The following is a 144,179-nucleotide window of genomic DNA, read 5'->3' on the forward strand; positions in this document are numbered from 1 at the left end:
TCTTTAAATATTCAGTGGAAACTTCCAGTATAGCCATCTGGGCCTGGATATTTCTTTTTCATGAGCTTTCCAATCATTAATTAAATATTTTTAGTGGTTATAGTACTATTCTATTACTTATTTCATGTTGGCTGAGTTTGGTTGGTAGTTTGTAGTTTTGGGGAAATTAATCCATTTCTCCTAAGTTGTCAAATTTATGAGCATAAATTTGTTTGTAATATTCCCTTCCTTGTTATCTTTTAATGGCCTTAGGATCAGTAGTGACATCTCATTACATTCCGGATACTGATGATTGCATCTTCTCTCTTTTTATCTGTTGATAGTCTTGTTAGAAGTTTATCAATTTTACTGAAATTTTCAAAGAACTGGCTTCTGGCTTCACTGACTTTGTTTGCTTGTTTTCAGTTACACTGATTTCTGTTCTTTATTATTTCCTTCTTTCTGCTTGCTTTTAGTTCAGTTTGCTTGGCTTTAAAATTGTAAATTCAATTTAATGGTCATCGGACTATTCAGATTATTTTATTTTGGTTGAATTGTAGTTTTATGCTACTGATTTGAGAACAATCATCTTTTCTAAGGTAATCATTTAGTGCTATAAATATCCTTATCAACACTTCTTTAACTGCATCCCACAAATTTTGATGTGTTGTATTTTCATTCATTTCTGTGTAATACGTTTAATTTCTGTCAAAACTTTTTCTTGAACCATAAATTTAAGAATACTGTGTAATTCCCCAAAATCTGGAAATTTTGTTGTCTTTTATTGATTTCTAGTAAGATTCATTTATGGTCAGAAAGCATACATTGTATTATTTCAATCCTCTTGAATTTGGTCACATTTGCTTTGTGACTCAAGATATAATCTATCTTTGCAAATCTTCCATAGATGCTTGAAAAAAGTGTATATTCTCCTATTGTTCACAGAGTTCTCTATAAATATCAACTCAATCCTGCTGGTTGTTGGTGGTGTTTAGTTACAAAATAATCCAACTGCCTCATTTTCAAAGAAAATCTCTTATGCTAAAGAATATTAAACAGTGTGGCAACATGTTTAAGCCAAAACCACACCTAGAGTCCTGAATTCTAGTCTAGAACACCATTTTGACACACTATATATTAAGCAATTAGGAACATACTAAATACTTAGCTACCTCTTAATCAAATATGTACTGCCAAAATAAGGGATTAAGAGACTGGGGATAATAGCCTGTAAACTACAAATTATTATTATCCTAATATAGTTTTTTAATAATTCAGGTATTTGCCTAGACCAAACATAATCTTCAAGGAAAATGTCACAGTGACATGCTTAACATACCCAGGCACAAAATAGTACAAATATATAAAAACAACATAAAGATTATGATTCCCACAGCTCCTTTCCATTCATGCAAATCACTTTTCTATTCCAACTGTGAACTAATACTTGTGACCCTTCCACAAAATGCCTGAGAAGTGTGCAAAACCTCCAGTTATAGGGACTTCTTTCAAAGTAATCCGTTAGTTATCCCCTTTAAGTGTATTAATGGTAAAATGTAAAACTTGCTAAAATTTTCTCTGGAAACGCATTTTAGGAGTACTCATTGAGACAAATCTGTTTCCTTTTATCTGATTTTTCCACCTACCAAATCAAAACTTCCTATGTCTTAAAATAATACTTACCCAACACCAAGAATGCGTTCGCCATGCTTGGTGATGTTTTCCTGACACTCGGTCTTATTTCCCACACGGAGATGATTAACTTGACTACATAAATTCTGGAGAAAAGGCAGCAACTCAGAGTTAGATATATTTGAGTTGTCACTTGCTTTCTTTGGTAAGAAAGAGGACGTTGCATTTTTAAGATCATTTTCAAGAAGCGAATGGTTTTGAGGCACAATTTTACACTCATCAAGCTTGGTAGAATTCTCTCCACCAGGTAGTTGTGTACTTTTATCAATGTAAGTTTGTAAGTTTTCAGTCACATTCCCAGATGTCAATCCAGTTCTAAAAGGAAAAGGTGTGGAGAATGACTTGTCTAAGGCTCCTAAGGTAGATGAGGATTGTAGTCCAATCATATGCTTGTATCCAGAATTGCCCAACACCAACTGAAGCTGCTCTCCAACGGGAATACAATTCTAAACAAAGTAAACAAGTAAATGTTAATATTAATAATACTGACAGCTACCTTTTGGAGTAATTACTATGAGTTGGGCACTGTGTATTGTTTCATTTGATCCTCAAAACATCCTTATAAAGTAGGCCACTACTACTATCCCAATATTAAGCTGAGGAGACCAAGGCTAAAGGTACGTAGCCAAGGTAATCAGCCAGTAAGTGGCAGAATTGGGACATGAATGCAAGCCACTTGACTCCACAGTCATGACTTTCAATTACTTCATTGTAGTTTTTCCCAAAATAAAATATTAAATAAATACTAGCATGAATAGTCAAACTGCACTGACACTAATGTTTCCACTACAAATGTCTCTTTATGATAATAAAATGTACTACTCTCAACTGAGTCACAAGAACTGTAAGTTTCTTAAAATTCAATTATATCATTCCCAACTGTCAAAATATGGTAAGTCACTCACTTTTATCCAGTAGAATCTTTTGCAATGAATTTTTCCTGGAAACTACACAGATAGTTACGCTATTTAAAGTTAGATGCTCTATGGATACATTTGTGACATTTTCAATGACTGAAATTAGCTACTTCTGGCTGGGTTTGCTTTAAGAATTCCCAGGATAATGAGAGTTGTTTTGCAGCCTCAATTCAACTGCTTATGTAGTATTATTTCCTGAGAAGATTCTGGCTTACCTTGAAGGGATGATTACAATATCTCCCTTTTATGCTCTTTAATTTTTCCATTAGATAAAAGAAAATACCTCTAGCCTAAGTGTTAAGGCATATGGCTGTACTCTAAATTCAAAACATAAAAGTCTACTACAGATTCTTATCAGGGGATATCATCCCACACTTATTGCTGTTCAACAGCTGGTGGAACAGACTGAAAAAGCAATATGTAAATTAGCTGAAGAAACTCAGCTCATATACTTACAGATATTCTAAAAAGTTATTACTAAACTAAGCCAGAACAACATTCATTTATTCAACAGATATTTACCAGGAATCTACTCTGTGCTAGGTGTTGTTTCAAGCACTGGAAATAAAGCAGTGAACAAAATAAATTAAAATCCCTGACCTCACAGAGCCTGTATGACAGGGGAGCAAGGAGACACAAACTACAAAAGAAAAGAAGGAAAAAGGGGAAATAAAAGAAAAGAGAGAAAGTAAGAGAAAGAGAAAAGAAGTGAAGAAGGAAGAAAGAAGAGAAAAAAATAAAGAAAAGAAAAGAAAGAAAAAATGTATCATGAAATGGAGATGGTGATAAATACTTTAGAGAAAAACAACTTGGAAAGGAGAATAATAAGGGCCAGGGAAGCTAGGGGAAGATTTGTAATGTCATGTCCCCATCTAACTTTTTACCAAACTGCACTTTGGAAAAGTGCTCTTTATAGAGAAATGTTAACCTATTGTAAGTTTATCTTGTTTTATAAAATGCAAGTTTTGAATAAACCTGAATATTTAAATATTCCTGGAATAAGATGAATTAAGTAAAATTACAAAATGTTAACATTGGACATCTCCCCATAAGCTCAAAGGAAGTTATTCAGTTATAACAGGAAAGTCCATTTATTTCTCTATGACATTTCAAAACAAACTGTACAGTGGAATACTACATTAAAAGTAATATTTACACTACAGTCAATATCAAAATTACGGGTGAACATTAAGGAGGCAGAACATTTAAACAGAAAAATCTACATGTAAAGGTATTTGCTATGTAAATTTTTCCTTTCTGACATATAATATTCTGTTTATAAAAATTCACTGATTATGAGAATTAGTCATTGGTTAAGAATGTAAAATAGTACAGTAGTGATGAAAAACAGTATGGAGGCTCCTCAAAAAATTAAAAATAGAACTACTATATGATCTAACAATCCCACTTCTGGGCGTATATCCAAAAGAACTGAAATTGGGATCTCAAAAAGATTATCTGCACTCCCATGTTCACTGCAGCAGTACTCACAACCGCCAAGATACAGAAACAACCTAAATGTTCACTGACTGATGTATTGATAAAGAAAATGAAATATCATTGAATGAGTATCATACAATGAAATACCATTCAGCCTTTGAGAAGAAGGCTATTTTGTCATGTGACAATATGATCAATCTGGAAGACATGCTAAGTGAAATTAGCCAGGCACAGAAGAATAAATAATGGATGATTCCACTAACGTCACGTATCTAAATTAAATTCAGAAACAGAGAGTAGAATGGTGGTTGCTAGGAGATGGGGGGAAGAAGAAATGAGGAATTGCTATTCAATGAGTATAAAGTTACAGCTTTACAAGATGAATCTGTTTTACAGACCTTCTGTACAACAGGGTCTATAGTTAACAACACCATATTGTACATTTAAAAATTTGTTAAGAGGGTAGATCTCACATTAAGTATTCTTACCACAATTTTAAAAAGGTCATATTTTCTGAGATGAGAGCTCTTTAGACGATCTTTTCTCTTTAGATTAAATATCAAGAAATTCAGATATGTCTACATGCCACCATAGGAAATGAAGAATTCTCAGGTGGCCGTGTTGGTTAAAATTCATAGTGAAGAAAAATTACTTATAAATAAAACTATAAAAATTTAAAGACATGGCCAAAATAAAAATATATCTAGTTTCATTTTTTCCTAAAGTCAAGATTTTAAAATAGAGAAATCAGACAGTAAACTAACATTCTCCAATTGTTTCCAAAATTTGTTCACAAACAATTGCTTCCGTTTTAAAATCTTCCATTAAAAGAGTTATTATCAAACTACAATGTACATAAAACTCACTTAGACATGACTGTTTAAAACACTGATTCCTGGACCCCACCCTCTGGGAATGAGTAGTGAGGGCCAGGAATCTGCATTTTGAAGACCTTCCAAAGGATTCTGACACAGGTGTTCAATGACGGACTGTACTTGAAAAAACACATTGCCCTAAATAAATTCTTAATAAAGCTCAAATCTCACAAGCTTGTCAAAGTCTTTATTTATCTTCAATATTCCTTTATACAAGTATCTTCTAATTTCCTCTTTATCTCTAAACTTGAAAAAAAAAACCCATGTGCACTTAGTAACTCCACATCCCAAATACCCAGTTACTACCTAAATACCCAGTTACTACCTAATCCCTCACAACTTGGTTTATGTCTCGTCACTATTCAAACTTACTCCCTGAGGATCTCCAAGAAACAGTTGATCAATTCAATAGGTGTGTGTGCATATACACACATATATACATGTATATATACACATATATACACACATACACACACGCACACACATATATGTATGTATGTGTCACACTACAAAGTTTTGATCAACAATGGACCCACATATGACAGTGGTCCCATAAGATTATAATGGAGCTAAAAAATTCCAATCGCCAAGCGGCATCACAGTGACACATTACTCACAATGTTGGTGTAAACCAACCTATTGCACTGCCAGTCATATAAAAGCATAGCATGCTTTGAGAGGCTGAGACGGGTGGATCACGAGGTCAGGAGATCAAGACCATCCTGGCTAACATGGTGAAACCCCATCTCTACTAAAAAAAAAATACAAAAAAACTAGCCGGGCGAGGTGGCGGGCGCCTGTAGTTCCAGCTATTCAGGAGGCTGAGGCAGGAGAATGGCATAAACCTGGGAGGCGGAACTTGCAGTGAGCCGAGATTGTGCCACTGCAGTCCAGCCTGGGCAACAGAGCGAGACTCCGTCTCAAAAAAAAAAAAAAAAAGCATAGCATGTACAATTATGTACACCATATACTACACAGTAATAATAATAATAATCAGTGACTATGTTGCTGGTTTATGTATTTACGATACCATATTTTTAGTCTTAAAGTATATTCCTTCTGCTTATATATTTTAAAAGTTAACTGTAAAACTACCTCAGGCAGGTCCTCTGGGAGGTCTTCCAGAAGAAGACATTGTTATTATACAATATGACAGCTCCATGGGTATTACTGTCCCTGAAGATCTTCCAGTGGGGCAAGATATGGAGGTGAAAGACAGTGATACTTATGATCCTGACCCTCTGTAGGCCTAGGCTAATGTGAATGTTTGTGTCTTTGTTTTAAGCAAAAAAGTTTAAAAATTAAAAAAAAAATACAAAAAAAGCTTAATAGAAAAAGGATATAAAGAAACCAAATATATGTTTACAGCTATATAACGAGTTTGTGTTTTAAGCTAAGTGTACTACAAAAGACTCAAAAAGTTTTTTAAAATTTAAGTGTACAGTACAAAGTTAAAAAGTTACAATAGGCTGGGCATGGTGGCTTACGCCTGTAATCCCACCCAGCACTTTGGGAGGCTGAGGCCGGTGGATCACCTGAGAACCTGGAGTTCAAGACCAGCCTGGCCAACATGGCAAAACACCATCTCTACTAAAAATAAAAAATTAGTTCGGTGTGGCGGCATGTGCCTGCAATCCAGCCGCTAGGGAGGCTGAGGGAGGAGAATCGCTTGAACCCAGGAGGAAGAGGTTGCTGTGAGCCAAGATCATGCCACTGCATTCCAGCCTGGGCGACAGAAGAAGACTGTCTCCAAAAAAAAAAAAAAAAAATTACAATAAGCTAAGGTTAATTTATTATTGAAAAATAAAAAATGCTTTAAAAAATTTAGCATAGCCTAAATGTACAGTGTTTATAAAGTCTACAGCAGTGTACAGTAATGTTCTAGGCCTTCATATTCAGTCACTGACTTACCTAGAGTAACTTCTAGTCCTACAAGATTAGTTCATGGTAAGTGCCCTACACAGGCGTGCCATGTTTCATCTTGTATACTATATTTTTACTGTACCTTTTCTATGTTTAGATACACAAATCCTTACCATTATAACTGCCTAGAGTATTCTGTAAAGTAACATGCTATACAGGTTTGTAACCTAGGTAGATAGTAGGCTATATGATCTAGGATTCTGCAAGTACATGATGGTTTCACAACCGTGAAATCCCCTAATCACCTATGTTCTCAGAACATATCCCCACTGTGAAGTGACCCATGACTGTGTATATATACTTGGAGCCATAAACAAGACAGATAAGTCTTGTTTGTATGACGCTTATCTTTTAGGGAGATAAACATGCAACCAATACAAAAACAACAACAAAGTGGTCAAAAGGGCACTGATGAAACTGATAAGGATTTGGAGGTACATGTTACTTTACACTGGTTGGCTAAGAAAGTTGTCATTAAGGATGTAACATTAAAATGAGATCTGAATAAGAAAAATGCAGATACAGAAGTATCACAGAGAGGGGGTTCTGGCCACAGAGAACAGTTATGAGTGCAAAGGTCTGGAGGTGGGAACATATTTAGATATTTATGGAATACAAACATCAGAATGTCTGGAGCAAGCTGCCCAAGGAAACATGGCAGGAGATGAGGTTGAGAAGGCGAGCAGGGCCTACATTTTAGAGATCAAGGTAAGGAATCAGGATTAATTCTAAGTACAAAGGGAGGCAAGCAGTCAGGGGGCTTTGCACAGAAGAAGGATGAGATCCAATTACCCTTTGAGGTCATTCTCGGTACATTGTGGAGAATGGATTGTAGCAGGGCAGGAGGGCCAGTTAGGATTCTCCTGAGGTATCCAGGTGAGAACATGGTGTGGGAGGAAGAAAAGTACACATTTCCATCTTTTTTGAAATTCTTCTTTCTGTGCTTTCCATCATCTTCAGCTCCCCTGGTTCTCTTAACTCAGCCCATATTATAACACTGGGACTACATTAGTATTTGTGAACCACACAAAATCTACAAGGAGTTCTTGCATTATTTAAAATTTTCACATCAATTCTGTGATCCTTACAGTGTTACCATTTAGATTTTGTATATGAGGAATTCATATTGAAAAAAATATGAATCAACTTGCCATAGGATGCAGAACTAAGAAGAGGTAGGACAAGAGCTTGAAGTCACTTTCCCTAACATCAAATTCTTTCTCTTGCTACTCTTCACACTGCTGCCTTCTACGTTTCTGGTTACCTTTCTCCTCTCCCTGTATCTTTACAAATGCAGCTACTCTCTAACGGTCTTTCTTCCTTGCTTTAGTCCCTCCCTTCACCACAGTACCTGTTAGCTACTGTGGGAACACCCCTAAACTTCCCTTCCAGTCACTGAAGGTTCATTCCATTTCTCCTAATCCTCTGTTTCCAGATGTTTGCAACATACTTTCAGGGAATGTCTTATTCACAGCTAAAACTCAATGTTCCCAAAATTAAATTCCTTTTTCCTCCAAGCATCCTCCTCCTTTGGGCTGCATTTATATTATTAGCATCACCATCTTCAGAGCCTCGATTTCATGTTTAACTTGTTTTTTCTATCATAATACCAATATTAAGTTAGCTGTCAAGTCCCAATGGCTCCATCATTTTAGCATCTCACAATCCAGCATTATGTTACTATGTTCAATCTTAGACCTCATTCACTCTTATCTGGATGAGGTGAATAATATGCAGCTCGTCTTCTCCTTGCAGTCTCACTTTCTTCAGATTCACCTTACACATGACAGTGGCTTAACATTTCTTGAAACATAAGTCAAAAACATCTACAAATTTAAAGTAGGATCCAAAGCTCTTTATGATCTAGCTGAAATCTACTTTAAACTTCCCCTATTACTGTTTTGCTTCAGAGAAATGAACTACTATTCATTTCTCAGCTATATCAATTTCTTCTAGCATTGAAGATTTTATTCACCTTATTTTTTGTCTGAAATGGCCTTCTTCCTAATTTACTTGCTTAATCCCACCCTTCATTTTAAAGGGCTAGATAAAATACCACTTCCTTTAGTGAGCCTTTCCTTAGTGTTTTCATCATTCCCCACTTACATGCTCCAGAATGTAAAAATTCTTAAAGACTACAAACTAACTGATCATCTTTGCACACTCAAAATTGCTCAAACCAGTGCCTTGTTCACTGCAAGAAAAAAAACTTGCTGAATGAATGAATTCATAAAAAGTTTGAAAATGTGTAGTCAAAACACTTTGTAGAGGGCAAATCTATAAAAATGTTAACTTCTATAAAACTAAAAGATAACAGTTAAATCAGAATAAAAGAAAAATTTTAAGTCACTACATTTCTTTACTAAAAGCAATCGTTTTGAAATTGTTAATGGTATCTGGAAAGAAATCCATTTCTACTTACCCGCTGCTGAAATCTAACCATATCCATCAACTGCTGAGCTCCAGGAGATAACTTTGACCCCATGGATTCCATTATGGTTTGGACCTTGTCAAGGTCTATCCTTGATCCTAGAGCAGGAAAGCTTGTTGAAGAATTTGCCAAAACTGATCTCATGTGTACCACAACTTTACTGATGAACACACACTGCCTTTCGCCAAAGGAGAGCAACTATTATAAAACAAAAGTTCCAGAAAATAATAATATTAAAAACAATCATCATTTAAGGTCACTTCTTGGTATCACCTGAACAAGAGTGAAGCATTCAAGAATCTAAAAACTACTCAAGTATATTTTAAACTTTTCTCTAGAACAGCAATAGTCAGGAAAAATTTCAATTTATCATGAGGCTCAGATGAATTATTTAAATAAAAGAGTCCTTTCAAAAATTAAGACTTCATGTACAATACAAATGAGGTCATTAAATAAATGTTTACCTATTTAAAGAACTAAAAATAAACTACAATAGTTCCTCTTTATCTGTGGATAATGTGTTCTAAGACATCCAGTGGCTCCCTGAAACTACATATAGTACCAACCTCTATATTTTTTCCTATACATACATATCTATGATAAAGTTTAATTTATAAATTAGGTATAGTGTTGAATAATAAAATAGAATAATTTTGACAATATAATAAAAGTTATGTATATGTTACCGCCCATTAGCCACTTATAGCCAAATGTATCATCAGAAGGTCAATAGTAGCCTAGTGCTATATTACAATGCCTATGTCATTCACCTCACTTCATCTTATTACCCTTCCTGTAATGATGTGACATGATAAAATGCCTACGTAATGAGATGAAGTGAGGTGAATGACACAGGCATTGTAATACAGCACTAGGCTACTACTGACCTTCTGATGATACATTTGGCTGTAAGTGGCTAATGGGCAGTAACATATACAGTAGGGATACACTAGACAAAAGGATGATTCAATGTTCCAGACAGGACTGAGCAGGATGGCAGGAGATTCCATAATACTACTCTGAATGAAGCACAATTTAAAACTTATGAATTGTTTATTTCTGAAATTTTCCATTTAGTATGTTTGGACCTCGGCTGACTGTGGGTAATGGAAACCGGGGAAAGTAAAACTGCAGATAAAGGGGAACTACTATATACCTACCAATCTGAGACCTTAACATACCACAACTTGCTACTTAACAAAAAATAAGGCTGGCCAGATGCCCATGCAAAATGTTTACTGAAATAATAAGTAAAATTCAATCCTTTCAAATTCAGAACTATAAGAGAATATCAGAACGATGTAACATAGCTTGCTGGATTACACATAGACATGACGACTTCAAGGGTGATCTTCTAACTTGTTAAAGGACACTCAATTAGTAAAGGACCAGCCTGAAACCTAGCTCTTCTGGCTTCTATCCCTGTAGTTTATCCAACATTTTATTCTGTCCATATTTCTGAAACAAGAGACATTTCATGTGTGGTACAGACAACAGAGTAGCAAAATTGAAAGGGAACGGGCTTTAGAATCAGACAAACCTGAGTTTAAATTATGACTCTGGTACTTACAACCTGTGTGACCCTGGGGAAATGCTAAATCTGAGTCAGGATTAAAATGAGAGAAGACAGTAGCAATGATTTCATATAGTTGTTGTGAGGATTACATGTCAAAATTTCCAGTAGCGACCACTAAGTGCTCAAAAACTTGTAAGTGCTCAAAAACCTTGCGTCAGAACAAGCTTTCCTATCAATCCTAGAGTTTCCCTGAAATAACCCTTTGTATTCCCATGTACTTTCATAGAAGAGTTAAAAAAAAAAAACCATTCACCTTCAGAGACACACACAGGTTCATATATCAAACAAGGACATAGGTGAATACAGACTCATGATCCAAGAACTCTTGAGTGTTGAACCAAAGACGTGACTGTCTTCAACATTTTAAGGAAACACCCTATTAACCTCCTACCTCTCAACCTCTCTATAATTCCCCTTTCTCTTCTTAACCCCATAGCCTTTTTCAGCATTAAATATAATACTTATTTTACTCATTGAGTCTCCTTATTGTCTGTCTGTCCACTAGAACACAAGCAACATAAGGGCAGACATTTCAGTTTATTTACTTACTGCTAATTCCTAAATGACTGGTATAGTACCTGACATTAAGAGGCACTCAAATCTTTGTTGAATGAATACATCACTTTGTTCGAATGGTTTTAGAAGCTATTTAATATATACTATCCAAAACAACATCTTGGGATAATCAGTTCTGTGAGTTTGCTATCTGCCTGTGAAAATCACTTATTTTTTCTTATTGTAAAAATAAGTTTCAATCTTCTATAAGTAATGATAGTAAGTACAGAATTTTAGAGATAAAAAAAATCCAAGAATTTTCTTCAGCTAATTTTACCCCTGAGATAGGTCCAAAATTTGCCCAAGACTAATTCACTAGTCAGCGACAGAACTGAATTAACACTCAGGGCTGAGGACTTCCAACTCATTAGCTTATCCCTAGACTCTGAAGACACAACTAACAGTCATATTTTCATGCTGAAGACAACAGTCCAATCCCTTTAACTTATTGGTTCTCTTGCTTGAAACTTCTCTAATTTCGTTTTTTTATAAATGGGGCCAAAACTGCTTATGGGTTTTTGCCGCCAGAGTTTATACAGAGTTTTTAAAAATGTTTTTTGCTCAATTTCCCAACACTTCAAAATACACAGCACTACTGTATTAACAATACATTACCCAAAGTTAATAAATGGTCAAATTCTATTTTTATTATTTTTTTAGTGAGATGGGGTTTCACTCTGTTGCCCAGGTTGGTCTTGAACTCCTGGGCTTGAGCAATCCTCCCACTTCAGCCTCCTGAGTAACTGGGATTATAAAAATGTACCACTGCACGTGGCTCATAGTTAAATTTTAAGAGAAAAAGTCTACTCCCTGGTCACCAGGTGAAAAACTAAAAAAAAAAAAATTTTTAATACAATGTTAAAAAGGGCTGACAATTTTTTAGAAAAGTAATTTCTTTTTATATGTTTACTAAGTATTTCTGAGCCTCATCTCTACTAAAAATTAAAAAACACCAGGCATCGTGGTGCATGCCTGTAGTCCCAGCTACTCAGGAGGCTGAGGTGGGAAGTTAGCTTGAGCCGGGAGATGAGGTTGCAGTGAGCCATGATTGTCCCGCTGCACTCCAGCCTGGACAACAGAGCAAGATACTATCTTGAAAAGAAAAAAAAAAAAACAAGCAAGCAAGTTGGACTAATTGTATTACTAATCCAAAAGAAAACAAGCATACACAGAGTACAAAAACAACTTAGTTGTCAAATTAGTTAACAACTGACAACTTACCTTTATTTTACAAGCATGTGTGGAGGACTCCAATTTTAGATATTTTTTGTACAAAATAACCTTTTCATGTTCACTAAAAATAAAAAAAAAATTAATTTTTTTTACTTACATATGTTGTCACTTTTAATATTTACACTTACAAATAAATGTTTCCAGAACAATATTTAAATCCTAAGATTCAGTTTTCCTGGTGAGGCATGAAGAGTTGGGATCCATTACTGAAGCACACTGCCTATGACTACATCTATCACTTACTAGGCTCAATGAGAAAATTACATTATATAACATACGTACAACCATGTAGCCAGACCGTATTTTAAAGCTCAATAAACACAGCAATTGTTTCCAACATGCAGGATACAAAACAGTCATATTTTGGGTTACATTAAAGACAGATTGGGGAAAAATCTTCATAAGAAATCACAAGTTGCGTTACAGGTTAATAAATAGGTTTATGTAGCACAGTCTTAGATCCTTCCACCATTTCTAATGGGCTTCCAAGAAGAAAATGTGTTCAAAGTTCCAGACTGACTACCAAGTTAACTTTTGGAAGACAGACTGCTTTGAGTTTAAGGAGAGAGACACACCTCTCAAAATTTCATTCTAATAAAACTCTTCCACTAACTAGCTATGACCTCCTACCAATTCACCTCCACTTGTTAGTTCTAAACTTCAACATTTAAAAAATAACCAGGCTGATCTACACTGTCTTTAAGATCTCTAAAGTTCTAAACTCCTATGCCTACTGGCACATTTTTATCTTCTCTCCCATAACATATGGCATCAATGTCAGAGAATCAATAATTATTGCAAAAAGTGAGAAAAATCAAAACACTAATTCGGAAGAACACTTTCCCGTGTACAAGCCACACACCTGTCATCCAGGACAGTACAAACATTCTTGCCCCTACTGGTTCCACAGTACTCCTCTCCTAAGTACACTTCCATATTTCTTGCTGAACTTAAAATGCCAATAGAAGCGATTTCTTCACCTCCATCGGGGCCACACCTCAGGTAAAGGAAGCAGGGGTTTTCATCTTGGTTGTTCAGGTTTCTCTTCAAAATCACCAGATCCTGGCTGAGAGGAAAATTGGTGAAAACATCACACAGTATACTTCTCTGAACATGACTCATAACCCACTTGTTAGGTCATGAGGTTGCTTTCCTCTTCCTTTTTTTTTTTTGAGTCGGAGTCTCTCTCTGTCGCCCAGGCTGGAGTGCAGTGGTGCGATCTCTGCTCACTGCAAGCTCCGTCTCCCGGGTTCATGCCATTCTCCTGCCTCAGCCTCTGAAGTAGCTGGGACTATAGGCGCCCACCACCACGCCCGGCTAATTTTTTGTATTTTTAGTAGAGACGGAGTTTCACCGTGTTAGCCAAGATGGTCTCGATCTCCTGACCTCGTGATCCGCCCGCCTCGGCCTCCCAAAGTGCTGGGATTACAGGCGTGAGCCACCGCGCCGGGCAGGGGCTTCTTTCTTCTAACTCACTTCCACTCGCCCTTGAGGTCCAAGCACCTTCCCAAGCATCCAACAAGCGCTCAACACAGAATTCATAAGGAAATGGAGGTGTCACACATCAGGGCTTTCCCTCTCATTTTTTCCTTAATGGTCAACATTGTACTCAATCCCCTGCAACTGACTCTCTGATAATTACATAAATTACTGGACACCTACTGTGTGCACAGGAGTAGGAGCAGGGCACAATAAAAGACAAAACTGCATCTTTTTCGAAATTAAGTCGACGACGGTCGTCTATAGCTAGACTTTTTACACAGCTTGTTTTGATGGAGAGGAGGTGGCTTGTTTGAGGGTAGGTGGGTGGACTGACTTTGACAGCAGCCCTGAGGAGCTGTCACGCCTGTCCGGGACGTTTATGAATTCCGAGTCCGGGTCACCTTCCCCCGCTCACGCCCGGGAGCCTCGGCCCCTTCCCGGCCGGACCCACCCCGGACCACCTCGCAGCTCCCCTCCCCCACTAGAGACCCGGCACCAACTGCTCTCCCGGATCCCGGGCTCAGACCCTCTCGCCTCCCCTCACAGCTCCCAGAGGAGCGCGGCAGTTGCCGAGCGTAGCGACCCCGTCCACGTCGGCTCGGCGCACCCTGGAGCAGGCGGAGCCAGCAGCTCGTCCCAGTCGAAGTCACCGGGGCCGAGACCGGCCCGGGTGAGAAGGAGGTTGTGGGTCAGGGCCCCGCCTGCAACATCCCAAGAAGAGGCCAGCGTGGGGCGGCGGGTGAGGCCCCGGTCCTCGGTCCGTGTCTCCATTCTGCCGCCTTCAGTCACGCCAGCCCAGCCCCGGAACCTCTCTTCCAGTGCTTGAATTTCCGCCGGTACAACGTGAAAGTGGGCGGCAAAGCGACTTCCGGCTCACTCCGCTTCAAGTACCGGCCACTTCTGGCTTTGGTGGGGAGAGCAGGTACCAGAGACACGCAGGCGCATGTGCCTGGTGGACTCAGGCGCGGCGTTCAAAGTGTGCCGGGATGCGGTCGAGAGCGGAGCCTGTTCACTGGCAGACCCTCTCTCTCTCGCTGGAGACTATGCGCAGGCGCGGTGCACTGCGCGCCGGCACTAGGGTGTTTTTGACGTTGACTGTGGAGAAACAGCAGGCGGCGGGGACTGCCGTTGCTGAGCTGGTGTGGAACGTCTGTGGTCAGGTAGGTGTGGTCTCGTCGCTCTATGCGGCGTGTAAGACTGACTTCTGACCTCGTTCTTTCCCGAGGGGACCCCAGGGCCTTTTCTGCCTGCACTCCGTCGGGTCTGCAGCGTTTGTGGCAGCGAGCGCGGTGGACGCGCTGCCAATTCCGGTTATTTTTACTCCGAACTCTCCTAGACTCCCTCACACATATTCTCGCGTTAGAGTGGGGGTTGAAGGGCGTCTGTGATGGGCATTGAGCCACGCTGGCCTTCGCCGGGTGCCCATCTCAGCTGACGCCCCCTGACCCCATGTGTGACCTGCCCCTCGGGCCGCGGGAACCCGGGCAGCCAGGACTGGACGCTCTAGGTGACAGAAATCTGAAATGCAAGAAAGACCCAGGGACCGAAGGCAGGGGCTGTACCATGAGATCACTACTCATGGCACTGGAAACAGCGAGTGGAAATGGGGTCTCAGGACTCTGTTGAAGTAGAATGTGAACTCAAGTCTTGAAGGAGCTTAAGGCTATGGATACAGAATAGTGGAAGCAGATGGAACTTTCTAGATGCTCCACAGGATGGGACTGTATATAGTGTGCCCCCTCATTCTCTTCCTGTAGAGGCTTGTGCAGATTATTTTTCTGTCTTTTGAGAAAAGGAAAACTCTGAAATTCCACTCGTCTATAATCTAGAGTTCCAGAGTTGTGTTTAAGGTGGTATCCTCTCTAGGAAATCACGTTTTTGCTCACCCATAATCTAATTTTGTTTCAGAGCTGTCTATTCTGGGTTCATGACTCAGTGCACATTACTTTAATCTTTTTGCTTATGTTTTCATTTGAGTTTATGTACTAGGTCGTGTGCCCTCTAGCTAAAAATGAGAATAGAGTAACCTTTGCATTCTGTTTCCCTGTGTCAAAGCAAGAAAAATGATGACCAACTGTATTTTTCTATAAGTAATCACCAGAATGTATATATGGTAGGTGAATTCACCAAGATTGAAAGAGAGAAATGTCACCAAAGGTCTATCATAGCAGAATTGCAAAGTCCTCATTTGCAAAGGTTTTTTAATATTTCAGACTCATTCTAAGTTGTCTTTGTCATTATTTTTGTCCTGTATGTCTTGCTTCTTGTGGTCATAAGTTAACGTTGATCCTAAAAATGTGGACAGTCCGAAGGAAAATAGGCTCTTCAGAAACTAATCTGCAATTTCATGAGCAATATCAATATTGTAAACTGGATTTTGACTTCCTTAAATAAAGCTGAATGGCCAGGAATCAGAAAACGAAAGATTCCTATGGTCTGTCCTTTCCTTTATTTCCATAGAGCCAATAAACCACCAGTCTTCATTTTCTTAAAGAAAGATTCTCCTATCTCGCTTTTTCTGTTGGGCACTAGCTTCATCTGAACAATTCCAGGAGTTTCTGTCAGTAGCTTTCATTTTCATTCCTTCCATTTCATTCTTTGCACTGCCCTTTTCTCCTTCTGGTGATTGATGTTCCTAACTGAATCAACACCTTCACTCCTTAGCATAGCAGGCAGAGTCCTTTGTACTATGAACCCTGCCTACCTTCCAGTTTCCTCTACCTAGAATGCCGTTTTTTTCAATAGTAGGAAAAATCCTATTTATCATGTGAAACCAAGCTTACTTCATCCTGCTATAGAATTAAACAAATTCCTCTGTGCTGCACTTACCACTTTTTTAGGCAGTATAATTCTCCTTTGGTGTCAGACTTTGCCAGTTTATGTATCTGTGTTCCCTACTATCCGCATGCTTGCTGAGATTAGGCATTATGTCGAGTACAGGTTTGTTGTATGGAATTGATAGGTTGGTGACAGCTTTTATCACATAAACTAAGAGCAGCAGAAAAAGGAAAATTAGTACATTCAATCTTAAGCTTTTTTTCCAAAGCCAGGGTGGTTATGGTTCAAAGCTAACTTCAATCTTAATATGATCCTTTATTCTTGTCATGAATTACAAATGAGTTTTTTGCTTTACTTTTCCCTTTGAAATAAATCATAAAATATAGTTGGTGATATGGTTGGCTGTGTCCCCACCCAAATGTCATCTTGAATTGTAGCTCCCATAATTCCCACTTCTTGTGCGAGGGACCCCATGGGAGATAACTGAATGGTGGGGGCAGTTTCCCTCATACTGTTCTCGTGGGAGTGAATAAGTCTTGGGAGATCTGATGGTTTTATAAGGGGAAGCTCCTTTCACTTCACTCTTGTTCTCTCTTTCCTCTCCCTTGCTCTTCTGCCGTGAGTGCGAGGCCTCCCCAGCCACATGGAACTGTGAGTCCTTTAAACCTCTTTTTCTTTGTAAATTACCTGGTATCAGGTATGTCTTTATCAGCAGCATGAAGATGGACTAATACAGTTGGAAACTTCCCACCAGTAATGATATGCAAGAACTCAATATTTAGGAGCATATTTCAAATCTGTTTTCAGAATATGAGCCAACACACATTTGAAAGGTACATTTTAGAAAAAAGTAACTTAGAGTACTAATTTTCTTGAGCACATTCATTTAGTAATGCCACAGTTTAGATGCTTTTGACTATCTTAAGTAGAGTGAGTTCTTACTGTATATGCACTGCCTTTTACACAGGAGTATACTTCCCAGCAAGGTGGTTATAGGAACTTAACTTCCTTCTCAGGACCACTTGAGTTGTACCTTCTCTCCTGCTTTCCCTCTCTTCTGGTCCTTGCAGGTCCCACAGTTGCCAGGAATTCCTTCTCACCCTGCTTCAATACAGGGCCTGCAATTAAGGGAGGAGTGGAAAAGAACAACCTCCCTATCTTTTTCTCCCACCTTCGTTTATAGCTGCTTTCTATCTCATTTTAACTGGAACCTCTGTTCTAGTTAGAATCATTGTTAGACTGTATATCATTTTCAATACAACCTTTCTGAGGAAATATAGAAATGCTGCAGAGATTCTTGAACTAGAGCTGAATCTGTGCCCACGTCCATGGTTATCACCTGTATGACACCTTCTTATCCTAAAACTCTTACGCAGCAGTCTATGGCCATACCACCCTGAACACACCCAATCTTGTCTAAAACTGTTATGCAATAAAGGGTTAACTCAGGAAGTCTGGGAGGTTCAAACCCTGTAGCTTCCAAAGAAGTTGGCTCTTGACCAGCTCCGGGAAGATGATCGCTAACCTATTGGAATGCCCTGCCTGATAAGAGTGTCTTTGTATACCTAGCTAGCTTATATCAACTGTGTGATTTATATAGTAAGGCCATGCTTGAGCCACACTCTTATCACTTTGATCTCTGGAGGTCAATTTTAAATAATTATTTAAAATTAATTAATAATTACTTTATACCTATCTAGATACAAAGAAAGGTTTTTGGGAGTGAGGTAGGTGGGAATCACATAACCGTAGTTTGCTGCCAACTGTGGGCTTTATAGCAGAGTTCCTTAACACTTCGGTTCCAGAGCCCTTTTACACCTTTACATCTTCCTAATTAAAAAATCAGCAGCATTGTTCTTGAGTCTATAGTAATGTACACTAATGGGAATGAGTATTTAAAGAGTGGATTGAAAAGATAACCACTAGGTCCCTCCAACAACAAGTGGGAATTATGGGAGCTACAATTCAAGATGACATTTGGGTGGGACATAGCCAAACCATATCACCAACTATATTTTATGATTCATTTAAAAGGGAAAAAGGAAAAATCCACTTCAGCTTCAGGACACCTGGCTTAAAATGAACTTTCTTAATGAACCCATTTTGTAAATTGGTTTTATCCTGTTTTCTTGGGAACTTGGCAATAACTTAGAGGGTTTTAGAGTCTTAAAGGAAGGTCTGGGTGAACATACTCTTTTTTTATGTTAATGAAGGAAAGTAGCATCCAAGCTAAATCAGCTGTAGGATTTGTTATGTTTCGTTATGCATTCATGGCACTTGCACCTTCAGAAGACGTAACTCATCAAAAATTCTACATAATATGCTGTCAACTCATTTGTAATATTGCACGTTTCCTACAGAAATAACCCATCTTTATGCAGAATGATAGAATTTTGAGGTAAGTTTATTAACGTCCCTTCGGGAATATGTTGTACTGTTGGGTTGCAGGTTAAGGGGAAGCCATAGAGTCCTTTTTACCAGTTTTACTTTTGATAGCCGTGCTTTTATATACAGCATACTATGATGTAGTGTAAATATACCTGACAGCAATAACTTAAGCATACCCTTACAATGACCCTGCATGGCAGATGTACCTGAATGTGTGTTCTGAGCTAGGGAATCCAGGGCGTGGCCAATCTGGAGATTCGTTTATTATTTATGATAAACATCTGATACCCCGGCCTTTCCCGTGGAACTTGGGCAGCACAGGGGATTGAGGCCCTGAGTTTTGAGTTAGATGAAGGTTGCCAGGTAGAGGTCATTATGGGGAGATTGTTAAGTGAAAATGCTGTATAAACTGCATGTCTTTGCAGGCAGTTGTAGTTTTCATGCCCAGCCCCTGCCACTGGGCTGTGCAATTACGTTGTCTAGTCTGCCGCCACTGGCCTCTCCCCTGTATATAAGCCCCTGATAAAACCCATGTCTCATTTACTGGCTCTGGATTTCTTCTTTAGCTTCTTGAACCTGATGCCTTCTCTAGTGAGGTTAATGGGGCTTCTGCACAACATATGAACAGCCAAAGGTAAGTTTTATTAATTTTTAATTATATTTTTCTTTACTTATTATGGACATTTTACTTTTCTCACTTTCTCTCTTCAAATCAAGTGTGAGCTTTTTAAATAGCAGCAGCTGTCTTTAGTTACATGTGAATCCCCAGCATTTAATGCATTGTCCGGTACACAAATATTAAGTGAATATTGAATGAGTAACAGCCTTAAAATACAAGGCCCTTTTATTAAACTGTTAAATTGTTTATAATTAGTTTATAAATTATAATAATTTATACTTATAAATTTATCTTTATAATTACTTGAAACATATAACAGTGGTAGGAAGTAAGAACACAGTGAGAAAGCAATGGAAATCTGTGGGAACTACTTTTTTCCAAAGTTGTGTTGAAAGCCTCAGAAACCAAGGAATTAAACCTATTACATCATTGTTTCTAAATAGCAGAGGTGGATAATACGCAGATCCTTCATTAGCAGAGATGGATCTTGTAGCTTTGTTCTTTCCTCAGGCATTTTGGTGGTTCTTAGGGTTACTGAGATTGATGATTCTTCTAGGTCTACCCACTTTCAGCAGATTTAGTAATTGCTTTGAACCTCACAATACCAGGAACAGAGTAATCTTGGGGAAATAAACACTAGATATTGTCAGATTAGTTCAAGATACAGTAGTGTTTGACTATCTGGCTCACATTTTAGGATACCTTTATTATGTTTTTATAAAAATTCAATAGGAAGATAAGACTGGTGACTTGAAAATGATTCAACTGCAAATGACATTGATGTTGAGTTTTTAAAAAGGGAGCCAATTGGCTTATAAATTTTATATGGACCTATATTTTGTAGGAGGAGTTGTTGAAATGGGTGTGAGCGATACCTCATTAGAGAGTAAAATAGGAAGTTTGTTTTCACAGGCCCATGAATTTTTGGTGGCCAAGGGACAAACATTTATTAAATGTCTACTAAACTATAAATAACATGTTTTAGACCATCTCAGCAACTAGAAGTGAGATTTTTGCAGAGGTTATGAATAAGTCATGCTGGCAAAGCAAAGGTGAAACAGTTTGGGGCAATGTTTTTTTTTTTTTTTTTTTTTTTTTTAAACAGAGTCTCGCTCTGTTGCCCAGGCTGAAGTGCAGTGACGTGATCTTGGCTCACTGCAACCTCTGCCTGCTGGGTTCCAGCGATTTTCGTGCCTCAGCCTCCCAAGTAGCTGGGGCTGCAGGCGTGCACTACCATTCCTGGCTAATTTTTGTATGTTTAGTAGCGATGGGGTTTCACCATGTTGCCCAGGCTGGTCTCAAACTCCTGGCCTCAAGCGATCCACCCACCTGGGCCTTCCACAGTGCCTGGATTACAGGCGTGAGCCACTGTGCCTGGCCATCCAAGGTATTTTTAAAGGTGAAATTATTTTTGTAACTAGAGTTTCAGAAAGCTTAGCTATATGAATTGGTAAGGAAGGGAAAAGATGTGCAAAAGTAGTTGGGGGTGGAGTTTTACTTGCCGTTGCTGTGATTAAGAAAAGCTGGGCTTCGGCAGCTAGACTGTTAGCAATTTCTGTTACCAATTACAGAACCCTATTGCTAAGTTGGTAGAATACTGTGAAGGAAACTAGAGGAGAAAGCATTCTTCTAAAGATACTGGGGATGGCAGAGGTGGAATCTCAGATTTTCTAAGATGTCTGAGTGTCCTTTTGAGGATGTCATTCATTTTAGATATCAGGGTATTTAGACTCAGAGTTGTCACCTTGCTCTTTCTGCTCACTTATTCCCGGATGAATACAGTTCCTCCTAAGGACAGTTAACATGTTTGGAACAAGAATCTGTATCAAAGTGAATGGAAAGCTCTCTTAGGAACAGCATGGGAAAATCTAGCTGAGGCTGAAATTGGAAGTAGGTGCTGGGTACTTCCTGCAGCCTATGTGGTAGTCAGGAGACCTAATAGGTAAGGCAAGAACCTCATGCAATGCCCAGGGCCCTAAGTGGCAGCACTGAAAGAACAGCCAGTAAGGTGAGGTGGGTCAAGTAGCCTTACCCTGAATTCAAAGCAGAATGACTATTCCAGCATGAAGCATTACTACCAATGTCATTGCTTCTTTGAGGATCAGAATGGATGGAATGATGACAACTGAAGCTGAACTTACTCAGTGACACTGCCTATGTGACTTAACCAGTCTAATATAATTGTGATTTAAATCAACTTTAACAACAAATCGTTAATAGGAGTGACCCATGCCCCTTCAGGTTATATGTTTGTATGTGAGGAAAGTTAGCCTCATCTCCACTGGGGATGCGGATTGCTTTTTGGCTCATTTATTGCCCCCTATAATTAATGGCAATGACACCAAAGACCACGTTAGTCCAAACATGAGTACTTGTACCCAACAGAGCGATAAAAGTTTGACTCCCTTTCCTCTGCAGAGTTCTTCAGCATACTCAATTTTTTCCTTAAAGCAGCTAAGGTTTAGGTAAAGGGAGAGGCAAAAGGTGGCACAAAGGGGCAGAGTCACTGAGTGCCAGGAAGCAAGATTTACTTTAAGATTCAGGCTGGGTATGGTGGCTCATACCTGTAGTTCCAGCACTTTGGGAGGCTGAGCCAGGCAGATTGCTTAAAACCAGGAGTTGGAGACCAGCCTGTGCAACATGGTGAAACCTCATCTCTACAAAAAATACTAAAATGAGCCGGCATGGTGGTGTGTGCCTGTGGTCCCAGCTAGGAGGATCTCTTAAGCCCGGAAGGTGGAGGTTGCTGTGAGCCAAGATCGTTCCACAGCACTTCAGCCTGAGTGACACAGCAAAACCATGTCTGAAAAAAAATAGAAGCAAGCAACTGCCTGCTCAGGCACACAAAATGAACTGCTTTACCTCTGCCCAAGCTGTATATCTTCATTGATAACACTACTTCTTTGAGCTTTGGGCACTTGGTGACACAGTAGCCACAACTACATTGCCTATCAGCTGGGGGTAAGTAGGGATTGCTGTCCCTTTGTCCTGATAACATTCCTTCCTCTTCCTACTCAAAGAAGCAGCAACCAAGTTGCCATTTAGGCAGCTTGTTTCAATCCTGGCTCTTACCACTCTGACAATAAAAATTTAACAAGTAGGATGCTGGTGGACTTTTTTACCCTTCACCTATCTACAACTTGGACAAAAGCATTTGCTTCTAGGACTTGGGTAGTTTTGAATATCCTAACTCGGCCCACAAGGACCTTTTGTTCTTTCTTTTCTAGAAAGCAACTGCATTCTATCTTCATCATCATCATTACCAAAACTATCATGAACTATATAAGGTCTGAGATTTTACCCTGTATACTTAGCTTACTCACAAGCTAATCGGTTAGAAGCTGTTACTCTTTCATGATTAGTGGCAGAAGATGTAAGACTCCTGGATCAGAGACTAAGGACTTTATTACTCACAGCAAAGCAATAATCACAGCTTCATGTTGGCTTTTTCTATTTCCCATTCCTTTACTCCCACAGTGATGACACAGGGGGCCCATGATTGGTGCCTATACACTCAGGGAGTTGCACTGCAAAACAGGAACACTGTTTTTTTGCAAGATCCACTGTGTTTGTAGCAAACAGAAGCAAGCTTACTTTCTGTCTGGAGGAAGACATGATTTTATTTCTGAAAATTGCTCACTGCACTTCATCTTTCAAGATTGCTGATTGAAACATCATCCTAAGAAATAACTTACGTAAAGAGCAGTCAGGGTTTTATTATTGCCATACTAAGGGCAAAGGGATACTAAGGGCACATGGAAAATTGCTTCTCTCAGCAAGTATAATCTTTAATGAAGGGGAATTTGGCAATATCTAACAAAACTGCATATGCATTGGCCTTTTGACTCTGCTCCTGTTTCTAAGATTTTTAACCTGAAGATATGTGTTAAGTAATACAGAAATATAAACACTCAATATTTTTTATTTCAGAATCATTTTAAAATGTTGGAAACTTAAATGTCCAGACATAGGAGAGTGGTTGAATTAAATATTGTACATCCACACAATAGAGTACTATGCTGCCACAAAAAAGAATGAAGATTTCTATGAAGTGATACAGAGTGATTTTCAGGATATACTTTATGTAGGGGGAAAAAAGTAAAGTGAAAAAAATTTATATAATGCTACCTTTGTATAAGAAGGAAGGGGAAGTTTAAATACACGTGCCTATTTTCTTTTGTTTTTGAAATAGGATCTTGCCCTGTTGCCAAGGCTGGAGTGCAGTGGCACAATCACAGCTCATTGCAGCCTTGACTTTCAGGCTCAGTGATCATCCCACTTTAGCCTCCCAAGTATCTGGGACTACAGGGATATACCACCGTGCCTACCTATTAAAAAAAAAAATTCTAGAGACAGAGGTCTGCTGTGATTTCAGAGTTGGTCTCAAACTCTTAGGCTCAAGCAGTCCTCCTGCTTTGACCTCCCAAAGTGCTGTGATTACAGGTGTGAGTCACCAAACCTGGCCTCCCACGCCTATCTTTGCAAAGAAATACAGGAAAGAAATAAAAATAAAATGTGATTGGTTACCTGCAAGAATTGGATAGGAATGGCGTAGAGAAGATGGAAAGTAACCATGTTAATGTTTTATGTACTTAAATATAATAAAAGTCAACAAAGATAAGGGAAAAAAATAGCCCAGGGAACTTCTGAATGCACTATTTTGAGCACCAACCCATGCATGCGCAGGGGGAGACATTTCAGCTAAAATAACGTAACTGAAATTTGAACAACTTTTCATTGCAGGTAAGACAGAGTAAGTTTTTAGTTTTATTTCTGCCAAGTTAACTGTTTTCTTAAAAAAAAAAAACAATTAAAAAAATCCAGAATATCTACAGTATATCATGCACAATGTTGAGAACATAATCCAAAATTACTTGATAGACAAAACGCCAATAAAGTGCGGCCCATTCTTAAGAAAAAAGACAGTCAATGGAGAAAAGTGAGAAGTCAAGGGCTGTGGTTTGAATGTGTTCCCCAAAAGTTCGTGTGTTGAAAACATGATCCCCAATGTGACACTATTAAGTGATGGGGTGTTTAAGACATGATTCATGAGGCAGATCCCTCATGAATGGATTAATGCTATTATTGCAAGAGTGAGCTATCACAGGAATGGGCTCCTACTGAAAGGATGTTTGGCCTACTATTCTCTGTCTCACATGTTTGCTTCCTCCTTCTGCCATAGGATTACCCTCTCCAGATGCTGGTGCCTGGCTCTTGGACTTCCCAGCCTCCTAGAACTGTGAAAAAAAAAATTAAAGAAATTAACAGGAGGTGGCCAAGATGGTCAACTAGAAGCAGCTAGTGTTTGTGGCTCTCACAGAAACGAATGGAAGGAGAAAGTAAATACAGCACTGTCAACTGAAACATGCAGGTACTTGCTTTGAGAATAATCAAGGAAACAACTCAACCCACAGAGAACAGAGAAAATCAAGGCAGGAAAATTGCCCATCTGGGAGCAACACAGAGCCAAGGGAACCTCCCCTGCCCAGGGAAGTGGTGAATGAGTATGTCACCCCAGGAACCCACACTTGTCTCATGAATCTTTGCAACCCTTAGGTTGGGAGATGCTGTCGTGAACCCATTTCACCAGGGCCTTTAGTCTGACTGACAGAACTACAGGGAGTCTCAGCAGAGCCCCCTCAAGGGGATACATGGAGACTTGGGAGCCTTAGATACTAGATGGCTTTCTGGGCATCCCAGCAAAAGCAGATGCAACTCCAGGAAACTGGGAGGTGAGACACCCCAACCCATATATACCCCTAGGAAAGAGGCTGAATCTAGGGGGCTGAGCAGCAACAGTCTATAGGTCCCACTTCCAAGGCACCTCACAGGACAAGACCCACTGGCTTAGAATTCCAGCCAGCCACCGGTAGCCAAATTGGAGCTCCCGGGGGAGGGGAAGGGCACCATCTTTGCTGTTTGGACAACTTAACCATAGCAGCCTTTGGGCTTTGGAAAGTCCAAGCCAACCAGGGGTGGAAGGGATTCCCCAGCGTAGCACGGCTGCTCTACAAAAACACGGGCAGACTTCTTTTTAAAGTGAGTCCCCGATCCTGTTTCTCCTTTCTGGGTGAGGCCTCCCAGCTGGGATCTCCAGCCACCCCTGCCAGCGTTCTTCGGCCAACAGAGTTTTGAAACCTCCCTGGGACTAAGCTTCCAGAAGGAAGGGTGAGCTGCCATCTTTGCTGTTTGGGTGACTTAGCCATTCCAGCCTTCATGCCAACCAGAGGGTAGAAGCGGTACCTAAGTGCAGCACAGCTGCTCTATGAAAATGTGGCCAGACGGCTTCTTTAAGTAGGTCTCTGATTCTGTTCTTCCGCATTGGGCAGGACCACCCAACTGGGGCCTCCAGCCACCCCTGCTGGCATTATCTGGCCTTGAACACCTGCAGGGAGACAGGAACCCCCATATCCACCAGCACTCTGCTGCAGCTGCCACACCACAGCACTCCCCAGCACAGTGGACCCTAAACCATGAGGAGCCACAGGACAATGGCAGGGCTTGATGCAAGTCCCCCAGAGTTAGAGAACGCAGTCCAGGAGTTGGAATCTGAGCTTTGGCCCCCTAAAATCTCTCAAAAAATGAAACCAGTTGACAGAATTCATCTTATACCACAATCAAACCCTCAAGGTCATCAAATAGGATAAAACAAACAAAAAACCCAAAGGTCAGCAGCCTCAAAAATTGAAGGTAGAAGCCCACAAAGATGAGAAAGAATCAGCGCAAGAATGACAAAAACTCAAAAAGCCAGAGTGCCTTCTTTCCTCCAAAGGACTGCATCACCTCCAGCAAAGGTTCAGAACTGGACTGAGGCTGAGATGGCTGAAATGACAGAAGTAGAATTCAGAGTATGGATAGGTACAAAGTTCATTGAACTACAGGTATATGTTGTAACCCAATACAAGGAAGCTAAAAATCATAAAACATGGCAGGAACTGACAGACAAAATAGCCAATATAGACAAGAACATGACTTAGCTGATAAAGCTGAAAAATACATTACAAGAATTTCATAATGCAGTCACAAATATTAATAGTAGAGTAGACCAAGCAGAGGAAAGAATCTCAGAGCTTGTAGACTAGCTTTCTGAAATAAGGCAGACAAGAATAGAGAAAAAAGAATAAAAAGGAACTGAAAAAACCTTCAAAAAATATGGGATTATGGAAAGAGACCAAATTTATGACTGATTGGTGCACCTAAAAGAGATGAGATAAAACCAACTTGGAAAACATATTTCAGGGTGGCATTCATGAGGACTTTCTTAACCTAGCTAGAGAGGCCAACATTCAAATTCAGGAAATGCAGAGAACCCCCAGTAAGATACTTCACAAGATCATCCCCAGGACATATAATCCTCAGATTCTCCAAGGTCAAGATGAAAGAAAAAATGTTAAAAGCAGAGAGAAAGGCAAGGTCACATACAAAGGGAAGCCCATCTTACTAATGCTGGACTTCTCAGCTGAAACCCTACAACCCAGAAGAGATTGGGGGCCAATATTCAAAATTCTTAAAAGAAATGCCAACCCAGAATTTCATATCTGGCCGAACTAAGTTTCATAAGTGAAGGAGATATAAGATCCTTTTCAGACAAGTAAATGCTGAGGGAATTTGTTACCACTAGACCTGCCTTACAAGAGCTCCTAAAGGAAGCACTAAATATTGAAAGGAAAGACCATTTACCAGCCACTACAAAAACACACTGAAGTACACAGACCAGTGACACTATAAAGGAACCACATGTAAAAAGTCTGCAAAATATCCAGCTAACATCATGAGGACAAGATGAAATCCACACATATCAACACTAACCTTAAATGTAAATTGACTAAGTGCCCCCAATTAAAGGACACAGAGTGGCAAGTTGGATAAAGAACCAAGACCCATTGGTATGCTGACTTCAAGATACCTATCTCACATGCGGTGACACACACAGGCTCAAAATAAAGGGATGAAGAAAAATCTACCAGGTAAATGCAAAACAGAAAAAGGCAGGGGTTTCAATCCTAGTTTCTGACAAAACAGACTTTAAACCAACAAAGATAAAAAAAAGACAAGGGCATTACATAATGTTAAAGGGTTCAGTACAACAAGATCTAACTGTCCGAAATACATATGCACCCAACACAGAAGCACCCAGTTTCATAAACCAAGTTCTTGGAGACAAAGAGACTTAGACCCCACACAGTAATAGTGGGAGACTTTAACACCTCACTGACAATATTAGATCATTGAGACAGAAAATTAACAAAGATATTCAGGACCTGAACTCAGCACTAGATCAAGTGCACCTGATGGATATCTATAGCACTCTCCATACCAAAACAATAGAATATACATTCTTCTCATTGCTGCATGGCACATACTCTAAAATTGATCACATAAACATTAGCAAAACACTCCTCAGCAAATGCAAAGAACTGAAATCATAACAGTCTCTTGGACCACAGTGCAGTCAAATGAGAAATCAGGACTAGGAAATTCACTCAAAACCATACAATTATGTGGAAATTGAATAACCTGCACTTGAATGACCTTTGGGTGAATAATGAAATTGTATTGGAATTCCTGGCCAGGGCAGTCAGGTAAAAGAAAAGGCAGGAAGAGAGGAAGTCAAATTATCCCTGTTTGCAGAGAACTTGGTCCTGTATCTAGAAAACCCCATAGTCTCAGCCCAAAAGCGTCTTAGGCTGATAAATAACTCAAGCTCAGTCTCAGGATACAAAATCGATGTGCAAAAATAACTAGCATTTCTATACACCAACAACAGTCGAGCTGAGAGCCAAACCAGAAATGAACTCCCCTTCACAACTGCCACAAAAAGAATAAAATACATAGGAATACAACCAACTAGGGAGGTGAAAGAGCTCTACAAGAACTGCAAACTGCTGCTCAAAGAAATCAGAGATGACACAAACAAAAAACATTCCATGTTTATGTATACAAAGAATCAGTGTCATGAAAATGGCCATACTGCCCAAAGCAATTTACACATTCAATGCTATTCCTATTAAATTACCACTGAGATTCTTCACAGAACTAGACAAAAACTATTTTAAAATTCATATGGAACCAAAAAGCTCCAATAGCCAATGCAATTCTAAGCAAAAAGAACGAAACTGGAGGCATCACACTACCTTACTTTAACCTATACTACAGGGCTACAGTAACCAAAACAGAATGGTTCTGGTACAAAAACAGACACGCAGACCAATGGAACAGAATAGAGATCCCAGCAATAAGACTGCACACCTACAACTATCTGATCCTCAATAAACCTGACAAAAACAAGCAATGGGAAAAGAATCCCCTATTCAATAAATGGTGCTGGGATAACTGGCTGGCCATATGCAGAAGATGAATACTGGACCCCTTTCTTATACCATATACAAAAATTAATGTGGAGTAAAGATTTAATTGTAAAACCCGAAGCTATAAAGATTCTGGAAGACAACCTAGGCAATACCATTCAGGACATAGGCACAACAAAGACTCCAGAGGCAATTGCAACAAAGGCAAAAATTGACAAATGGGATCTAATTAAACTAAAAGAGCTTCTTCACGGCAAAAGAAACTATCAACAGAGTAAACAGACAACCTACAGAATGGGAGAAAAGGGAAGTGCTACACACTTTTAAACCAGATCTCGTGAGAAGTCACTGTCATGAGTACGGCAAGGGGGAAGTCCACCTCCATGATCCAGTCACCTGTCATGAGGCTCCTCCTCCAACATTGAGGATTACAACTAGACATGAGATTTGGGTTGGGACACAGAGCCAAACCATATCAGACATGAACACTTTTCAAAAAAAGATATACATGCAGCCAGTAGTCACATGAAATCAAGGTCAACATCACTGATCATTAGAGAAATGCAAATCAAAACCATAGTGAAATACCATCTCACACCAGTCAGAGTGGCTACTATTAAAAAATAACATGCTTCTGAGGCTGCAGAGAGAAAGGAATGTTTATACACTGTTAATGGGAGTGTAATTAGTTCAACCATTGTGGTAGACAGTGTGACAATTCCTCAAAGACCTAAAGACAAATACCATTTGACCCAGCAATCTCATTACTGGGTATATAGCCAAAGGAATATAAATTGTTCTACTGTAGAGAAACATGCATGTATATATTTGTTGCAGCACTATTCACAATAGCAAACACATGGAATCAACTTAAAGGCCCTTTAATTATAGATTGAATAAAGAAAATGTACATATACACCATGGAATACTATGCAGCCATAAAAAAGAACAAGATCATTCTTTTTCTTGCAGGACATGGATGGAGCTGGAAGCCATTATCCTTAGCAAACTAATGCATGAATAGAAAACCAAATACTACTTGTTCTTACTTGTAAGTAGGAGCTAAGTGAGAACACATGGACACATAGAGAAGAACAACACACACTGGGGCCTATCAGAAGGTGGAAGGTGGGAGGAAGAAGAGGATCAGGAAAAATAACTACTGGGTAGTAGACTTAATACCTAGCTGATGAAATAATCTGTACAACAAACCTCCATGACACAAATTTACCTGTGTACAAACCTGCACACATACCTCTGAACTTAAAAGGTTTTTTTAAAATATAAAATGTTGGCTGGGTGCGAGTGGCTCATGCCTGTAATCCCAGCACTTTGGGAGTCTGAGGCAGGTGGATCACAAGGTCAGGAGTTCAAGACCAGCCTGGCCAATATGGGGCCAGTGAAACCCCATCTCTACTAAAAATACAATATATATATATATATATATATATAAGCCGGGTGTGGTGGCAGGCAGGCGCCTGTAGTCCCAGCTACTTGGGAGGCTGAGGCAGGAGAATCACTTGAACCCAGGGGCGGAGGTTGCAGTGAGCAGAGATCGTGCCACTGCCCTCCTGTCTGGGCAACAGAGTGAAACTCCTCCTCAAAAAAATAAAAAATAAAGTAAAAAGTTACCGAGTCAGTGGTTTTCTGTTATAGCAGCAGGAAATAAACTAAGACAGAAAATTGACACAAAGAACTGGGCACCATTGGTCAAGCCTGTAGTCCCAGCTACTGGGAGGCTCAGTTGGCTTGAGGCCCTGGAGTTCAAGGCTCTAGTGTGTCATGATCTTGCCTGTGAAAAACCACTGTACTTGGTAGGGAGTAGGCTGTCACTAGCCTCTTCCACAGTCACTCAGTTTCTGTTGTTTCCACTTAATTTGCCACCCAGGTTTCTTCTGACACAAAGGTTTTTTGTAAATGTCAGTCCACCAAACATACATTGAGCTCAGAGAGAACAGTGGGAGCTGCGACAGTTGCTGGCCTGCGAAAAAGACCTCTGTTAATAAGGGGTGATGGAGATGTCTTGACCCATTTAATGTTGCTATAGAAAATACCTGAGGCTGGTTAGTTTACAAAGAGGCTTATTTGGCTCATGATTCTGTGGATTGTGCAAGAAGCATGGAGCCAGCATTTGCTTCTTTTGATGGCCTCAGGCTGCTTCTACTTGTCATGGAACGTGAAGAGCCTGCATGTACAGAGATCATATGGTGAGAGAGGAAGCAAGAGGGGAGATGCCAGGCCCTTTTAACAACCAGCTCTCACAGGAACTAACAGAGCAAGAACTCACTTCTCCCTCCCCAGGGAGGGAATTACTCTATTCCTAAAGGATCTATCCTTGATGTAGTTTGAATATATGTCCCCAGTAAGTCTCATGTTGAATTGTAATCCTCAATGTTGGATGTGGGGCCTGGTGGCGGGTGTTTGGGTCATGGGTGCAGATCACTCATGGCTTGGTGCTGTCCTCATGATGAGTGAGTTCTCACAAGATCTAGTTGTGTAAGTATGTTTCACTTCCCTCTCAACTCTCTCTTACTCCTGCTTTCACCATATGACATGCTTGCTCCTGCTTGGCTGTCTGCCATAAGTAAAAACTCCCAGAAACTGAACAGATGCCAGTGCCATGGTTCCTGTACAGCCTGCAGAACTGTGAGCCAATTAAGCCTCTTTTCTTTATAAATTACCCATTCTCTGGTATTTCTTTGTAGCAGTGAAAGAATGGCCTAACACAATGCCCATGACTCAAATACCTCCCACTAGGCCACATCTCCAACACTGGGTATCAAATTTCAACATGAGATTTGGAAAGAACAAATATCCAAACTATAATGGGGATGACCATTTTTACATGATGCAGAATAATTTTTCCCACATAACTATTTTCTCATACGAAACTATGCAGAACCCCACTGCGTGCAGGGACAAGGGAGTAGACTACAGAAGGCAGCCACACTGAATATGCATTGCAGAAGAATGATTTCTGGGGTATCCCAAGCTAGAGTGAGAGGAGCTTGAAATGCAGCCAAGAGTAGCGCCCCTTCCAGTAGGGTGAAGTGGGCAACCCTGGGGCTAAGAGAAGGAGGGAGTATGCAAAATTGGACCTAAGTTCACATTCCCAGTTGCTCTGGGCCCTATTGTTGGTCCCGCATCCACCCACCTAGACCCTGTATCAATCTCCAGTAGTAATGTGATGATGTCATGTTGCTAATTATTTTTGTAGAGGTGGGGGTCTTGCTTTGTTGCCCAAGCTGTTCTGGAGCTCCTGGCCACAAGTGATCCTCACCCCTCCGCCTCCCAAAGTACTGGGATTACAGACATGAGCCACCATGCCTGGCTACACCCTGCTAATTTAAGAGAACCATATATCCAGTAAATATGTAATCACACTATTGTCCTTTTCTGAGCCTCAAGTGAGATTGAGGTCTGTATGGAAAGCTTTACAAATTTAAGAGCAAACTATAATTAAGGCTATATGTCAATGTCACATGCTTACATTTGAACCTATTCTTGGGAAACATGTCTTTTTAGATAGTAAACACCTAACTTTGAAGTTACAATAGTTTGTTTTGGAATTCTGAAATACAAAGCATTATGTTTTTACAAAAAACTTTAAAAATGGTTTTTCCAAAATAGATTATTGAAAAGATAACTGAGGTCAGATTGATTACCTGGCAAATTCTACAAAACATTTGAGGAAATTATACCCATTCTCTACAATCTCTTCCAGATAGTAGAAGCAAAAGGATACTTTCTAACTTGTTTTATGAGGCCAGCATTACCCAGATGTCAAAAACAAAGACATTACAAGAAAAGAACACTATAGACCAATACTTACCTTGGACCTATACCTATCTCTTTTGTATCTATATAGATGCCAAAATCCTTAACAAAATATTAGCAAATTGAATTTTAAAATATATAAAAATTGTACACAACAACCAAGTGGGTTTTACTCCAAGCATGCAAAACTGGTTCAATGTTTGAAAACCAGTTAATGTAATCCATCATATCAAGAGATTAAATAATTAAATCACATAATCATATCAATTGATACAAAAAAAGCATTTGACAAAATACCACAGACATTCATGATAAAAACCCTCAGCAAACTAGGGATAGAGGAGTGCTTCCTCAACCTGATAACTATCTACAAAACACCTATAGCTTACATTATATTTAATGGTGACCAACTAGAGACTTTTCCATTAAGATCAGTAACAAGGCAAGAATGTCCTCTGTCACCACTTTTTCCACATTATACTGGAAGTCCTAGCTAATAAGACAAAATAAAAGGTATACATATTGGGAAGGAAGAAATAAAACTTTGTCTGCAGATGACATGATTGTAGAAATCCAAAAGAATCTGTAACAAAAAATCTGGAACTAATACATGATTACTGCAAAGTTGCAGAATACAAGGTCAAGACGTAAAAATCAACCACTTTCTTAATTCCAGCAATGAACAAGTGAAATTTGAAATTAGAAACACAATACCATTACATGAACACCCCCAAAATGAAATACTTAAATTTAAAACTTGTTATAAAATTTTTAAAATATACATGAAACCTATATGATGAAAACTACAAAACTCTGTTGAAAGAAATAAAGATATTTCATGTTCATGAATAGAAATAATATTGTCAAGATGTCATTCCTTCCCAACTTGATCTATAGATCCAACAGTCTCAACCCCAGCAAGCTGTTTTGTGGATATCAACAAAGTGATTCTAAAGTTTATGTGGCAAGGCAAAAGATCTAGGCTAGCCAACACAATATTAAAGGAGAAGGAGCAAAACTAGAAGACCGATAGTAGTAGTAGCCGACTGCAAGACTTACTATAAAGTTATAATAATAAAGAGAGTGTCATATTGCAAAAGAATAGACAAATAGATCAATGAACAGAATAGAGAGCCCACATAAATACAATCAACTGATCTTTGACAAAGGAGCAAAGGCAATGCAATGGACAAAAAAAATAGTCTTTTCAACAACTGGTGCTGAAACTAGATATCCACATTAAAAAAAAAAATCTACACACAGACTTTACCTCCTTCACAAGAAAACTCAGAATGGATCATAGAACAAAATGTAAATACCAAAACTATAAGACTAGAAGATAACAGAGAATCTGGAAGACTGGGCTTGGTGATGATGTTTTTGATAAAACACCAAAGGTATGATGCATGAAAGAAGTAATTGGTAAACTGGGCTTCATTAAAATTAAAAACTTCTCTCCAAAAGACACTGTGACAAGAATGAAAAGATAAACCACAGACTGGGAGAAAATGTTTGCCACAGGGACTTTGTAAAGGACTGTTATCCAAAATATACAAAGAACGCTTAAAACTGAACAAGAAAACAAACCAATTTAAATATGGGCAAAAAGAAGCTAGGCATAATGGTGCATGCCTGTAACCCCAGTTACTCAGGTGGGGGATTGCTGAAGCCCTGAAGTTTGAGAGCAGCATGGGCAACAGAGTGAGATCCCATCTCAAAAATGGTAAATAAAATAGGCAAAGAGATCTGTACAGGCATCTCACCAAAGAAGATGTACAGACGGCAAATAAGCATATGAAAAGATGTTCGGCTGTGCATGGTGGCTCACGCCTGCAATCCTAGCACTTTGGAAGGCCAAGGCATGAGATTGGTTTCAGCCCAGGAGTTTGAGACCAGCCTGGGCAACATAGGGAGGCCTCATCTCTACAAAAATAAAAATTAGCCAGGCATGGTGGTGCAGAGGTTTGTTTGAGCCCAGGAGTTCGAGACCAGCCTGGGCAACATGGGGAGACCTCATCTCTACAAAAAAATAAATAAAAATTAGCCAGACATGATGGTCATGCCTGTAGTCCCAGCTGCTCAGGGGGCTGAAGCAGGAGGATTGCTTGAGCCTGGGAGGTTGAGGCTGCAGTGAACCATGATCTGCCTCCAGCCTGGGTGACAGAGCAAGATCTGCCTCACAGAAAAAAAAAAAAAAAAAGAAAAAAAAAGAAAAAAGATGTTTAACATCATATGTCGGTAAGGAAATGCAAACTAAAAGAACAATGAGATACCACTACACACTTACTAGAATGACGAAAATCCAAAACACTGACACCACCAAATACGAGGGAGGATGTAGAGCAGTAAGAAGTCTCATTCATTGCTGATTGGAATGCAAAATGGTACGGCCACTTTGGAAGACAGTTTGGCAGTTTCTTAGAAAACTAAACACTCCTACTGTATGATATAGCAATCACACTCCTTGGTATGATATTTGCCCAAATGAGTTGAAAACTTACGTCCACACAAAAACCTGCACATGAATGTTTATAGCAGCTTTATTCATAATTGCCAAATCTTGGAAGCAACCAAGATTTCCTTCAGTAGGCGAGTGGAAAACTAAACTCTGGTACCTCCAGACACTGGAATACTATTTATGGCTAAAAAGAAATGCACTGTCAAGCCATAAAAAGACAGAGGAGCCTTAAATGCATATTACTAAGTGAAAGAAGCAAATTAAAAAGACTGTGATTACAATTATATAATTGTATATTATTCCAGACAAGGCAAAACTACAGAGACACACACAAAAAATCAATGGTGTCAGGTTAGAGGAGAGGGAGAATGAACAGGCGGAGCACAGAGGATGTTTAGGGCTGTGAAACTATTCCGTAATGATGGATACGTGTCATTATACATAGCCAAAACCTACAGAATGTACACCAAGAGTAAACCCCAATACCAATAGTAAACTACTGTATACCAATAGTAAACTATGGCCTTTAGGTGATAATGATGTGTCAATGTAGGTGCATTGATTATTGATTGTAACAAATGTATCACTCTGGTGAAGGATGTTGATAGTGGGGGAGGTTATGAATGAGGAGGGGAAGGAGTATATGACAACTATACTTTCTGCTCAGTTTCGCTGTGAACCTAAAACTGCTCTAAAAAATTAAGCCTATTTAAAAAAAAAAAACATAACCAAAACAAAAATAACTATGATAAAAAGAAAAAACAAAAAAACACGGTTGCCTGCAGGGGTTAAATGGGTGTGGATGTGGAGGATGGGAGATAAAAGACAGTGGAGCCAGGCTCAGTGGCACATGCCTATAGTCCCAGCTACTCAGGAGGCTGAGGTAGGAGGATTGCTTGAGCCTAGAAATTCGAGGTTACAGTGAGCTATAGTTCTAGTGCAGCTTGGGTGACAAAGCAAAACCCTGTCTCTTAAAAAAGTAGGGGAGGGGCAAATTAAGGAGAGGGACCTTATACTGGACCAATAATGATAAAATGTCATGAAATGAAGAGTTTAACTCATTGCTCTTTCAATCCAAAAGGAAAAAGATTATTTGTATGTGCTTTATAATCACAAATTATATCAGCTTTAGCAGGTTATGGAGGTTACTGGTCATATTTTGACCCAGTATACACTGATTCTGTCCTCACCTCTTCACATTTTGAACATACCCTTTACAGATAAGAAGGAATTATCCCCTAAAATATAAGGTTAAAACTAGAATCTGGGCCGGGCGCGGTGGCTCACGCCTGTAATACCAGAACTTTGGGAAGCCGAGGCCGGTGGATCATTTGAGGTCAGGAGTTCGAGACCAGCCTGGCCAACATGATGAAACCCTCTTCTTACTGAAAATACAAAAGTTAGTTGGGCTGTAGTGGCGTGCGCCTGTAATCCCAGCTACTCGGGAGGCTGAGGCAGGAGAATCCCTCAAGCCTAAGAGGCAGAGGTTGCCGTGAGCTGAGATGGGGCCACTGCACTCCAGTCTGGGCGAGAGAGTGAGACCCTGTCTCAAAAAACAAAAAACTATTATCTGAATTCAATTTTTCTACAACACACCCCAAACAAAAAAACTTGTTTTATACTTCTCCATAGCTTAGTATTACTTTTTAACACAAACACCTATTCTCTGCCTGCATGCACTGGAATTGAGGTCTATGGATGCCTTTCCTGACCATATTTCTTCACGCTTGCTGCCCACTAGTGGCGTGAGGGCACAATAACGAATGTTTACTTTGCCCTTGGACTGTTCACATCTGGGAACCGCAAAGGAGTGCGGTGGTCGGACTGTCAGCCTCGCCTCCTATTGTTTGATTTCCAGCAACTTATTTTCTAAAGATTGCTGGAGGTTCAACGTCTCTTCTGGGATTTTCCTGAGCAGAAAGACCTCATCCTAATAAAACTGAGGCGCCAATCCTGCTGGCTGGCAACTTTAGACAGGGAGGGTGATTCTATCTGAAGATTAATCCTAACTCTGGAACTCCTTGGGAATGTCCAGGAGCTAGGAACGCAGTGTCCTCGGGAGCAGCAGGGCGCCAGTGGAGCAGGTGCCTCTGGGGCCGCACGGAAACCCAGCCATGCCAGTTCCTCTACTGCGCCGGCAGGCGGCGGAGAGGCTGCGCATGCGCGCTGGGCAGACGGTGGCCCGGAGACGACTCTCCCAGCCTCCTCCGGTCTCCCTGGGCAGCATGAAGACCGCCGAGAACACCAGAGGAACCTGCAGCGACGGGCCGCGGAAACGAGTCCTCTGCGTCCTCTGCGGCCTCCCCGCGGCAGGAAAATCGACTTTCGCACGCGCCCTCGCCCACCGGCTGCGGCAGGAACAGGGTTGGGCCGTTGGTGTCGTCGCGTATGATGATGTCATGCCCGACGCGTTTCTGGCCGGGGCAAGAGCGCGACCGGCGGTCAGCACGGACGGGCGGGGCCTGGGCCTCGGCGCGGGACGGGGCGGGGCGGGGCCGGACCACTCGAGTCCACTCGAGTCCACTCGGTGCTGGGTGATTTGCCATGAGCGCCAACTGCACGCTAGACCGTGCTTGGTGTGGGAGGTGAAGTTCGAGAAAAGTGGAGCTGGGTTAACATAGTTACTGCAGAGGGTGAATGAGTTGGCTGTAGAAATGTGTCATAAAGTAGTTACAAAGCCAACGGTTAGAGCGATGCATTTTAGAGGCTTATCTGTAGTTTTGATGCATGTATATATTGTATATTCTATACAGTTGAGTCTTAAGACAGGGTCAGGTTCTCGAGTCAGCGTGCAAGGTGGACAGCCCCTGTAGTCAGATGCACTCTTGAAACTTCCTTAGGAAGTTTCTCCTTAGGAGAGGGAAAGAAGCTCTAAACGTCTAGCTACGAGTGGGCTCAGGTTTTGTAATTTGAGGAATCCTCTTTAAGAAAAAGAATACAAATTATAAGTAACAGAATTGCTAGGGTCCCTCAGAACGATAGAAGAGGCTGTACAAATGCATTATCAGACCTATGAAGCTTAATCTTTGTTCATCTCAAAGTCAATCTGCCTCTGCCAGCTTTGGGAAAGATGGCTGTTTCTTAGTTGACCACCAGAGGAAGTAATGGGTTTGTATTTACGGAACAAGTTGTATATTCCAAGTACATCTCTTTAAGCCCTCCTCGTCTCACAGCACAGTGAGATACATCCTCTTGGAGAAGCATGTGGAAACTGAGACCAGTGGGGGAAGAGTAGATTACATTCGTTTCTCTCATCTCATGCTCACTCTTGAGTAAATACTCTGAAATATTCTGAAATTTTAGCATCATTATTTTGTTGTTTAATGCCTAATGTAGATGAATTTATAGAAATCAAATGCAAATGTTATGTGACTCCACTCTTGAAGTATATATAAATACAGTACATTTGGTGCATGGGCTCTCCAGCAAAGTGTATCTACTTTCTCATTCTTGGTTAATTGCGAAGTAAGTACAGTGTCGGGATAGCACAGGATTGACTTGGATGATAGTATTTTCACCACTTGGGAGACAGCTGAAAGTTGTCGATAGGGATTGTTGTATTTGCTGGCTTTCCCTTCACTTGTGTTATGTTGTTTTTTCCACGCTTTTCCTATGGACAAAAACTGGGACTCATCTGCTCACCTCTTAGGAAGTGATATGTGTTTCCAATTTAGTGGGTTTAGCTGATGTGTTTGTTGTATGTAGTGTAATCTCAGTGGTGGTAAGGCATGGGCAGGCAAGTGAGAGTTCTCACTCTCCTGTCCTCCCGTTTTCCCTCCAGCTTAGATTTCTTAACTATGTCAGGATTCTCCACAGCCCTTGACCAGCACAAGATTACTTGTATTCTCAAGCTGTTTATTCCCCTCAGTCTGTTTCCTCCATCTTTCCCCATCCCATATCAACTTGTTAGCCTGAGGTCTTTTCTTCTTGACCCAAGGACTTTTCACCTGATCTTTTTGCTGTCTACTACCTTTCTCATTTCAAGGGAAAACCTGCATTATTATATCTGAGCCAGGCTATTTTGGTAGGATGCCGATTTTGACTCCACCTTTCTCTTGGATGATAAGTAAATTATTTATTCACTCATTCAGTCAGTCATCCATTTAATATACATTTCTGGAGCACCTATTAGGTGCCAGACCCTCTGCTGGAGGCTGAGTATACAATGGACAGTGATCTGGCAGAGAGAGAAGCATAAACAAATGCTTAAACTGTGTAAGCACTGCCAGAGTGGAGATATATGTATAGAATGGGGAGTCATGATGGGCAAGGGAGAGGCTGAGCTGCCTTCTGCATGGTTGAGTCTGAGAAAACTTTACACAGCACTAGTATCATTAGTTTTCCAGGCAGTAGGAATGGTCATGAGAAAGTCATAAGAAACCAGGCGTGTTAGAGAAAGACAAATGGTTCCATATTGTGAGGTGAAATTTTCATATGGGGCAGGGTGGCAGTGAGGCCAGATGACCAACCACCCTAGTGGCCTAATATGAATTGCAATTCTTTGGTCTCTTGTAGCCATCCCAATGGAAATTGCTTCGACAGGAACTGTTGAAGTACCTGGAATACTTCTTAATGGCTGTCATTAATGGGTGTCAGATGTCTGTCCCACCCAGCAGGACTGAAGCCATGTGGGAAGATTTTATAACCTGCCTAAAGGATCAAGATCTGATATTTTCTGCAGCATATGAGGCCCAGTCTTGCTACCTCTTAACAAAAACTGCTGTTTCTAGACCTTTGTTTTTGGTTTTGGATGACAATTTTTATTATCAGAGTATGAGATATGAAGTCTACCAGCTGGCTCGGAAATGTAATTAAAACTTTTTTTTCTTACACATGGAGATTCTTATTCACATATCAAAAACACTATTGTCTTCAATGAGAATTTAACTTGATTAGGAGGTTATGTAGATTGACTTAATTTTAAAAGCTAGATGTTCAGTATTGCAAATGGAGTTTTTCCTACTATCATTGTCGTAATTTGTCTAATATATGTTTATTTCATATTGTGGAAAAGTAGTATACCAGTAATTCTGTCATTTTAAACTGTTTTCAGATTCACTGGGCTTTTGCCAGCTGTTTTTAGACTGTCCTCTTGAGACCTGTTTACAGAGGAATGGCCAGAGGCCACGGGCACTGCCTCCTGAGACCATCCACCTGATGGGAAGAAAGCTAGAAAAGCCCAACCCTGAGAAAAATGCTTGGGAACACAACAGCCTCACAATTCCGAGTCCATCATGTGCTTCGGAGGCCAGGTATTCCACTCAAAGTCCTCCCTCCCTGGATGCTCCCCTGTGCCAGGTTCATGGTCAGGCTTGGTTAGTCCTCACACAGGCATTGGAGAGACATTATTTCCCCCTTTGTGCGGAAGCCAAAAGTGTAATGGGAAAATTTAGTTTGTCCAGAATCACTGAGCTTGTAAATGACAGCTGAGATTTGAACCCAAGTTTATTTGCAAAAGTCTGCTCGTAACTGTTAGGATTACACTGTCTTTCAGTAGTTGGAGCAGGAAATTCAGAGAACACATCTGATTCTCTTGCTAAAATACATAATCTAAATAGGTCGCCGGGTAGTTTTCTTATAGAAAGAAATCTGTGAAAGAGTGCAACTGGTATTGGGTCCTGTTTGCCTTAGAGCTCACCATCGTTACATTGCTTTTGTATGTGAGGCTTATAGGCTGTGCTGTCTAATGCATTTCATTCATTACGTATGTCGTGAAAGTTCTTGAGCAGCATATTTCTAGCAGAAACTTTGCTGGCGATGGAAATGTTCTATATTTGCACTAATATGGTAGCTGCTAGCCACATTTGACTGTTGAGCCCTTAAAAGTAGCTAGTGTCACTGATGACCTGAATTTTGTAGTTTAACTTATTAATTTAAACTTAAATAGCCTCATGTGGCCAGTGGCTATTGTATTGGACTGTGCAGTTCTAGAGGTATATTGCTCACATTCCCTTAGTTCCTACATATTGTCCACGAGGGATTGGTATCAGCTCACTGCAGCCTTGACCTCCTGGGCTCAAGCACTTCTCCTGTCTCAGTCTCCTAAGTAACTGGAACTACAGGCCCACACTGCCAAGCCCAGCTAATTTTTTAATTTATTGTAGTAACGGGGTCTCACTATGTTGCCCAGGCTGGTCTGAAACTCGTGGCCTCAAGCAGTTCTTCCGACTTGGCCTTCCAAATTGCTGGGATTACAAGCATGAGCTACCACCCCTGGCTAATATTTTCTTAAATTTTGGGTTATATTGGGAACAGTGTCTATAATTCCTTTTGCAATTCTTTTTAGGAATCTTCTCTTAAGGTTATAGTTCCCTTAAAAATATATTTGCTATGCTCTACCTCTTTTAAGACTATAAACAAGTGGCTCACACCTGTGATCCCAGCACTTGGGAGGCCAAGAAGGGAGGATCACTTGAACCCAAGAGTTTGAGGTTGCAGTGAGCTATGATAACACCACTGCATTCCAGCCTGGGTGACAGTGAAACCCTGTCTCTAAACAAACAGACTAAATAGAACAAAAGGGCATGGATATGAAAATTAGCTAGTGATCACTGGCTAAATAGACACTAAAACTCAAATTCTCTCCTAGTTCTGAACACTTTATATATATGGTCTCATTCAGTCCTCACAACCAGCTGTTTTTAGATTGTCCTCTTGAGACCTGTGTACAGAGGAATGGCCAGAGGCCACGGGCACTGCCTCCTGAGACCATCCACCTGATGGGAAGAAAGGGTAGTTTTCTACCCTTTAAGGGTAGAAACTATCATCCCCATATTATAGACGGGATAACTGGGGCCCAGGTAAGTAAAGTAATATACCCAGGTAGGAAGTGGCAGAGCCAAGATTTGGACCCAGTGGGATTTCACTCACTCCAGAACCTGGGCTCTTTTCAGTGTGAGGAAGATCATCTCGAGGCTGAGCTTTAACTTGATGAGCTCACTCGCTTAAAACTCTTTAGTGCCACTCCCATAATCTGAGTAAAATTTAAACTCCTTACCCTAACTTATATGTTCTAACCCAGATGAATTCTCCAACTTCATATTCTGCCACTCTCCCTCCTTCCTTCTTTTCAGCCTTTCTCTACTGCATGAACACAAGGAGCTGGTTCTTGCCCTTGGGCCCTTGTATTTGCTGCCCCCCTGCCCTTCCCACATATTGATACTTGGCTGCCTTCACTGACCATCCTAACTAAAGCAAAGGACATTAGTTGGGCTGCCCTGTCACTCTTATCATTGTCACTTTGTTCATTGTCTTTGCTCACTTATCTACTTACCACCATCTGAAATTATTTTTTGCTTTATATCTCTATTACATTATCAGCCTTGGCAAAGGCAAGGATCTTGCTACGCCCCCAGCTCAGCACGTGGTTGTACAGTATTTTTCATATAAGACATTCAATAAATATTTGTTAAATCAGTGAATGAATTCTACCTGAAACCTTCATGGACTTTGCTCAGTGAGAAACTTTGTTCATCCATATCCAGTAAATAAGCGGGAGCCAGAAAGTAAAGACCAAGCATCTTTCCGTAGGGAATAAAATTGATCTCTTGTGGCCCCCAGTTCAGCCTTAAGAGAGGAAGGGAGAATGACTTTTCAAAGCTTATTGACATGAGTCTTAGGAAATTGGTATTTTTTAATGAGGGGTCCTTAGCTTATCATTTGTTTTGAGCTACTGCATTTGGATTTTCTACATAGAAGCTAGCTTCTAAATCATTTAGTTTTTTTCCTTTTGTTAAGGATCTTGGGTTATAGCAGTTTCATTCCTCTAGAATTCAGTTTAATATTCATAAATACAAGTTCTTTGAAAGTCAGATGTTGGATATACGGATCTATTGTATTTTATCCCATTTTCTCTGTAGCCTGGAGGTGACTGATTTATTGCTCACTGCTTTGGAAAATCCAGTAAAATATGCTGAGGACGATATGGAACAAAAGGTAAACTTCCAGTGTAGATTTAATGTAAATGAGAAGGAACAGCTTTTTGTAGGAAGATCTTTTGAGCTGAATATAAAATGTGAGCGAAATGAGAGATGCGTTGTCACTGGCTTGGCCTCTCACCAGCACTCACTGTTGGCAGCTCATGCCGGCTGGCCAAAGCCGATTAAAAACTTTCAAAAGTGTTGGAGCCTGTTGATGTTTTGTTGGTAGGAATGTTTACACCACAGAAATTGGCAAACACTACAGATAGGTCTGGGGTTTTTTTCTGGGACAGTCAGTTATTAGACATTCACCAGCATATCACTGCCCTAGCTGGAACCCAGTTAACCACTGGATCTGATTTGGTTGGACTCTTGTAGGGAAGAATAACAGAAAAGCCAGTTAAACTTTTCTTTTAGTCCCTTCAAATACATGTGACCCATGCTTTAGCCATTTATTTTATAAAACTATGTGACTTCTAATAACAATGTCTGTATTACATAGGAGACAGATAGAATTATTTGTTCAACTAACGTTCTTCATAAAGCTGATCAGACACTCCGAAGGATTGTATCTCAGACAATGAAGGGAGCAAAAGGTATGATGTGTCAGTTATGTGTTGAGTTGGTGTGATTGTGACTTTCTACTGCTACTTGTATTCCTGATACTCAGTTTATTAGTTTTCAGTCATAAATATTCACATCATGTTTTCAATTTAATTATGCAATTTGACTAAATATAACTAAAAATTCTGACTCTGGAACTGAGTGTTCATCCATCCAACAAATTTTTACTGAGTTGCCTTATTGTCCTAGGCCTTACTGTAGATGCTGGGCAATCGGCAGGGAGCAGAACATTCTAATGAGGAGACAGACAAAACATAATTACATGAGTGTACGCCCATGCTCTGAAGAAAATGTAGGGTAAGGCAGTGTAGTGATGGGAGGATTTATTTTTAACAGGGTAATCAGGAAGGCTTCTCAGAGATGACATTTAAGCAAAGATGGGAAAGAGCGAACCATGCAGATATCTGGAGGATCATTCTAGGCAATGAACACATCAAGTGCAGAAGCCCAGAGGTTGGTTGGAGTGTTGTGGAATAGAGAAGAGGCCATTGAGCATGGGGTGAGGTAAGAAAGTGGGAGAGGTAGTCAGAGGCCGGGTGTAAGATCAGCATGGAATTTGAATAAAGTCAATGTATTATAAACCAGAATTTATATAATAGATGAAATATGTGGTAACTAGAGTTTTACACAATTCCATTAGGTCTTGAATACTGTATGGCTATATTTAAAATTGTATCTTTAAAACCAGCAACGAACATTTTTTGAGCACCTTTCTGTATGTTAAGTGCTTTACAAATACTGTTTCTAATCTTCACAGTCCTATAAGGTAGGTATAATTTTACAAATGGGGAAATGGAGGTTCATAGAGGAACAAGTAACTTGTCCAAGGCTGAACAGCTACTAAATATTTGGGTAACCTGGGGTCCAGAATTACATCCAGTTCCAGTCTGTGCTTCCCATTCTGCTCCCCTGCATCACCATCATTTATTACCTTTACAAAAGCTTAGAACATTGGAAAAGGAAACCAGCCATACTGTTTTCGAATTTGTATAAAACTATGATCTATAAGTTGATTTTATATTGTAACCCAGGATATAACCCAGTACACGAACCTCATGTGTGGAAACAAGTTTCACAAAACACATTCACGTGTTTAATGAACTCTGTGTTCTACTTGATTTCATTTTAGAAAAATACCGATTGCCACTTACTAATGGGTTACAATGCAAAGTTTGAGAAACAGGACCAGAAAAGAAATGGCATCATAATTAAAACAAAAAAAGTTCCAGGACTTCTCACTCAACCATTTGCTTTTCTTCTTTTCTGTCTATAAAATGAAGCAAGGTCCTGGGGGGTTGTGGGAGGTACGGTTATGCCCAAATCACTCATATCACACCCATTTAAAAACGTACAGATATAGAGCCATATGTGTGTGTGTGTGTGTGTGTGTATTTTTTTTTTTTGGTGAGGGAAGGTAGTAGTTTTTAATCTGTGCTTAGTTAAAAATTCAGTTCCTCTACCATCAGGAAAGTGAAAAGACAAGCCATAGATGGGAAAAAGTATTTGCAGATAATATATCTCATAAGGGATTTGTATCCAAAATATATAAAGAACTCTTACCACTCAATAATAAACACAACCCAATTTTTAAAAGGGCAAAGGATCTGAGTCGACATTTTTCCAAGGAAGATATACAAATGGCCAGTAACCACAGGAAAACATGCTCAACATGATGAGTCACTGGGGAAATACAAATCAAAACCCTAAGATAGCACTTCACACCCACTAGGAGGTCTAGAATTAAAACACCCAAGTGTTGCTGAGAATGTGTAGAAATATGTTAGGAATGTCAGACGGTACAGCCGCTTTGGAAAACAGCTAGCAGTCCCTCAAACATTCCGTTAGCGTGCAAGCCAGCAATTCCATTCTCAGGTGTATACCCAAGAGAGATGAAAACATGTTCACATAAAAACTTGTACACATATGTTTATGGCAACATTATTCATAATAGCCAAAATATGAAAATAACCCACGTGTCAGCTGACAAACAGAATTTGGTGTACCCATACCAAAATATTATTCAGCCGTAAAAAGGAATGAAATACTGATATATGCTATACAATGTGGAATAACCTTGAAAACATGATGCAAAGTGCAAGAAGTCAGTCCCAAAGACCCAGTATATGTCTATTTCCAGTCATATGAAATGTCCTGAGCAGGGAAATCCTGAGATAGACAGTGGTTGTGTGGCTCCTTAGAGACTGGGGGATGGGCAGAAGGGAAGGTGGTAAGGAGTATGATCGCTAAAGGATATGGGGTTTTGTTCTGCTTTGTTTTTGAGATGGAGTCTTGCTCTGTTGTACAATGGCATGATCTCGGCTCACTGCAACCTCCACCTCCTGGGTTCAAGTAGTCTCCTGCCTCAGCCTCCCGAGTAGCTGGGATTACAGGCATGTGCCACCATGACCCGCTGATTTTTGTATTTTTAATAGAGGAGGGGATTTGCCATGTTGGCCAGTCTGGTCTCGAATGCCTGACCTCAGGTGATCTGCCTGCCTTGGCCTCCCACAGTGCTGGGATTACAGGCTTGAGCCACCAGGATATGGGTTTTTGAGATGATGAAAATGTTCTAAAGTTAACTGGTGATGGTTGCACATATCTGCAAATATACAAAAAAACCACCGTATTACACAGATTAAATGGGTAAACTGTATGTGAATTATGTCCAATAAAGCTAACAAAAAAATAAAGTTCAGCTTCTCAGTAACACTACCCACGTGTGGCTAGTGGCTGCTGTATTGAATAAAGCAGATATAGAACAGGCCCATCATTGCAGAAAGTTATATTGGACAACTACTGTTCTAGATATTATTTATCAGGTTCAAAACTAAATTGTCATCTATTTCTGCTGTTTTGCCTTTATGCTTAATTTAGTAAGGTAGTAAGTCAGCTGTCTTGATTTTTCTTGGCAACAACAACAAAAAGTCCCTTTCAAGTTAGTCTTTTCTGCTCACATGTTTCCTAACAAGTTATTTAAATTCTTTGACTTGTTTCAGATGATTTTTGAATATCACATTGTGACCTTTTTTCTATATATTACACCAACTCAATTGCAGTTATTTGTAGAATCTAACTGGTTTGTTTAAAGTAATCAAATTAATTTCCTAATGTCATCAGACACCCCGGATTACTTTAATTTACAAGTAATTTGAGAATATCTTTTTATTTTAGATGAACAAGTGCTTCCTCACAACTTGAAGCTTCTAGCAGAAGAACTTAACAAGCTCAAAGCAGAGTTTTTGGAAGACCTAAAACAAGGCAACAAAAAATACCTGTGCTTTCAGCAAACCATTGACATATCAGATGTCATTTCTTTTTTTCATTATGAGAAAGATAATATTGTACAGAAGTATTTTTCAAAGCAGCATTAAAATTTCTGAATTGCCAATCAGATGTCTCATTTTGGTAAGCTTTTGCAAATTTGTTGAAACAACAGTGTTGTATTACGATGTTTTCTAGTCTAGAATGCCAAAGTGAGTCAGTCACTTGTCAAACATGATGTGGATAATTAAGCACAGAGGCAGCCTTCCTCATGTGCCAGAACACTTAGGGTAGGGCTTGGGGGACAGGAGTCAAGTTAAATGGATCTTGCATAAAGAGAAGAAACTAGGAGGGGGACAAGTTGCAGGTATATGGAGCTGTTTTGGTTTTTAGCTCGTGATGAATCTTCTCAGGTAAGGTATTTTAGAAATTCAAAGCAGTGTAGCCATAAAATCTATTTCTTTCATTAACTTAACATTTTACTAGCAGAAATTTACTAAAACACTAATTTGATCTTATTTTCCAAAAAAGAAAAATCAAGGTCATTAGAAAGTCTTATTTTTTATTTATTACAAAAGCAAAGCTTCATTCACAATATGAACTACATACTAGATATAGTTATTTCCGCATTAAACTGCTTTCCAGAATCCCTAAACAATATAGTGTATTTTACAACCGTAATGCAAGTTATGTTTTGCATACAAAATATGTTCTTTACATCAAAGCACATGTTAACAAAAACAAGTTCTAGAAAGCATGTATCCTCTAAGACTAATGAAAACGTTTTTAGCAGGGAATTTTAACAAAAATTAACATTCATTTGATAAATATTTTGTAGAACTTGAAATGAGGATTTTCTCTCTGAGTTATTTTTTGTAGTATTCCCCTTGTTCAGTTTTTGCAGAAGAATGGCAAACACTTATTTCTAAAATGAAATAGCCCTGGAAACACCCAGCGGAATTTTTTCAAAGTAAAAGTCTAGCCTTAACTTGAATTTCAGGAAGTTGTAGCTACACACTACACTAGTAAAATCTGAAATAAAATTATTCCCAGTTAATCTCTTCACAGTTTCTTAAAAAAATATTAGTGGAGATAAATTATCTACCAACTTTAAAAATCTAAACATATGTTCACTGAACAAAAATAAATTTAGTTTCAGAACATTGCCTCTTAACGGCAAAGTACTATAAATAGTGCATGTTAAACTCTTCCCAGCAACTCATTTCTATAAAATATTTGATTAAAAATAAAATGAGAGAAACATTCAATACAGAGGGGAAGACATGAACATCTTTCCAAATACAGAATTTACCTCACAGGAAATTTAAATAAAATCTAAATATTTTTAAAAATACAATACCAAAAAGCCTCTACGGTAGATTTGCCTCAAAAATTTTAGTGCATTTAGAGTAACTGTAGCTTCTAACACCTTTGGGATATCAACTGTGCTCTTTAAGTCATAGCAAAATTATAATTTTACATTCTAGTATGTAATTATGAAAAAAATCTTTTCCATATTTAAATTAAAATGCACCTTCACAACATCCATGTTCAGTTGTTAGAAAAAAATGCATTTGACTGAGAATATAGAGTTAATAAGCTGGCTTTAACACGGGAGTTCTTTCTCTTTGTTTCATGAAAATTTTCATTTTCTATTTTGGGGTACTGCTTTTATCTGAGGAATAAAATGGGAAAAAATCACCACAAAAGCTTCCAAATGACAACCTGTTTCTTTCTGGCAACTGATAAATACTAAAGCCAAGTTATACACTTGGAAACTACCACAGTAAAAAGGGATCTGAGCAGGCAGTGATTTAAGCAACAATGTAACAGAATTGTAGAATTTTAAAGTACAAGATTTGACAAAGAGTCCAGTTTGGAGAAACTGTCCTTGATGCTGCTCTTTAAACAATGCAGTAGCTTAGATCAGATGCTAAACTGCAAGAACTCATTACAGTGGCTTTTTAGCATCTGAAAGGGAAGGCAGAGGATCCATTAACTTGGCACCTGGGGTTTTTGTGGGTACATACTACCAATATTTCCCTTTCATTTACTATTAGAGGTCTTTTTTGGTTAATAGATGCTTAATATTCTCTTTAAGATGCCAATTAGAAGCACATTCAACATATGAACAAAATTAAATATAGAATTTTTGCAAAGTACACAGAAAAGAAACCAAGTTAGTAACAGTATATTTTATTGTTTGACCAAGCTCTCTTCAGAGTATGTGAGTTATTACACAATATAAAAAACAACAGCCTCCTATTCAAAATGAATTACTCTATATTTATTAAGTCTTATTTTTATAAACAAATGTCATATTTATATGCATTTTATAGTCATTTCCACACCTTTTTATCCTTTCTCACTAAAGCAATGATTTAGTTTCTACATAGTTTCGTCACTCTATATGAAGTCTGGTAAAACTGCAAATAAGAATTACAATTTGAATTCACAGAAAATATTTTAAACGGCTAATTCTGAAGAGGAGACAAGAATCCATTTTGGACATGTTCTCATTTTTGTAAATATGACTTCACTATCACATTTTCTCATGTGTTTCTATACCCACCTTTTCTTGGAAATTATGGGCAATAAATGGATAGAAGGAAGGAAAAGGAATCTTGAGAAATTTGTTTGGAGGCTGCATTTTAATTTTAAGGAGGACTTCACTTTACCTCTTTGGTCATCAATGGAATAGGAAGAATAAGAGATTCTCATTATAGTTATCCACCTCACCTAACAGTAATGATATCAGAATGAAGGATTTAAATGAAAGTCAAACTGAGAGGGGAAAAAGGCATCTAGCACTCTAGTGTATTTACCTGTGAAAATAAAAATCCAGTGGACAACTGACATGTTTAGACATTGAATAAACAAGTCATTTTAAATATTAAAAGAGTTTTCAATTTCAAGTCTTAACTGTTTTACATTTCCCCTTGCGGAAAAAAGAAAAATTTGCTAAACTGAAATAGCTTTACTATTATCAGTTGAAATGAAACTACCAATTCAACTTAAGAAATGTGAACTAAGTGGTATTTCAATAAATAGCAATTTTTAAGGCAATTTCTGTACTAAACACTGAAATGAGTAGTAATAAATTCCATTAAAGAAAGTAATTTATTCTACTATTTTGAAATATGGCAGAAATAACATCCAGTTCAATGTATATTGAAACATCAAAAGTATGGATAAGCCTTTTGAAGTTTTTATGGACCACAAATGTGAGAAGTTCAAATGAACATCTTGTAAGATTATGACTGCACTCCAGTTATCCAATGTCGGAAGGAGAAGAGACACCGATGTGTCTAACTGTTCTAATATATAAATGACCCTGACCAGATTTTTATGAAAAAAAGGGAAAATTTTATTCCACTGTCAAATTTATATTCTATAAATATAATGTATAAGCCTTGAATTAGCAGACACTTTATTAGGGATGACCAAAACAAAGAACAAAAAAACCAAACCACAAAACAGCAAAACTAAGTAAAATATGACTATTTTCAATCAATGTTGGTTATGTTGCCCTCTTGCAAAATGACAGGCAAAATCATACTTGTTTTTACATTTGCATCCACATATATTACACTGAAAAGGATTTTCATACCCATGACATCCCATATGAATAGTGTAAAGGATGTTGTCTGCAAAGTACATATCACAGTGCTGGCAGTGGTGCAGAAGCTGAGGGTCCTGGACCGGCAGGGCTGGGGCTGGGGTGCTTGGCTGGCTGTTTCCTATGCTGGGAGTGCTCGTGTGGGCACTTGGCTCACTGCTTGGACCTGCCACTGGACTATAGTTCCTTTGACTATGGGATGGCCGAGGTTCTGGGCTTGTGGGAGAGGAGCTCTGAGGAATACTTGCTGATATGGCAGAAACTACTGCTTGGGTGGAGGGCTGCTGAATCATGAAAGGCTTTTCATCAGGGCAGGGAACTACATCAGGGGATGCAGGGTTTTGGTTTTCAGGTGGCAAACTGGACAACTGCCCTGCTAGAGTAGAGAGCTGATTCAAAGGGTTGTCAACCATGAGTTCCTGGGGGTCCCTTGGAAGGCCACCAGTTGGTGTGGTTTTTGCCATACTTTCATAGGAGTCAGTCTGGATATTTGGGATTTCGTGGGTAAAATCGTTAAGGTAGTCTGGTTTCTGAACCACCATGGAAGGTGGACTTAAGTTGATTAGTGCTCTTCTGCTATAGCCTAGATTGCTTGTTTTCTTCTGTAAAACCCCCCACATTTTCTTGCTGCTTAGGGAAGACCTAGTACCTTTAATTGGTACCATTTTATGCTTGCGCCTTCGATGATGGGACAAGTTACTTCGATCACTGCAGCGGAAGGAACATAATTCGCATTTGTATGGTTTTTCTCCAGTATGAGAACGCATATGGGCTTCCAGATGACGCTCATAAGCAGATGCAAATGGACAAAGATGACATCGATGAGGTTTTTCACCTGTTTCAAAAGAAAAATGATGGAGAAACTACAAGAGTAGTTCATTTACGGAAAGTCTGCTTGTCCATTCATTGGACAACTGGAAATTGATCAAAAAGAAAAATGCTTTCAGAGAAAGTCATATTTGCATAGCATATGAGATTGTTAAAATTTGTAAATAAACCCACAAACAGAAATAAAACTTAAGAACTCATCAGCAACAATTTGAGATAAGCATTGATGTTATATTAGTCAATACAGTATAAAAACTGTTACGGCTTCAAATGCATTTAGAGAGAAGAAACAGCACAACTGAAATATTTCTAGTAATAGTCTTACATAATGAGTTTATCAAAAGTATGTCTGAGTTATATGTTCATGTATACATTTATATACAAACACAGTCACACACATACACACATATGCATACCCTTTCCTCACAGAAAAAATATACAAAAAGCTTTTTTAAAAGTCCTTATATGAAATAGAAAGCTCAGAATTGAAATGGGCTTGCTAGTCTGAGTTATGCAAAGCATCCCTTCAAAATTGCTAGTGCTTCTCCTCCATCTTCCTACTCTTCAGCTGCCAGAAGGAATAATTATAGTTAATGTTGTTAACTGAAGACTGCCCAATTATGTGAAATAAACATTTGGAATATGAGATGTAGAGTCATTCATCTAATAAGTATGTGTCACATGCCCTCCTAGGCTCTGGTGGTACAAAGATGGTCCTGTCACAGTCCCTGTCCTCAAGAGGCTCTCAGGCCACGATGATGTGATGAATGAGCACAGGATGCATGAAGCACACAGGAAGGACGTCTGACCTGGTCTTGGGCAGGGGCAGATGTAGTTGGGAAAGTTTCTCAGAAGGGACAGCTAAAGTGAGATCTGGGATTAGCAGTACCATCTGCAACTGTATACTTTCTGAAACTTTTCCCCCTTTCGGCAACTGGGCAACTGAAATGTAATAGGATAAAGATTAAAACATTTTATCACATCGCAGTGCTTTAGCATTATTCCTTCCCAATCTGAGAGGCAGACAGATGTTGAGAGATTATTTGTATCAAGAGGGAAACATGGCTAAGGAAGGAGAGGATCTAAAAAGGGCTTCACTTCTGACCTGTTTGTATGTTGTTATGTTGTTGCTTTGTAAAAATGGAGTAACTTTCCCATTTATTCGAACTTTACATAAACCTTCATTTTTGAATATTAAAACTATTTCTATGACAAACCAACCTGCCCCCCTTGGCCCCTCTCCTACCCTCACAGAAATGCTTTTTCCAGCTGTCTTTCCATTACCTGTGTGGATTCTGATGTGTTCAATAAGCCGGGCTGTTCCTTTGCTGGCATAGTTGCAGTACCGACACTTGAGCTTCCCATCAAAGGTCCTTTCAAACCCGTCTACTAACATTCCTGAGTTTTCATCCAGGGAAACTTCAACAGATGGGTGATCAAGTCCATTTTGATCACCATCTGTTCCAGCTATAAACAAAGTACAGCAAAAGAAATTATGCATCTCAGAATCAACTCAATTTAGGATTTCAGTTTTAAGTGGTTGAAAAATCTTATAAATTGACAGTTCATTTCCCACAAAAGTTAAATCCATTTTATAACAGACTTTCTGAACTGAGGCTAATTTTATAAAACAACAGTAATACATTCTGTTATTATATTCTGAGAACCTTTGGGGGATCTCAAATTATTTACACAAGGCCAGTGCGGTGGCTCATACCTGTAATCCCAGAACTTTAGGAGGCAGAGGTGGGGGGATAGCTTGAGGCCAGGAGTTACAGACCAGCCTAGCCAACATGGCAAAACCCTGTCTCTACTTAAAAGAAAAAAAAAAATTAGCTGGGCATGGCGGTGCGCACCTGCAGTCCCAGCTACTCAGGAGGCTGAGACATGAGAATCACTGGAATCCAGGAGGCAGAGGTTGCAGTGAACCAAGATTGCGCCACTGTACTCCAGCCTGGGCGACAGAGCAAGACTCTGTCTCAAAAGAAAGAAAACAAAATTACTTACACACACATTGTATTCGTCCTTAACATGTTTTTGAAGAAGAGAACAGGTGAGGAGGAAGGGGAATAAAGAGATTCACTGGAGAGTGATGGCACAGTTACACACAGGCGTTTAGCACCCTGGCTATTTCTACAACTGTAACTGGCAAAGAATCTCCAAAACCCTAACTCTGTTTTAGTCTGAAGCAGTGAATAAGCTGACCACATCCCACTGTTTATACGAGCGTTCTAGATCTCCGTTCCATTTAGGATCTTAAAATTCTAATTAAGCACATAAAGGAAACTATGGTCCCTGATACCTCTGAAGGTTAGGGTGTTAAGAATCTCAGAGATAAAAGATGTTTGGCTGTTGGCTTTTAAGGTAATCTGACTACTTTTTTGTAGAAAGAAACTGAAGAGACCTGGTGCTCACAATCAGAAAATCAGCAAATGGCTGGGACTACAACCCTGGTCTCTTGAATCCTGTCTGGAAATCTGCGTGTTAGGAAGGAAATTTCCATTCCTACAGCTTCAAAGGAAAAGGTCTACTCCATCTCGGGAGGTAACAGTGCTGGCATGCACAATTCAAGCTCCCTGCTTCACGGGTTCCTCACTCCTCACGAGGAGAAGTGATTCTGCTGGTTGAGACGAGATCAATATACAAGAGGGCAACACTGCGTTAGAGGACAAGGCTCAGTGTCTCCCTCTCTCCCACTGCTTTCCCAAGCCAGTCACCATCACATTTTAATGTGTATATGAATTACTTGGGGGATCTTATGAAAACACAGATTATAATTCAGTAGATCTGGGGTGGTGTCTGGTGTTTTGTATTTCTAACAAGCTCCCAGGTGATGCCTGGTCCCTGCTGCCAGTCCCTGGATTATAAGGCCCTACCCAGACTATCTAGGTCAGGGGGTCAGCAAACTTTTTCTATAGGCATGAGATAGTAAATATTTCAGGCTTTGTGGGCCATATGGTCTCTAATACAACTACTCAACTCTGCTGTTTTAGCACAACAAACAAACAAAAAAAGCTATAGAAAATATATAAACAAATGCGCATATCTGTGTTCCAATTAAATTTTATGTGTACTCAAGTTTGAAAGTCACAGAATTTTAATATATCATTACATTATTCTTCTTTTGACACTTTTAAAACCATCTTTAAATGTAAAAACCATTCTCAGCTTGCAGGCCTTACAAAAACAGCAGTCCAGACGGGGGCCCACAGGCTATAGTTTGCTGATCTCCGAGCTAGGTTAGGAATAAATTCCAGTTTTTTGTGGCAAGCAAATTAGACAAAATTTACCTCTAGCAAGCTCAAGGAGGTTACCACTTTCTCTATTTTCGTTTCTCTTCTTGGATAGGTAAATATGGTCAGCTCTTTCTTCATTTTAAGAGAGAAGAAACTGAAACCCCTATTTTGGTCTCAGGTCGAATCCAGATTTCCTGATGGCCTAATCGTTTGTATAGTGAAGCTGATGTTCCGGTCCCCTTTGGGTTCCTTGTGTCTAATGCTAGCTCATAAAAACTGGAGGACAGGAAGGGTATTTGGAGCCCCTAACCTTCCAACAAGGCCATAATGCATCTCCAGACCATGTTAAGCACTCTCCAGCAGAAGTCTGATATGTTTTAAAAAGGGGGAAAAATGCCCTGTATCTTTCTAGAAAAAAACAGAATGATTCACATTAATGCACAGTGGCCTTTACAGTAACAGCTACACACAATCATAGTAGTGTATAAAAAGTGAATTATTTAGTAGTATTAAAATGAGTCTACCTCCCTGAAGAGCCTCTGCTTCTTTGTCCCCACTAACTGATCCAGAAATCATGTTCACATGATGGGTCTGCTGAGTCAGGTATTCCTGAAAATCTTTCACGAAGTCCAAAGGCTCTGGTTTTTTTTCACCCATCTTTGCTTTTTTAACGTTTACAGTCTGTTATACCTAGAAAACAAAACTGAAATAATTTTACACTATTTAGGGAGATCTAGTACATAGTAAACAAATGACAAAGACTATTTTGTGCAAGACACTATACAAAGCAAGAGAAAACACAGTGCCTGCCTTTTAGTATCTTATAATCTTCCTGGTGAACTAAAGATGACATACACAAAATGGCAAAAAAATCAATATATTTAATAATTAAATATAAATAGGGATTCAAACTTAGTCACAGAGGATGGGAAGAAATTTCAAAGGCAGAAAAAAACAAAACAAGTTCAGATTAAAGAAATAAGAACACAAGCAGAAATCATCGATGAAGAAGACAATAAAGAAACCAAGCAGGCCGGAGACCAATATAGGGAGAACTTGTCCCTACAAAAAAAAAAATGTTTTTAATTAGCTGGGTGTGGTGGCACATGCCGATGGTTCCAGCTTCAAAGGAAAAGTCTACTCCATCTCAGGAGGTAACAGTGCTGGCATGCACAATTCAAGCCCCCTGCTTCACCGGTTCCTCACTCCTCACTAGAAGTGAGGAGGCTGAGGTAGAAGAATTGCTTGGGTCTGAGTGGTCGAGGCTGCAGTGAGCCATGATCACACTACTGGACTCCATCCTGGTGGACAGAATGAGACCATTTTCTGGATGATGGACATGTTGCTTATCTGTGCTATTCCTATGCAGTTGCTACTAGCCACATATAGCTACAGAGGCACTTGAAATTTGGCTAATACAAATGACCTGAGTTTTTAATTTTATTAATTTAAATAGAAATAGCTGCATGCTGCTAGTGACTACCAGCAAAGGCTCTTAGACATAGTGTTCACATGAATGAGTAGTCTGCAAATAAGTGGTCTAGATGGGGTAGCAGAGTTTTTATGACGGGCCAGATAGTAAATATTTTAGGCCTTTGCAAGCCATGCTCATCTTTACTGCAATTACTCAACTGTCACTGTAAGCAGCCACGGACAACAGACAGCCACAGACAATATGTAAACAAATGGGTGGGGCTATGTTCCAATTAGGCTTTATAAAAACAGGCATTGAGCCAGATTTGACCTACAGGCCTTAGCTTCCCAAACCCCGCTCTAGAAATATCCAAATCACCACTTCTACTACCTATTATCCTATCCACTCCAAGACTAGGAAAAAAAAGAAAAAAAGAAAATCCCTGACGCTAGTGTAAAAAGGGAAAGTCTCTTGTGGGTTCTGCAATCACAAGCTGGTCTTCACCAGGTTTATGGCCCAAATTCACCAATAAAATAGCCAAAAAGTTTTCTAGTAAGAGTAAGATGACGAAGTCTAGCACCTGGGAGACAAAAGGTCTTTTCTTCCAGTAAAAACAATTTTTATGCAAATAAGTACAATTCTCTGGTAAATATACCTTATGATAAAATATTCTTTTTCTAAACTCCAACTATTTAACGAATAATTTTCCATCTAAAAAAGCTTCCATCTTTAGTAGCCAGTGGTAGGCATCAAAAAATTACTCACTTTCAACACATATGCTTAACTTTTTCTTGAAGTCTCATACATATACAGAAAAGCACATAAATTATAAGAGCAGAGCTCCATGAATTGTCACAAAATGAACACATTCATAAAATCAGCAACACAATCAAGAAACAGAAGGCTGCCGGCATCCCAGAAGCCCCCCTGGTGTACCCTTCCAAAGCTAGGACCCTCTGCCCTGACAAGGGTTACAGCCATCCTGACTTCTGACTCTGTAGATTAGTTTTGTCTGTTCTTCAACTTTATGTAAATGGAATCACACACTATGAACCTTTGTCTGATTTCTATCACTCAACGTTATAATTGTAAGATTCATCCATATTGCTGCATGCAACTGAAGTTTGCTCAGATTGACTGCTGGAGTCTGTTGTATGACCGTGCCACAACTAATTGATCTCATACTGTTTTTAGATCATCTGGGTAATTTCCAGTAATTGGCTGCTATGAATAAAGTTTCCATGAACATATTACTACATGTTTTTTGATTACATACATTTTTCTGTTCATTGTATAGGAGTGAAACTGCTGGATCAAAGGCATGCATATATTCAGTTTTAGATAATGCCAAATAGGTTTTCAAAGTGATTATAGCAATTTACACTCCCACTAGCAGTAAACAAGAGTTCTGCTGCTCCCCATCCTTCACAATACTTGGGCATTTTTTTGCCTTTTTCGTTTTAGCCGTCCTGGTGGGTGTCTGGTGGTATCACATTAGTTTTAATTTAGATTCCCTGATGGCTAATGAAGATGTAAACTTTTTAATATATGCTAATTAACCACTTAGATACCCTCTGTTGTATAATGTCTGCTCATACCTTTTGCTTATTTTTCTATTGTGTTGTCTTTTTCTAATATGGAAGAATGCTTTATGAGTCCTTTATTAGGATATGTGCATCTTAAGTATCTTCTCCCACTGTGGTTGCCTTTTCATTTTCTTTTCTTTTCTTTTTTTTTTTTGAGACGGAGTCTGGCTCTGTTGCCCAGGCTGGAGTGCAGTGGCGCGATCTCTGCTCACTGCAAGCTCCGCCTCCCGGGTTCACGCCATTCTCCTGCCTCACCCTCCCAAGTAGCTGGGACTACAGGCGCCCGCCACCATGCCAGGCTGATTTTTTTGTATTTTTAGTAGACGGGGTTTCAGCATGTTAGCCAGGAGGGTGTTGATCTCCTGACCTCGTGATCCGCCCGCCTGGGCCTCCTGAAGTGCTGGGATTACAGACGTGAGCCACCGCGCCCAGCCTTCACTTTCTTAATGGTAATTTTTGATGAACAAAAGCTCTTAATATAGTACAATTTACCCATTTTTATCCTTTACATTTAGAGTTGTTTGTGTCCTAAATCCTTGCCTACATCTTACTTGAAGATGTTCTCCTATACTTCCTTCTAAATGCTTCTTATTTTACCTTTCATATTTTTATCTGGACTTGAGTTTTGTGTATGGTGGGAGGTAAAAGTCAAAGCACACTTTTTTCCAAAGAGATATCCAACTGTCCCAGCAATGTGTACCTACCAGATGGGCCTTTCTCTACTAAGCTCCAATGTCTCCTTTTTAAATCAAATGGTTATATGTATGTGGTTCTGCTTCTGGATTCTCTATTCTGTTCCACTAGCCTATCTGTCCTTGCAGCCATACCAGATAGTATTAATAATAAGTCTTGCTATCACAGTAATTTAAGTCCCCCAGCTTTGTTTTTCTTCTTCAAGAACAGATTGTTACTGGTCCTTTTCAGTCTGTTTTTAAACCGTAGAACTGCAGGGTTGAGGAATGAGGGGTTCCACAAAAGCAGATTTTCCAATTTACAAAAATATGACTAACTTTTTAAGAATCAAAACTACTTTGACTTAACTAGAAATCTACTGGAAATAGACCAAAATTTGATATACCACTAATATGAGTTATTGTACTTTACAACCACTCAGTAACACAGGGCTGTTTTTGTTTTCCCTGTTTTCTGGCTTCAGACTGATAAATCTTATTTTCATACCTCTTGTCTTCTTCTCTCTTCACATCTAGTCTGTTCTTTATTCCAAATAAATTTAGCCAAATGAGGACTTACAGGTAACTGAATTCTCACTTTTCTTAATTCAATACTTGTGAATCATTCCTTTCCTCCCTTTTTAGAAGCTATGGTAGCTCCAGGAGCTTTTAAAAATTATCAGTAGCCGGGCATGGTGGCTCACGCCTGTAATCCCAGCACTTTGGGAGGCCGAAGCGGGTGGATCACAAGGTCAAGAGATCAAGACCATCCTGGCCAACATGGTGAAACCCCATCTATACTAAAAATACCAAAATAATTAGCCGGGCATAGTGGTGGGCGCCTGTAATCCCTGCTTCTCAGGAGGCTGAGGTAGGAGAATCGCTTGAACCCGGGAGGCAGAGGTTGCAGTAAGCTGAGATCGCACCACTGCACCCCAGCCTGACGACAGAGCAAGACTGTCAAAAAAAAAAAAAAGAAAAGAAAAAAATTATTACTGCCAGGCACGGTATCCCAGCATAATCCCAGCACTTTGGGAAGCTGAGGCGGGCAGATCAGAAGGTCAAGAGTTCGAGACCAGCCTGGCCAGCATGATGAAACCCCCGTCTCTACTAAAAATACAAAAAAATTAGCCAGACACAGTGGCAGGCACCTGAAATCCCAGCTACTTGGGAGGCTGAGGCAGGAGAACTGTTTGAACCCAGGAGGCGGAGGCTGCAGTGAGCTGAGATTGTGCCACTGCACTCCAGCCTGGGAGACAGAGCATGACTCCGTCTCAAAAAAAAAAAAAAAAAAAAAAAATTACTACCCCTTTTCAGGTAGAAAAGGCTATTTTTTAGAAAACTGTCTAAAAAGTTGAGGCTACTGAAAGTTTATCCTCTGGACAAATAGAATATAGACAACTCTCTATATCCAAAGGTTCTGTTATCTGTTGATTCAACCAACTGCAAAACAAAATTATTTGGAAAAACTGGATGGTTGCATCTATACTGAACATGTACAGACTTTTTTTCTCTTTTTTTTTGAGATGGAGTTTCGTTCTTATTGCCCAGGCTGGAGTGCAATGGCGCAATCTCCGCTCACCGCAACCTCTGCCTCCCAGGTTCAAGCAATTCTCCTGCCTCAGCCTCCAGAGTAGCTGGGATTATAGGTGCCCACTACCACACGTGGCTGATTTTTTGTATTTTTAGTAGGGACGGGGTTTCACCAGACTTTTGGGGGGGTCATAATTCCCTAAACAATACAGTATAACTATTTACATAACATTTACACTGTATTAGGTATTATAAATAATCTAGAGCTTAAAGTATACAAAAGGATGAGACTGTGAGTTATATGCAAATACTACGCCATTTTATATAAAGAACTGGAGCACCCATAAATTTGGTATCTACAGGGGTCCTGGAACTAGTACCTACTGGATACGGAGGTAGAACCATATTTTGGTATTAAGTCAAACTCACTAGCTTTAAGACTGAACAGGGAAGGACCTCTTTCAGCCTTAGTTTCCTAGTTCGTAAAATGGAATCATAATCCAATTTGCAGTACTATCTTAAGTTTTATAGGTAAGTATACATAAAGTATATTGTGACATGTATTGCATATGGTAGGCTATCAGAAAATGGTAGCCATTTTTCTAATAATTATTTTTGTAGCAAAAAAACCAAATGGTTATGACTTGGATTTTAAAATTCTCACCACCCCTGATTCAGTTATTTGCTTTTTTCTATTGGTTCATCAATGTGGTTGGAGAATATACTGAACATCTATTTGTTTCTTAGTTACAATGAAACAAAGATGTTCCACTTTAGTCTCAAGTAATCCCAATTTGCAATTTTTCAAATCACTTTGCAATTTCTCAAACTCATTTCTGCTTATTTTACTTACAGGCCACCTCTTTAAATCACTTGCTTTAGTCTGGCTCAGTTTTCTGAATCTTAAGAATTATTGTTGGTTTTTGAACACATTTGTTTCAGTTGTTTTCTTCCCCATCTTATCACCTTTATTTGAACTAGTTCTCAGTTTCTTTATCATTGTGTTACTATTTGTTTTGTGACTACAGTTGATTGTGCTGATTATCTGTCCTTTAAGTTTGCTCTTGGTGGGAAAATGTAAGCTAGTCAGCTCCAATGAAAAAGACTATCAAGAATAAGATCTGGGAAAACACTTTTTTAATTTGTAAAAGCTGTATAGCCCTATAGATTGTCTGTGTTCTAATTATAAAAGCTATAATGAAGAAAGAAATCTCAGTATTTACATTGTAACTTAGCATCACTTCTTGCCAATCAGTTCACATGAAAACTAATATATTTCCCCTGGAAAATGTCTGAATGTACTTTGACAGGCTTCTGGAAGCAAGATAATCCTTACCAAATCTTGATTAGAAAGCATAACATTGCTACAGTACAACATGTGACAGTGCAGTAAAAACACACAAGACTGCCAGAAAGCAAGCAGAAGAAAATGATATTTTTATACATGCATCTCAAGTTTAAGAACACAAATGAGCCTAATTACAGAGGACGGCTGGCATATTTTGACAGTCTTGGCTATTATCACATTGTCACATTATAAACTTCACTGTGTTCCCTGCCATAAATTGTGTGCTGCTTTTCAACCATAATGCATGATAAACTTAAAAAAAAAAAGAATGACTCTGAAATGAGAAGATAACATTGTAACATTGCAAACATGAAGAAAAACTCTTCTTAAAGTAGAATTTTAAATATATTAGTATGCTTTATAAACTTAAACGTCCTGTCATGATTTAAAAATTAAGTGTCATTTCATCCCTAAGCATTTTTGTGCCCACTTGACCTGTATGGCCTCTATCCCATATATCCATATACACAGGGTATGACAGGTGCTCACAAAGCCCCAGTCTACAGTAGACCATATACACAGGGTATGACAGGTACTTACAAAGCCCGAGTCTACAGCAGACCATATACACAGGGTATAACGGGTGCTCGCAAAGCCTGAGTCTACAGTAGACAATATACACAGGGTATGACGGGTGCTCGCAAAGCCCGAGTCTATAGCAGAGACAGACATGAATGAAAGGTGCCTAAAGCGAAGTAGAGTCTTGGGCTCAAAACTCAGCTTTCTACATCTCAAGTCAGTATTTCTAAGCACAATAAATTGAAAAATAGTAATAACTCTGAAACTAGGCTGGACATGGTGGCTCATGCCTATAATCCCAGCACTTTCAGAAGCTAAGGTGGGAGGACTGCCTGAGCTCCAAGACCAGTCCAGGCAACATAGCGAGACCTCATCTCTACTTTTTAAAAAGAAAAAAAAAATTCTGCAACTACAAAAGACTTCCTCTTATAGAAAGAAAATAAAGGTTTTCTATCCGAGTCATTTTCCTGTCTTTTAATGTAATTATGATCAGTCTCAGGTCTCAAAGTTTAATCTAGGAATTCCACAAATTAACTGATGCCCAGAGATACCTCTAAGGCACTGATAAATTTTAAAACCTTTGCAAACATAGTAAAATATACTTTAGAAAATCCACAAACTATAATTTTTTTAGTGGTATCTTTCCCATACTGGACATGAACTCAATACCTTGGAGTTAGCCAAAAGATTACTTACTTTACACAAAATTTCAATGTGTGATATCATGTCATCTAAACAAGAAATATACTTAAGTATTCTCCAGTATTATTATAGATGTGGCTGGTGTTATTACAACTCAGATGTACTCTTTCTGCTGGTATTGTCATGGACTGAATGTTTATGTCCCTAAAAGCTGATATGTTGAAATTCTAACCCCTAATTTGATGGTATCTGGAGTGGTGTCTTTGAGAGATAATAGGGTTATAAAGGTGAAGTCCTGTAAATGGGATTAGTGCCTTGTGAAGAGATCCCAGAGATCTTGCTTCCTCTCTGCTCTTTGCCATGAGAGGATACAACCAGAAAGCAAGCCCTCCCCAGATACCTGATCTCTTGGCACCTTGATATTAAGATTTCCCAGCCTCCAGAACTGTGAAAAATTTAAGTGTTTGTTTAAACCACCCAGTCTATGGTAATTCGTTATAGCAACCTGAACTAAGATATCTAATCATATCAACCAAAGAGAACAATATTCCCATACTTTATGATGATTATTCCTTATGATATAGCAAAATTCCCAAGTCCTTCCTGTGATTATTCTGATTAAAGTTACGTTGAATTTAGTATGAAATTCCATGGGGTGTAAGTGGTTATCTATATAGAAACTGGCTAGGGTATACCTAAAGTATTATCATGCCAGTAGCATTCCCCAAATTATTATTCAAGGCTCAAAATTAATGCTTTTAGAAAACAACCAGAAGCTATGCAAGCCGGTAGGGGAAAAAGAGGTGTATGATAATTAAGCTTTGATATCCCAAAGGACAGGAAAACCTCTACCTCAAGTAGATAATTTAAGCTAGTTTCTGATCTTCCTTGGTTTCTGATAAAGGATTTATTTTGTATGAAGTCCTCTGATCTTTCTTCTTCAGTCTCATAAATGTAAAGCAGTTGATCAATGCAAGCATGTATACATGCACCCCCCCACCTCTTAACCAGTAGCTAATAATTTAAAACACAGGCACTGAAATGCAAATTAGGAGCCACTCACAACTATGAAACAACCAGAGAAGAGGCTCTCTGACCTATCTTCCTTCTATCTTTTTTATAAACTGTGGGAGAATTTTGAGAACATGATTAGGGAACAGCAGGATATGTTTCCTTCACCTAGCATTCATGAGAAGTCTTACTTCTCATGGGTAGCCATAAGGAAGAATACAGTATTAGCAACTAACTTACTTACATAATAATTTATGGGTTAGGCAGGTCTATACACACAAAGTGATTACAGTTCAATAGATGTGCTTACCCTCCATAGCCTAATAATTATGGTCACTGAGATTTACTCTGCTATAGAACACATATAAACAGTCAACGCTGACAAATAAGGATTGGTTTCTATGGAGTAACATGGGCCTTCAAAAATAATTAGAACATAATTCCTGATTTCAGAACTGTCAAAAATTCTTGAAGGCAAAAAAGGAAATTATGAGGCTCTGAGAAAACAGAAATCAAAATATAAAAATAAAATATAAGTAAAACCATGCTGAAAGAAATCAGAAGAGAAATTATACAATCTAACCTTTTCACCCCAAATCAGTTCCTCCTTTTTCTTGCCACTCCAACATTGATGAAATGTAGAGTAATTGAAATTTACTCTGGAGATACAGCAAGCGACTCCAAAAGGCCATGGAGAGAGAATTTCAACTAAAATTGAAAAGCCATACAGAGGTCTGCACAAAAAACAAACAAAAAGCACACCACAAATCAAAACCTTTAAGATAAGAACGTAATTAGCATCTACAGGTTGAATGAGCTAATAACTTATGCCAATCTTAACATTACATTAGCTGAAAAGAAAACGAACTGACAGATAATCAAAGAACAAAGCAGTAGCTTCACTTCAGCAAAAACTCCATAGGATCACCAAAGAATAACTGGTGTGACTATCGTTTTCTCACTGGTGGATTCGTTTTTGGCAAGATTTTTAATGTCTAAATTTAAGTTAAACTTCAGTTTAACGAAATTAAAATTAACTTCATTTAGTCACAGTACATTTCGAAAACGGTCAAGCCTAGGACTGCTGAACAGCTATAGTTGCATAAAAACAATGCATTAGTCCTAAGTAGGGAAATGGGAAAGGGCTTTAAAAAAAAAAAAAAACAAAAAAAATGCACATCCGATAAGGGCATATCTGAATCCCATCCTTTTTATCCTATCACAACACAAAACAGTTACGGTTTTCTGGGAAATATCCTAGACCGCTAGGGGAAAATAACACCAGACATTTCAATTCACTGTAACGAACTCCCATCAATAATAATAACCTCTAGCTATTGTGACAACACGACATAAATCAAAATTAAATTGAATTTTTGAAATTGTTAGTTCCGACGTTTAAGTAGTTTTAAATAAGTTCTGTTCTTTCAAAACTGAATTTCCTCATATCACATAATTTAAGACGCCTTTATTTCTTCTCCCGCTTGTCACACCTCTTTCGGGTTCTGACCAGCACATCAGGGGGACTTTAAGTAGGCCACGTGGTTTGTGTTTGCTAGAACTCGTTTAGCTTCAGATCCAGTAATCGAGCATGCTAGGCTTGGCTACTCGCACTCCACACAGTTTATCCAGAGATCTAAACCCCGAATGAACCCGAATAGTTATTTGCTACAATGTCTTTCTCAAATCTCACATGTTCCTAAAATAAGGGTGCCCATGCAGTAGAGACGAATCCGGGCAGGATCATTAGATAAAATACGAAGTCTTTAAACGTCCTTCACCCAACGAGCAGCCTGGGACCGGCGTCGGGGCGGCAGCCTCACCAGGATTCGGAGCGACATCCTCGCCAGGATTCTAAACACCTAGGAGACCTGCGCCCGCCTGACTCCCTTCGCCCCTGGGACCCCGTGAAGACGCAAACCTCCGGACGCCTCCCGCAGAACCACCTGTCAGAGCCAGGCAGCAATTCCCGCCTCAGAGCCTCCGAGGTCTTGCTCGACGGCGCCGACAGCAGGAGACCCCGCTCCCTCAGGGTTCTCGTGGCCATAGGCGCCGCAGTCCACCGCACTCCGGCTGAGGAGGTCCCAGGCCATCACCTGCCCGCCTACCGACCACGCCCGACCCTCCGCTGAACTCTCGCCGGATCAGCCGGCCCGCGGCGAACCCAGCTCTCGCCTCCGGCCGCTCCTTCTTATCCGCCCTGTCCCGCCGCGTCGCCGCCGTCCGAGCCGGCAGCCTGCTACTTACCTCCTGACAGCTGCATCGAGTAAACCACACCGCCTTGTTCAACGCCGCCGCCGCCGCCGCCGTCTTCGTCACCGTCGCAGTCGCCGCCGCCATCTTTGTTGTGTCTCCGACTCCCTTCCCGCCCCCCTGCCTTGCTCAAGTCTCGCGTGAACAGGATGGAGGGCGGAAACGAGGAGGGGCCTGTTTGTCTCTCTCGGGGTTCCGTAGGCAGCAGTGGGCAGGGATTAAGGGGGGGGTGCGGGGCGGGTACTGAGTGGGCGGGGCGGGTACTGAGTGGGCGGGGCCTACCTCGCGTAGCTCCCACGGGCTGACTAGTTACCCAGAGGCGCTGAGCCGAGAGGCCTGCGGCGACGATGGAGAGCCTGGCAGTGCGACTGCTGCGCGGCAGCAGGCTGGTGAGTGCGTTCGAGGCTGGCGTCCTGGGGGCCCAGGGCGACCTTGGCCCCTGGCATGGCAGCTGGCAGAGCCTTCTAACGGGCCTCGGGGCGCCAGCCTGAGCCCCGCTCCACGTCGTGGGCCCATCTCCCCAGACCCTTTACCCGCGGGCAGCCCACGACCCCGACCCCTTTCAGGCCTCTGGGGGCGGCAGCTGGTGGCAAGGAGGTCGGGGCTGTCCAGAAGCTGCTTTGGCGGAGCAAGCGCCTTCAGTGGAGTCGGAGGGTCGCATCAACAAGATGTCCTTTGCAGGCCGTTGCGTCCTGAGAGCAACCGAGTCTTGATCTCTGGATCTCTGGATACATTTTGCACAGGTGTTACCTCCCTGATGCCCTAACCCACCATTCCCCAGTGATTACATTTCACACCTCCTCCCCCCCAAAAAGATTGTTAAAATATAGGCCCAGTCTCATTCTGAGCAGGGTGTCTCCCTGTTCTTCCTTCCGCGGCTCCGCTCAAAGGTACTAAGGGACTTCGGAGTTGTTCGGGCTTCCCGGCCAGGGACAGAGTTCCCTCTGCCCCTTATGTCTGGAGCTTGGGTATCTTCCGTGGATAGACTCACCGCGGCCCAGGGGAGCCTGTGTCGGTCCCTCTTCCATGAACTTAAGCTGAAACCAGCCTTTTGTGCTTAATTCTGATCTCTGCAGCTACACAAACTTGGTTCTTTAACAGCTCCTGTGTTAAACATCCTATGCTCTTCACCCCTTGGATCTATTATATAGCATGCTTTCCAGAACATACACATTTGGATACACTTGTGTTTGTCAGTACACTTCACTGGGAATTTTCCCACTGCTTACGTGTGCTTTTCGTGTTTCCTTTGCATTTGCTTTAATGAGAGGCTTTCCAAGTGCTGCTCCAGTCTTATGCCCAGAGGCAGAACTCTTACCTTTTTGCTCATTAGAGATAATTAATGTTATTTGTTTTACAGGCCTGAAATGCAATAAAAAAATAGTAAGTGATTATTGTTTAATACTGTTTATAATTGTTGGTTAATAACTTAGCAAAGAAAATTTCCTTGGTTTTACCATTTGACTCTGTTTTAGAGCCAAAATTTATTGACCACATAATCTGTGGTAGGCACGTTCTCATTCTACCTGAGTCATCTCAGTTCTCACAACCATCTTAACAAGTAGTTTAATCTTGCAGATGCAGTGGTTGATGCTGAAAAAGAATAATAACTTGCCCACAGATAGAAAGTGATAGAGCTGGTATTCGAACTCTGGTCTGATTTTAAACTTAACCTTCATATACTACTGTCTCCCCTTCCTTACAGATATCAAAAGCCTATTTTGTTTGGACTTTTGGTTTATTGTGGCTTATAGTCCTTTATAGTTTTTTAAGCTCTTTTACATAAATTAGCCAAATTTATTGAACGTCGACTGTAGCGTAGTGGTTAAGAACGTGGGTTCTGCAGCTAGCTGCTTGGGTCTGAACCCAGGCCCTCTCACTTCCTAGTGGTATAAGCTTGGACAGGTTATGCTTTGAGTCTCGGTTTTCTGATCTGTAAATGGAGAGAATAATTGTGCCTATTCCAAAACTGGTGTGAAAATTAAATGAGTTCATATGTTCGTGTGACGCACTTAGAATAGTGCTTGGCATATAGTCAGCTCTCGGTAAATACCAGCTCTTACTGCCACGCATGAAGCATTGTGTGCTACGGCAGATGTAATAATGAGTAAAACACTCTACCTTCAAGAAGTTTATCTTTTAGAGAAGAGGTTAGAACTATATGGAACTAACCTCATATCACATAGGTGTGGAACATATCCTAAGGGGCTGCCATCTGTGTGCAGATTCAGAAGATAGAAATGACTAGGACCATTGAGAAGTGATATGCTCTTTGGAAGCTGGGTTAGAGTTTAGGAGGCGAAAGGAGTGTTCAGAAAACTGCAACAGAAGGGGACTGAGGCCATTTTAGGGAATTGGGGGTTGATCCTTTTGGATTGTGAGGAGCTATTGAAGGTCAGGAGCTTTGGAGTTTCCTGGTGCCACAGGGTAAGTAGATTGCTGTGGACACAAGTGGCATGGAGTGGGAAGAAATGCAAGGTAGGGCTAATTTTGGTTTCTATCCAGAGGCAAACAGAGAGCATTTACTCACTTATTGTAGACCAGGGACAGCATTTTACACCCACTACTCTATTTACTCTTCCTGTAAACGTCTGAATTAGGTATATTAGTGGCTTCATTTTGCAAATGAACTTGGAGGCAATAACCAGTGTTCCCGAGTCACACAACAATCAGATTGCAACACTGGCTTTCAGCCTACCCCTGCCTTCTCAGAAGATCTCTCCTAGTCCTGCAGATGGATTAGAACTGCCCTGTCCATTTGGTCTAAGCAACCCAATTAGTGGAGAATTGGACCTTGTAGTTAACCTGTGGTTCCAAAGCATTTTAATGTAGCTCGATATCTTTTTTTTTTTTTTTTTTTGAGATGGAGTCTCACTCTGTCGCCCAGGTTGGAGTGCAGTGGCGCAGTCTCAGCTCACTGCAACCTATGCCACCCGGGTTCGAGTGATTCTCCTGCCTGAGTAGCTGGGATTACAGGTGCCTGCCACCATGCCCGGCTAATTTTTGTAGTTTTAGTACAGATGGGGTTTCACCATCTTGGCCAGGCTGGTCTCGAACTCTTAACCTCATGATCCACCTGCCACGGCCTCCCAAAGTGCTGGGATTACAGGCATGAGCCACCACACCAGGCCGCTTGATGTCTTTTAAGAGATGATTCTTTTTTTTTTTTTTTTTTTTTTTTTTAACAAGGGCTCACTGTGTTGCCCAGGCTGGAGTGCAGTGGCATGATCATAGCTTACCGTAACCTTGAACTCCTGGCTCAGGTGATTCTCTGACTTCAGCTTCCTGGGAGCTGGGACCACAGGCATGTGTCACTACACCTGGCTAAGTTTTAAAGTGTTTTGTAGAGATGAAGTCTCACTGTGTTGGCCAGGCTGGTCTGGAACTCCTGGCCTCAAGCGATCCTCCCACCTCACTCTCCAAAATGCTGGGATTACAGGCATGAGCCACTGCACCCAGCCAAGAAGTGATTCTTGAAAAATATCCTTGAGGTGATTTCTTGTTCAGTTAATTCTCTGAATATCTGCTAGACAGCAGCTGCCAAAATAGATATAATTCTTGTTGTTCAACTTTTTGCTCTTCAATAAAATCAGAAGTATTTTTTTCTGGACATGTATTTGGCATCCAGGTAGAGAGAGCACAAATGGTTTGAACGTGTCCCCCAAAATTCATGTGTTGGGAGCTTGACCCCCAGTGCGGAGGTTTTGAGTGGGGGGCCTAATGGGAAGTGTTTGGGTCATAGGGGACCTGGCCTCGTAAATTATTAATGCTGGTTTTGAGAGAGTGAGTTCCTCCTAAAAGGACAACTTTGGGCTTCTCTTGCTCTCTCTTTCTCTCCCTTCATTTCTCACTCTCTCTTACCCTCTCTCACCCTCATGCCTTTCTCTATGGAATGACACACCTCTTAGCCTGAGAACTTAGAACAGCTGACTCATAATAAATGTTCTTAAATGTTCTTAAATACTTAGAACAGCTGACTCATAATAAATCCTCAGTAAACATTAGCTATTTTTAAAATTAATTAAGTTAGTTAGTTTTTTAGAGACAGGATCTTGTTCTGTCACCCAGGCTGGAGTGCAGTGATACAGATCATGGCTCACTGCAGCTTCAAACTCCTGGACTCAAGTGATCCTCCCGCCTTGGCCTCCCAAAGTGTTGGGATTGCAGGCATGAACCACTGTGCCTGATTCTTAAAAGGGCAAGGCATTGTTAGGAATTCCTAAAGACCAGAATGAAGAATCAGAGACTGGTAGATGGGAAACGTTGTGGTTTTAGCAGTTTTGGAGAATACCTAAAACCGAAGCTATTATTTCTGGAGAAAGCAAGCAGAGGTTGGACAGATTCTGGTGTAGAAGTTTTGGCTTGGGGATATGAAATTGGGATCAACTTAAAATCTAATCCATTGACACACTGCTAATAAAGGCATACCCAAGACTGGGTAATTTATAAAGAAAAAGAGGCTTGATGGATTCACAGTTCCACATGGCTGGCAAGGCCACACAACTGTGGTGAGGAAGGTGAAGGAGGATCAAAGGCACATCTTACATAGTGGCAAGCAAGAGAGAAGTACAGAGGAATTGCCCTTTATAAAACGATCAGATCTTGTGAGACTTACTATCATGAGAACAACACGGGAACACCCCACCCCCATGATTCAGTTACCTCCCGCTGGGTCCCTCTCATGACACATGGGGATTATGGGAGCTACAATTCAAGATGAGATTTGGGTGGGGACACAGCCAAACCATATCAAGCAGGTATAAACAATTTGGCATAGGAAATCGAAATCGAAACTGAATATAGTGTTAAGTGTTTTTTCATTAAATTCTAATAAATTGTTGACATGATTCTCATAAGCCATATCAATTCCTGTAATTTTAAAGCCCATAAAGTAGTTTAATTTTCCTTTGGGGGTGGTGAGAGAATTTGTTTAAACTTCATTTCAGATAATTGTAGATTCTCATGCAGTTATAAAAAGAAATACGGAGAGATCCTGCATCTTGTTATCTGATTTGCCCCTGTGGTTAACACTTTACCAAACTATAGTACAATATCACAACCAAGAAATTGACATTGATACTGTCAACCTAAATAACAGAAAGAGGCTCTCTGAAAGAAAAGGTGCTTATTTGGGAATAGAGCATTGCAATGGAAATACACGTGCCATAAGATTACATAATTGTTTTAAAATAATTATAGTTGGCTACAAGATCAGTAACAAGGATGATGCGGGTCTGGGGTTGGACAGGCAGTCACTGGGGCAGATAGATCTTGCGGAAGTATTTTTTCTGTAAGGTTGTGATGGCCTTTGTGCAATATTTTGGTGTTTGCAATCTTTGGTGATAGTTTTTTTATCAGGCTTGAAAATATGAGAACCCTTTTTTCATGGCCTTCCCTCACTCTGTTTGCTAAGGTTGTTGTGTCTGTTTGTTTGTTTTACATTAGTGACTCCATTTTGATTCTGACAACTTTTACAATATGACACACCAAGCTTTTTCAGATACTCCGTTTTACAGGTATATGTGTGTGTAGGACTGTGCAGTTGTATCACATATGTTTGTGTATCCACCGCTATAGTCAAGCTACAGACAGTTCCAACAGCGTAAGGATTGTGTTGTTTGTCCTCTTACAACCACTCACTACCGCTAACCTCCTGTCCTGGTCTCTTAATCCCCGGTAAACACTAATCTCTAGCTTTAGAAATTTGTCATTTCAAGAATATTAGATAAATAGAATCATCCAGTCTTTTTTTGTTTTTTTGCTAAATAGAATTTATTGTAGGGGAAGGAAAAAATTTTCATCCACCCTCTTGGGTTCAGTGACTGGGGCTTGGAAATTAAATAACAAAAGACAGATTAACAATAGTAAAAGGTTTATTTCCTATGCATAATGAGCAAGTACCTGGCTCATTAAATGGTTAAAGGGTTTATATACCTATATTTATACCTATATTTACGTGTTTGTATATCTATATTTACATCTTTTCATGCAGTTATAAAAAGAAATACAGAGAGATCCTGCATCTTGTTATCTGATTTGCCCCTGTGGTAACACTATCCTAACCTTTATGTACCTAATAATATCCTTAGGTATATAAAGGAAGGGGGAGAAAGGGCCTCTACAGGAAAAACAAATAGGTCCCCTTGGGAAAGAAAAACAGATTTTTAGGAAAACAAACAAGTGGTAAGAAATTGTGTGATAACATTTGCCTATCCATCTTCAGGGCCAGAAACTCCCCAGTAGGATAAGGGAAGCTCCTAGAACAAGCTTTTCCTCCACTTGTTGAATCTTAGATGTCTTCAGCTTAAAAGAAGCATGATGCCAACTCTGGGATTCCAAATGGGTCCCTGCACTATGATAGGGATGTATCACAGATGTTTAACCATTCACCCACTGAAGGACATCTGGATTGTTTCCAGTTTTTTACTATTGTGGCTAAAGCTGCTGTGGACATTTGTGCACAGGTCTTTGAACTTATGTTCTTACTTCTCTTGAATAAATACAAAAGAGTACAACTATTGGGTCATATAATTGCGTAAGAAACAGCTAAACTGTTTTCCAGAGTGACTGTACCATTTTACATTCCCAAAAACAATGTATGAGAGATTCATTTTCTCAACTCCCTTGCCAGAGCAGCAAATCAAAATATTTAACCCCAAAATATACTTCGACATACTTTGGAATGGTTGCCATAGTGCCAGCAGACCAGCCTAATCAACATGGTGAAACCCCATCTCTACTAAAAATACAAAAATTAACTGGGTGTGGTGGCATGTGCCTGTAATCCTAGCTACTTGGGAGGCTGAGTCAGGAGAATCGCTTGAACCTGGGAGGTGGAGGTTGCAGTGAGCCAAGATCGTGCCACTGCACTCCAGCCAGGGTGACAGAGCAAGACTCCATCTCAATAAATAAATAAATAAATAAATAAGAAGACTTAACTTTCCAAACAATCTGTCTCCTGTCTTCTTCTATTCAGTAGTTTATTTGCAAGGCAATAATAGTGTCACAGGTTCAATCCTGGCTTGGGTATTTCATTATCCTTTACAATTACATGAAAATTTTGTTCAAGGGAGAGAAAGCCAAATTTCCCCCCTGCATTGGTCCACCGTTAATATCAACCCCAGTATTTTATTTTGAAATGAAACCTTATAGACAAATCCATTCAATCTTAATCAGAATGACCATAAGATGGGATTCTCATCATCTCTGTATACATTTTTGTTAAAGAGCAGATCAGTGCCTTAAGAAAACCTTGTGCTTTTATTCCAATGCTCAATTTATGGAAAAATAAAATAATACCCTTTCGAGTGTAGTCAGTGTATTCACACAGAGAATTTCTTTTACAAGATTAATTTTTACAAACCTTCCACAACTTGTTCAAACCTTTAGCTTTATCTTATTTAACTGAAAACAATCCTTTAACCGTCTAGGCAAAAATTTACATTCCCATGGCTTCTTATAATCTTTTACCAAAAACATATTTTACTTTCTTTACACACCTTGCATGCCTTTTTTATATAAACATCACACACATAACACATATATAACTACACAGATAGACAAAAGATGCAGTAGTTTTAAGATTTTTCATCTGTCAATCTACTAATTGGATTACTGGCCTCAGGGTGGAGCTCTTCACGAAACAGGGCCAGGAAAACACACAGTTTCTACGGCTTAATAAGCAGGTATAACTGGAAGACAAGAATAGATTTTGAGAGGGATCTATCATAGCACTTTTAACTCTTGGGGTTCTGAGGAAAACAGGGTTTTTCCCCCAAAATAGGGTCCTTGGTGACTTTTCTGTTTTTCCCAAGGAGTCCCATGCTCTCCGAAGTTATCTTAGGGCCTCTCATGTGTGCATTAAGAGTGGCAAGACAAAACGGAGAAAAATAGTCAACTGTGAAGACAGTAAAAAAACAAAGAACTTCTTTCCAGCAAAACAAGATCCAAGAAGAGAAAAAAAAATACGTAAAGGCCTTTTAAGTATACATATAGCTTGGATATCCACTTTTAATTAGGCTTTTTTTTTTTTTTTTGAGACGAGTCTCGCTCTGTCTTAATTAGGCTTTTAACCATAGTGCTCTATTAAAAAAAAAAAAATCCTTTTAAATCTCCTATTACCCAATTTCTAGCCATGCCAAGTGGCCAGTATTTCTGGCTTTGAACTTTACCAAAGGTAACCTCCCAGGTGCTCAGAGAAAAGAACATTTGAGCCAGTTCATGGAGGGGAAGAGAATCAGCAAATGGTAAATGTCACACAGATATCAAACCAGAAAGGACTCTTTCCCCAAGCCAGGATTGAACCTGTGACACCGTTGTAAAATGGTGAAGCCACAGCTACTGAGCCACAGCATTGGACAATCTCCACTGCCCCTCCCAGAAGGAGTCTAGAGTAGTTAAATTTGAGTTTGCAAAGACTTCCAACTACTTAAGATGATTTTACAGCTAACTATGACATGAACGCCAAAATTCCTGGTCTGGATGGTGGAGACTGAGAGAAAGTACTGCACGTGGTTAGGTTATAAGGGAACATTTTCAAATCTGTAATTTGAACTAACTTTTAGATAACTTCTGAATTACACAAAATTCTACTTTTTCTCACTAATAACACAACCCTTTCTGGCATATTTTGTATTCAGAATTATGTGTTAATTAGAATTCTTATCCTTAGTAACCCAAGGATATCCTTAGTAACCTGAAACTTTAATGAAACCATAAAAAAAAAAAAAAACAAGAAATTCTGAAGTATCAGATATGGGCATTTATAGATAAGAACATTTGCACAATTTTAGAAACATATTTCCCCATATCACAACCCTTTCTTAATTGAAAATGACCCAGATAGTAAATAAGCATCCAAATTAAGATTTTAATTTACCCAAAAAAGTTTACCTAAAACATTTATCCCATTTACTGTACTCAATTCCTTCATTTTCAACAGTTTATCTGGATTACTTCTGCAAACTGAGATATTAGACACTATAATTGTTTTAATAGCCAGTGAACATCCAGTGCTCACCTTAACCTAAGTAACAGCCTCAAAGTTAAATACACAGTTTTTTTTTTTAAGAGTATCAAACTAGGGCATATTTTTATTAAGTAGTGGAGTCCATTGGAGTACAGAATACACAGATATTTTTACTGATAACTCAGAAGACTTGGCCAACAACATTAAATTACTCTCATTTGTCCAAAAAAAAAAGACATGCAAATCAAGATCATTTTGTTTTGGCTGGGTTTATAGTTTTATAACCTTGCATGACAAACCCTGACACCTCAAAATATCTAGCGGAAACAAATATAAAATCCAGACAAAAATGTATGTTGACAATTCTGAAGGCATTTCTAGTTTTGTTTTATCAATAGTTTTCAAACCAGCTTGTTTATACTTAACTCATGTGAACTTGAAATTTTCTTAGACTTGTGTACTTAATTTATGAACACTCTTTTACTTATAAGCCAGTTTGGTAGACACAACATTTAATAGTCAGTATATATACAAATAAACACATCTAGACAGGTACACACACACACACACACACTCACACACACACACACACACACACAGATCCAATAGCTTTTACCTTGGAACTCTAGCTGTGAGATAGCAATACAGGCTCAACAGTTTTACTTTGTATGCCCCAATAGATAATCCAGTGAAGGCTGTGAACCAAAATTGTGGGTAAAGCAGTTTCCATGGCAGTTTGATTTTTAAAGGGCAAACCTCCCCAGGCTCCAAAGAACACTGGGGCCAAACAGCACCAAAGGAGAGCATCACTCATTAACCAGGCCCCCTGCTTAGAGCAGCAGCACAAAAGCCTGCCTGGGTACATGCAACTCCATCCCACTTTCCCATTCATCAGCAAACTCCAGATTCCAAACAATACTGGGACCAAACAGTATTGCAAAATTTCCCATTGTCATCTGTGAGAGAAAATTCTAAGGAGGGCTTAGTACTGAACCTCAGAACCTCTGCCTAGGGTGTCCCCTTTGGAGAGGTTGAAGTCTGGAGTTCCATCCCCTGAGGCATCCCCCTTTGGGGTCCACTCTTAGAGTGTCAGACGTCGCGGACCTTAGGTGGGCACCGATCCCACTTTGCATGTTTTCCCTCCAGAGGCAATGGCCTACTATGAGCTTTCCTTTGGTTCCTGGGTGTAATCCCCAACTTTTAGCATCCTCATAATTTGATAAGGCCTTGCTTTCCCATGCTTCCCATTCCACTCAAGTGATAGTCGTGAGCTGTAATGATAGGCACTGGAGGCTGAGTGGGTTTCTTTTGTCCTTAGCCAGTCAAATAGGGGAAGGGAAGAATTTAGCATAAGAAGAGAACTCAAATGTGTTCAAGTTCAGTCCAGATTAGCTGCGCCACATGTAGGGATCAGGGACCACAACCGGAAATGATAGAAAAGAGTCCTTACCTCTTCCAGGGAGGGCAACTATCCTTATTCATTCCTTGGCCTTCAGGCAACGCTGGAGAGTGGCCCTGGCCAGAAACCTGCAGTTGCCTCCATGTTTAGATGCTGCCCACCAAGGATCCTGAGTTGGAAAGGAAAAGAGAGAGAGAGATTCCCCTGGATGGTGCAGAAAGGAAAAGGTGAAAAATAAACCCCACACTTTGGGCTTACCACCTGGCTGGCTAACCAAAATATGTTCCCAGTGTAGGGTGTCCAGGTTCTTGGCATTTTGAACAAAGAATTGGACAAAATGCACAAACACAGCAAGCAAAGAATGAAGCAACAAAAGCAGAGATGTATTGAAAATGAAAGCACGCTCCACGGGGTGGGGGCGGGCGCAAGTAAGCAGCTCAAGGGCCCAGTTACAGAATTTTCTAGGGTTCAAATATACTCTCAAGGTTTCCCGTTGGTTACTTGGTGTATGATGTTTCCTGCCATAGCTGAAGTAGAGTTACAAAATTATTTACTTGGCTTTAGAAGGTTGGGGCTTTCCATTTAATTTTGTTCTAGGAAGCCCTTAGGTTCCCTGCCTCCAGACCCTATTTCCTGCCTCAGTCCCAGCTATCCGGGAGGCTGAGGTGGGAGGATCACTTGACCCTGGGAAGTTGAGGTTCCAGTGAGCAGTGGTCGTGCCACCGCCCTCATGTCTGGGTGACAGAGTGGGACTGTCTCGAAAACAAAAACAAAACAAAACAAATGTTAAACCAGATCACCCTGAAGAAAAAGTAATTAATAAAAATAAAAGGCTTTTAGGCCAGGCACGGTCGCTCATGCCTGCAATCACTGCACTTTGCAGGGGCCAAGCCACAAGAATCACTTGAATCTAGGAGTTTGACATCAGCCTGGGCAACATAGCGAGACCTTGTCTCCGCAACAACAACAACAACAACAAATTAGCTGGGAAAGGTGTGCATCTATAGTCCCAGCTACTTGGAAGGCTGAGGTGGGAGGATCACCTGAGTCCGGGAGGTCAAGACTGCAGTCAGCTGTGATTACATCACTGCACTCCAGCCTGGGTGACAAAGTGAGACCCTGTCACAAAAAAAAAATAAATAAATAAAATAATGCATTTGCGTGGCAAAACACCCAAAACTATAAGCGAAGTCAAAAGACAAATCACAACCTGGCTATTTTTTTTTTTTTTTTTTGTTGAGACGGAGTCTCACTCTGTCGCCCAGGCTGGAGTGCAGTGGCCAGATCTCAGCTCACTGCAAGCTCCGCCTCCCGGGTTTACGCCATTCTCCTGCCTCAGCCTCCCGAGTAGCTGGGACTACAGGCGCCCGCCACCTCGCCCGGCTAGTTTTTTGTATTTTTTAGTAGAGACGGGGTTTCACCGTGTTAGCCAGGATGGTCTCAATCTCCTGACCTCGTGATCCGCCTGTCTCGGCCTCCCAAAGTGCTGGGATTACAGGCGTGAGCCACCGCGCCCGGCCGACCTGGCTTTTTTAAAAGTTGCAATTCCTGCCACCAAAGAGCCAATTTCCCTAATTTGTATAAAGTTCCTAGAAATCAATGGGAACAGAAAAAGACATTGAATAGGAAAATGGGCAAAGAACATGAATAAGCTGTATGCAGAAAAAGAAATACAAATAGTTTGTAGACATATGAAAACATGCTCAAACGCATAGGAAGAGAAGCACAAATATAAGAGTGCCTGGCCCAGTGTGGTGGTGGCTCACGCCTATAATCCCAGCACTTTGGGAGGCTGAGGCGGGTGGATCACTTGAGGTCAGGAGTTGGAGACCAGCCTGGCCAACATGGTGAAACCCTGTCTCTACTAAAAATACAAAAATTAGCTGGGCGTGGTGGCATATACCTGTAGTCCCAGCTACTTGGAGACTGAGGCACAAGAATCACTTAAACCTGGGAGGCGGAGTTTGCAGTGAGCTGAAACCACACCACCGTACTCCAGCCTGGGTGATAAAGCAAGATTCTGTCTCAAAAAAAAGGAGAGAGAGAGCAAAAGAAGAAGAAATAATACAATACTAACACAAAACTCACACTTGCACCCTCTCCTCAGATATAACCTCCATCCTGAAGCTCATCTGTATGCTTGCTGTTGGTGTTTTTAAAATTTTGCTATATCTTTATGTCCTCATAAGAATATATACTATCATTTGGTGTTTTAAAGCGTACATAAATGCTGTCATCCTGAACAAATCCTCTCGCTAACTGCATCTTTAACTCTATACTGTATTTTCAAGATTTATGCATGTTGATCCATGTAGCTCCCTAGTTCCCTTTAACTGCTATAAGATATTCTGTTGTGTCAATATATGACAATGTATGCATTGCTTTGTTGACAGATAATTGGATTTTTAGTTTTTTGCCTTTACAAAAATCACTGCATCTTTTTGCACATGTCTACTTGTGCATATGAACTGAAGTAAAATTACTGGGCCTTAGTGTAAATATGTTGTTCTAGTTCACTTTGTGCTGCTGTAACAGAATACCATAGACTGGGTACTTACAAAGAAAACACATTTATTTCTCATAGTTCTGGAGGATGGGAATTCCAAGATCCATTCACAGGCAGGTTCGGTTGTCTGAGGAAGGCTTTCTTCCCACATCCTCACTTGGCAGAACGGAAGGGCTGGGCTGGTGCTGTGTGAAGCCTCTTCTAGAAGGGCCTTCGTCTCATTCCCAAGGAGGAGCTCTCATAGCCTAGTCACCTCTTAAAGGCCCCCCTTAATACTATGACATTCAATTTCAGCATCTGAATTTTAGAAGGGACACATGCAAACCATGGCATATGTTTTTATCTTTACTATCACTAAATTGTCCAAAGTGATTGCAACAGTGATTTATATACTCAACCCACAGAGTGTAAGAATTTTTCCTTTCTAGCTGGGCATGGTGGCTCACGCCAGTAATCCCAGCACTTTGGGAGGCCGACGTGGGTGGATCACTTGAGGCCAGAAGTTCGAGACCAGCCTGGCCAACACAGTGAAACCCCATCTCTACTAAAAATAGAAAAAATTAGCTGGGTGTAGTGATGCATACCTATAATCCTAGCTACTCAGGAGGCTGAGGCATGAGAATCACTTGAAGCTGGGAGGCTGAGCTTGCAGTGAGTCAAGATCGTACCATTGCACTCCAGCCTGGGTGATAGAGTGAGACTCTGTCTCAAAAAAAAAAAAAAAAAAAAAAAAAAGAAAAAGAAAAAAAAATTTTCTTCTTTCTCCCCACAACCCTTCCTAACTCTTAAGGGTCAAGTAGTTGGGGAGAAGCTTCAGGAGACAACACAACACCTCTGCTACATCTTCCTTTGCCTTTGATATATTGTGAAAGCTTCTAGGTTTAAAGTACTTTAAGAATGTTTAGAGCAATACTTCATTATGCTGGAGCATAATGGAGGAAGGGAACTAACTCAATTCTTTTACTAACTGGCAAAAGAGCCTTTACCAGAACATTCCACAGTCAGGAGTTCTTAACCTTCTTTGTGTCTTGAATGAAGAATAAACAACAATGTAATAAAGTTTATAGACCTTTTCTCAATGATTCAAAGTGCATAAAATATAGAGGGTTACAAGGGAAATCTATTTTTTCCCCCAAAGATGCTGGATATAAAAAATACTTTTTAATTGTGATATAGTAATGTGTGTTTGTTAATTAAATAAGATCCGGCAGTAGTTCTATTCACAGATAACCGCTGTGAATTTGAAGTAACGAAGAGCACAAATAATATTTCAAGATATTTGTACCAAATCAATGTGATATAAAAGTATCTGTAATTTCTTTTGATGACAGAGTCACAGATACTGCTAAGACTACTGTAACTTGTTGCTTACATTCATAATAGAAGGAAATGCTGTATTTTAGTTAGAGGTTAGTGAAATAAGGATGTAATTTTACCCTTGTCCAAGTTCATGGACTTTATTGTTCTGTCCACAGAGGCCCCAACTTAATCATCAACACTTCTAGGTGCAACAGAACTCTGGTCAATTGAGTAAGAAACAGATCAGACTCAAGCTCTGGAAAGTATTTGGCAAGGCATAAATAACCATTGTTCCATTCAAGTAGCAATTGCTGTTCTATACAAAAAAATGTGATGATGTGGTGCAATGGGTTATAACTGTGGGAAATCATTTTGATGGAGCGGGTACCAAAGCTGCAAAGGCTGAGGCCAACACCGAAGGCCAGGGGACGCTGGCAAATCAACATCAAAACATCGGGCTGTGCAGTCCAAGGCAAGGAAAAGAAAAGTTTCTTTTATTAAAGACTGTCATAGTATTAATAAGTGGAAAATTTCTTCTGCCGAAAAACGTTAGGTTGTATCTCTCAGTGCTTTCTCAAAAATGGATTCCATTCACTTAGCATATTGTCACTGTATTTTATGAAGAGTATCTTTAATAATCTTACCCTGTGATCCTATACCATTTCTTACCTTTTCAAGTACAATTGTCTCTGTGAAACCGTGTCTATGAATCTAAAATCACTGCTATGTTTTGAGTGGTCCTATACTTTGTCAGTAGCAGTATTGAAACCAAGAGGCTCGCAGTTGTGGGAAAAATAGGTATTACTGTAAGATCCACTGGCTTTTAAGTTTCTCAGTAGTTAGCTTTCTTTTTTTTTTAAGATGGAATCTCGGCCGGGCGCGGTGGCTCAAGCCTGTAATCCCAGCACTTTGGGAGGCCGAGACGGGTGGATCACGAGGTCAGGAGATCGAGACCATCCTGGCTAACACGGTGAAACCCTGTCTCTACTAAAAAATACAAAAAACTAGCCGGGCGAGGTGGCGGGCGCCTGTAGTCCCAGCTACTGGGGAGGCTGAGGCAGGAGAATGGCGTGAACCCGGGAGGCGGAGCTTGCAGTGAGCTGAGATCTGGCCACTGCACTCCAGCCTGGGCAACAGAGCGAGACTCCGTCTCAAAAAAAAAAAAAAAAAAAAAAAAAATAGATGGAATCTCACTTTGTCACCCAGGCTGGAGTGCGGTGGTGTGATCTCAGCTCACAGCAACCTCTGCCACCGGGTTTCAAGCAATTCTCCTGCCTCAGCCTCCTGAGTAGCTGGGATTACAGGTGCCTGCCACCGCACCTGGCTAATTTTTGTAGTTTTTAGCAGAGATGGGGTTTCACCATCTTGGCCAGGCTGGTCTTGAACTCCTGACCTCATGATCCACCTGCCTCGGCCTCCGAAAGTGCTGGGACTACAGGTGTGAGCCACTGCACCCGGCCCCGTGAGCTTTCTTTTAAAGATAAACTTAGGTACAATGGTGATATATTAACTAACAGACACACAGAATTCTGTCATGGATTTAGTGAAGTAAATAATCTCCCTTAGAAGTAAGAAATGTGGGCAATGTATTATAGTTTTTGAAATGTAGTAGGTAAGTTTCATGAGCCTTTTGTGAAGAAGACTAGTTGATGCATTCTTTCATTCGTTCAAATATATATCAAGAACCCCATTCAAGGCTCCACCACCAGCCAGTGAGCAGACTTGGCCCCCATGCTTACCTCTCTTCCTTCTCCAATTTTTTTTTTTTTTTTTTTTTTTTTTTGAGACAGAGTTTCGCTCTTGTTGTCCAGGCTGGAGTGCAATGGCGCGATCTTGGCTCACCACAACCTCCACCTCCCGGGTTCAAGTGATTATCCTGCCTCCGCCTCCCAAGTAGCTGGGATTACAGGCATGCATCACCACGCCCGGCTAATTTTGTATTTTTAGTAGAGACGGAATTTCTCCATGTTGGTCAGGCAGGCCTTGAACTCCTGACCTCAGGTGATCCGCCCACCTCGGCCTCCCAAAGTGGTGGGATTACAGGTGTGAGCCACCATGCCTGGCCTCCAATTTCTATTCTTTCCCCTTTCTTCCTTCTTTCTTCGTGCCAGCTGCCACCGACCATTCTCTCCCGCTGCTGCTAGTGGCATTCTTCCCCTTCTTGAGCCCCTTTGCACCTCGATTCTTACTTCACTTCTCCTTTATCCTTCTTTTTGACTCTTCCTGTCCATCTCATCAAGAAGAAAATACCGTATGTCCCCTTTGTCCTCCTTTCTAGCCCAAAGTTTTCCTGTCCCAACTCTGTCTTTAATGAGAAAAAATGTTCCATGCAACTTTGCCCTAAACCAACTCCTACTTCTGAAAACAAAACAAAACAATTAGCTAGGAAAATGGAGATGCATACCACTTTTCTTCTGACTGGCCAATGTTTCTCGTTCCCAGGTGAATCCAGAGCAGAGTATGTCTGCTCCTAGGCACATAGTTGCAAAGATTGACCAACGTGCAGCCAAGATTGACAGTGGTTTCAAACGCAGTGACTCGTGCACAGTTTCTTTTTCTTGACTTTTCAGTGTGTAATCAAAACTACTGAGAAAACATATTTCAGTATGTTACTACGTTTGTTAAAGGATTTGGGACATTATAGCAGGAAGGCACTCTCATGGCGGGCAATGATGGCTGGCAGGTTAACTAGATCGTTACTGTTGCTGTTTCTCTGATGACCACCTCCACTTCTGTGTTCTTAGCAGCTGTGGTAGAAATAGTCATTACGGTGTATTGAGCTCTTACTATAGGCTAAGCCCTTTTATGGATGGTCTTACTAATCCTCACAAAACTTCAAGAGGTTGGTATCTGCATTTTATAGGTAAGGAAACTGAGATTCTGAGAGGTTTTAACTGAGAGGTTAAAAATCACTTGCCCAAGATCACGTAACTTAAATATCAGAAGCTAGGATTTGAAACTAGTTCTTTCAGACTTCAGAGCTTATTTTCTTAATCTTTATGCTGCCTGTAAGATGCTGGAAAAAAAATTAGCCGCGGAAATTACAAAAGCCTAGCTGCCTGGGCTCACTCAGCACAGGGCAGGTATCTCTATGTCATCACCAGCTCCCTGGGCCCACTCAGAGCAGGGCAGGTAGCTCTGTGCCCTCGCAAGAGAAGGCTCTTGACAATGGTCAGTTTTAGACATCAGTGGTGTTATAGTTCCAGTTTCCCTTTCTAAAATGTCACTGAAATGTGAAGTACATTGGAGAATGAAATCCTTTGAGAAAGTTCTGTCTCCTGTATTGGTAAAAGTTAATTATCTAGGAAATTTGTTTATTTAAAATAGCTCATTGCTGGATGAAGAAGGTATCACGTCATGTTAACAAACTAATTTGTGTTATGTTTAAAAGACTGAATTTTAAAATGCACTAGGTTAAGTTTCCTTGTTTTGGTGACATGAAATATAAGAATGGGTTATAAAGTTATTCCCAAAGAAAATGATATTCAAGTACCTTTTTTTGTGTGTGTGTATATATGTTCCCTATTTAATGGGGGCTGTTCCTACAGCTAAGAAGAAATTTCCCAACTTGTTTGTCTTCTTGGAAGATTCCTCCTCATGTCTCAAAATCTTCCCAGTCAGAAGCTCTACTCGATATAACAAATAATGGATTACACTTGGCTCCCCTGCAAACACTCACAGATGAGGAGATGATGATAAAGAGTTCAGGTAAGTAAATTTATGAGCATCACCTTTTTCTCCCCAGACAGGATCTCTGGAGCACAGTGGCACAATCATGGCTCCCTGCAGCCCCACCTCTGGGCTCAAGCTATCCTGCTTCAGTCTCCTGAATAGCTGGACAAATGTCACCTTATTATTCGTCTGGTCATGAATTGGGTCTACAATATGAAGTCACATATGACAGGATTGAAAGATACGTTCATCTAAATTTGTGAATGTAGTTTTTTTGACATAAATTCTTTAAGAAAAGCAATGCATATCCAAGATTAAAATGACAGAATAAAAGGCTATGTAGTTAAAAGTGAAGGCTTTCCCGCCCATGTTCTGTAGTTCCCCAGTTCTTGCCACCTTGTTACCAGTTTCTTATATAGCCTTGCAGAGTTAGAAGTACATTTCTATTCCACTTTTCTTTAGATAGTGGGTTTTTTTGTTGTTGTTGTTTGTTTTTTTGAGATGGAGTCTCACTCTGTCACCCAGGCTGGAGTGCAGTGGCACAATCTTGGCTCACAGCAACCTCTGCCTCCTGGGTTCAAGCAATTCTCCTGCCTCACGCTCCCGAGTAGCTGGGACTACAGGCACGTGCCACCACGCCTGGCTAGCTTTTTGTTTTTATTTTTTTTAATAGTAGAGACATGGTTTCACTGTGTTAGCCAGGATGGTCTCGATCTCCTGACCTCGTGATCTGCCCACCTTGGCCTCCCAAAGTGCTGGGATTACAGGCATGAGCCACCATGCCCAGCCTAGACAGTGGGTTTTCATACTTTATGTGGAATTTAAATTTTACCTTTATCTATGAAACACCTGTGGTTGAATGAAGCAGAAGTTGTATACCACTAAACCTTAAAGCAGTTTGCATTCATTTATTTATAGGTATAGGTGTAGGTGTAAAATTATGATCTATTTAAAAATCCGAAGCAGAACATCAGAATGTTGTTCTTAGAGAATATGGATGGTAAGTGTATTCATTTTCTATTGCTGGGTATTGAATCACTCCAAACTTAACAAGTTAAAACAGCGCCCGTATAGTGGCTCACAGTCTGTAGGTCAGAAGTCCAGCTGGAGCAAGTCCAGGCTCAGGGTCTCAGAAGGTCAACATCAGTGTGTCAGTTGGGCTGTGTTTTTGTCCGAAGCTCAAGGTGCTTCCAAGCTCCCATGGTTGTATCAGTACACAGTGCTTTGCAGTTGCAGGGCTGAGGTCTTGTTGCCCAGCTGGCTGTTAGCCAGAGGTTGTCCCCAACTCCTGGAGGCCTCTGTATTCCTTGCCATGTGGTTCCCTCCATCTTCAAAACCAGTAACTCTCCCTCCCAGCATCAAGTCTCTCTCATCCTTAAAACGTGTTTGACCAGAAAGAGCCCCATCTTTCTTCGGGGCTCGCCTGATTAGGTCAGGCCCCCCAACTGTCATCTCCCTGTTTTAAGGTCAGCTGATTTGGGAGCTTGATTGTACCTGTAAAATCAACTTCACAGCAGCACTTAGATTCATGTCTGAATAACTGAGAGAGGACATGTATACACCAGCGGCTGGGAATCCTGGCACTGTCTTAGAGCACTCTGTCACAATAAGTAAATTTCTTTTCTTTCTTTATTTTTTGAAATGGAGTTTTGCTCGTTTTGCCCAGGCTGGAATGCAATGGCATTATCTCGACTCACTGCAACCTCTGCCTCCTGGGTTCAAGCGATTCTTCTGCCTCAGCCTCCCAAGTAGCTGAGGTTACAAGTGCGTGCCACCACGCCCGGCTAATTTTGTATTTTTAGTAGAGATGGGGTTTCACCATGTTGGCCAAGCTGGTCTCGAACTCCTGACCTCAGGTGATCCACCCACCTCGGCCTCTCAGAGTGTTGGAATTACAGGCTTGAGCCACTGCACCCAGCTAGTAAATTTCTTTTCCTTTGCTCCCTCACCTTTTAGATATGGTCTCAGGGAAGTGAGTTTGGGATGGCTAAGGAAAAACAGGGTGAGTCGTCAAATAGTTTTACATAAATCAAAGAATTTGCTTAGAGTATCTTGATTCTCTGTCTTCAGTCGTATTTATTTCTTTAGTACCCACCTAGTCTAAGCACAGAAGCAATAAAGATGAGCAAGAAAAAAAATCACTGCTTTTAAGGAACTCAGAGTCTAATGGCAAAGACAGTCAAATAAAGGAAATAGTTTCAAAATAACCTGGTAAATGTCACGGAGGTATTTGGTGAGCAAAGCAGAGGACACCTAGAATTTGCTGGGTGTGGCAGAGGCGGGCTAAGGAAGCAGTCAGGAAAGGCTTCTCAGAGAGTGTGGAGCTTGAGCTGTACCATGAAGGACAAAGTGCAGTTGGCCAGTTGGACCAGGGAAGGGAAGAGATTCTACATAATGGGAGTCGCCCGTGCAGAAACAAAGGAATACTGAAGCAAGCCGCATGCACTAAACTCTGAGTTTAACCCTGTTGCCTTCTCTACCGACTTGGTATTACGTTGGTAGTAACCCTAAGAAGGTATTTTCATCACAATGAATTCTAAATGCATCTAAGTCTTAAAAACATTAAAAAGTGAAATAGTGGTTTTCAACCGGGGCAAGTTCGCCCCCAGAGGACGTTTACCAATATTTAGAGACATTTTTGATTGCCACAACTTAGAAGTGGGGATGCTCCTGGCAGCTAGTGGGGTAGAGGCCGGGATGCTGCTCAACATCCTGCAATGCACAGAACAGCCTCACAACAAAGACTCACTTGACCCAAAATGTCCATAGTGCCAAGGTGGAGAAACCCTGTTCTGTATGACCACGCAGCTATGAAAAGGACCAGGTTAGATGGGATGTGCTGACATAGAAAGATCATCAAGATATAGTTGAGGGAAGCAAGGCACACACCAATGTGTATCTCCTGATTCCTATGTGTGAACGTGTGTGTGTACAGGTAAGTATAGATGATTTTCAAAGAAAAGTTTTCAGAAAGAATACATAATAAACTTAAAATGAGTCACCTTTGGGTAGAGTGGAGCATGGCTTCCGTGTTTCATTTTGTGCTTGTGGTTTTGCACCATCTACACATATCATTTATTTTGTGATGTCATCAAGAGTTACAAAGGGATATGGGGAACTACACCTTTCTCTGTTGAAAAGAAAACTTTATAAATTCTATTTTAAAAATATAAGAAGGGTACCTGTGTATATTTTAACTTAGTTAAAATGTAAAATTTTGTCAGCAAACTATTAATGTGACTGTAACTTTAACATGGACTTATCAGTAATTCTTTTTCCTACAGTTAAAAAATTTGCTCAGGAACAAATTGCACCTTTGGTTTCAACCATGGATGAAAATTCGAAAATGGAGAAATCAGTAATACAAGGATTATTTCAACAAGGGGTATATTTTATAATTCTTCCAGTTTCAAGCTTTTATAAAAACATTTTGGTGTTAAAATGTAGGCATATTTTTAAATTCAGGGACTGTAATGATAGCACAATGAACCCTTCATTTCCCAGTCAAAATTATCTGTTTTCTTTTTTTGATTGAAATCGTACTTAATATTTATGTACTTAAAAGTTTTTAAAAACGGAATTAACATTTTTAATTGGAAATACTGTATATTTTAAGGAAAAGTTTGGAAGTAAGATGGTAATTTATTTGTATCTTTAGACCAGTGGTTCTCAACTAGGGGCAGTTTTGCCCTCCAGGGGACATTGGGCAACGTCTAGAGACATCTTTGGTTGCCACAGCTGAGGTGTGCTACTGGCATCTAGTGGGATAGAGACAAGGCATGCTGCTCAACATCCTGTAGTGCACAGGACAACTGCCACAACAAAGAATTATCCAACCCAGTGCCACCGTGAAGAAACCCTACTTTAGATAGTAACACTACATAGCATAGTTTATATTCTACCTGAATCTCTATGTAAGTGATAAACTTAGAAGCAGAGGTGATACATGAATTCCACATTAGCCAGGCAACAGATTCCCATCTTTCCAAGTCATATAGCTCTTTAATGGAAATACAACATATGAAATAGATACAAGTAAAACCACTCTCACTGTGATAGAGGAGAGGCTATTAGCATAGGGGCTTCTAGAAGAACATTTTTTAAATCACCACACTCATCATTTCTCACTTCTCCAGAGGTATAAAATATTTATTTTTTTATTTTTAATACTAAAGATGTCCCAGAACAAGTGGCTGCTATTCAGAGCCATTGGCCTAAATCTTGTCTGCCATCCGATTTGAAAAATAACCATTGCCACTTAGCTAGATAGTTTTATTTATTTCTGTTTTAAAGCAACCAGCTTTTTTTATACCGTGCGTAGTAGCGGTTCTTCCATCTTTCTTTTAGCAGTCAAACTCTTGGGAAAATGGAATCTCGTGTGGAGCCATAGTGGTCAAACAGGAGGCTGATGTGGAGAAGAGATGGACTCTGTGAGTCCATTCCTCAGCCAGGTTTTATTTCTATTGCTTGCAGACCCTCTCGGCTTCTGGAAGCAGTCTCGCGGTTTCACAGCGTGAGATCTCCCCTGTGGTGGTGGTTTCTGCAGCGGGGCTGTCTGCAGAGGGATGCATTGCCTGCGCCCTGCTACTCACCTCCACAAACCGCTGCTGCGCAGATGCAGCCTCGCCTGCCTCCTTACTCCCATTGTCATGGCTTTTTGGCATAATGGCTTGCAAAAACAGTATTTCCACTTTGGGAGAGATTGGTGACTTTTTTAGAGAAGCAATGTCTCTGACATCTGTTCAAGACATTGTCATGAGGTAGCCAGAGTGCCCTACTCAGTCCTCAGGCAAACCCAGATCCTTCCGTTCTTCCTCATTTCTGGTTTTATCACCATTCAGTCACTCCCATTTCTGGTTGTTTTCCTGTTGTAGCCCAAAATGTAACAGCCACAGCCCTGACTGCAGCATAGTGTGACTCCAGGAATGTCTAGAGAGAGACTAAGAGAATTATCCTTCTGTTAACAGCGGTGGGCTTTGAATTACACAGGCACACATTCTCCTTGTGAAATTGAGAGTATTATGTGAGCTTCAGTAGTGACGGAACGGGGTTGTTGGAAAGGCTTGGCTGGCACTGGTCATGTTTACAGGTACCCGTTCTTTGGCTAGTGTGACTCTAGCAAACACCACCACCTCTGCTAACCATCCTGAACTTTTGAAGGTGGCATAAAATGAATGGTCATTCAATTATTAACTTGTCAAAAAAGTCAAGGTGAAAGAGCCTGACTGGAAGAAACTTTGCCAAATGAAACTGCAGACATTCCCATTGAGGAGTAGGCTGTTTCCTTCTGTTTCCTTATTACGTTGAAATTAGCATAAGATGAGTAGGGCATGTTGAAAAACCAAAACCCCACCTACCTTCTTGAAGCAGGCAACAACAGTTCTTAGCAAGAAAGCTCATCTAAGTATATTTATATAAGATATTTTCTCATTCCATTAAGCTATACTTTAAAGCATTTTACCTTTCATTATTTTTTTAATCCCAAAAGGAAGCAAATGATGGAATATAATTTTATCCTTTTCAAATATACAGTTTCTGTTACAGATTTTTTTGTTACCTATGGAAAAATTGCCATACCAAATTAAAATAAAATATACATACAAACTTTTAAAATTAAGAATAAATATGGTGGCCAGGCGCAGTGGCTCGCACCTGTAATCCCAGCACTTTGAGGGGTTGAGGCAGGTGGATCACCTGAGGTCGGGGGTTCGAGACCAGACTGGCCAACACAACGAAACCCATCTCTACTAAAAATAATAATAATAATAATAATAATAATAATAATAATAATAATAATAAAATTAGCTGGGCGTGATGGTAGGCACCTGTAATCCCAGTGACTTGGGAGGCTGAGGCACGAGAATCACTTGAACCCAGGAGGTGGAGATTGCAGTGAGCTGAGATCGCGCCACTGCACTCCAGCCTGGGAGACAGAGCAAGACTCTGTCTCCAAAAAAAAAAAAGCAAATATGGTTGCATTTTATTTTTTAACTTGTTCTTGCAAGAAATTTCCCCATATAAAAATAGCTTTCTTAATCTATGTTGCCTTGTGTTTTCTTTAGTTGATGGGTATTGCAGTTGACCCAAAATATGGAGGTACAGGAGCTTCATTTTTATCCACTGTGATCGTGATAGAGGAATTAGCCAAAGTTGATGCATCTGTGGCTGTCTTTTGTGAGGTCCAGAACACACTCATTAACACACTGATTGGAAAACATGGAACGGAAGAACAAAAGGCCACCTATTTGCCTCAGCTCACGACAGAAATGGTGAGTTGAGATAAATTGTTGATCTAATGGATCTAATCTTTAGTAAGTTTACAGTATTTTCAGGAAAAAAGTAGCTGCAATGTTGACCTTACTATCCAAGACCACAGTGCAGTATCATTAATTCAAGCAATGCTCCATAAATTAATGCTGCTGGAAAAGTACACTCTACCTCTTGTTTGCCACTTGGAAATTTAGAAAATAATCATCAGATAATAAAATTATTTCTTTTTGTCCTAATTATATCTTCTAATACCTTTGTTGATGGTTTCATTTACATTGTGATGTGTTTCTACTGTGATTATTAAATCAATTTCAATGAGTATGTGTTTGTAAGTCTTTAAATTTGTCTTGGACAAATAGGGTATATTTTTGGAAAATAATACTTTCAGAACACCATTGCTATTTTCATAAATACAGCCTTTTTTAAAAAGCAGCTAAAGATTTGATTTACAAATGTCTATTTTTCCATAAGTATTTGTTATACAGAGTATAAATATAGTTATTAATTTGGACTTTTTTTATCCCATATGTAGGCAGGAAGTTTCTGCCTCTCAGAGGCTGGAGCAGGTAGTGACTCATTTGCTTTGAAGACCAGAGCTGATAAAGAGGGAGATTATTATGTCCTCAATGGATCAAAGATGTGGATCAGCAGTGCTGAGTACGCGGGACTCTTTCTGGTGATGGCGAATGTAGACCCTACCATTGTAAGTTTGAAAACGAAATTTCTTTCTTTTTCCAAACCCCTTCTTTTCTCTTTCTTTATCTTTTCATCCTTCTGTTTCCTTTTTATGACTTCATCTTGAACTCTTTAGTCTTCTCAGTACTGAAAATGTCAGACTTGAGCTGACATTTTTTTGCTTTATTTATTAATCTCCTAAAGTAAATATTGTTGACAAAATTATTAGTTAGAGTTGGCCCACCATATCCATGGATTCAGCCAACTCCGGATTGAAAATATTTGGTAAAAAAAAAAAATAAAATTCTGCAAAGTTCCAAAAAGTAAAACTTGAATTTGCTTTGTGCCAAGTACCATGTTGAATTCATGTGAATAAAGTGATGTGCATGCATTATATTAGGTATCAAATAATCTAGAGATGATTTAGAGTCTACCGGAGCATGTGCACAGGTTATATGCAAATATTACACCATTTTATGTAAAGTACTTGAGCACTGTCAGATTTTGGTATCCATGGGGGGTCCTGGAACCACTCCCCCACGTATATGGAGGGATGACTGTTTGTGGAGGACCAATTGTTACTTATCTCCTAATGTGTTATATAGTAAGCTAATCTTTTTTTCTTTTCCTATTTTTTTTTTTTTTTTTTTTTGATATGGAGTCTCACTATATCCCCCAGGCTGGAGTGCAGTGGTGTGATCTCACCTCACTGCAACCTCCTCCTCCTGAGTTCATGCGATTCTGCTGCCTCAGCCTCCCAAGTATGTGAGACTACAGGTGCGCACCACCATGCACAGCTAATTTTTGCATTTTTTGTAGAGACAGGGTTTCTCCATGTTGGCCAGGCTGGTCTCGAACTCCTGACATTGGGTGATCTGTCTGCCTCGGCCTCCCAAATTGCTGGGATTATAGGCGTGAACCAGTGCACCCGGCCCTAATCTTTAATTTTGTTGAATTTCCAATTTTCTATTTAGTAATGAAGAATTTAAGTACCTATTTAGTACATTTATTTTAAAGAATATTCAGTTGGAAAATAGACATATAGCAAAATGATAAATACATTTTTTCATCGGTGAATACAGTATTTTCACTAATGTAACAATTGAATTAAATTGTTAAAACTTTTTTTCTTTTTTTTTTTTGAGACGGAATTTCTCTCTGTCGCCCAGGCTGGACTGCAAGGCCGTGATCCCGGCTCACTGCAATCTCTGCCTCCTGGGTTCAAGCCATTCTCCTGCTTCAGCCTCCTGACAGGCACCTGCCACCACGCCCAGCTGATTTTTGTATTTTTACTAGAGACATTGTTTCACCATGTTGGCCAGACTGGTCTCAAACCCCTCACCTCAGGTGATCCACTCAACTCGGCCTCCCAAAGTGCTGGAGTTACAGGCATGAGCCACCATGCCCGGCCTAAAACTTTACATAGTAAAATTAAATTGAGAACATGGCATTCTCATGATTATAATCGTGTAATAATAATTTTAATATTTATAATGGCCTCTGAAAAAGTGAAAGAAATGGTAAGGTTCTTGGATCTCATGTCCTCTAGTTGCCCTCATTTCATAATGCCCATGTTGCAATTCTGAGTCCGTTAGTATTTATTACTAAAGTCCATTTGTAGTTTTCTTTTTACTTAAGCTCTTTAGAAACAAGGCGTTTTATAAATCCAAGTGGTAATAGCATTTTAAATCTTCTTTTTAGGGATATAAGGGAATTACCGCCTTCTTAGTAGATCGTGATACTCCGGGCCTTCATATCGGGAAACCTGAAAACAAATTGGGGCTCAGAGCTTCTTCCACCTGCCCAGTAACATTCGAAAATGTCAAGGTGGGTGTCTTAGACCAATCAGTAAAAGACTGATGTGAAATAAGCCTTGCGTGGAGCCACGGAAGGTGTACAAGACAGGTGTCAAAATATTAAGTGGCTATAAGCACACGCAGGAGAGTATTTTGTAAAACCCTGAACAGTGCTCTTTAGTCATGACCAGACAAATGTACTTTTCACAAAAGTGGAAACCTTTCTGCCCAGAAGCTGTCCTGGGAAGCAAGTGTCAAGAATTCATACCATTTATGTTTTATAACTTATGTACTTCTGACCATGTGTACTTGATGAGCTTGAGACTTGTGAACCAAACGGGGCTGCAGAGAAGGAAGTCTGGTGTCAGTGCGCTAAAGGCCACAAGATGGGGGTGTTGCTCAGTGAGAGCGGAAACAGCCAGGCTATTAAACGTGAGCAGCAGAAGATCGTGGATGTTAGTGCTGGTGCTGTACAACTCTCCGTAGGTGGGTCAGGTGGTGTCGGCTTTTCCACCACTCATCACAGAGCCTAATCTTTTTTTGCATGGCTGTGGGGAGCGAGGGGGAGGATGTCTTTACAGATGTCATTTGGGCTTCACTACTTCACCCCAACTGTTTTCCTCATTCTTACTTTCCCATTTCTTTCTCCATTCTTCCCTGCTCACTCCCCCAACTACCCATGTTGTAAAACTAAGTATAGTTTTTTATTATTTCTAATTCTTTGTTTTTTTTGAACTGTGAATAAGCATTTTCGTCTGTTTCTTCTCTCTTCCTCTTTCTCTTTCTTGTACATACACCTGTGTACACACACGCACACACACATATACCCCACAGTTGATTTTTATGAGGATGAATGGTCTGAACAGCAGAAGGGCTTACTACACTTGTTTTTGCAAGTATTTGCCGATTTTTGTAGTTCCTAATCTGTTATCTTACACTGTAACCTACAGATAAGAATTGGGTGGCAGGAGTATTAATGTATGTTATTGATGAATTCTATGAGATTCCCTTACTCTAAATTCACTCATCCATTCAATACCTGTGCAAGGCTCTGGAGGATGCAGTCATGAACAGCATGAACTTGAGTCCTTTTCCTCAGAGAGCTGTGGAAAAACAGTGTAGAGGGAGATAGATTGCTGCAAGTTCTGTGAGACAGCTAGCACACGAATTGGGAGTCTATGCCTACTTACAAATGCATAATCAAAATGAATCGTGTAAAATGAAACTGAGAAATAAGTGCACATTTGTATTTTCAGGTTCCAGAAGCCAATATCTTGGGACAAGTTGGGCATGGCTATAAGTATGCCATAGGGAGTCTTAATGAAGGTAGAATAGGAATCGCTGCGCAGGTAAGTCCAGTGTTAACTCTTCCGTGATGCAAATCAATTAAAATGTGAAAAGAAAAAAATGCAATGAAACCAGTGAAAATTTGGAAGCTTGTGGACACAAGATGGCATCATTCCCTTACATGAGGGATAGAATGGCTTCTGGTTATTTCTTTCAAATTCCCTTTTGGTCAATTATGTCAGTGTCTGTAGAACCAAACAATGGCCTGGTGGTAACAGTGTTTCTGCTTTGAGAACATTAAAGTATTATCTAATACCTGAACCAATAACTTTTAAAATGTATCATAAATTAAATATGGCACTTAAAAAATATCTACTTTCCAAAGCATGAAATTCATTCTGGAAGGAATTTTTTACATTAAGGATAAATAATATTCATTCCACTGTGTAGTAAAGATCTCTTATCTATAGTTAATAAAAAATTTGTTGCTTACTGTTTTGCATGTGAAAACTGGGCAATTTTTTTGGCAGCACATGAAATAAAATAGCCACAGTTAAGTAGATATATAAAATGAGAACTATTCAAAATTTTTTTACCAAATTTGGCTTTTATAATGTATATTGTGTTTTTCTATTAAGTGATATTGGTTATTTTCCAGATTAACAACATTAATAAGGTCTTTGGCTTTATTATAGATTGTGTCATTTTTGTAGAGTGTGTGTGTGTGTATATATATATACATATATATATATAATTTTTTTTTTTTTTTTTTTTTTTTTTTGAGACTGAGTCTCGCTCTGTTGCCCAGGCTGGAGTGCAGTGGCATGATCTCGGCTCACTGCAAGCTCCACCTCCCGGGCTCACGCCATTCTCCTGTCTCAGCCTCTGGAGTAGCTGGGACTACAGGTGCCCGCCACCAGGCCTGGCTAATTTTTTGTATTTTTAGTAGAGATGGGGTTTCATCGTGTTAGCCAGGATGGCCTCGATCTCCTGACCTCGTGATCCGCCTGCCTCTGCCTCCCAAAGTTCTGGGATTGCAGGTGTGAGCCACTGCACCTGGCCTTTGTAGAGTATATTTTTAATCAGTGATTATACAAAACTCAAGAACTTAGAGCTTTTCAATTTTGAAGATGTTACATATATATTAGCTATTGGAATAAATATTAGATTATTACTCTAGATTTTTTTCTGCTGCTGTTACTTTGCTAACTATTTTTAGACCATAACTTAGTCCAGTTTTCCTACAATGCTAGACAATGTGTCACTAAAGAATATTGTTTTATCAGTTCTCTTAAAAGTTTTTCTGTGATTCAACTTAGTTAGAGATGACATTAAAAACTACAATACTAGATCTCATTTTTTTCAGACATATAAATAATATAGATGTTCTGGCAATAAAATACACGGCCTGGGCTTCAGTCTAATTACTCCAAGTTATCTAATAACCTAATTAAAAGTTAAGGTCAGGTAGTTACTATGTCAGTGGATGCCTTTGAGAGGAAGAGGCACATGGAGTGTAACAGTGAACTGAAGGCATCTGTCCTTGAAACCTTGCAGGCCAAGAGAATTCAGTTTTTCAGTGTTTGTAGTAGAAACATTTTACTGAGGTAGAAAAGCCCATTTTGATGGATAACTGATCATTTCAGTCTTCATTTCAATATAGGGTATTATTTATGTACAAATTTTAGCTGTAAGGGTATAGTGACATCATCTTATCTCACAGCCAAGAGTGCAGTGAGTCTGCTGCGTCATTTGAATTTGGGGTTTATGGTTTTCTTGTGCCTTTAATTTTTAATTTATTATTCTGTTTTCTAGAGAGTTCAAAATAAAAGACTAAAAGAAAATGTGAACGAATACTAATGAAATAAATTGATAAGTTTGCTGGGCATTTCCCCCAAAAGCTTTTGCTATTGATTTTCTAAAACCATAATTTGACATAATTAGATAGTGATTTAATGGCTACTTAATGTTGACATTTAGAAACCATTTCTAAGCTTGAATCATATAATAGATATCAAAGTTGGTTAGCAGTGAGACAGTTCAACTAAAATTGTCACCATGTCCTATGTAAATTAATGTTTTTACTAGATGCTTTCTATGCATTGTTCTCAACCCTAGCTGTGTATTAAGTCACTAAGGAGTTTTATAAAGTTGAGGTTTAGGTCACACTCCTCCACCTACTCTACTCCCAAGATTTGGATGCTGAATCCATTAGGCCTGAGTGTCAGTATTGTTTTAAATCAGGTTCCCCAAATGATTCTATGGTGCAGCCGGGTTCCAAACCACTGCTCTCTTACGTTCTAGTGTCCTTCCCATCGAAGCTCTCATTAATCCTAATCATATACAACATAGATGGGAAGGTAGAAAGTTAAGAAGTGATCTTCCACATTTCATTTCTAGAAGAACTGGAGGGAGTTCCTCTACAGTCTTCAAGGCTGGTTCTGAGCAAAACTTGTATGGCTTATTTTATACCTGGAGAATCAAAGCTTAAAGAAGATTCCTAAAAAGTAATCTTAACTTAAAAAGGTTGTGTGAACACAACCTTGCTGGGAGATTTGCCTCTGCTAGAATTAAATATGCTCATATTCACATGAAATCACTCAAACTTTTCTCCCAGTTATTGGAAGTTCAGTTCTACAAATGCAGTGGGCGAAGATGTGTTATGAACACACACCTCACCACCTCATCATCTCCAGTTCTTCCCCTACCCCAATCATTCCATTTATGTTTAGAAGGAATTCACAACTTGAATAATTAAACTTGTAACAAAATAAGAAATTCTGATTTTTTTTTTTTTATCTATTAACAGATGCTGGGACTGGCACAAGGATGTTTTGACTATACAATTCCATATATTAAAGAAAGGATGCAATTTGGCAAACGACTGTTTGATTTTCAGGTGTGTAATTATTAAGGTCTTTCTGCTGCGCTGGACTTCCCAGCTTCCTGTTAATGAAGCTGTGTTGAAAGCCATGGAGGGAATCCCCTCAGGGGGATTTTAATGGGAGATGGGTAGGGGAGGAAGGAATAGGTCTCAGGGAGTGTACTTGTGAATACCTTGATCTTTGCCAAGGGCAGAGGAGTAGTCCTTGAGGCCAGGCTGTGGTGTGATTCAGGATATCTTGGTGAGCACTATGAAGCTGTCTCCTCACTACTTCAGAAGCTCAGGGCAGGGGGTCTGGAGTCAGACTTCCTGGATTCAAATCCTGGTTCTTTTACTTATTAGCTTTAGGCCTTAGGCAAGTGACCTCATTCTAGTCTTAAACTGCCTCATCTATAAAATAAAGATAAAACTACTTACTTACCCAGTTTTAAATGAGGTATGTGTAAAGTGTTTCACACATTGCATGGGTATAACAAGTGCTCAGTAGATGGTAACACTTGTTATGGGCCCCCATTCAGACCAGAACCATGTGGTAATCCTCAGAGGACTGTACTTTGACACCTACGTCTCATGGAAGACACAGTTTGCTGCATTAAATACAAATGGGGTGCTCTCAGTCAAGCACTTGGGTAATACTGGTTTGGTCCAGTGCTGCGGCTTCTCAGAGTTCCCCAGGCAACCTGGGGATTCCTTGGTGGCAGTGGTATTCTTCCTGCCTTCCTTGAGGTCTTGCCAGGGTGGGGGCAGCCGAGAGTGGCAACTTACCAAACCTTTTAGGCAACCTGAAGGCATGTCACCTAAAATTCCAGAATAATTACTTTACATGGTTGCAAAACCTCCCTTAAGCAGCTCTAGGCTCCAAGTACAATTTCTGATTGCACTGCTAGCTGTCACGTTGCATTGTCTTCGGGTTTATAATAATGACAAGGCCTCCTATGAGCATACTCAGATTGCACATGTGTAGAGATACGAGGCTGTGGACATGCACAGTCATTTTACGACCCAGAAGGACTGAGCGTGGCAGGCCCGGCCAGTGCCTACCGCAGCCCATGCTGTCATTCCCATCTTATGCCTAGGAACCTGAAGCACATGGAGGCTGAGTTCCCAAGGTCATAAAGCTAATATGGCACCAAAAGTAGAGGTATTTTTTTGTCTTGGCCTCTAGTCGAATTTTTATTATACTAGAGTACTTTCTCAGAGCCAGCTACCACAAAGATTACAGTGAAAGAGACAGAATGTAAAGGTTGTTTTGAAGGGAGGCTTTTGATCTTCTTTATGCACAGGAAACTGTGTTCTTATGCATATAGATAGATAGATTGATAGATGGAAGGGGTCAGTTATACTAACAGGTATAATCATAATGACATCTTTAGAGATGCCTAGTAGGGGTAGTTAAAAGAACACTTGATTTTTTAAATTAATTAATTAATTTATTTTATTTTATTTTATTTTATTTTATTTTATTTTATTTTATTTTTTTGAGACAGAGTCTCGCTGTGTCACCCAGGCTGGAGTGCGGTGGCGTGATCTCAGCTCACTGCAAGCTCCGCCTCCCGGGTTCACACCATTCTCCTGCCTTAGCCTCCCGAGTAGCTGGGACTACAGGCACCTGCCACTGTGCCTGCCTAATTTTTTGTATTTTCAGTAGAGATGGGGTTTCACCGTGGTCTCGATCTCCTGACCTTGTGATCTGCCTGCCTCGGCTTCCCAAAGTGCTGGGATTACAGGCATGAGCCACCACACCCAGCCTAATTTAGTTTTTAAAAATTTTGTGGGTACACAGGTACCCACAAACATTTATGGGGTACATGAGATGTTTTGATAGAGACATGCTATGTGAAATAAGCACATCGAGGAGAAGACATTTTGATCTTAAAAAGCAACATTATTATAGCTGTATAATGCTTTGATTAAAGTTAGTAGAGTTTTTTCTAACACGTTATCTCATGTTTGCTTTGCATGCATTCATTCATATCTTTCTGACCTCGAGACTGCATGGTCCTTGAGGGTAGAGACCAGCCTATTCATCTTTATTAATTTCAATTGTTTATTCAGTATAGATTTATTTAGCATGTTCTCCATGCTAGGCCTTGTGTTCACAATGTAGTTACGGAATGAGTATTCAGCAATGGTGAGTTCTTGTAGAGCAGAAGACATGTCTCAGTCACTTTCCTGCCTCTCTCAGTACTTAATGTGGCAAATGGAATAGACAGCATGGATGGTGACTGTAAGTTTAATTGAACTGAATGTATTTTGCAAAAATAATCAGAATCTCTGAGTTCCACATAAAAAGCCAAACTCCTAGAACAGTGATACTTGTATAGAAACAGACAAATTCACTGATGGAACAAAACAGAAAAGCCGGAAATAGACCCATGCATGTATGCAGATTTGATGTATGATAGAGATGGCATTACAGATCCCTAAATGGGAATATTCTTTCTGTGTGAGAAAATAATGAAACTGTATTCCTACCTCACACCATACACAGAAAATAGATGTCAGATGTAAAGACATAATGTTAAAAGCAAAACTTTAAAGATTTTAGGAGAAAACAGAGAATATCTTTATAACCTCATAGTAGGAAAGGTTTTTGTAAACGGACACAAAAAGGACTAATCCTAAAGATAAGATGGGTGGTAAGATTGGTAAATTTTTTTCCTGGAAAGATGCTCTAAAGTGAAAAGATAAATCACAGGGGAGAAGATAGTGACTCTACACATAGGTTTGTGGGTGTTTAACTTACTATTATGCTTCATAGCCTACATATATGGAACATCGTCTTTTTTTGTACATATGAAATTGTCGTGTGTATCACATATTTCAGGAAGAGAAAGAGAAGAATCTGTAGGGTATTAACGAACAGTGCTGTTTTTCTCCAACTTGTCCCTCCCTTTTGTTTAGGAAAGGCCATTCCTGGGATTTGTGTGTGATTGCCTTAATCAAGGTTCACTGTCTTAATATTCATCACACATTATTACAATTATTTAATTGTCTGTTCTCCCTGCTGGACTATATATTATAAATCATGAGAACAAAGAACTCTGGCTGTAATGTTCAGTGCACTGCCTCCGTCACGCTCAGGGCGGTGCCTGCCATCTCAGAGGTGCCCAATAACTATCTGGGTGGATGGATAGGTTAGGCATGAGAAACATTTCAGTTTGTAATAAACATCTGTGCCTGTTATTTCCAGGAAATTGTTTACAAATGTTAATGTTTGTATTCTGGCTCACTAAGTTAACCGTTGTTTCTTTTATTGGCAAACATTTAGTGTGGACCTAATCACTCTCTAAAATTTCAGGGTGGTAGTAATTGGTGCTTCATATATTCTTCATTGCTTTGTAGCTAACATCTTTTAATGCTTGGAAGCCATATGCAAAATCAAAATTTTCTTAATTCAAGCAAATAAAGAATATATTCAAAGTTTTGCTGTGCCAGGATTAATTTAAGCTCAATTTTGATCAAAAGAGAGTTGAAATAATTATTAAATATAACAGTCAAGTGTTTAAACCTAACTTTATGATACTTTACTATTTAAATCTTCATAATCATGAAGAATTACATGAACTTTGAAGTTTTTCTAGGAAAAGAGGATTTAACGTTACTTATAATGTCACATTTCATTTTAGATTACAAATGTTAAAGTGTTTAAAAGACGTGAATGTGAATTTCCTTTGGGGTATATTTTGAGTCTGTCAGTGTTGTGTATCTAAGCAGGACTTTCAGGTTGAGGTGCTTTTTTGAAATCATAATTCTCTAACTTGGGCCTGACTGTTACAGGGCCTCCAACACCAAGTGGCTCATGCGGCCACCCAGCTGGAAGCTGCAAGATTACTAACATACAACGCTGCTAGGCTTTTAGAAGCTGGAAAGCCATTCATAAAAGAAGCATCAATGGCCAAATACTATGCATCAGAGGTAAAAAAAAAAAAAAAAAGGAAAAGAAAAAGTAATTTAGCCTTCTTTTTTTTTTTCCAGATATATACTTATTAACAGTTTCTCTTGGGATTGTTGATTGTACTTTGGTTGTTTTTCAAGTTAAGATAACATGGACTCTTACTTCTTATAATAGAAAAGCAAAAAAGGAAAACTGCCATAGGAAAACACTTGAATTCTGTGAGGTCTCAGTGATTCGTTGAGTAGCCCAGCTCAGATAGACCACCCATCTCATATCCATGGCTGAGCTTCCTCTGAATGAGGGTGTCATGCCTATGGTGTCAAGTTCAGGCAAAGTGAATGCCGTGGAAGATGATGGGTCCATCATATGAAGAAATCAGATTTAAAACACCAAGAAAAGATTGTCTAAAACTTTCTACTCATACATTGGCTTTCTATAGCTAACACATTAGACTGTGGCTAGAGAATTTAGCCAAATCATCGGGCAGCTGTTTCGCAGCCTCAGCGGTATCTTACTCATTTCATGGCTTTAAATTCTCATGTAACCTCTCCAGCCCATAAATTTAAATCTCCTGCCTCAACTTCTTTCTGAATTCCAGACTAACATGTCCAACTTCTGCTTCACCATCAGAACCTGAACGTCATCTTGACTCCCTGCTTTCCCTCACCCCACACATTGAGTCCAGCATCATCTCCTGTGAATTCTACCCCCCAGATGAATTCTACCCCCAAAAGATTCCTTGAATGGTGTATTTGTCTCCCTCTCCACTGCCACCTCTGTACTGCAGTCACCTTGCTGCTCTCCTGGTCCCTGGTGCTTCCTCCCATCCAGCCTCTCTCCTTTTTCAAAGTGGCAGCGAGGCCATGTCACCTTCCCGCTTGAAACCCTTTAGTGGCTTCTCACAACAAATGGAACTCTATCTGTACTAGATTTCAATTGCTGCTATAACAAATTACCAAAAAATCAGGGACCTAAAACAACGCCATTTCATTTTCTCTCACTTCTAGAGGTCAGAAATCTGAAGTGGTTCTCACTGGAATACAGGGGCTGCCTTTCTGCTGTTCTGGGGGACAGCTGTTTCCAGCTTCTAGGGGCTGCTCACATTCCTTGACTTGTAACCCCTTCCTCCGTCTTCAAAGCCAACAATGTGGTGTGTTCAGATCTCTCTCTGACTCTGCTTCCTGCCTCCGTGGTCATGTCACCTTCCATGACTAACTCTCCTGCCTCCTCCTTTTCCTTATAAGGACTCCTGTGATTATATTACAGCCACCCAGATAATTCAGGGTAATCTCTCCATCTCATGTCCTTACCCACATCTGCAGAGTCCCTACTACCATGGAAGGCAGCATATTTGCAGCTCTGAGGGATAGGATGTGGACGTCCTTGAGGGGCCATTCTGCAGGGTCTCTCGCTCCTCCATTCTCTTTTCACACTTCACCCCAGTCCCAGCCCACTGGCTGCCTCAGGGGCTGGAAATTGAAGAGTTCATTCTCCCCTTGGAGGCTTTCCACATGTTGGTCCTCAGCTTGAAATGTCCCCTAGCTCATCCGTTAGGCCCCCAGTAAACATTTCCCGAATAAATGATATCCCTCAGCAGGCAGATTCACGTGAACAATGCTCTAATTTCTTAAGAAAATGGGGATTTAGTGAATTAATAGGATGTTTTACAGAAAGGGTATGGAGAATGGGACTGAAGAGACAGTGCTAGTTTAGAAGATAACTTCAGTCCTTCCAATGCCAGTAACAGTGAATCCATGTTGCTGAAAATGTTATCCAGAAGTGTTTATCATGTAGAAGTTATGTGGTTTCAGTGTGTAATTGCACTTGCTTTTGGTAGATTGCAGGACAAACAACCAGTAAATGTATCGAGTGGATGGGGGGAGTAGGCTACACCAAAGATTACCCTGTGGAGAAATACTTCCGAGATGCAAAGATTGGTAAATAGATATTTATTTTTATTTTTATTTTGTTTTATTTGCCTCTATAGGTATTTTGGCTGTTTTATTTGTCAATTTTATCCTAGGCAAAGGCAATTTTAATTTCTGCAGTATATGTTTATTGGCTCTCTTTACGTGGCTGGATTTTTTTCTTACCTTGTCCTTCAAAAAAAAATTGTTCTGTACTTTTTTAAAATATCAAATTGCCTTTTTAAATGCCTCAACAAGTTTTTTAGTAAAACTGCCACAAGTAACAGTCTGAACTTATGCATCAATTGTTGAAGAATCAAAATCTTCAACTTTTGATTAAACTTTAGTCAGTTTAATCCTGATCCTGGACATCAAGAAACCAAATGGAAAATTGTCATCTCTTAGTCAAAATTACACTGTGAAATAGTACTCTATTCAGGGGACATCAAGTGATGTGACTAGTAACTGTTTTATAGCAAGCGCAGAGGTGATGTTTATAGAGCTATTTCTTGTCTTAACTGTGTGCCAACTCCTCATTGTTCCTTCTGCTTCCTTTTGCTTAAGGTACGATATACGAAGGAGCTTCCAACATCCAGTTGAACACCATTGCAAAGCTTATCGATGCAGAATACTGACGTCTGTAGGAGTAGGACCCCTCCCTGGTGTCACTGTTGTAAAATTTTAAACTGTTGTGTCTTGTTGGGAGTAAGTGCCTTGCATGGGAATAAACTTCCACAGCATTCAAATATTTTACTGAAGCCCTTAGTCAGGGTCCTGGGGGTTGGCCTTTTTGGTTTTCTCTTTTCAGGCTGTTTAACTTAGGCACAGGAGATCCACTTTTAAACTTGGGAAATAAGCACCTGTGTTTTTTTCCAAAACTGTTTTTAAAGCTTGAGACATATATATATTTTTAAATTTGAGACGGAGTCTCACTCTGTCACCCAGGCAAGAGTGCAGTGGCATGATCTCAGTTCACTGCAGCCTCGACCTCCTGGGTTCCAGTGATTCTTATGCCTCGTTCTCCCAGGTAGCTGGAACTACAGGTGTGCACCATCACGTCTCACTAATTTTTGTGTTTTTAGTAGAGATGGGGTTTTGCCATATTGCCCAGGCGGGTCTCGAACTCCTAGCTTCAAGGGATCGCCCACTTTGGCCTCCCAAAGTGCTAGGATTACAGGGATAAACCACCGTGCTTGGCCGGATATTTATATTATCATTCTAGTTTCAGAGTATCCAGAAGTTTCATCCCATCATTTTGAAAAACAAAGGTATCTGAAGTACAACATTACTTATAGAAATAGTTACTTTATATTCCTATTAAATCTTAATCTGGTGGCATCAGAGGAATATTTGTTATATAGTAGGCAATTTTTATCCAGTACTTTATAGATTCAACTCTAAGTTGCAAGTGAGGTCAAAACTGATGAAAATTTATTTAGAAAAATCTAAAAATTCTGGTTTTAAAAATGAGAATCAGTGGAAAATAAGGGTATAATTTTGTAGGTCATATAATGGAAGAAAATATTATTTTAACAATGTAAAGCAATATGATTTGTTACTATAATTGACCTGTATAAAAGATACATTTCATGGTGGTTTCAGTAGGTCATTTTAAAAACCAATGTACATTAATTTTCAAGTATAAGGTTTAAGTAATTTCATTTAATAATCAGAAAATATTCAATACAGTGTTGGAATATTCTGTCATGCACTATTTTTCCGTTGACAATTGCTGTTAATTGAATACGGTTTCTTCAGTCATGGTTATTGCACTTTATCCTGAATAATAATTCAGAAATTGGGTTTCGGTTCAGTGATTCTCAAGAGAAAGATCTCTTGCCCATTAGGAAGTGTATCAAAATCTCATAAGAAATGAGGGAGAGAAGGGGGCTGTGGAGTTTGAAAAAGTATATTCAATATTAAAATAATTTTATATTTGGGAAGGCAAAAATGAATCTATTGTTTTGCTATACAGGTTATAAACAGGCAAAATCAATAAAGTATAGACCTGGTTGTATTAGTCTGTTTTCATGCTGCTGATAAAGACATGCCCAAGACCAGGAAGAAACAGAGGTTTAATTGGACTTAGAGTTCCACATGGGTGGGGAGGCCTCAGAATCATGGTGGGAGGTGAAAAGCACTTCTTACACGGTGGCGGCAAGAGAAAATGAGAAAGAAGCAAAAGTGGAAACCCCTAATAAACCCATCAGATCGCGTGCTTATTTACTATCACAAGAATAGCACGGGAAAAACCGGCCCCCATGATTCAATTACTTCCCCCGGGTCCCTCCTACAACATGTGGGAATTCTGAGAGATGCCATTTAAGTTGAGATTTCAGTGGGGACACAGCCAAACCATATCATTCTACCCCTGGCCCCTCCAAATCTCATGTCCTCACATTTTAAAACCAATCGTGCCTTCCCAACACTCCCCCAAAGTCTTAATTCATTTCAGCATTAACCCAAAAGTCCACAGACCAAAGTTGCATCTGAGACAAGGCAAGTCCCTTCCACTTATGAACATGTAAGATCAAAAGTAAACTAGTTACTTCCTAGATACAGTGGGGGTACAGGTATTGGGTAAATACAGCCATTCCTAGTTACTTCCTAGATACAGTGGGGGTACAGGTATTGGGTAAATACAGCCATTCCTAGTTACTTCCTAGATACAGTGGGGGTACAGGTATTGGGTAAATACAGCCATTCCTAGTTACTTCCTAGATACAGTGGGGGTACAGGTATTGGGTAAATACAGCCATTCCTAGTTACTTCCTAGATACAGTGGGGGTACAGGTATTGGGTAAATACAGCCATTCCTAGTTACTTCCTAGATACAGTGGGGGTACAGGTATTGGGTAAATACAGCCATTTCTAGTTACTTCCTAGATACAGTGGGGGTACAGGTATTGGGTAAATACAGCCATTCCTAGTTACTTCCTAGATACAGTGGGGGTACAGGTATTGGGTAAATACAGCCATTCCTAGTTACTTCCTAGATACAGTGGGGGTACAGGTATTGGGTAAATACAGCCATTCCTAGTTACTTCCTAGATACAGTGGGGGTACAGGTATTGGGTAAATACAGCCATTCCTAGTTACTTCCTAGATACAGTGGGGGTACAGGTATTGGGTAAATACAGCCATTCCTAGTTACTTCCTAGATACAGTGGGGGTACAGGTATTGGGTAAATACAGCCATTCCTAGTTACTTCCTAGATACAGTGGGGGTACAGGTATTGGGTAAATACAGCCATTCCTAGTTACTTCCTAGATACAGTGGGGGTACAGGTATTGGGTAAATACAGCCATTCCTAGTTACTTCCTAGATACAGTGGGGGTACAGGTATTGGGTAAATACAGCCATTCCTAGTTACTTCCTAGATACAGTGGGGGTATAGGTATTGGGTAAATACAGCCATTCCTAGTTACTTCCTAGATACAGTGGGGGTACAGGTATTGGGTAAATACAGCCATTCCTAGTTACTTCCTAGATACAGTGGGGGTACAGGTATTGGGTAAATACAGCCATTCCTAGTTACTTCCTAGATACAGTGGGGGTATATGTATTGGGTAAATACAGCCATTCCTAGTTACTTCCTAGATACAGTGGGGGTACAGGTATTGGGTAAATACAGCCATTCCTAGTTACTTCCTAGATACAGTGGGGGTACAGGTATTGGGTAAATACAGCCATTCCTAGTTACTTCCTAGATACAGTGGGGGTACAGGTATTGGGTAAACACAGCCATTCCTAGTTACTTCCTAGATACAGTGGGGGTACAGGTATTGGGTAAACACAGCCATTCCTAGTTACTTCCTAGATACAGTGGGGGTACAGGTATTGGGTAAACACAGCCATTCCTAGTTACTTCCTAGATACAGTGGGGGTACAGGTATTGGGTAAATACAGCCATTCCTAGTTACTTCCTAGATACAGTGGGGGTACAGGTATTGGGTAAATACAGCCATTCCTAGTTACTTCCTAGATACAGTGGGGGTACAGGTATTGGGTAAATACAGCCATTCCTAGTTACTTCCTAGATACAGTGGGGGTACAGGTATTGGGTAAATACAGCCATTCCAAATGGGAGAAACTGGCCGAAACAAAAGGGTAACAGGGCCCATGCAAGTCTGAAGTCCAGCGGGGCAGTCAAATTTTAAAGCTCCAAAATGATCACCTTTGACTCCATGTCTCACATCCAGATTACACTGATGCAAGAGGTAGGTTCCCATGGTCTTGGGCAGCTCCGCCCCTGTGGCTTTGCAGGGTACAGCCTCTCTCCTGGCTGCTTTCATGGGCTGGCATCGAGTGTCTGCGGCTTTTTCAGGCACACAGTGCAAATTGTCTGTGAATCTACCATCCTGGGGTCTGGAGGACAGTGGCCCTCTTCTCACAGCTCCACTAGGTGGTGCCCCAGTAGGGACTCTGTGTGGGGGCTCCAACCCCATATTTCCCTTCAGCACTGCCGTAGAAGAGGTTGTCCACGAGGGACCTGCCCCTGCACCTAACTTCTGCCTGAGCATCCAGGCATTTCCATACATCTTCTGCAATCTAGGCAGAGGTTCCTAAACTCCAGTTCTTGCTTTCTGTGCACCCACATGCTCAACACCATGTGGAAGCTGTCAAGACTTGAGGCTTTTGTCCCCTGAAGCCACAGCCCAAGCTGTACATTGGCCCTTTCAGCCACAGCTGGAGCAACTGGGACACAGGGCACCAAGTCCCTAGGCTGCACACAGCATGGGAACCCTGGGCCCAGCCCTTAAAACCACTTTTTCCTCCTGAGCTCCAGGCCTGTGATGGGAGGGCCTGCCAGGAAGTTCTCTGACATAGTCTGGAGACATTTTCCCCAGGGTCTTGGGAATTAACATTAGGCTCCTTGCTACTTATGCAAATTTCTGCAACCAGCTTGAATTTCTCCCCAGAAAATGGATTTTTCTTTTCTATTGCATAGTCAGGCTGCAAATTTTCCAAACTTTTATGCTCTGCTTCCCTTATAAAACTGAATGCCTTTAACAGCACCCAAGTTGTCTCTAGAATGCTTTGCTGCTTCAACATTTCTTCTGCCAGATACCCTAAATCATCTCTCTCAAGTTCGAAGTTCCACAAATCTCTAAGGCAGGGGCAAAATGCTGCCAGTCTCTTCGCTAAAACATAACAAGAGTCACCTTTGCTCCAGTTCCCAACAAGGTTTTCATCTCCATCTGAGACTACATCACCTGAATTTTATTGACAATATCGCTATCAGCATTTTGGGCAAAGCCATTCAACAAGTATCTAGGAAGTTCCAAACTTTCCCACATTTTCCTGTCTTCTTCGGAGCCCTTCAAACTGTTCCAACCTCTGCCTGTTACCTAGTTCCAAAGTTGCTTTCATATTTTTGGCTGTCTTTTCAGCAATGCCCCACTCTACTGTTAGCAGTTTATTGTATTAGTCTGTTTTCACACTGCTGATAAAGACATTCCCCAAGATTGGGAAGGAAAAGAGGTTAATTGGACTTACAGTTCCACATTGCTAGGGAGGCCTCAGAATCATGGCGGGAGGTGAAAAGCACTTCTTACATGGTGGTGGCAAGAGAAAATGAAGAAGCAGCAAAAGTGGAAACCCCTGATAAACCCATCAGATATCGTGAGACTTACTGTCATGAGAATAGCACAGGAAAGACTGGCCCCCATGATTCAGTTACCTCCCCCTGGGCCCCTCCCACAACTTGTGGGAATTCCAGGAGATAAATTCAAGTTGCAATTTCAGTGCGGACACAGCCAAACCATATCACTGGTGATGCCACTTCTTCAGTATTAGGGATTCTCAGTCAGAAGAGACCCCTTCTGTGGTACACTTCCTGAGTCCCCTCAGGAGGAAGGTGGACAACAGAGAAATGAGAGTTTTGATAATTTCTGAAAGAGAAACATGCGTTAGAGAGGAAAAATGTTCCCAGGCTCGTGCAGTTGCTTAGAATAATCATTACTGTTAAATGAGAAACATTTTAGTACTTTAATGAAAGGATAATGTTTATTTAAAAAACCTGACATTTCCAGAGTAATTTTGCTTTGCACATTCATGTTTATTGAAGTGGACTAATTTCTATAATGCAAATCAGAGTTAAATATTAAAAATTGACATAGGAATTATATTAAAATATTAGGAAGAAACAAGGACACATTTAGACCTTGAATCCAAAGAGATAAAGCCTACTTGACTTTCAAATGGAGAGATGATGAAAACCCACTCATTCAGTCTTTCAGAACAAAAAGACCATAATCTGATGAGTAGGAGATGGATGAAATGCCCTACAGAGGCCTTGGACATCTTTAATTTCTGTGATTATGTGAAAGAGGTGGACTTTACAGATAATGGAGCAGAAGCCAACATTAGTAAAAAGAATCCCAACTTCTTCCTGTAGAATTAGAAACATGTGAAAGTACAATAAACCTCTTGTTCAAATTACCAGCATCAGAGAGCTTCCCATTTGCATCTGGACCTTGAATTTATATTTATTGATCAAGTTCTAATTTGTATGTATATTTTGTGCATATTCACAAATAACAGTTAAAATTAATTACGTATTATAGTTAATATATGTACCGACCTTCTTCCGTTAGTGAATCAGGAAATGGTAAGATGTGTTATTTTATCATTTTTCCAAAGAGAATGTTGCAGGCTTTCCCTGTAGTTCTTGTATTATAGCTTTTCTTCTGATAACCATGACTTCAGGAGCTTTAAAACTATCTATCTTGCGTTTGTGTCTGGTGGAGAACTAGCCATTAGCCTTCTGAAGCCTGCCATTGTGGTTAATTTGAGGATTGGGCTGTCTTGGTGCTCAGAAGGTAAAGAACTGTTTGAGCAGATGTGTGTGGGCGGCACTGCATTCCACCCAACTGCCAAGTTAGTATTGTTAGAGATTTCATTTTACAACACAAAAATAAGCCTGTGTCAAAGATTTTTAAGTTATGGAAAGTTAAACCTAGAAAGACCTTAGAGAACCAGCCACCCAACTCTCTCATTTTAAAAGTGAAGGATTCATAGCACAGATTACTTGCCTAAGATCATCCAGGAACAAAGACAAGAATCCAAATGTATTTGGGGACAAGAATTAGTCCCCAAATTCAGTGTTCTTCGTAGTATTAAACATTGCCCCTTTCAACAAATTTTGGATTTCATTCTTGTTATATTTCAGTACTCTTGTTGATTTATTTTAGGTTTAACTGATAAAGAATGAACATTTCAGAAGTGTTAGGACTAATCAGTGTCATCACTTACAATATGAATCAGTTGCCAAAGACACTGGCATTTAGCAAGCTCTCCTCAGCTGTAACCAGCATGTCAAATGGGGGATCCTTTGGTTTCATTGTTATGATGTATTTTTTAAATGTACTAGTTATATCCTTGTTTATGTGTTTTTGCTGATCTTTCATAAGGCAGAAGTTTTGTTTTAATGGTATATATTGGATTATATTCGATGTTACAAAACCAATATTCTATGGAGAATGAAAAAAATAAAGGACTAAATTAACTGGAGATTTTTGGTACTCTTATAAAGCAAAATTGTTTGTTATACATACAGATGAAATAAGAAAATAGTAATCTTTCTGTAAGATACATCTTTGTTTACCAAACCAATAGCTTGCCTCTCATATAAGCCAATTTTGTTTGTTTTCAGAGAAGAGGTCTTATAATGTAGACCAAGTTTAAATTCATGATGCTAAAGAAAATTTTGCCAGAGGACCCCTTTTTTTTAAATGGCAAAATAAGCAGCTCTTCAGTAGAGAGTTTACCTCTTTTGAGCACACCCTTGCTGTACAGATATTATCTGGCTGATATGTATACCTGTGCTTTATAGTATTACTTTTAGAAAATGTATATTATTGCACTTTTTACTCAGTGGTACACTGTAGCCTAAGGCTATAGGAAATTTCAACTTATTTTCTCCCCATTATTCTCTACATCATTTTAGAAATCTACGTATTAGTCCCCCCCACCTTTTTTTTTTGTCATTCAGCAACATGTAGTGAGTGGTCGCTATGTCCAAGGTGCTGTGGACTCTGAGCCACCGTGCAAAGATGAATAAGAATAGCTCCTTGTTTAAATGTGTGCCCATTCAGGTGTCTTTTCTATTCATCACAGAAAGATTGAGTAGAAAGCTACCAAGGTCACCCTTATGCAGAAATATTTCTTTACATCCATTAGAATGATAACAGTAAGTGCTGATACCATGTGCTGGCCATGATTCTAGACTCTTGACACATATTAACTCACAACAGCCCTATGAGGGAGGTGCTCTTGGTTATCTCATTTTATAGGCAAGGAGACTGAGGCATAGAGGGGTTCGATAAGATGCTTATTGGTAGATGGTGGAAATGAAACGCAAACACCAGCAGTCTTGCTGATGAAGGCCCTCCTAGATTTATCCTTTTGCATCTAAGTCTTGTTTATCTTCAGGAGGCTTCCAGTAAAATACTACCAACAATTAGCCCTTTATTCATTAATAATTCTTCATGAATGAGTTTCAGATACTTTGAGGCAGAGAAACTAGCTGAGAATGGGGCCTTTGAGACAAACGGGTGTGGTGGAAACGTGTGTTTGGGGAGAAGACCTGGGACAGTAGGTAAAGCAATGGGAAGATGCAATTAGAAGAATTAGAGGCCGGGCGCGGTGGCTCAAGCCTGTAATCCCAGCACTTTGGGAGGCCGAGACGGGCGGATCACGAGGTCAGGAGATCGAGACCATCCTGGCTAACACGGTGAAACCCCGTCTCTACTAAAAAAAAAAATACAAAAAACTAGCCGGGCGTGGTGGCGGGCGCCTGTAGTCCCAGCTACTCGGGAGGCTGAGGCAGGAGAATGGCGGGAACCCGGGAGATGGAGCTTGCAGTGAGCCGAGATTGCGCCACTGCACTCCAGCCTGGGCAACAGAGCGAGACTCCGTCTCAAAAAAAAAAAAAAAAAAAAAAAAGAATTAGAAAAGCACTGAAAAGAAAACTAAGGAAACAGCAAATAATCTCACTCTAGAATTTTGCCTGGGATTTGCTATGTGCCATGTTTGACTCCTGATCTTAAAAAAAAATAAATAATAAGTAATTTATTGAGCCAGGAGGTTTGACACCAGCCTGGGCAACATGGCGAGGCCCCTTTTCTACACAAAAACACAAAAATTAGCCAGGCATGGTAGCACATACCTGTAGCCCCAGCTACTTGGAGGCTGAGGTGAGAGGATTGCCTGAGTCTGGGAAGTTGAGGTTACATTTAGCTGTAATTGCACTCCAGCCTGGGGGACAGAGTGAGATCCTGTCTCAAGAAAAAGAGAAAAAGAAAGAAAGAAAAAAGTAAAGACTCAAAGTTACCCGACAGTGGAGAGAATGACAAAATCCATGATAGAAATCTGCGTGGTGGCTACAGTGTCTGACACGCAATTATTTGTACAGACAGCTCACAATATAAGGAAAGAAACCTTATTTTTTTTAACATATATCATGGTAAGTGGAAAATAAGATGGGAAGATAGGCAAACATAGTAGTATTTGTAGTTGCAAATGGGTTAAACTCAGATGTTCAGATGGTGCAAACGAAAAATTTAAATCCCAGCTACATAAAGTTAGAAACACCTGAAACAACACAGCACAGAAAAGTTGAAATAAAGAGATGGAAAAAGACCATACAAATGCTACAAAAAGGAAAGCAGGAATAGCAATGTTGATATCTCACAAAACGGAATTAAAGGCAAAAACAATTTGAAAGGATATCTCATAAAAAGGAAGACTTCACCAAAAAAGTCCAGTAGTCACAAAAAACTTTATGTCCCTAACAACGTAACTGGGAACTACACAGAGCAAAGCAAATAGAAATAGAATGAAAAAAATTGACAAAGCCATTATCATAGTTGCTGACTTAGAAATCACCAAGTCAAATAGAAGGTAAGAACAGATGTAGAGGATTTGGGTGGCGTAATTAACAGGTTTGATAAAGAGAGAGAACTTTTTTCTTTTCAAATGCAAATGAATGATCATTAGAATTTTGTCTCAAAGCAAATTTCCACAAATTCCGAAAAGATAAATTTTACAGGCAGCACTCACTATACACAATGATAAGTAAATATATAAACAAAAAAGGTAGGATATAGAAAAGCTAACCATGCCGGGCATGGTGGCTCATGCCTGTAATCCCAGCACTCAGGGAGGCAGAGGCAGGCGGATCGCCTGACGTCAGGAGTTCGAGACCAGCTTGACCAACATGGTGAAACCCCGTCTCTACTAAAAATACAAAAAGTAGCTGGGCGTGGTGGCACACCCCTGTAATCCCACCAGCTACTCGGGAGGCTGAGTCAGGAGAACCCCGAGGCAGAGGTTGCAGTGAGCCGAGATCGCGCCACTGCATTCCAGCTTGGGCGACTGAACGAGGGTCCATCTCAAAAACAAGCAAAAAACTAACCCTAGACTTTAAATTACCTGGATTAATTAATAAATAGAAATATAAATTACAAATTGTTGGCCGAGCACTGTGGCTCACGCCTGTAATCCAAGCACTTTGGGAGGCCAATGCAGGTGGATCATTTGAGGTCATGAGTTTGAGACCAGCCTGGCCAACGTAGCGAAACCATGCCTCTACTAAAAATACAAAAATTAGCCAGGTGTGGTGGCTCACACCTGTAATCCAAGCTCCTCAGGAGGCTGAGGCGGGAGGACCGCTTGGACCCAGGAGGCAACGTCACAGTGAGTTGAGATTACACCACTGCACTCCAGCCTGAGTGAAAGAGCCAAAAAAAAAAAAAAAAAAAAAAAGCAAAAAACGGATGTTGACAATGATATGATAAGCCCAGGTCTCGAATCTTCAGGGCTTCAGGGAGGCGGTACAAGAAGTCATGTCAGGGACATCCAAGGCAGCATGGTTTGTAGCAGCAAAAAGTTAGAAATGGCTGAGTAGGAGAATAAATAGGTAAATCATTGAAAATGCGCACAAAATCCGTTTTAAAAAGAAGGAAGATCCACGTATGGAGATGAAATCAAGTCATATTGTTTAAGGAGATAGTGAGTCACGTAGTATTTGTGCAGAACAATACGAAGTTACATATATTTCTGTAAATACAAACGTGTATAAATTCTTAGAAAAAAAAAAACTTGGAAATTAGCCAGGCACAGTGGTGTAAACCTGCAGTCCTAGCTACTCCAGAGGCTAAGGCGGGAGGATCACTTGAGCCAAGGAGTTCAAAGCTGCAGTGAGCTATGATCATGACACTACACTCTAGCCTGGGCAACAGAGTGAGACCCCATCTCTTAAAATAAAATAATATAAAGAGAAAAGTAGAAAGTATACTGCCACACCAATAACCGCATTTAACTCTGGGGGCCTGTGCTGGCACTGGAGGTCATTAGCATCATCTATACTATTTGAATTTTTATATTAGGACTATATTCTTATATTACTTGTGTAATAGGAAATTAAAACAACCTACCGGGCTACTGACATCTTTTGCTTTTGTGCATCATTCTCCCTTTAACCGATTTTTCTGCTTTTCTCAAATAGCCACAGTGAAATAGGCAGCTCTATTTAGCCTCATGGGAGACCAGACTCTGACACAGAGAGCACAGAAAAGAGATCTGAAACCTAGGAAGGTTTGACCTCCCTAGGTAAATAGCACTGTTCAGGTTTAAATGCTTGTCCTAAGCAAAGGAATGTATGGCTTGCTTTGCCAAGCAGAACTGCACAGAGAAGGCTTTTTGTTCTCAGGTACAAATTGGGCCATTTGTACTGGCCTTGGGATTAGGATCTTGTCTTTAGTTGTGATTTGATTTTCTATGATTTGACCCAGGGTATTCAAATGTAATATTTCCTTGAACATGAAACATTTGTATTAAGGAAAAAGGAAAAATTCAAAACTTTTACTCAAGTCAAAGGGCACAGGTCCTGTGTTTAAATTGGATGGACAAAGTATGGCCCAAGGGCCAAATCCAAGCCACTGCCTATTTTTGTTATGGCCTACAAGCTAAGAATATGTTTTTATGTTTTAAATGTTATATAGGTATGTACAGTATCCTCAATTTTGCCTCTTGTCTACAAAGCCTAAAATGTGTGCTCTCTAGCACCTTTAGGAAAAAGTTTGCCAACCCCTGATTAAATGATTGCCTCTGAATCAAATTTTGAATGAAAAGGTTGGTCAGTCTGTCTTGATGTCATACCGAAAGAAGAGAAAGAGAGAAGACTTCTCCTAGGAACCTGAGCCATTATTCTCTCTTGATTTCCTTTGTAGACTTTCCAGCCCTATAGGCTGCCTCCTACAACCTACAAACATGATTGTCTTCCCTTGCCCACAGTTTCTGTTACCTGCATCAACTGTGATTCGAAAATATTAAACAAAAAACTCCAGAAATAAACAACAGATAAGTTTTAAATTGCACATCATTCTGACTAGCATGATGAAATCTTGCACAATTCTGCTCTGTCCCAACAAGAACGTGAATCATCCCTTTGTCCAGTGTATCCACACTGTCTGCCCTACCTGCCTCTTGGTCATCAACATTGTCTGCTCTTGACATCCCACCATCCTCATTGTCATGCTTGGTGATCTAGGATCGCACAAAGCAGAGGCTCCACCTTCTCAGATGTTGTCAGAAGGTCGATAGTAGCCGAATGCTGCATCACGGTGCCTATGCCATTCACACAACTTCATCCTATCCCACATACATTTTATCATCTCACACCATCACAAGGAGGGTGAGTACGACAATGAGACAGTGAGAGAGAGACCACATTCATATAACTTTTCTCACAGTGTGTTGTTATGATTGCTCTATTTTATTATTATTGTTAATCTCCTTCTGTGTCTAACTTATAAATTAAATGTTATCATATGTACATTAAAAAAATACAGTGTATATAAGGTTCAGCTCTAACTTCAGTGTCAGGCATACACTGGGGATCTTGGAACATATCACCAATGAATGGATAAAGGGGGGACAACCGTATGTTCATGTCTTCCCACCCTTAAAAAATCAATTTCCTGTGAGCCACTGCTCTACAGTGCTGAAAAGATGGATAGTGGTCACTCCACAGCAGTTCCTCATCCTCATTACTCCTTGATCCCTTTTTACCTGGTGTTCATTTTGTCAGTGAGTTTAAACAATGTTCTCAAACGCCATCTTTTTACCTGTAATTGGTGACCTATTATATTTGTCCCAATTTATATAGTTTCAGACACCCCTCGTCTTCCTAAAGCCTCTTTGCTCCTCTGACAAAGCACCTCCTCTTTTTCACTGACTCTTCCTTGGCTTCTTTGGCCTTAAATGGACATTTTTTTTTATCAAGACTGCTATTGTGCCTCTTCATTCTGTGTACAATTGGTTCTAAACCTCACTGTGCTTTTAGAATAACTCCAAGAGACCTCAAAGTGCAAACTGTGGAATGCCATTCCCAGAGTGTACCAGTCATTAGATATAGTGTTTATTTTTAGATCTGTCCAGCAGGCTTTGGAAATTTATTTTTATTTTATTTTATTTCATTTATTTATTTTTGAGACGGAGTCTCACTCTGTCGCCCAGGCTGGAGTGCAATGACAAATTCTCGACTCACTGCAACCTCCACCTCCCAGGTTCAAGCAGTTCTCCTGCCTCAGCCTCCTGAGTCGCTGGGATTGCAGGTGCCTGCCACCACGCCTGGCTAATTTTTGTATTTTTAGGAGAGATGGAGGTTCACCATGTTGGTCAGGCTGGTCTCGAACTCCTGACCTCGTGATCCACCCGCCTCAGCTTCCCAAAGTGCTGAGATTACAGGCGTGAGCCACTGCACCTGGCCAGCTTTGGAAATTTATGTCCAAAATGCAGGTGAAGGATGAGCGTAGGAGACAGAGATCGGGAAGTCTTACATAAGTCTGGTAGTATGAAAGTCAGATGAATACTCAGGAAGGACTGGCCGTCTCCTGGGCTTTCTGCCACCAGATCACGTGGGATGTCTGTAAAAAGGCACATTTCCAGACCTATGAGTCTTATCTTTGGGGCTGGGGCCTGGGAATCTGCATGTTTTGTAACCTGCCAAGGGATTTTCATCGCACACTAGGACTTGAGTAGTTGCTCAAAATGATTCCATTCCCAAAGTCCGTGCTCCTTTCCAACTTCTCCCCAGCACCCCAGTCCAACAGGACCAATGAGGTAAACCCCAAGCTCCCTAGAGACCCACCTACTTAGCGAATAAGCAGAAGGGGAGCAGGCGGGCCCCTTCCCTCTGTCCTCCTGAGGTCAGAGGTCCTTGCGGATCCCCATTCACTCTCCCAGTGTGAAGCAGAGAAGCCACGCGCCAACTGTTCTCCAAGTTCGGTGGAACCAAAGGCAATTTAGGGCAATGTGTTCACAATTCTCCACCCCAGAAAAGGAGGCTCCGTGGGGCTTGCTTTAATGAGATTTTACTTTATTAGTTCAAGAGTTAATGAAGAAACTGCTGATAAGATAAATCACCTTAGGTGCGGTGTTTTGAAAATTTCTCTTAGAAATGGATTTTTTTTCCTTTTGAGTATGGAAACTAATGATGAAGTCATAGCAGGGGTGTAAGTTTTGGTGCCTTTGGAGGGTCAGGAAGTAAGAAGGGAGAGCATCTGACTGAGTGGACAGTTCTTCGAGCCCTACCTTATTTTATATTCTGTCTATAACAGAAACCCATCACTACAAAATGTACATACAGTTCCTTTACGCATTAATACCCCATCGTACCAACACTATTGATTTTTCCAAGTAGACAAAGGCTAAGGATATGCTTATTGATTGTTACTCAGTGCATTTTAAGTGTATTTTGTAATAAAGAGCATTTTGAGACTGAAACAAACTTTCACTTAACCAATCGGCTAGTTGAAATTTTAATTAAATGTTATTAAATGTTTTTTGTAAAAAATAAGACTATTCACAATTCTACATTCAATGTCCATCAGCTAATGTAGAGAACTACAATCATATGCCATGCAAGTTACAACTACACCTATGTAGTTAATATAAGGTAGGAGGAATTGTGAATTACTCATATTACAAAATGTTGCTCAGGTACCATGTGAAACTGTTAGAAAGACAAGCCAATTCGTGGAACTTCTGGAACTAACTATTGGAACACAAAGAGACAGAAGGCGGGAAGAGAAGCCAAAACCCCGAAGAACTTTGGTGGAATTACCTAATTTGGGGTAAAATAGAAAGAAACTTGTCTTTCCCCCAGCCCCTTTCTGGAACAGCCTCCAAAAAGACTGAGAGTGGAGACTGAGAAAACATATCTGTAAGACGGGTGGCCAGATAGGAAGCATTGTTTGGTTAGTGCTTTTTCTTTAAAGTGTAGCTGCTTAGTAACTATTTCTGTATTCATTTACTCATTGTCTTTATTCGAGTGGGGGCAGCTAAGATTTGCTTGGGGATATTAAAACATCATTTAGAAAATCAACCTTTGGTATTTGCCAGCTCATATTAGTGGAATTGCAGTTTGATAAACCACTTGGATAGAGGAGGTGCCATCCTTGTCTCAGGTACCTCGCGTGGCTTGAAACGGTGTCCACACTGGAAGAAGACACGTCCTCCATCAAGGGCATCCGTGAAGATCAATGAATGGTCCAAAACTATTCATAAGGAGGGTGAATCTGTTTAACTGCAGATGTGGTTTCAGAGTGGAGTGTGGCACCTGGGTCCCAGTCACTAGTGGGCCACCACCTCCAGAGTAATTTTTAAACCTGTCCAGTCTCTCTTCTCCACTAACAGCATAGTCTAATCTAAGGTATGATTTCTCACTCGGAACAGCACAGTAAGCCTCTTAACTGGCTTCCAGCTTCCACTATTCCCAGTGTTCAATCCACTTTCTATCTAACAGCCTGAGACATTCTTTCAAATGTAAGTTGGATTACACTCCTCTTTCATGATTTCTCTAGAAATGTGCTGTTCAATATGATGGCCACTAGCCAGCCATGCATGTCTGTCTAAGTTTTTTGGTCTTTTGTTATTTTATTTGGAGGATTATTGCATATATATTCATAATGAGAGTCATCTATTGTTCTTCTTTATGCTTCTAATCAGATGTTGGTTTTGTATTGTATTTCTTTATAAAATGATTTGAGAAATTATATTTTTATGATTTCAAATGCCTATCTAAATTTAAATGAGTCAAAATTTTAAAAAATGAACAATCATTTCCTTGATTATATTAGCCATGTTTCAAGTGCTCATTAGTCATGTGTGGCCAGTGGCGACCACGTTGGGCAGCACAGACATCTAATACTTTTGTTTTACCTGAAAGTTCTGTCCATCTGTACTGCTCTTGAAGATGCGGCAGTTTCTCCCTCAAAGTAGCAAGTGGTGCCCAGAGCTCCTGACCAAGCAAGCTGTGTGGTCTCTCAGAACTTTGGGCTCTGAAGGAGTTGGCAAGCTTAATTTGGGGAGCTATTACTTTTTTTCCTCTTTTCTCTTCTCCCTATTCAAGCAGGCTCCTACGATTCTTGCCTCCATCGAGGTTGGTGGCAGCATCCCCTGACTTTTGTCTAAAAGGCTAAATCCATAGAGAAGGACAAAGTTTGAAAAGAAAGGGGGAAATTAAGTCCAATGTGAAGGATAAGGGTCGAGGAGAGAAGAATTTTCCCCAAATTAAAGAGTAATTTCCCTAGGTTGGGGGAAGAGAGAGAGAGATGATCAGGTCCCATAAGTAGCCTAAACTAGCACCCCAAGGAAGGGTGTCAAGAGGCAGTGGCATGGGGGACAGCAGGAAGCTGGGTCCTAGGCAGATCTCTCCAGTCTCGCAAAAGATGCTGGACCTCAGGCACATCCCAAAGAAAGCAGAGAAACTGGCCTGAAGGAAGCACCTGGGCTAGGAGAAGGGACCTCTCCCTCAAGGAGGTAAGGAGCACAGGAGGTGATGGAGGCTTCAGAGGCTCCTTTACACCATGGCCCTGGGCAAGACCCCAGAACCCAGATAGAACTGCTTGGGAAAAGAGCCATCACAGAGTTAGATATTCCATGGAATTATTGGGCCGAGGGCTCAGCATTGGTGCCACACTGATTGAGAGTGTAAAAGGATGTAGGGTGTGATTTTTACTCTTTCACAGAACTAGAGCTAGAGTCCAGAGCTGCTTATGGATCAGATGGCCATAAGTCTTAGCATCCCTGGACAGTCCCAGCCTGTTGTCCTTAAGATTTGCTTGCTACCCCCTTATTTTGTGTAGCAGGCGTCTGAGCCCAGAGAGGCAAAGGCCCTCGCTCCCAAGTTCCCACAGCAGATGACTAAGAGCGTAGGCACTGACATCAGACTGCTGGAGTTTGGCTGCCTGCTCCACCACTTAAGTGTCCAACCTGCAGTGGGTGTCTCATGGCTGCCATGACTAAATACCTCATACTGGGCAACTTACAAGGAACAGAAACGTATTGCTCACAGAGGCTGGGAAGTGCGAGGTGCAGGGAGACAGGAATCTATCTGGTGGGGGCTCACTCCGCTTCATAGATGCTACATTTTCACTGTGTCCTCCCATGGCAAAGGGGCGTACAAGCTCCCTCAGGCTTCTTTTCTTTTCTTTTTTTTTTTTTTATACTTTAAGTTCTAGGGTACATGTGCATAACGTGCAGGTTTGTTACATATGTATACTTATGCCATGTTGGTGTGCTGCACCCATCAACTCGTCAGCACCCATCAATTCATCATTTATATCTTGTATAACTCCCCAATGCTTTTCTAAAGATACTAATCACATTAATGAGGGTGGATTCTTCACTGAGGCCTCACCTCTTTCTACCACCACATTGGGAATTAGGTTTCAACATATGGATTTGGGAGCGGGGGGACGCAAACATTCTGACCAAGGTTGTAGTTACTTGACCTCTCTAAGGTTTTGTTTTCTTAAGGGTGAACAGGGCATGATTACGACACTAATGCCCACTTTGAAAGGCTGCTGTAAGGCATAAGTTACACAGCGTGTATGAGCCTCAGCAGACTACTGAGCCGTTCCATAAATTACCAGTTGGGACCACAGGCTGGCTGTCCTAGCTCCTCATTCGATGTTCCTATCTCGTAATAAAGTCAAAGCAACTGCTAATGAGCAGATCAGAAAGTAAAGTTGTAAAACTTCTGAAGTCTCACTTTTTCTTAAATTACAGCAACTTCTTTAGCCAAGGGTAAAATACCCTGACCCACTTAGTTAGAGGTTTGCCATCAAGGCCACTGCCCTGTCTAGCTGTGCAGCCAGCAGAAAATGCAAAACTGTCCAAGCATTTTGGCTTCCACTCCAAGATGATCTGCATGACATTTGAGTCAATCAATCTAGAGGTAATGATTCCTGCTTCAGAGCTGTGTGTGTCCAATCACACACGAAAAAAGGGTTCCCAATTGATTTTTGTGAACTGGTTTCATTTTCTCAGAAAGCATTTCAGGTCAACGGTGAAGCTAAGGTGCTGAGAGGAGGTGGCGTGTCTCCACCTACTTTTGCCCAGGAATGTCTGGCTCTCATTGTGCTCTGTGGAATAAAATTGGAATCATCAAGCCATTTGAGGAATTACAAGGACATTTTAAAGCAGGACTTTTAATCCGGGGGAATAAGCAGAGAGCATCTGCCTGGAGGAGATACACACATACACACACGCACACACACAAACATACACACATACACACACATACAAACACACATACACACACATACACGCATACATACACATACACACACACACATACATACACATACACACACACATACACACACACATGTATACACACACACATACACACATGCATACATATACATACATATTCATATAGGTTTGTCTTTCCAGAATAAGTTTCTCACAGCAACAAAGTGACAGTTAGGAATCTGTGGGTACTCTTTTCCTGGGCTATTTTTCCATCTCAGTGTGTGAACTTCATTTATAAAATCCTCAAAATTAAAGCATAAAGAAACCTAAATGAATAGTGAAAGGGATAATTAAAAATAGGCAACTGTCCTTGTTTCTCTCCTAAACTGGTTGATTTATGCCTTGTTGTGGTTTTTTTTTTTTTTTTTTTTTTTTGAGAACACGAAACTATTAATTTATGTGTGAAAAGAACAGTGAATTAATCCTAAAGAGCCCTGCAGCCTTTAAAGACCTGAATCATATGTTTAGCTCGTTTAAAACTTGCATAGGAAATTAAGGTAGAATAAAGCCCTTTAATTTGAAAAGTGCATCTATAGTTGCCATCCCTAGGATATCTGCAGGGTCATTATTCAGAAAGGTTAAGGAGGACTTTATTTTTTTATATTCACTATGTATTTCCCAGTTACAGCTCACCATGGTGCATTTCAACTTATAAAGAGAAGGAGATAAAAGGGGGGGAGGGGAGCTTTTTATTCACTTTCCACTTAATTTCCTTGCCGCCACGCCAGTCCCAGCTTAATGAATGTAATTGCTACCTTTGATGAAAATACTATTATCAAGATCACACATTACATTGGAAAACAGTTTTTCTTTAAACACAGCTACTGCAGTCTCTAATTATGCATGTAACAAGTGTCTCCCAAACAAAAGAGCATGTTGTCTACAATTGCTAGGAATTGGAGCAAGGCAAATTCGAACAAAGGACAGATTAGATTTGCTCCCCGCTCCACAAAGCCCATCCCTCTGATTAATTTCCTGCAAAAACTAAAACAATTCTCTTAAAAGGCGCTCGCCCCTTCTTCAGAATGATCCATATGCCATTTGGGTCTTTCTATAGGATGATAATGGCCCCTGATTTGAACCCGTGTTAGAAAATAAGAAAGGGCTTTTATGAACTTCCTCTTTCATATGCAAATGAGCAGCACAAGATCTTGAGGGATAATGAGCCCCCCAAAAAGTGACTTTTAGTGGCTATAAAAGAGCTCACTGGTAGGGGAAAGTCGGTATTGAGCCTGTTCAACCCAATTATTTTATTAGTTTCAAGAAATGAGGCGTCTCTGAGAAAATACCTCTGTGCCTGTTGAGACAGTGGCAACAGCTTTTCTGGGATGCCCTTTCCTAAAAGACAGTTTCTTGACTTAGGAATAGAATTTTTAAAATAGGTTCATGATTAAACAGCAAGTATGCTTGTTAAAGTTTTAGGAGACCCTGGGTTTTAATTGCGCTTTGCTATTCATTTGGGAGACTGCATTGGGCAAGTTATTAGGCAAGGTGGGCACCATCTCCTGGGGTCTTCATTTCTTTCACTTACCCAGTGTGAGAGGGGAGCGAGATGATCCTGAATGTGCGACTACCACAATGTCTCCATTCTACCCCAGCGTTATTCAAACCCAGAAGGAAAAAGCCAACTCAGTCCCCAATACAGTATTAGTTACGAGGATGAGGTCTAGAGTCAGACTGCCTGGGTTCCAGTCTCAGTTCACAATTTACCTCCTGTGTGACCTTGAAAACGATCATCTTTCTATGTCTGTATTTCCTCGATTTTATTTATTTATTTATTTGTGGTATTTGCTTTATAGTTCGGATATATTTATATGTATCTCAACTTTTTGTTAGATTCGGGAGTACATATGCAGGTTTGCTACACGGGTATGTTGTGTGATGCTGAGGTTTGGGGTACAACTGATCCCATTACCCAGGAAGTGAGCAGAGTATCCAAGAGTTAGCTTTTCAGCCCTTGCTCCATTGCCCCCATTCCGCTCTAGTAGTCCTCAGTTTCTATTGTTATCATCTTTTTTTCTTCTTCTTTTTTTGAGATGGTCACTTGCTCTGTCACTCAGGCTGGAGTGTGGTGATACAATCTTGGCTCAGCGCAACCTCCGCCTTCCAGGTTCAAGCAATTCTTCTGCCTCAGCCTCCCGAGTAGCTGGGGCTACAAGTGTGAGCCACCACACCTGGCTAATTTTCAGTAGAGATGGGGTTTCACCATATTGGCCAGGCTGGTCTTAAACTCCTGACCTCATGATCCACCCACCTCAGCCTCCCAAAGTGCTGGGATTACAGGCGTGAGCCACTGCACCCGGCCTATTGTTATCATCTTTACCTCCATGTTTATCCAATATTTAGCTCCCACTTGTAAGTGAAAACATACGGTGTACGATTTTCTGTTTCCATGTTAATTTGATCATATTTCCTCAACTTTAAAATGGAATTAACACCAAAAGGACAGTGAGAAATAAATAAAAGCATACTTGTAAAATGCTTCCAACACTACCCGGTACATAGGAAGTATTCAAGGAAGGAAGTATTCAATCAGTTTTACTTGTTACTCTTATTATTTAAGACCTGGAAGACAACTGGTGCTTGATGAAATGAATTTCCCAAAGGACTGCCCACTGTCTCCTTGAGTCCTGGGGAAATGGCAAGGGAAGTGTCATCTTGGATTGAACCTTATGCCTATCCAGTAATGGGAAGGGTGCCAGAACCCAAATTAAGGAGGTCACAGTTAGGTCTGGAGCTGTTTTGGTAAAGTTCTACTACATTAGAAGTGACTTGATTCTTTTCAGAGGCTCCTGCCGGATATGGTCCAGAGAGAATCAGCAGAGCAAACGCCAAATGAAGCAGGCTACCTGCACTGCTCTTTCTCATAGGAAGGAGGCTCTGGATACATAAAAAGAGAACCACCACACTCCTGGCTCCTAATTATCTTAGGATTCATTGCCTGCATCCAGATCATTTCCTTAGGGCTGTGAAAGCCATCATAAAGCTATGCTCACTAAAGAACTGAGTACCTATGAAAGTAGCACCCTCTGGAATGTCCCCTCCTGCTGAACTCTAGCTGTCTTTCCTCAACCCTGATCATCTTTACTGTCTGTCTCACTAATTGTCAGATGTTCCAACAATACTTTGCAAAGCCCGTATAAATTGATGGCAAAATGAAACTGCAAATTGTGCCACAGTTGCAGGAGTTCATGGAGTTGTGAAAATGTCGCTGGAGAGCCATTAGAATTCTATGAAAAGCCGTTGACAAATGAGGATCTGGCCATTCTTGAGTTAAAGAGAAAAATGGGCAAGAGGGATGACACAGTCGACACTCAAAAGAGAATGATTTGAGTGCCGTGGATGAAGATATGCCCTTGTGAAAATGCATGAAGCCTTTGGATAATTTTGCAGAAATGACACTCTAAGACCATGCTGTGAAAATCAACCACAAAGAATGGCCCACAGAGTGAGCCATCATACAATTTTGTACTGAAAAACGTATACCCCCCCCAAAATTAACATTCGATTCATTCTTTGTTCAGTCTAAGATTATAGGTGCAATTATAGCTTCAATCTAAAAATGAGATATATCCATTTTCATAAATTTTAAGGCAAATTATAAGTTTCGAATCAAACTCTACATCAAACCTCTTTTGTTTCCACCATTTATTAGGAGTGGGTCCCTATTTTAAAGAGATTTGTTTAAAGTGGAATTTTTCCTGCACCAATTTGCTAGTTCAGCAAGGACCTCATGTACTGTAGGTGATATCTTGGGAGCCGCAGGAGACAGTGCATACCCTTTTACATTAAGACCTCAATGCTGCAGAGCTCCATCCCTTACATACTTTGGTCAGTGTGAGCAGGACACACACACACACACACACACACACACACACACACACACACACACTCTTCACCTGCAGGTTCCAGGCAAAGTCAGGCTCTCCAGGCCTGTGTTATCATGGTAGGGAGGGCTTTCCCAGTTCAGGTGGCTTTCCCATAGCAAAGGACTGTATGACTGGTGGTCAGAAGGAAAGGGGCCAGGAGCACATCACAGAGTATGAAGACCAAACTCCGCAAATACCACCCTCGCCCACTGCCCCGTGAGTCATAGAGTGATGAGGCTGAGAGTCAGCAGAGAGTCCATAAATGTTGCTATTCTCTTCCAGGAGCCTTCTGGCCCTCGAAGCTGTGTACCTGCCACCAGGTCCTGGCCACAACCCTGGAGGAGGCCCTGGAGCACAGCAATCTCGGTTTCTCAGAAGCAGAAGTGGAGGTGCTGGGACCGGCCCAAGGGTACCCAGTGCATGCTAAGAACCAGGGCAGCCTTAGCACAGATGGAGGGCTCCTCAAAGCACCCCCTGGAAAGCCCTACACTTCCGTCACTTGTCCCATTCCTTATGCTGCCTGGAACTCTGGGAATTGGCTGCTGAGATCGCTCTAAGGAGCCTCAATGGGGACACGGCATTACAGACAAGACAGCTTTAAGGCAGCATCTCTGAGTCTCGATGGCCTCACAAATGACCAGCCATTTCCTGGTCCACTGGTCAGGGAATTAGCATACTGTGCATGGGAGCCGCCTCCATCTGTCTTCTGTGCTCCTCATTACCAGCGGCAAGGTGGAATCGGCACCTAACCTTTGAGTCCATGAAGGGTAATGCCCCAGACACTCCTGAGTAGATGCACTCCCCTGTGACGGCCACATCGTGGGACTCTGGAACGTCCTCCGCGGGCCCATGCGGGCCACATCTGTGTCTGAGGCCCAGGGAGCAGGTGGACTCCACAAAGAGCAAGGGGTCGAGGAAGGAGCCCTGGCCTCTGCTGGTTCCATGCACTGTGTATGGGGGACTCGGGCTGGTTGCTTGTCCTCTCTGGCCTCATCAGTAAATCAGGGGTCACCTTGGCAGGTCTGAGAGCTCTTCTGAGCCCTAACTCCAGGGCTGCCTTCCCAAGAAGCCTTTTTTAACCCAGTCCTCAACTTCTCCCAGTCCTGGAAAACCAGCCACGACTCCATCAACTCCCCACTGGCCTCTCACAGGCTCTGACCCAGCTCCCCCTGCCCTTGGCTGCATTCTCTGGTTTAGTTTCAGCAGCTTTCCCCATTCACTTGGTGGGAGAAAGTGAGGCTGGCTTCTTACCTGTATTTGCTTCTGGCCACAGCAGAGGTCTGAGTTGGAGGACAGAATCTCCAGGGGAAGGAAAGGGAGACAAAGCTGAGAGGAGGCAGGGTCCCTAGGATGTCCCCTGTCTTCCAGAGGGCACCTTCTGACATCAGCTGACTCCTGGAGCCGTGGCCTCTATCCTGCAAGGTGGCTGGTGCTTGTGGACAATGCAAGCTGAGCCACCTGCGGCTCCCATCCTGGACAGGACTGGGGCCTGTGCGAAAGGACATTTGACCACTGCTGGGTGCCCCAAACAATTGGTTGCAAGGTGCTCTTTATAAATCTACTGGGTATAGTTTTTTATTGTAGATAGCACAGAAAGGCCCCATGGTGGGCCAGGAAGGTCAGGGCTCAAACAGAGCTGGGCTGGACCACGCTGTGGGATGTGACTTTGGAAAGTTATTTCTAGAATTCGAAACTCAGTTTATTCGTCAGTTAAATGGGTGGTTGTACCAGATAGTGGCTACGAAACTTCCCAGCCCTGACCTTCCAGAGGACTCCAAAAATGCTGGAAGGGACTAGAGAATGTGCCAACTCAGGGGCTTTCCAGCCTTGTTGTGCAGAGTGGTAAATTTTGGACCAAAGAAACTGGACCACGTGATTCAAATGCCCAGTAACTCAGGGCTGTCACAGTGGGGGCGTGACTGCAGCCTGACCAGGGGCCAGGAAATGCCATCTGGCTCCCAGGCAGCTCTGTCCACCCTGTGGGGACTGTGAAGGCTCCCTACATCTGACCCTCTCCCTGTGGGGAGGAGAAGGGGGACCATGGCTGAGGCAGGCCAAGGAAGGGGCAGTCTCATTGCTTAATTTCTTCTATTTGTCCATCCATCCACAGCTGCATTCACACCTTGAGTGCTCAGGGAGCTCCTGTTTGTCCCTCAAGACTCCACTCTTTTTTCCCTGCTGTCCCCCTGCCCACCCCCAGGAATAATGAGGCCTACCTCTCCCTGCCTGAACCACCATCGTCACACAGGCCATTCCTTACAGTGGCACTTGGAAGGTTTCACGAATGACAATGAGTCTGTAAATGCCAGAGGCAGGGCTTTCTGTTCCCCAGCATTTGGCATAGCAGGTGCTTAATCGAGGTTTGCTGAATGAGTTACCTACCGAATGAGAGGAAGAAGTGGCATAAGGAGACATGGGTGATAACACTCCAGGGGGAGGGGCATTGTAGGAAGCAGCCCAGTGTCCAGGGACCTGGGAGTAATCAGCACTGATGGACATGGGGGCACCCTAATACCCCATTTTGTTCCTCATCTCACAGGTACTTGGGTATTTGACTTAAAATCTGTATTATTCATTGGACTGTGAGTCCCATAAGCCCACTGACTATTCACAGGACTTTGCCTGTGACCTAGCACATAGTAGGCGCTTAATAAGTGATCCTTAAATGGATTAATTGCATAAGGTAGGAGGACAAAAAGGTGGATGCTACAGGGCCTGTATGGCAGCTCCACAACCATCACAGACCCCACAGCACGGTAGGTGCTTAAGCAAGGTTTCCTGAATGAATTAATGAATGAGAGGAAGAAGTGAGATAAGCAGATGTGGTGAGCAGGTGTGATGAGCAGATGGGCCTCTTAAAGGGTTGCTATAAGAAAGGCAGGATGCTCAGTTAAACTAGAATTTCAGACAGGTAATAAGTTTTTGTTATTTATTTATTTGAGACAGGGTCTCGCTTTGTCACCCAGGCTGGACTGCAGTGGTACAATCTTGGCTCACTGCAGCCTCGACCTCCCAGGTTCAAGCGATCCTCCCACCTCAGTCCCCCAAGTAGCTGGAACTACAGGCACGTGCCACCACTCCTGGCTAATTTTTGTATTTTTTTGTAAAGACAGGGTTTCACCATGTTGCCCAGACTGGTCTGGAACTCCTGGGCTCAAGTGATCCACCCGCCTCAGCAACCCAAAATGCTAGGATTCAGGCATGAGCCACCACATCCAACCAACAATGAATAACTGTGTCCCAAATATTGCACAGGACATATTTATTAAGAAATTATTAATTGTGTTTTAAAACTCAAATTAAACTCATGTTTTTGGTGTTTTTTTATTTGCATATTTGTTTTTTGTATCTTATTTTTAAAGTTTGTTTCTTTGCTTATTTTTTACTAATCTGGCAACCTACCATTCCCTCTTTTCACTGGGCCATAATCATCCCCGGCTTTTATCATCGGTGTGACTGTGACCTCAGAGTCACAAGATGGCTGCTGGAGCGCCAGCCTTCATGCTTGTGATTTAGGAAAGCAGAAGGATAAAAGGAGAAGGGATGAAAGGATACCTCTCTCCCATCTGAGTCAGCTCTCTGTAAGATATTTCCTCTACTAAGTGTGGGTTTGTGCTAGATTTGTTCTTTGATAATAATAAGAAATTATCGTTTATTTTGTTAGATGTAAAAGGTATTATGGATATATGAGAAAATGTCCTACCTTTTTGGTGATGCATCCTAAAATATTTAAAGATAAGATATCATGATGTCTGTGAATGTATTTTTAATAATTTTCAGGAAAAAAAGGAGGCAAATATGGCAAAATGTTAACAACTATTAAATCTGGATGAGGGGTATATATGATGCCCATTACCCTTATCTCTGGACCTTTCTTTATGTTCGAAAATTGTCTTTGTGGGTTTTTTGTTTTGTTTTGCTTTGTTTTTTGAGATGTAGTCTCACTCTGTTGTCCAGGCTGGAGTGCACTGGTGCGATCTCGGCTCACTGAAACCTCTGCCACCTGGTTCAAGTGATCCTCCTTCCTCAGCCTCCGGAGTAGCTGGGATTACAGACATCCACCACCATGCCTGGCTAATTTTTATATATTTTTTAGTAGAGATGGGGTTTCGCCATGTTAGACCAGGCTGGTCTCGAACTCCTGACCTCAGGCAATCCACCCACCTCAGCCTCCCAAACATTCTCTAATAGAAAGTTTTGAGCTGGGCACAGTGGCTCACATCTGTAATCCCTGCACTTTGGGAGGCCAAGGTGGGAGGATCGCTTGAGCCCAGGAACTTGAAGCTACAGTGAGCTATAATCGCACCACTGCACTCCAGCCTGGGAGACAAAAGAAGACTCCAACTCTTAAAAAAAAAAAAAAAAAAGTTTTCGTTTTGTTCTTTTTTAAAATTATTTTATTTATTTATTTATTTATTTATTTATTTATTTATTTAATTTATTTATGTTTTGAGACAGTCTTGCTCTGTCGCCCAGGCTGGAGTGCAGTGGTGCAATCTCAGCTCACTGCAACCTCCACCTCCCGGGTTCGAGCAGTTCTCCCACCTCAACCTCCCGAGTATCTGAGATTACAGGCGCATGCCACCACAACCAGCTAATTTTTGTATTTTTAGTAGAGACGGGGTTTTGCCATATTGGTCAGGCTGGTCTTAAACTCCTGTCCTTAGGTGAGCTGCCCACCTCAGCCTCCCAAAGTGCTGGGATTACAGGGATGAGCCACCTCGCCCAGCCTGTTCTTGTTTTTTAAAGGACAGATTACCTATAAAATGCCCAACAACATTTACTTTCTTCTCATTCCCTCACAGAATGGGAGGCTGGGAAGGGAAGTCTTTGAGCTGGGTATACTGGTGCCTGAAACAATCAACATTCAGTCAGTGAGGAAGAAGGGGAGAATGGTTGTCAGGCAGGAGTTCACAGCCTTAGCCCAGGGCTCAATTTCTCAACCCCTCTGCACAGCACACAGAGAAGCAGGGGCCGCGGTGCCCGAAGTGCTGCCTTGCCTTCCTTGTTGGAACCAGTGCCTCCTGGTCTCACCCAAATTCCTAGAGAATTTCTTCCCTTAGTACGGTGACTAAGGCACTACCAACTCCTCATCCTATGGAGAGGAGACCTGTCGAGCCCCTAGTCTGTGCATGGTACAGCTTGTATGATCTCTTGTGTGTGTCATACGGGTACCCTGTATGATCTTTGCCAGGGTCATTTAACGTCCTTGGAGCCCTGTGATCACCTTTCTAAAGAATACACAGTCCAGCCCCTTCCTTCCCTCATTAGATGGAGTTGAAGTTCCCAGTTCACTGTCTGGGGCTACTGTTGGGGAGAAAAATCCTCGAGCAGAGATCCTGAGCTGCTGTGTCATGTGAGGCAGCGTATGCCACTTGCTTTCCCTTCTGCCTTGATGCCCTACTTGTCACCTACCAGAAACTGATAGTACCTGGCGTAGTGTTCAGCGTATAGAAGAAGACCTTGAAGCCATGGATAAATACATGGGTTATTGCACTCTGCATATGTGACACGTAGTAGGCCTGCTATGAAGATATGGGGGGAGAGCAGGTCCTCTGGTCTGTCAACGGACTGATGAATGATACATAAAATGTGGCACATCCATGCAATGGTATATTGTTTGGCCATAAAGAGGAGTAAAGCACTGATTCATGCTACACAAAGACGAACCTTGAAAACAGCATGGTAAGTGAAAGGAGTCAGTCACAAAGGAGCACATATTGTTTGATTCCATTTAGGTGAAATGTCCAGAATGGGCAAATCTATAGAGACAGAAAGTCAGAAAGTAGATTAGTGCTTGCTTAGAGTCAGTTGTAGGATGGAGGGGAAATGGAGAGTGATTGCTAATGGGTACAGGTTTCTTTTTGGAGTGATAAAAATATTCTGAAATTGACTGTGGGGATGATTGCACATATCCGCAAATATATTAAAACCAATTGTACACCTTGCATAGGTGAATTGTATGGTATGGGAATTAGAGCTCAATAAAGCTTTTTTTTTTTTTTTTTTTTTTTTGAGACAGAGTCTTGCTCTGTTGTCCAGGCTGGAGTTCAGTGGTACGATCCTGGCTCACTGCACAGGATCCTGGAGATCACTGTGATCTCCACCTCCTGGGTTCAAGCAATTCTCATGCCTCAGCTTCCTGAGTAACTGGGACTACAGATGCACCCACAACACCGGGCTAATTTTTGTATTTTTAGTAGAGACAGGATTTCGCCATGTTGGCCAGGATGGTCTTGAACTCCTGGCCTCAAGTGATCCACCCTCCTCGGCCTCCCAAAGTGCTGGGATTACAGGTGTGAGCCCGGTCAATAAAGCAGTTTTTTAAAATGAAAAAATCCTGGCATGGTGGCTCACCACTCTAATCCCAACACTTTAGGAAGGCTGAGGTGGACAGACTGCTTGAACCCAGGAGTTTGAGACAGCCTGGGCAACATGGTGAAACCCTGTCTCTATAGAGAATATGAAAATTAGCCTGGTGTGGTGGCGCACACCTGCAGTCTCAGGTACTTGGGAGGCTGAGATGGGAGGATCACTAAAGCCCAGGAGGCAGAGGCTGCATTGAGCCATGGTCACACCACTGCACTCCAGCCTGGACAACAGAGCAAGAGCCTGTCTCAAATAAATAAATAATAAAAGTTTAAAAATGGGAGATGTTTGTATCCATGGCAACAATATCAACAATATGTCGCCCAGGAGGCCCCTTGGCCACTAGCAACCTGGAAGATTCCCAGCATCGGCTGGAATTCCAGAAGCCAAGTCCAGCTAGAACCATGAGGTAGGGAGCTGGGGGAAGAGCCCTGTGTGGGTCCTGCCAGCGGCGAATGACTCGAGCTAATGTGCCTCCACTTACATGTATTGATCGTTTACCTCCCTCTGTTCCCCACGCTAGATCTATGAGCAAGGAGAAAGGAAAAAGGAGTTCAGGTTTAAACTCTTATCACTAAAGTGAGTCTCCTTATACATTAAAAAACTATCCAGACCCTGTGGCAGGAATGGGCTCTGTTCTTCGGGCATAAATTTGTGTGTGTGGAAAAAAGACTTATTGGTGAATTTAGCAGTATTTTTCGTTGAACTGGCAGTTGCTAACCATTACACCAGTATTTATTTGATTCTTAAAGAGTACAAAACCATGGACCACAAATAAAGAAGATGGAGTAATAGTTTGTGGCTGGGCCACTAGCTTTAAACTTGAAATGAAGTGTCCAGTTTTGAGTTACTGTGTCCAACCACCATTTGTACAGTTTGAAAAGTGGGGGCATTTTTCCAGCCTGTCAGTGTGACTGTAGTTCATTCCCATGAATGATATCGCTGAAGGAGCAGTTGTTCTGCTATGAGCACCTCACTCATGACCAGAATATATTAAATGTATTAATCTGTGCCTCCCGGCGTAATTTAGGAAGGCCCTCTATTTGACACATTCCTGTACATCCTTGTTTTATTGCCTGCTCCCGCAGGTAACAATGTCTCAAAAGTCCTGCTCCTGAATGAAGTTAAAATTACGTGTCACCCAATAGCATATGCAGTTTTGTGGCTTATTTTGCTGTCAAAGTTACCACCGTGCAACAACATGAGGCGTTCATGGGGACGTAGCATGATTTACCTCTCGGGATCTGGGCTCGGTGGTGAGGGAGGACTCCTTCGGCCACATGGCCACATGCGAAGGGAAGCCCTGGCCACCTCTGCCCTTCCACTCTGCCTTCAGTACCCAAACTGTGTCACTGACCATGGCAGGTCTTTCCAGAGATGAAAATAAGAGGTACTTGAGATTCTCTGCCAAATAATTGCTAAGCCTGTTTTAAGTCACGAAGGGAAAACTGCAAATTTCAAGCAGGTTAGTCTTCCACCAACAAACAGGATTCATAACTTGTTTCCCGGTTAGACTGGTGACTACTGTCTGTTAAGAATGTGCCCAAGACTTAATGCAGAAATGTCTCATTTTAAGGCTAATGGGAACAGCTCTGACTTACAATTTGACACAATGTTTTTCTAACCTGCCAAGCTTATGTCTTTGGAATATTTACTATTTTAGGTAACAAGACAGCCACAAAGCCAGGTTGTATCTTGTAGTGAGATTACGGATTCGCCATCTAGGAAGAATACAGAATGTAGTTTAAGCCAGCCTGGGAGCCTGGACTAGCGGCTACCCTAGGAGGTTAATGGGTCCTGGGCACTTTTGCTTGTGTGGGCCCCTTGCTCCATAAGAAAAAATATATGTATTTTTACAACTTCTCGGGTATCAAGACAAATATAATCAGCTGGGCATGGTGGCTCATGCATATAATCCCAGCAATTTGGGAGGTCAAAGCAGGAGGATCACCTGAAGTTGAGAGTTTGAAACCAGTCTGGACAACATAGTCAGACCATGTCTCTTTAAAAAAATAAAATTACTGCTTAAAAACGAGATACTTTTCCAAGTGGGAGAACAGAAAAAATGAAAAATACAAAAATAAAAATAAAACAAAAAGATAGGTATAATCTGGGCTAGACTTCTTATTATATAGACATTACTATTCTATTCTATTTATTTTTTCTTTCTGATTTTAAAAGAAATGAAAATAAAAACGTTTCTGTGGGCCCTAGGTGCTGTGCCTGCTGTGCCTGATGGCTATGGCCGTCCTGACCTGTGCTGTAGGGTCCAAGTTTCCAATCTTTCCCCGCGAGTTTACTTCAAGGCCGGGACAATCTGGCCGGGGCACCTCATGGAGGGGCTCAGTCAAAAGGCATCCCACTTCTCCAACTTGGCACACAGTGTTTGCCAGGTCTCCCCCAGCGGCAACCCCAGGGCCTCTTCCTTCCCTCTCCAGTTGATTTGTCTTTATTTTAAATAAATAGGCCAGGGTCTCTGCTATGGATTTTTCCATGCATTTGAGACCTGGGGACAATTCATGAGTGTGAGAGCAGAACGCTCCACCTGCGGGTGTGGCTAGCCACGATGATGGGAAGCGCGTTGGTAATGGGCCACTGCGGCTGACCCTCGACCTCATCGACCGCCACCCCTCTCCCTAGCCAGTTTCTGCTGTCCAGGCAGCTGCAGAGGAGTTTAAAGGGCAGCCATCGTCCCTGGTCAGCCAGCCGGCCATTAATAACGTTTGCATCTGTGACAATGACAAACCTGCAGTACTTGAGGAGAGTTTATTAAGGTCAGTCTATAAATAAGAATTAAAAATTTAAAAAAATCGGTTGACAGAGATGAACAGACAGGTGAATAAAGTGATTGGGTGAAACAATAAATATAAAAGTGGACAAGGAGCTCCCAGAGCTGGCCTGGAAATCAGAGCCCAGCCCAGTCTTCCTCCGGCCTCGCCTGAAGTTTAGATTTCATGAAGACACTCAGAACTTGTAGATTTTGTGAATCTAGGCCCTGGCTAATATTTTGTCATTTAATGCCTGTTCTCTCAGCTGATAAAAAGAATTGCAGTCATTTCTCTTTGTCAAACCCATAACTGAGAGCTGGTAAAATTTAAATGTCTCATCTGTCCTCTGGCTTGCATGCAGATGCCCTTCCCCGGGAGCTTGGCTCCAGGCCTGTGGGCAAGTGACAGTCCCCCGGCTTGCCCAGCTGGCTCTCGCTGTCTCGGGATGGACTGCCTGAGCAAACTGGCCAGGGGGATTGGAAGCCAGAAGTGTGTCTTCCTGCAGCTTGGGCCCCTGATTCTCCGCCACAGTCCACAGGCCTTTGGGGTTTTGGTGCAGACCATCCCAGTCCACTTTCTCAGTGAAGTGGCTCCTGCTCTGTAGGCCTTTTCAGTGATTGTGATGATTTTTAATCATATATTTAAGCAACTCTTTTCAAAGTTCTTTTGCATCCGTTAGCTCATTTGGCCCTCACAGGAAGCCCAGGAGAGACTCAGAGCAAATTTGATTATCTCCATTTGGAAGATATACGGGGCACAGAGAGGTCAGGCTAGTCTGAGGTCACTCTGCATGTAGGAGCAGAACCAGGTCACTGTCCACTAAATGTAGGAAGAAGAAAGGGAAAGAAAGCAGTGGGTAGGAAGTCCAAGGGCTGCAAAGAAATGAAACGTAGCCAGCTTTCTACCCACCAAGAATGCGTGTTAGTGTGAAAGTTAACTTGTCCTCACTTCAGTGACAAGCAGGGAGCACTATGGTAGCTCTGCAGGGCTGTCGGGTCGGAAACAACCTTCAGAATCATCACATTATTAGGATGTGGTGCTTTATTCCAAATAGAGGAGTAAATTTCACTGTGTCTCATCCTTCAGAAGAGACAATCAGATAGAAATACTCATGGTAACTGATTCTCAGTTAAGCAGAATCATCAGCAAGCCAGAAAGTCACAATAAAGAAAGCAGACAATAGACGGGATGGTAAGTTCTCCTAAATATTCTGGTCTCTGTTAGTCCTTAGATTCTCCATGACTCAATTAAAGCTTGAGGGTCTTAGGGGTGCAACACAGACTGGGAGCTGTACAGAGTTCAGAACCACAGGCAAGAAAGAAGGAAGACTTCAGAGCCGGAGTCTAAAAGAGAGGATTCTGTCATTCAATTCAGCTTATCAAATGTCTGGTGAGTATGTCCCCCAAGCCAGACCCCGGACCAGGAGCACCAGAGTGGGGACACAGTGAAGTGACCCCAGTCCCTGAGCTTCAGGTGGAGGACAGGCAAATATGTGACTAATTGTGAGATGCACTGTGAGAACTCTGTCAGTAGTGTAGACACCATCCTGCCATGAAGATCTCTACCATAGGAAAGGAATTCTAGGAAGGCGACACAGAGGAGGTGTCCCAAAAGAACTAAGCTTGAAAGGAACGTGGGAAAATCCCATATAGGAAAGGAAACAGCATGTCAGGTGCCACAGGCTGTGTCCCCTCAAAATTCATATGTTGAAGCCCTTGCCCCCAGAACCTCAGAATATGACTGTATTGGGAGATATGGTCTTTCAAGAGACAATAAAATTAAAATTAAAATGAGGTTATTAAAATGGGCCCCAAGTCAATTTGACTGATGTCTTTATCAAAACAGGAGATTAAAACACAGATGGGTACATAGGAAAGACCTTGTGAAGACCCAGAGAAGACGGCCACCTACAAGCCAAGGAGGGAGGCCTCAGAGGGAACAACCCTGCTGATCCCTCGATCTCGGAGTTCCAGCCTCCAGAACTGTGAGGAAATAGATTTCTGTCATTTAGGACACCTAGTTGGCGGTTGTGTTTTACAGCTGCCCTAGCAAAGTAATATACCAGGAAAGCAAAGAGCCCGGCACAGTTCTGGGAGTGGGAATGTGTCTGAGTGTTTAGAGCATGGTGGTGATTTGAGGAGTCCAGGTGGCTAGTAGGAGACAGAACGTGCTTGCTGGAGGCACCAGGACGCCAGAGTTCTTGCCTTATTACCAACGGTTGTCCTCATGGGAGTGCCATGGCAGACTTTCCTGGCTGTGCCCGGCTCCACTCCTGTCTCCCAGGGGAAGCTGGGCACTCATACCCTTTGCTTTGCTTTAGTGCAAACTGAAAGGCAGCTCCCAGCTTAGAATATCCAACTCCTTCCCTGGGGTCTCCCCAGTGGCAACCATGTGCCTCCCACATGTTTGTGGGGGGCAGAGCCAACAGATACCTGTGTGAGTTCAGGGTTGCTCTCCTCCAACACCCTTGGCTTGCTAGCTTTCCACCCTAGGAGCTTCCCAGATCTCACCCAGTAGATGGCTGCTGGGGGAAACCACTCAACTCAAAGCCACGGCCAGCTGGAAGATGTTTCAGAAACTCTCAGCTGACACTGCAGCCTCTGTGGTGTGGGAGAATGTGGTAGGCTGAATCATGGCCCCTCAAAAATATCAGGCCCTAATCTCTGGAACCTATAAAACGTTCACATACAGAGAAAGAATCTTTGCATATGTGATCTTGACATGCGAGATTATCCTGGATTCTGGCGGTGGGCCCTAAATGCAATCACATGAATCCTTATAGAAGGGAGGGGGATGGAAATTTTATACACACAGAGGAGAAGGCACTGGGAAGAGAGCCAAGAGATTTGAAGATGCTGGCCTTGAAGACAGTGTGATGCAGCCACAAACCAAGGAAAGCTGGCAGCTACGAGAAGCTGGGAATGGCAAGGAAGACTTCTCCCAGGGTCTCCGAGGGAACAAGGCTTTACCCACACCTTGATTTGATACTGATTTCAAACTTCTGGCCTTGGTAATGGTCAGAGAATAATCCTGTTTTAAGCCACCATATTCCTGGTCATTTGTTACAGCAGCACAGGAAGCTCATGCAGAGAGGCGGGCCAGGGATCCAGGTGGAGCTCTGACACCTGATAGTTCCAGGCACTTTATGCTTTCTCGGATCTCAGTTTCCTCCCCTGCACTCCCACTGTGTAATGCATCATTGCCATTGTGGCAGCCAATCCTGGCCTGCCTGCATATGCATCCGGGTCAAGGGGCACCCACAGCACTCTAGCCAGGCCTGGGAACCGCAGCGTTGCCCCACACACAGCAGAATATCATGACCTTTGGCCTTGCTGTCTGAGAGTCTGAGCAGCCCAGATCATGGGTGTTCGTCTCGATGTTCCTATTTGTTGCACCCAATCTGATGATAAACGTGGAGACCCCAGGATCACTGGCCTGGAAAGGCCCTGACAACTGAGAGATGTAGCTGAGGCAAGAGGAAAGAAAGGAAACAGCATTTTCCCTCCAAAAGGCCTGGGCCTTCTTGAATGAGCCATAGCCAGGGAGCCCCAGTGTGCACCTGGGAGGTGTCCTCCAGCAGTGATCCCAGAGGCCATTGCCCCTGGTTTCACCCACAGCAACGGGCAGCAGTGATGGGGGCCAAGTCACTGAGAAAGAAAGGGAAAGTGGAAGTGGGACTAGGGGTAAGGAACGTGTACATCTGGGTGGGTTTGCCAGGAGATGGGGAGGCCTCATGTTTGAGAGGAACATCCAGATGCCACCCGTTCAGGGGAGCAGGCTGCTCAGAAGCCCTCACCCCAAGTCTGGGAGTGGGTCCTGGCCAGAAAACATGCAGGTGTTGCAACCAGGTGCAGGGAACTCTTCCTGTAGACACACCTGTATTGCCTGGCAGCGCACCCTCTTGGGGTCCTCTTCTGGCTCGCAGTCACCCTCCTCCTTGATCTTACTAACTGCCAAGTCACCCTCTATGATATCATCCTCACTCTTTCTTCACTGCTCCTAACCCAGTCTGAAATTTTGTATTTTGTCCTGATTTATTGTCAGTCTCTCCTCATAAGAATTTAAGTGCCTGGGCCAGGCACGGCGGCTCATGCCTATAATCCCAGCACTTTAGGTGGCCAAGGTAGGCAGATCATGAGGTCAAGAGATCGAGATCATCCTGGCCAACATGGTGAAACCCTGTCTTTACTGAAAATACAAAAATTAGCTGGGCATGGTGGTGCATGCCCGTAGTCCCAGCTACTTGGGAGGCTGAGGCAGGAAAATCACTTGAACCTGGAAGGCAGAGGTTGCAGTGAGCCAAGATCATGCCACTGCACTCCAGCCTGGGTGACAGAGAGAGACTCCATCTAAAAAAGAAAAAAATTTAAGTGTCTGGATATACCAGGCTGTGACTTCAGTGCCTCCTCTCTGCCACAGAGAACTCACTAAGGAAATATTGAATGAATGGATGAATGAGTGAGTAAATGAGTGGATAAATGAGTGGGTGAATGAATGAATCAATGAATGAATAAATGAGTGAGTGATGCACGAATGAGTGAATGGATGAGTGAGTGAATGGATGAATGAGTGCATGATGGATGAATGAGTGAATGAATGAACCGGTGACTGAGTGATGAATGAATGTGTGAATGGGTGAATGAGTGAATGAATGGATGAATTAATGAATGGATGGATGAATGAGTGAATGGGAGAATGAGTGAGTGAGGGAATGGATGAATTAATGAGGGAATGGATGAATGAATGAGTGAGAGAGTGAATGAATGAGTGAGTGAATGAATGAATGAGTGAATGGATGAATTAATGAGTGCATGGATGAATTAATGAGTGAATGAATAAATGAATGAGTGAGTGGATGAGTGTGTGAATGAATTAATGAGTGATCAATGAATGAGTGAATGGATGAATGACTGAGTGAGTGAATGGATTAATTCGTGAATGGATGGAAAGGGATTAATTAGTGAATGGATGGATGAATGAGTGAATGTGTGACTGAGTGAGTGAGTGCACAGGTGAGTGAGTGAGTGGGTGAGTGAGTGAGTGAACGGGTGAATGAGTGCTTCAGTGAATAAATGAATGAATGAGTGAGCGAATGGATAAATGAGTGTATGAGTGAATGGGAGGGGCACTCAAGCCCCACACCGATATTCACAGATGGCAAGGAGGGGTCCTCAGAATCAGGATGACAGCTCAGGAGGAAAGTGCAGACATCCCTCTGCCACACACACTCCCACCCACCACCATTCTGCGTTCACAGGACTGATTTCCAGGGCTCTCTAGAGAGCATTCCAGAAGCTCCACAGAGCCTCTGGGAGCTCAGAGGAGTGAGGGAGGTTCCTGTCCTCCTCTCTCTGATCTTAAGCCTGAAGTCCAGGGCCAGGGAAACCCATCAGCTGCTGTCGTACCACAGGGCAGGTTATGGTGATGGCCGTGCCTGGGGCCCAGACAGGGTCACTGAGGTGGAGGTGGGAGAGATGGACCTGGAGGACTGGGGTTCAGTGGTTTCTCACAGTGTTCAAATCAAAGCCCAAAGGCCAGGACTTGGGGTTCTTTCAAAGAATGGGAGCCTTATTTAACCCATAATCCCACCGTAGCTGAAGATACCTGCAGCCCCTATTCTCAGCAACACGTGGCTGCCCCCCTCTCTGGTGGAGCCAGGTCTCCCATGGCCCACCCACCTCAGGGGCAGGAAGGTGTCCCTTTCATTTCTTCTCTGCATTCCACTCTCTCAATGACATTTTAATCTGTTCAAACTAGAAGGAAATCTTTGCTAATCACCCTCTGAAAATCTTTAGTTGTTAAAATTCTTTTTTTTTTTTTTTTTTTTTTGCTACTTAAAGTTTCATTATTTTTAAACAATCCAATTTTACGGTCGTTGCATCCTTAATGTGCCCTAATTACAGGGGATGTTTTGGTAAAGCAGTGGGGTGCTTCATTCAGGAAGTTTCACCTTCTCCAGGAAGGGGCTGCTGAGGGTTTTCGGGGATTCCTACATCGTTATACATGATAATTATGCGTATTTTTACTAAGGGCTGTGAAGATGCTTTGTTACAAATAATTAAATTCAGCACAACCAGAACTGCACCAAGAAAATACAAACCTTGCATAAAAGCAACAATATTAGCAGCTTCAGATGAATCTTCAGAACTACCTTTATTAGAATCCAACCAATCCCTTCTCTTCAGTCAGTCCCCAAGAAGGAGCAGAAGAATGCAACTCCTGTGACTGCACGTGAGTGGGTTGGAGTCAGGAAACCTATGTTTGAGTTCTGGCTTTGCTTTTTAACCGGGACTGTGGCCTTGGGTGAGTTCTTTTCTCCCTGAGCTTTGGTTTTCTTACCTGTAAAATGGAGAAAATAGCAATACAAGCTGTGAGAGTCCAATGAGATAATAGATGTAAACATGCCTTACAAACTCTGAAGGGTCAAATATACTCCTCAGAGGCCCAGCCTCTCCCGGAGAATGAACCGGAGGAATGGAAGCCTCCTTACCCAAAACTGCTGCCTGCCAGCCGAGCCAGATGGCTCCATCCACCATAGGCACTCTGTCCCGCCCTTGGGCCTAAACAAACCTAACATTCCTGCTGCTATTTTGGGGCCCCCACTATCCTCAGGGTCCCAAGGTCAAACAACCTGGTACCTCTATTTTCACTCGTGTTAGGAACTGGAGAGCCGTAAAATGGATATTTCAGAAAGCCCAATGCGTGGGTCATGGGGCCGATACCAGCACCTGCAAGCCTCTTTAATTTCACTTAAAGGTAAAATTCAGTCAGTCACATAATGGGAGATTCTTTGAAATCCACCACCAATGTTTTTGGTGAACCCCTTTTATGAAATAATCACATAATTTCAGCAGATTGCCCAGGGTCTTGAAAAAAAAAGATAAAAAGAAATAATCACATAAGCCTTCAATCCACATTTCTTAAATAAAATGATTGACCAGAGGCATCACACAGTTTGAGAGTATCAATGGAGATTTGGTTGGAAAATCTTAAACTACAAATTCTACAAATGACTCCTCCTTCCTTAAACCTGAGCCTGGTCCCTGTTCAAGCAAGAAGGCAGGATCTCAGCGTCTGCACTGCAAGCGGTTCGAATATCCGAGTGGGGACTCTGTCGATTGGCTCTTTCTCCATGTGCCATTGAATTCTCAGCCCATGTGGATTTATCCTCAGCCTCAGACAGGGGCATTTTGGGTTTACATATACATATGCATATTGACAGGGCCACTTGCCTTAAAGAAGGGGAGGGTACAGAACAGGCCATGGCCATCTTTGCCATCTGTGGGTGCCCACCTGCCCACCATCTAGAGTCATACTGGAGCGGTGGTCACGTGGGCATACTGACAGATCGTAGAAGCACATGTCCCTCTACCTTCTTTCGACAGTATCTGCCACTTGTTTATTCCTTGGTGTGAATAAAGATAACTTTTCTTCAGAGAGTGAGACAGCTCACCAGAGACCCCTTCAGATGCCATGAGATGGGCCTGGGGACTTCTGGAACAATGAGGGGACACAGGCCATCATCCTATTGAACAGTCTGGGGAGCCACTCTGGGGAAATGCTGCTGTTGGAATATGACCAGGGCATACCAAGAGAAGCCTTGATGCTTAAAGCAAGAGTTACTCCTGCCGTCAGGAGGGCAGATGGAATGGACAGGGTGGGCTCTGGGGTGGAGGTTCTGCTGAGGGGCTTCCTGCCCTGGTTGCTGCACTTGGCCAGTGGATGACATTGCCAGACCTCCTGCTCTAGAAGCAGCAGCCTTACCCCATGGCAGAGTTGGTTCCCAACTCCCTCAAGACAAAAGGCACTATGGCAACTAGACATGATTGTTGTGATTAATCACTCCTGACATCTAAAGGGTTTTGCTCCTGAGGTCATCTGGCACAGTGGCAAAGCACACAGACCTGAGGGACAGCACTGCCACCTTCTTCTAGCTGGGGGAGATTGGGGACATCACTGTCATCTCTAAAACAGGAACAGCAATAATGATAATTACAGTAGTAATTATGTCATAAGGTCATCATCAAGATTAAATGGGATCATCCGTGTCAATTACCCAGCAAACACTAAATGTTCAATATATTTTGTTATAACTTGCAGTTATTTTAATCACACTTTATCCTCATGGTAATTTTGTAAGTTGTAATTATTATGACTATTTTACTGGTGAGGAAATTGGTGCTCTGAGAGGTCCTATGACTTACTTGTGGTCACTGAGAGGCAGGAAGTGGAGGTGGAGACGGTCCCCACATCCTCACATCAAGTCCCCAGCACTCGCGGAACCACCTTGAATCCTTCATGCACACCAGCACTTCATTTTCTCCACCAAACCACCCCCAGAGCCCAGCAAACCAATGGACATGATCATCTAGACCAGTGCTATCAATATGATGCTGTCAGTATACTGGATTCCAGTCCAGTATAAGATTGTTCTTGCAATTGGAACTCCTCAGGGGATGAGCTGTCTTGGGAGGTAATGAGATCCTTGTCCCTGGAAGTGTTTAGGCAGAGGCCAGATGCCATGGGTCAGGGATTTCCCCACTAGTTGAGAAGTTGGACAAGATGACACTAAGGTACTACTCTCAGGTTCTATGATACGAAGACGTCAAAGCTTATCCTCAAGGAACCATTTCCAGTGGTGAGCCTTCAGACAATCAGTGGGCTAAATAATAATCCAATTATTATTACATGTGGCCACTTTTAATTAAAATTAAATCAAATTAAAAATTCCCTCCTCAGTTGCACCAGCTACTTGTGGCTAGGGTCTACCACACTGGATAATGCCCCATTTGCATCACCTCTGCAGGTTCTCTTGGACAATGCTGATCTCTCCTCTCAGCGCTGCCTTTTTCTCCATGTACAAAAAACTTTATTTAGGTCCAAAGCAGAGCCTGTTTCATCAGCACCAGCCAACTGGGAGATAGGAGTGCTTCTCAAACTGCATCCAATCTGACAGCAAAGACAGAAATATTCCAATTTTGACCAGAAGGAAAAAAATCCTGCCAGGGCAAAAGGGAAAATTCACTCATCAGGTATTGTTCAAATTATTTGAAAATATACTGCATCTGCTTAATGTTTAAAGCAAAAGAAAGTGGCAAAGTAACCGAGCATGAGATAGCTTTCAATAAATAATCACGGAATAAATAGGAATATTCGCATGGGAGCCCTGGAAATGCACGAGTAGTTTGGTACCAATAAAATGCAAAGGATAAAAATAAAATACAATACAGCGGCAAAAGTATTTATATAAATCATGAAAATGTAAGGAAAGAAAAAGAGCCAGCTGCCCCAGCTCACATTTGGAACAAGGTAATATGAGAAATATAAGTCTGCCACCAAAGACTGCATTAGAAGCTAGGAAATAACGAACATGATTGCATTGTAGTTTTTCCAAGGGTGAAATTTACAAACGATTTACTGTAAATGTTTACCCAGTGTACAATAGAGAAATGTGATCAAGAGATAATTTATCTTAAAATTTTCACCATATTCTTATGTATTCCACTTGAGAAAGGGGCATAAGGTTTTTAAATGTGCTATTGTATATTCGCCTCCCCCAGAGCTTCCCACCCTCTTTATTTCTTTATTTATTTATTTTTCTTTTTGGCTTAACGTAAGCTACTGCACAAAGTTGTCTCTTTGATCCTCTGCTAAGGAAGTCAAGAATTGTGGCCTGCAGTGAGGTGTTAACTGATGACCAATCAAATCAATGCCTATTTCATTAATCAAGAGTTTCAAAGCAAAATCCACATCAAGGAAAGAAACTTCCCTTTCGTTCCCTCTATGGAAACAGAAGCTTGACTGATGGATTCCCCTCCACGAGTTTGCTTCCACTGAATATGATCCAAACTCTCATTTGCTAGACAAACTATTCTGCAGCCCAGTTCACATTAAAGGCAAAGTCTTTGGAGCTGGAAGACAGAGGTTCAAGTTCAGCTTCCCCAAGTTGTACAATTTCTTTGTCAATAAAATGTGGCCAGTGAATGCAGTTTTTGGAAGCACTTTTCTATCATGAAGCACTAGGTGAGGGTGAGGTTATTATTGTGAGAGATTTTTACTGGGCATGGACCCCCAATTCCCTTATCTTCATCCTACCCACTGCCTCTC

The 144,179-nt window shown here is 41.1% G+C and overlaps 4 protein-coding genes across 12 annotated transcripts in view; 2 read left to right on the forward strand and 2 right to left on the reverse strand.

Moving 5' to 3' along the window:
• The window catches only part of C11H10orf88 (chromosome 11 C10orf88 homolog), a 19,556-nt gene extending 4,530 nt beyond the window's left edge, over positions 1-15,026 (reverse strand). The window contains exons 1-5 of the mRNA XM_010357388.2: positions 14,711-15,026; positions 13,484-13,687; positions 12,610-12,682; positions 9,249-9,455; positions 1,663-2,117 (exon numbers count right to left, since the gene is read on the reverse strand). Coding sequence (XP_010355690.1) covers positions 1,663-2,117; positions 9,249-9,455; positions 12,610-12,682; positions 13,484-13,687; positions 14,711-14,874 — 1,103 coding nt within the window. The 5' untranslated portion in view covers positions 14,875-15,026. The remainder of the gene's footprint in view (positions 1-1,662; positions 2,118-9,248; positions 9,456-12,609; positions 12,683-13,483; positions 13,688-14,710) is intronic.
• Positions 15,027-36,954: 21,928 nt separating this feature from the next.
• Positions 36,955-47,362, forward strand: PSTK (phosphoseryl-tRNA kinase). Of its 2 annotated transcripts, XR_004060176.1 has the most exons (7): positions 36,955-37,872; positions 39,947-40,238; positions 40,485-40,683; positions 43,291-43,366; positions 43,853-43,946; positions 44,311-44,478; positions 47,146-47,239. XR_004060176.1 is itself a non-coding variant. In XM_010357400.2 (6 exons), exons 1-6 carry the CDS (start codon positions 37,546-37,548, stop codon positions 47,343-47,345), a joined length of 1,188 nt encoding a protein of 395 aa, XP_010355702.2. In that variant the 5' UTR covers positions 36,959-37,545; the 3' UTR covers positions 47,346-47,362. The 2 variants fall into 2 exon arrangements, 1 of the variants encoding a protein (XP_010355702.2); XM_010357400.2 differs by lacking the exon at positions 44,311-44,478 and having other exon boundaries at positions 36,959-37,872; positions 47,146-47,362.
• A 415-nt stretch (positions 47,363-47,777) lies between these two features.
• IKZF5 (IKAROS family zinc finger 5) lies at positions 47,778-66,041 on the reverse strand. Of its 8 annotated transcripts, none has more exons than XM_010357420.2 (5): positions 65,890-66,041; positions 64,226-64,376; positions 55,443-55,608; positions 52,967-53,149; positions 47,778-51,689 (listed from the first exon to the last, which is right to left on the reverse strand). In XM_010357420.2, the coding sequence occupies exons 3-5, from the start codon at positions 55,573-55,575 to the stop codon at positions 50,746-50,748; spliced, it is 1,260 nt and encodes a 419-aa protein (XP_010355722.2). In that variant the 5' UTR covers positions 55,576-55,608; positions 64,226-64,376; positions 65,890-66,041; the 3' UTR covers positions 47,778-50,745. The 8 variants fall into 8 exon arrangements, with proteins under 8 accessions (XP_010355722.2, XP_030797370.1, XP_010355715.2 ...); XM_030941510.1 differs by having other exon boundaries at positions 54,973-55,608; positions 65,890-66,026; XM_010357413.2 differs by having other exon boundaries at positions 55,443-55,621; positions 65,890-66,026.
• A 101-nt stretch (positions 66,042-66,142) lies between these two features.
• Positions 66,143-104,476, forward strand: ACADSB (acyl-CoA dehydrogenase short/branched chain). Its single transcript, XM_030941506.1, has 11 exons — positions 66,143-66,284; positions 83,616-83,775; positions 87,024-87,124; positions 89,802-90,008; positions 90,542-90,712; positions 92,386-92,511; positions 93,737-93,829; positions 96,577-96,666; positions 100,432-100,569; positions 102,387-102,486; positions 103,021-104,476. The coding sequence occupies exons 1-11, from the start codon at positions 66,243-66,245 to the stop codon at positions 103,089-103,091; spliced, it is 1,299 nt and encodes a 432-aa protein (XP_030797366.1). The 5' UTR covers positions 66,143-66,242; the 3' UTR covers positions 103,092-104,476.
• The last annotated feature ends 39,703 nt before the right edge of the window (positions 104,477-144,179 follow it).

The sequence above is a fragment of the Rhinopithecus roxellana genome, chromosome 11, assembly GCF_007565055.1.
Source record: "Rhinopithecus roxellana isolate Shanxi Qingling chromosome 11, ASM756505v1, whole genome shotgun sequence".
Lineage (NCBI taxonomy): Eukaryota > Metazoa > Chordata > Mammalia > Primates > Cercopithecidae > Rhinopithecus > Rhinopithecus roxellana.

Excerpts from the sequence above, each read along its gene's own strand:
- ACADSB (XM_030941506.1), top strand. The coding sequence starts at position 66,243 with ATGGAGAGCCTGGCAGTGCGACTGCTGCGCGGCAGCAGGCTG. Across the intron at positions 90,009-90,541 it reads CTCAGCTCACGACAGAAATG|GCAGGAAGTTTCTGCCTCTC; the intron begins GTGAGTTGAGAT and ends TCCCATATGTAG. Across the intron at positions 93,830-96,576 it reads GAATAGGAATCGCTGCGCAG|ATGCTGGGACTGGCACAAGG; the intron begins GTAAGTCCAGTG and ends ATCTATTAACAG.
- IKZF5 (XM_010357420.2), bottom strand. The coding sequence starts at position 55,575 with ATGGGTGAAAAAAAACCAGAGCCTTTGGACTTCGTGAAAGATTTTCAG. Across the intron at positions 53,150-55,442 it reads AGCAGAGGCTCTTCAGGGAG|CTGGAACAGATGGTGATCAA; the intron begins GTAGACTCATTT and ends CTTTGTTTATAG. Across the intron at positions 51,690-52,966 it reads ACACATCAGAATCCACACAG|GTGAAAAACCTCATCGATGT; the intron begins GTAATGGAAAGA and ends CTTTTGAAACAG.
- PSTK (XM_010357400.2), top strand. The coding sequence starts at position 37,546 with ATGCCAGTTCCTCTACTGCGCCGGCAGGCGGCGGAGAGGCTGCGCATG. Across the intron at positions 40,684-43,290 it reads TCATGTGCTTCGGAGGCCAG|CCTGGAGGTGACTGATTTAT; the intron begins GTATTCCACTCA and ends TTTTCTCTGTAG. Across the intron at positions 43,947-47,145 it reads GACAATGAAGGGAGCAAAAG|ATGAACAAGTGCTTCCTCAC; the intron begins GTATGATGTGTC and ends TTTTTATTTTAG.